The 142,903-nt window shown below is 48.0% G+C and overlaps 2 protein-coding genes across 5 annotated transcripts; both read right to left on the minus strand.

The window, feature by feature from the left end:
• Nucleotides 1-4,685: 4,685 nt before the first annotated feature.
• IL10RB (interleukin 10 receptor subunit beta) lies at nt 4,686-29,866 on the minus strand. Its single transcript, XM_042956260.1, has 7 exons — nt 29,739-29,866; nt 28,242-28,365; nt 24,505-24,662; nt 22,140-22,306; nt 17,592-17,739; nt 11,751-11,905; nt 4,686-5,377 (listed from the first exon to the last, which is right to left on the minus strand). Exons 1-7 carry the CDS (start codon nt 29,785-29,787, stop codon nt 5,063-5,065), a joined length of 1,116 nt encoding a protein of 371 aa, XP_042812194.1. The 5' UTR covers nt 29,788-29,866; the 3' UTR covers nt 4,686-5,062.
• A 1,748-nt stretch (nt 29,867-31,614) lies between these two features.
• IFNAR2 (interferon alpha and beta receptor subunit 2) lies at nt 31,615-62,328 on the minus strand. 4 transcript variants are annotated; one of them, XM_042998544.1, is made up of 10 exons: nt 62,215-62,328; nt 55,142-55,249; nt 53,934-54,021; nt 52,855-52,896; nt 50,608-50,731; nt 48,622-48,794; nt 45,973-46,133; nt 41,195-41,363; nt 37,001-37,131; nt 31,615-33,388 (listed from the first exon to the last, which is right to left on the minus strand). In XM_042998544.1, exons 3-10 carry the CDS (start codon nt 53,986-53,988, stop codon nt 32,684-32,686), a joined length of 1,560 nt encoding a protein of 519 aa, XP_042854478.1. In that variant the 5' UTR covers nt 53,989-54,021; nt 55,142-55,249; nt 62,215-62,328; the 3' UTR covers nt 31,615-32,683. The 4 variants fall into 4 exon arrangements, with proteins under 4 accessions (XP_042854478.1, XP_042854477.1, XP_015396711.1 ...); XM_042998543.1 differs by lacking the exon at nt 55,142-55,249 and having other exon boundaries at nt 62,215-62,303; XM_015541225.2 differs by lacking the exons at nt 55,142-55,249; nt 62,215-62,328 and having other exon boundaries at nt 53,934-54,389.
• Between the last annotated feature and the right edge of the window lie 80,575 nt (nt 62,329-142,903).

Consider the following 142,903-nt stretch of genomic DNA (forward strand, 5'->3'; position numbering starts at 1 on the left):
GTTTGCATTTCTGGAGGGTCTATTTGCATGATGCCCTCCCCCCTCCCCGCCCCGTCCCCCCCAATCTGTTTGGTCATTTCTCAGTTTGTAGCAGATTATAATTATTGCTCCCAATTCTCTCCCTTCCTTGTAAGAGGACTGTGAATTCCTGCTTGTTGCTCTATGACTCACAGTTCCCCTCAGGAGGAGTCCTTCCCCAGTCTCTTGACCTTGGCTTTGGCCATGTCTTTGACCAAAGGAATGTGGACAGAAGTGACATGCTACATGTCCAACCAGAAGCTCTAAGAACTATTGTAGGGTTGGCATTCCTTTCCCCATTTGGCTCGTCCGTCAGCCTAGATCCTAGAATGAAGCCACTGAGATTGGAACGGTCTCACAGTTGACCTCTGGCCACACATCAAATGAGTGAGAAACAAGTCGTTGCTGTTACAAGTCACCGAGGTTTGGGATTCATGTGTTACCACAATAAAGCGGAATGATCCAGCCTCTTGCGGTTCCTGATGTTATCAGGGCCCTGTTACTTGTATTTAACTATCCTGTAGGGGCGCCTGGGTGGCGCAGTCGGTTAAGCGTCCGACTTCAGCCAGGTCACGATCTCGCGGTCCGTGAGTTCGAGCCCCGCGTCAGGCTCTGGGCTGACGGCTCGGAGCCTGGAGCCTGTTTCCGATTCTGTGTCTCCCTCTCTCTCTGCCCCTCCCCTGTTCATGCTCTGTCTCTCTCTGTCCCAAAAATAAAAAAAAAACGTTGAAAAAAAAAATAAAAAAAAAAATAACTATCCTGTAATATTCTCTGTTGTATATTCTCTGTTTATACGATGATCTGAATGGAGTCTTTGTGGGTCTGGCTCAGCTGCTTGTTGTGTCTGCTGGTTCTTGCTCATGATGCTTTCCTTTTGGGTTTCGTGATTTCTAACGAGTTTTCCTTGACCACCCAGACAGCGTGATTTGGGGCTGCAAAGCTTTGGTTTGAGATGATAACCTTTCAGGGAAGATGTGTTTTGCCCCTTCACTCAGAAAACACAGCTAACACCCAAAAGGTTCCCTTGTAATCCCTCGTAGGGGTATGCGGTAGGCTGAATAATAACGCCCAAAGATGCCGGGTCCTAATCCCTGACACTTGCGAATGTGACTTTATTTGGAAATAGGGTCTTTGCAGAGGTGCTTAAATTAAGGACCTTGGGATGGGGAAACTGTCCTGGATTATCTGTGTGGGGCTTGAAGGCAAACACAAGTGTCCTCATACGAGAGAGGCAGAGCGGGGAGCCTGGGTGGCTCAGTCGGTTAAGTGTCCACTCTTGGTTTCGGCGCAGGTCATGATCTCACGGTTCTGTGAGTTCAAGCCCCACTTCAGGCTCTGCACTGCCCGTGTGGACCCTGCTTGGGATTCCTTCTCTCTTCCCCTCCCCCCCCCGCGATTCTCTCTCTCTCTCTCTGTCCCTCCCCCCCACACTCTTTCTCTCTCTCAAAATAAATAAACTTAAAAAGAGAGAGAGAGAGAGGAGGAGGAAGACACACACAGAAGGGGGGAAGGTCATGTGGACTCGGAGGCAGAGACTGGAGTAAGTCTGCCATGAACCAAGGGTCACCGGCATTTGCAAGAAGGAATGGATTGTCCCCCAAAACTCTGAAGCACGTTGAATTAGGCCTAGTGATACTGATTTTGGGTTTTTGGCCTCCGGAACTGTGAGAAAATACGTTCCCGTTAAGTCACCGAGTTTGTGGTACGTTGTCATGGCAACCCCGGGGAAACAAATATGGCGGTGGGATGGGATTCATTTATTCCTAGTCACCCTGACACAGAAGGCTGGCTCTTTGGGATTTCAGATTCAGGGGAAGGGCTCCTTTAGACCCCACCCTGGGTAAGCCCCGATCTTTGTCTTCTGTCCCCTGAGGCTTCGTGAGGAGCTGATACCTACGGGGTTTGTCAAACGCCCTCAAAGGGAAAGGTGGCACTAGGTCAGCTTCTGTGGGTTTTGGTCTCTGAATATTCCTTCCTTCCTTGTTAGGAAAACATTTGAAACGGTTTTTTAAAACATTACATCCAGGGGCGCCTGGGTGTCTCAGTCGGTTAAGCGTCTGACTCCTGATTTCGGCTCAGTTCATAATCTCACAGCTCATGAGTTCAAGCCCTGAGTCGGGCTCTGCGCTGGCAGCTGAAAGCCGGCTTGGGATTCTCTCTCTCCCTCTCTTTCTGCGCCTCCCATGCTCTCTCTTTCAAATACATAATAATCTTTAGGGGGCGCCTGGGTGGCGCAGTCGGTTAAGCGTCCGACTTCAGCCAGGTCACGATCTCGTGGTCCGTGAGTTCGAGCCCCGCGTCAGGCTCTGGGCTGATGGCTCGGAGCCTGGAGCCTGTTTCCGATTCTGTGTCTCCCTCTCTCTCTGCCCCTCCCCCGTTCATGCTCTGTCTCTCTCTGTCCCAAAAATAAATTAAAAAAAAAAAAAATACATAATAATCTTTAAAGAAATAAAAAGTAAATAAAATATATTAAAAATACCCATTACGTCCAGCATTTCAGTTGATTTCATCTGAGGGTCAGGGACATTGCGTAGTCAGCCATATTGTGGGAAACGGAAGTCTAAATGGGCATTCCTTATCACCAAGATTGCCAAAGGATAGATGTGTCCCCTATTTACTGTTGCAGAGACGTGAGCCAACTGCATCATTAGCGAGGTGGACAAGAGATAAACGGAGCGCTTAAGAGGATGGGGACTATGTGGGAGGACTTTTCAGCACCAACCAAATATCCACCAGCAGTGGGGTTGGGGCGTGTGTGGAGGGTCCGGGGAGCAGACAACGGGGCTTTTCTCAGAGTGCTTAGAATCCTCGGTCCCAGAGATGCCTCTGGTTCCACCGCCACCACACAAAATACCTGGGGGGCAGGGTGGGGGGGCTCACCCAGCAGCATGGGGCAGAGGCTCCGTTGTTAGCTCCTGGCCCAGGAGGACCCCCGCTTTGCTCTCCCTTTGTCCTCCCTCCCTGTGTCTCTCTCCCATTCGAGGTAGGAGGCTGATGAGCCCCCCAGACTCCAGCTAGCCAATCTTGGGCTTCAACTCCTTCCCCTGAAGCCCTTCAGGACCTCCCACCTCTAGAGGGAAGGTGTTATTACCATCAACTCCCTCTGCTGAGAAGCCAGACAGAGAGAGATCTCATTCCCACCTGCCTCCTGCGGTTGCTTGGTGGATTTTCAGGACTGGAAAATCGACATCCAGTCCGTTTCACTCTTGGAGGCCCGCTCCGAGTCTTAGATGCGAACACCAGAAGACGATTCTGACCGATATAAGAAGGAAAGGAATTTCTCAACATGATCTAGAGGAGCTCACAGATGCTCCGGAAGGCTTGGGGGAAACAGACTTAGCGGGGACCCAGGCAGGAACAAGGTCCAAATCAGACCCAGTCTGATGGGCACGTCGCTGCTGATGGTGTCAGCTCCCCTGGCCACTGGCTACGTCTCCCAGGAGCCCTGCCTCTTTCTGCTGCCCGTCTTCTAGGTCAAAGCTGGGCTGGAGCCTAGCTTGTGGGCCCTGTAGCCCAGCGGCGAGGGAACTAGGAAGCCAGCGTGCGGCATTTAGAGCCCCCAGAAAAGGGGAGGGGTTCACATTTGCAAGGTGAGGGAGATTCCGGTGTCCGGTGGGCAAAAAGAATCCAAGTGTCCGCAGTAAGAGAGGGTCGACAACGGGGTGTCTCATTTCTTCCCTCTTGAGCCAGATGCCTCCACCCGTGCAGAACTTGGCAGTCGCCCCCTCCCCCCTACTCCACGTGTAGGGAGGAAGAACTCAACCGGGGAAGAGAATCAACGTCTCCCCTGTCATGAGACTAGCCTCACACCAGAGGAAGATCTTTGGGGGCACCGAGAACTGAGAATATGGTGCTCGCTCCTTCACAAGGCTATTGAAAACAATGAAATCATACTGAAATGTCAAACGAGAGCCAGGAAGGTCAGCAATCCTCCGATCTCCCTCCGCCTCCCCCCTCCGAACGCCACCCATGATGTTTCTTTTTAAAAATGTCGAGTTATTTGAAGAGTTGTTTCTCCTACCTTTGTGGCCTTCGACGCAGCTGTTTATTGGGCAGTCCGGCGCAGAGGAAGGGACATTTGTCGCTGACCTAAGTTAGGAGTTAGTCATACCCATGACTGGTTATGTTGCTGGTAAGAACAGCTACCATTTCCTGAGTGCCTACTATGTGCGGGCACCGGGAGCAGCACTTTTTTTTAATTAAAAAAAATTTTTTTTAATTGTTTTTATTTATTTTTGAAGGAGAGACAGGGCATGAGCAGGGGAGGAGCAGAGCGAGAGGGAGACATAGAATTTGAAGCAGGATCCAGGTTCTAAGCTGTCAGCACAGAGCCCGATGCGGGGCTCGAACTCACAACTGTGAGATCATGACCTGAGCTGAAGTCGGTCCCTCAACCGACTGAGCCACCCAGGCGCCCCCCTTAGGTCTTTTCATCTCCATGTACAGATGAGGAAACTGAGGGGTCACAGGCTAGAAGTTGCCTGAGGTAGAATTTAAAGCTTTCTAGACTGATAGCTCCCAGATGCCATTAGACCCTCACACCCGGCACAGCTCCTGGATGATGGCAGGAAGGGACTAAGGATTACCTGGCGAATGAATGGACACCAAAAATGGCAGATGAAAGCCTCATTCAATATCTGACGATTACCCAAATGTAGTACCATTAATGCATACAAACAGAGAATAAAACTTTAATAGAGCACCAGCACTATAGAAAATGTATACAGTAGAAAAATAAATCCAGGCCAAGTATCTCTGAGAACCCAAAGTTTGCTGACCACATTTGAGTTGAGGCTGTTTTTCGGAGGCAGTCTATCGGCAGTCTGGTTGGATTTTACAGCACCTTGGTTTTTATTCCTCATTTAAAATATTTTTGTTTCTTATAATTAAAACTTATTCCTTATATTAGTGCCCTAAGAGGCTGAAAATTATACTCCCAGTGGTCAACAATTTTTTTTCTTAAAGTTATTGAGGTCTTTATAAAGCAGCAAATTCCCAACGTGGAGTTATTTTTGCCAAGTGAGTCTTCAAAAATCTAGCTCTTTCATTGTTTAGATGTTGTCTCGGAATCTTCGAGATCCAGATTTGGGGTTTGCCCAGGTGGTTTCCCGCTCCATTTACCCTCAGACGCAGGCGAGAGAACCAGGGGGGTGCTGTACTCAGCTGGGTGCACTTCCCCTTCGGGGACCAGCCTGGAGGATCCCTGCCCCGACAGGGTCCCCGGGGTACAGCCGTTGCCAGGATTCTGTGTGCCGCTTTCAGAGACTGGCGTAATGACGCTCAGTTTGTCAAAGACTTCACTGTCATCAGAGGGCGGGAAGGAGAACAGAAGTGTATTGTGATGAGGGCAGCCCAAAAACTGCAGGGAAAAAAAAAAAAAAGATAGTTAATGATCAAATTTTCCCATTTCTTTTTCTGGGCTTACACAGATTTTATACAGAACTCCTGGCCAGAGAATGCGAGTTTAAAGGATGTGACAATCGCAGAGGGAGAGTTCCTCAAAACGTTAAAAATAGAATTATCATATGATGCAGCAATTTCATTTCTGGATACACGCCCAGAAGAACTGAAAGCAGGGTCTCAAAGAAATATCTGCACACCCATGTTCACAGCGGTATTATTCACGAGAGCCAGGGGGAGAAGCAAGCCGAGTGTCCGTCAACGGTGGAATGGATAAGATGTGGTCTGTTCATACAGTGGAAAATTATTCAGCCGTAAAAAGGAATGGAGTTCCGACACACGCTACGTGGATGAACCTGGAGGGGATTACACTCGGTGGAAGAAGCCAGGCACAAAAGGACAAATGCTGTATGGTTCCACTTACGCGAAATCCCTAGGGTAGTCAAGGTCATGGACAGAGAGCAGGACGGGGGTGCCAGGGGCTGGGGAGGGGGGGGATGGAGAGTTCTCGTTTAATGGGGGCAGAGACTCTGTTTGGGATCATGAAAAAGTTCTGGTGACGGATGGTGGTGATGGCTGCCCACCAATGTGACCCGCACTGTCAGAGCAGAAGCTGACCCGGGGCTTGATCTCCCGAACCGTGACATCATGACCTGAGCCCAAACCAGGAGTTGGCTGCTTAACCGACTGAGCCGCCCAGGTGCCCCCGATGGTTCCTCTTTTAAACTGGGATTTAGAGCAATCACAGCGCTGTGGCACTAACACAGGCCTGAGTGTCATTCCCTCTAGGAAGCAGGATGTTGCAGGCACAGGATGAACGTGTCTTGGAATAACGCAGAGAATCTCCCTTCTGTCTTCAGGCAGGGTTAGGGGCTCTCTTTGGTGTTTGCCAGTACCCGATGCGCCCCTAGTCTGAGCCCTCAGCCCTGTGCCGCCTGGCAGCCACGAGTCACATGCAGTTTCTGGCCACCTGAAATGTGGCTACTCGAATCAACACGTGAGAAATGCCAGATTTCGAAGACGCTGTATGAAAAAAGAATGCAAATATTTCCAAAATTATAAAGACCATTGATGACCGGTTGAAATGATATTTTGTAAATACTGGGTTACAGAAAGTACATTGTCAGTGCTAATTTCGTCTGCCCTTTTTTACTTAAAAACAAATAAATGACAATGTGGCTACTAGCCAATTTCAAATACACGTGGCTTGTGCTATCTTTCTGTCTAGCGCATCGAATGCACATGGCCTTGTTTATTTGTCTCTCCTAGGGCATGGGGCTAGTTACGAGCAGGAACCCTAGTCTAACCATCCGGGGCTTTCCTGCCCTTTGAAGCATGAAAGATGCCCAGGTGCTTCCTGGAATATCTGCCGACTTCATGTTTGCCGTTTTCCTCCCAGTAGGTCCACCGATGCCCTTGGATCTTCAGGATGAGGTGGAGACAGTCTCAGAGCTCTGCAGTTTCCCTCAACCCTTTGATGGGACCTGGTTTAATGCCGCAGGATTTCCACCTCCCACCTGAGGGAAGGGAGGGGAGGGGCAAGAGGAATTACACCCAGATCTCAGTTTGTGCAAAGGAAGACACTGCGGAGAGGAGTAACTTCCCCAAACTCTCAGATCCAGTGGATTCGTAAGAATGGGCCAAGGCCGCTCTTGATTCTCCTGGGAAAGGGGACAGGAAAGAACAGAGGAAGGTGGGCTGAGTCTCAGGAGAGCACATGTCAGGCTGGTGTCCAGGCGGGACACATATAGAAACGCAACAGATTGGTGTTGGATAAGCCTCTGTGTTGCTCTAACTCCAAGTCCCCGTCCCTGCTAAGTCCCCCGAAACCCAGAATTGTTCTCTGGGCTGCGGTTGGTGAACCTTTACATCACGCATCAGGCTGGAGCATCCCATGATGCAATGATCCCAATCTTTGTAGTTTCCCGGTGCTTCCTTCATCCCTCTCCCCGCTGGCCACCTTCTCCAGCTCCCCTGCCCGCATTTCTCAGCCATTCCAGGGGCTGCCTCAGCAGGCAGGTGGGGCAAGTCTTCTAGTCTTGGAGCAGGGGCTCGTTCCAACAGATCTGGCTTTGATGTGCCTTACGGCAGGTGGTCCCAGTTGTCCTTTCCTGTCTGACCAGTCTGTGACGACAAGCCACAAGCAAAAACAGCAGGTGAATAGTTTTGCTTCCTTCTGGGTCTCCAGTTACAAAATGCCTTCTGCCCAGAACAAAGGGCCTGCCCCTCTTTGTTCTTCCTGCTTCTCAGGAGCTCACAGAGGCCTCTTGGCTCTTTCTGGCTGAGGCGGTCTTGATGAACTGATTAATGATCTTGAGAGAAGGTTCTAACTGCTTGGAAACACTTGCCTGTGGTCATGTGTCTCACTTTCCCTCCACTGTGGACGGCGTGCGGCCTGGACCAGCCCTCACGGTGCTTCTTCTGCAGCTTCTGGCAACACTGGGGCTGTCCTGGCTCACAGCAGAGTCCGGAAACTGCCCTATACAGAAGGGCGCGGGACGCGAGGGACCGTGTCCTTCCCAGGGGCAGTTGCTACCAACTGACCGGGTGGTGTGGGGACGGGGCCTGACACCAGCTATCACGACAATATGGTAACGGGACCAGAAGAGAAAGAGATGGCAAGGCCTTGGTAAGACACATGCACCTCGGAGCTTGGGAAACTCCCCGTGTGGACATTCAGGGACCTGCCATATCAGTGAAGTTTTAGGGGTCCCCTGGAGTAGGACCCGCTGGACATTTTCTCTAAAGTAAAGGACCAATGGCTGTGTCTCACCCCTCCCACCGCTAACAACTAGCACCATTGCTAAGTGGGCCTCTCTGGGTCTGGAGGCAGCACATTCCATACCTGGGAACCCAACTCCAGGGTGTTTGTAGAGGGACACAGGACAGCTGCCAAGGGCAGGAGAGGCCCCCGCAGGACGAACGGGCTGTAGAGCAAGCCGCCCTGGCCGCATCTCGTGACCGGCCGACGCAGGGGCACGAAGGCCCGGCATTATCTGTCAGTGACGACGTGTTAACTGGACCCAACGAACACGAGGTGCGCATGGCCCGGCAGATCCTTGACGGGTCTGTGGTGGGGAGCCACGCTGGGTGGGGTGGACGGCAAATCCTAAAAGGAGAATCGCTACGCGGATGACTGCCGTTTGGGGGCCAGGCCCGGCCGCTGCCGCAGAGAGTTATGCCCGATTTGTAAGACGGCTCCTGGACATTACAGGGACCCAGCGGGGACACGGCCCGTGGCCAGAAGCGAGGTCGGAGGCTGCACGTACCCGGGGCTCGGCCTCCCACGCCACCCACCCCCGCTGCACCAGCGCCCCCGCCTCGGTCCGCACCACGACCGCGCGGGGGGCCGGCCGAAGGAGGAGGAAAAGGCCAAACGCGGTTCACAGGGCGGCTGGCGTGGCGCGTGGGCACACACCCAAAACGGCCTGTGGCGGCACTGCGGCCCGAACCAGGGGGCCCTGAACGGCAGTGGAGAGGAGAAAGCCCTCCGTCAGCGGAGTTTCGGGCCGCGCATCTGGTCGTCCTCTCGTGTTGGAAGAAAAGCGGCCCCGAGACCGGGCTCCCCGTGGACTCGCGGGCGGAGGTCGATGGCTGGTGGTCACGGACCCATAAGGGGCGAGCGAGCCCGCGGGAGAGGCGTGTGTCTGGACTCGGGAGCGGCTCCAAGTGGCTCCGTGTCGTGTGTGGACTCTGAGACCACCACGGGACCCCGTGCCAACCGAGCCCACGCTCTGTCAGACCTCCGAGGTGCTGACCCAGGCCCTGGCAGACAAGGACGGCAAATCATCCCTCCCACAAGCGTCCACTACGGTCAAGTGCTTTACCTCCCCTTCTGGTGTCACCACCGCAGGATGTGACCCGATTTGGAGACGGGGTCTTCACGGAGGTATTCAAGTTAAAAAGACCTCCTCAGGGTGGGCCTCTAATCCGTATGCCTGGGGTCCTCGTAAGGAGAGGCAACGCGGGCACGGGCACAGGCATGAAGGACACCACGTGACGATGAGGGCAGAGGTTGGGGCGACGCATCTACAAGCCAAGGGATGGTAACGACGGCCAGAAACCACCAGAAGCCAGAGGAGAGCTGGGAACGGACTCCCCGTCACAGCCGCAGAAGGCACCCACCTGCCGGCGCCCCGATGTCAGGCCTCTGGCCCCCACAACCGAGGCACAATGACCTTCCGCTGTTTAAGCCACGCAACCTGTGGGGCTTTGCTACGGACGCCCCGGCAAGTTAACAGGGCCCCCGCCTAGTATTGCGTGAGACCGGGGGCCCGCTGACAGCAAAAAAGGCCTGGAGCGGGCACACGTCTAAGGGGCCCACTGGTGATACCACGCGGCACACGACCCAGCCGCGGCCAGCCCGGAGGGGCGGCGGGCCGACCGGCGGAAGGTGTGGGTGATGCGCCAGCCGGGAAACGGTGCCCTGTGAGAACGGGGCATCGTCCCGCGGCACCCGGGGTGCACCCAGAAGCAAGGACCGTTACGTGACGCTGCACCTTCGATAGAAAACAAGGGTTCAGGAACCAAGGGGGAGAAACCGGAGTGGCCGCGCTTACCATCGCTCTCAGGGACCCACTTAGGGTGCGCGCTCAGTTTTAGGCTAAGTCTGGAGCAGGATCCGCCAACTGTGGGGAAGCCCACGGATTAAGAACGGTTTCAGGGTGCCTGGGTGGCTCAGACGGTCAAGCGTTGAACTCTTGATTTTGGCTCAGCTCACGATCTCACGGTTTGCGAGTTCGAGCCCCACATTGGACTCTGTGCTGACAGCATGGAGTTTCTGCCTGGGATTCTCCCTCTCTCCTTCTCTTTCTCTGTCCCTTCCCTGCTTGTGCGTGTGCGCACGCTCTTTCTCTCTCTCTCTCTCTCTCTCTCTCAAAAATAAATAAATAAATAAACATTAAAAAAACAAAAAGAGAGAGAGAATGGTTTAAAAGTTAAACCATTAAATGATTACCTATAAGTGGTTGTATAAATACCTGCATGATATCTTGATTTTTGCCTCCTGGCCTACAAGGCCTGAAGCATCTGCTTATCTGGTCCTTAAAGGAAAAGTTTGCTGACCTCTGGTCTAGAGAGTTCCCAAAGGGGGAGCCTTCTTACCGGGGGACACAGTAGGACAGTCCTGGTAAACTTACATTATGGCTGCCACTTCTTCATGTCAGGAACCCAGCTGGCAAGGAAAGGAGTCACCGGATGTCTCAGGGTGTCCCCTGCACAGTTCTTTTTTTTTTTTTTTTAACATTTCTTTTTGAGAGACAGAGAGAGAGAGAGAGAGCACGAGAGCGCGGGGGAAGGGCAGAGAGACAAGGAGACACAGAATCGGAAGCAGGCTCCAGGCTCTGAGCTGTCAGCACAGAGCCCGATGTGGGACTCAAACTCATGAACCGTGAGATCATGACCTGAGCCGAAGTCGGACACTTAACTGACTCAACCACCCAGGTGCCCCATCCCCTGTGCAATTCTAATGGCAAGTGAGTCACTGGGTGTCTCAGGGTGGTCTCTGTGCCATTCTGATGGCAAGTGGACAAGTGCAGCCGCCCAGGCTTTTGGTGCCCCGTGACTAGAGACTCAGAACTTCTCAGGGCTGAGGGCCTGGGGCACCAATGAGACAAACAGCAGTCATGGGAGGGGAGTGGGGAGAGGGTCCCACAGGGGGACCAGCAGAGCTGTGAGGCCGTGTCACCTGTGCTCCTGAGACAGGCCCAGAGTGGCTCCATTAACCTTCCTCATGTAACTTTCCCCAGGAAGAGAGTGACTTAAGTCTCGGGGGTGCTGCTCTGGTGGGTTCCTGTATAAGGGGTGGACTGTATTAGACGCTGAGGTGTGTCCCCCCCCGGATCTCCTTCTGGAAGGAGGCCCTCACTGCCCTGGCCACCGGGGGGCACTGCTGGCAGGTGTCTCACAGCTGAGTGCCCCCCTAACGACTTGGGGCTTCAGGCAGGGAAGGTCAGAGAAGGAACGACATCCAGGTTGGAGGGACGGTTTGCCTCCTCCCCGTGGGCTGTTCCGTGACCACAGACTGCCCTGCGGTGGTGTCCTTCTCCAGGACAGTCCGCCACGTGGGATGAGATGGCCCTGACTTAAAAGGAAGTCCCCTTCCGGGGCACTTGGGTGGCATAGTCGGTTAAGCGTCCAACCCCCGATTTCATGATCTCACAGTTTGTGCGTTCGAGCCCCACATCGGCCTCTGCGCTGACAGCATGCAGCCTGCCAGGGTTCTCTGTCTCCCTCTCTCTGCCCCTCCCCTGCGTGCTCTCTTTTTGTCTCAAAAATAAACATAAAAAAAAAAAAAGAGGTCCCCTTCCAGTCAGGCCCCCTCGTAGGCCTACCTCTTTCAGGTGCTGAGGCAGACAGTTCCCAGGGGAGAAGGCGTGCTTGGCCTTCTTGTACAGGCACCACAGCAGGGCGGAGCAGCCGAGGAGCAGGAAGGCCACACACACCGAGGCTGCCAGGACGATGGCGACGGTCCAGGACGGGGCAGTCTCTGTGGGAACGCGACAGCGGGCTGCGTTACCTGCTGCTCAAGTACACACGGGTCACGTGACCTCAACACCATCCCACCGTCACCATCCAGTGGAAATCCCGGCAAGCAGGGCCAGCCGCTCATCTCGGAAGGGGTGAGAAGGCACCACAGGAAAGCCGCTCAAGCAAGAATCCAGGCGTTTCCAGCAAGGGTCACCCCCTCCTATCTGTTCCCAGGTTTGGCTTCTGGCAGGACCGCTGACACGCAGGGTAAGAGTAAGCAAGAACCCTGAGCAGTGAGCCTCCCCGTTCTGAGAAACCTCTTCTGCCTTGAAGTGGGAAATGGGACTCCCTGGGGCCCCAGAGCCCCAGTAAAACACACGCACTGCAGTGTTTTGTACTGAGAACAGCAAAAGGTCTTGGCATGACGTCTCCACCCGAGCCTCTGTGCCCAGAGACGCGCCCAAACTCCAACGTTGTCTCCTAGTGGCCTAAGGCCACGCTGCTGGGACGGGACGCCCCAGCACCTGCCTTGGGTTTCTGTTGGGGGAAACTCAAGGCTGCCAATACCCGGCCTTCCTTTCTTAGAGCGCTTACCATAAAAAGTTTATGACTGTGAATCCTTCCTCTGCCCCTCTGAGATGCATACGTATCTCGTGAAACCCAGGGGTGTCTTTCTCAAGGACCCACAGGCCATTCCTCTAAACGGCAGCCATCAGGAAGGCAGGCCCCTGTCCCCCAGCCTCCGAAGGAAGGTAGGAGCTGACCTGTTAATGCCAGTTAGCGATAGACACTGATGGCCTAACTGCATTGACGCTGACCAACCCTCTCACCTGCTTTTTGTAATTTTCCTCTTCCCTGATTCTCTCTTCTCTTCTCCTCACTTCCCTTTAAATTTTTTAAAAATGTGTATTTGAGAGAGAGACAGAGTATGAGCAGGAGGGGAGGGGCAGAGAGAGAGGGAGACACAGAACCCGAAGCAGGCTCCCAGCTCTGAGCTGTCATCGTAGAGCCCGAGGCGGGGCTCGAGCCCGTGAACCGTGAGATCATGACCTGAGCCGAAGTTGGGTTAAGTCACCCAGGCGCCCCCTTGTTCTTCCTTTAAAACGGCCGGGCAGCTCAGGGCGCCTGGGTGGCTCAGTCAGTTGAGCGTCTGACTCTTGATTTCCACTCAGGTCATGATCTCATGGCTTGTGAGTTCGAACCGTGCATTGGGCTCTGCGCTGACATCACGGAGCCTGCTTGGGATTCTCTCTCTCTGCCCCTCCCCTGATCACTCTCTCTCAAAAACAAACAAACAAAAAAGATAACCTGTCCAGGCAGCTCTTTCTCTCCTGCAGTCCTCACTGAATAAGTTTTTACTGCTTCAATCAATGCCCAGCTTTACCTCTGACCTGGGTATCTGTGATCCTGGCTCCCCTCATGCAGCACCAGGAGGCTTCCTCTGTCGCCCGGGGCCACCTACCCTCCCAGTGCCCAACGCCTGGCAACTGGCGCCGCCCTCCGATCAAAACCCAAAGCATCTGGTGCTGAGAGAGGAAAGCAAGTGAACCCTGCCCTCTAAGAGCAAGTCATTTTAAAGGGAGTCATTTTATTTGTCGAGAATATGCTTGCACGGGGCAGACCAAGCCTGCTGGAGCCTCATCAGCTGCTACCCTGCCCCGTCCCCCCGCACTTAGCAGGATGAGGCCCGCAGGCGCCGTCCTCAGATATCTGCTCCCGGGTGGCGTCTGCAGGGGACGCAGGGGCTGGGCCCAGCCTGCCTTCCTCCCTCGGCCCCCTGTGTTTTCATTCACAACAGTGGCCTCATCCTCCTCCTGGCCGAGGGGAACTCCTCCCAGAATTCCCTGGTGAATTCTCGCTTCATTTGCCGGACCCAGGGGTGGTGCCTTCCGGCCCCCAGTTTCAGCACTTAAACAGGTCCTTTCTCGGTGAATGCAGGGTCACGTGGCGATCGAGCTGGATGCAATGGTCCCGGGGCTGTACCTCAGTGAACGACAGGAGGCCGACTTGGGATCTGCTATCTCAGCTCTTAGGGAAGCCCCAGGCCCCTACTCGTCCACCTGTCCTTCCATCTAGCATTTTGGCAGTTCTCTGTGTGGCACGCAGCGGGCTTACTCACTGAGTGCTGACTAAACACTGCTGGCCTCGACCCCAGACCCTGCGCCGTCGATGACACTGTGCCGAGCCCCCCACGCCCCCCCTCCGAGGGCAGCGCCTGGGCTCCTTGTGATCCAGCCAGGATGTGCCGGCATCTTATTGGAGAACGTTCCATGGGCACATCTGGTTGGTGGTGACAAAATTCAAAAGATGCACTTGTGACTCACCCCGAGAGAGAAGGGGTAAGGACAGGTCACTGTCACACGGGCTGAGAATTACAGGAGGATCTGTGAGTCAAAACCCTCTGCTCTCTGACCTGCTGCGGGTCAGGAAGGACTCCCTTCCTCTGTGTTACCTGCAGGGAAGTCATGCTTGCGCTCGCCTGCGGAATTCATCTGTAGGCAGTAAAATTACAGGGAAGATAACCTGCTCCATCCCTGGTCATTCACTGGCTGAGCGACCAACCGTGGGCAAGTTACTTCCTCTCTCTGAACCCTGATTTTCCAGTTTGTAAAAGGCGCAGGGCCCAAAGCTCTCAGGGAAAATCTGTCGTGAGGTTTAGAAGAGAAGACTGTGTTTGGGGGCGCCTGGGTGGCTCAGTCGGTGAAGCGTCTGACTTCGGCCCAGGTCATGATCTCGTGGTTCGTGAGTTCAAGCCCCGCGTCGGGCTCACTGTTGTCAGTGGCAGAACCTGCTTCGGATCCTCTGTCCCCCTCTCTCTGCCCCACCCACCCCTGCTTGCACTCTCTCTCTCTCAAAGATAAACATTAATTAAAAAAAAAAAAAAAAAAAAGAGAGATAACTGTGTTTAAACAAACCTAAGATGATGTTTGACAAAAGCAGGTTTTCAGTGGGTGACACTTTTCTTTTATAAAATGTTTGGATTTTGTCAGTTCGTGGGTAATCACTTACAGTCACAAAATATTTGAAATATTTCTCTTGTTGGTCAAATTGTAGGCCTCACACTGTGTCTCATGACATAAACCTTGAGGAGCACCTGACAGTGTGATTGTAATAATGTCATTATTAGTAACCATAATATCTAACGTATTAAGGCCTCACTTTGTCCCAGGCACTGTTCAAGTCCCCCAACCCCTGCGTGTGGTGGCAACATACTGCTCTCCCTATTTTGCAGATGAGATGACTGAGGCAGAGGGCAGTCCGGGACTTGTCCCATGGCCCATGTCATGTTAATGGGGGAAGGAGGGGACACCGGGTGATCCCAAAATGTACTCAAGGTTTTGGGAAAGCAGATGACAGGTGTTCAGAGCAAAGGATGATTCTAGACCAGCAATTCTAGTGATTCAAGCAGGATGGGGGCTCCCAAGGTACAGAATTCTAAATCAAGTAAAAATGATTCAAGAGGGGAATAAAATGAGAAAAGACTTAGAGGAGGTCTATAGAAACAACGTGTGGGCTAGCAAATAACTTGTAGCACACAGACAGGAGGCTTTTTATTATTTAAAGGCACTGCAGAGAGGCTCAGCCAGCTCAGACCGTGGAAGCAGGGACACAGGCAGGTGGACTTGGGCACTGACCTTGGGCCTACAGATGCGAGGCACTGAATGGGGGGCTAGAGAAAAAAAACAGAGTGACAGAGAATGCCCTTCAGGGAGACCGCAAGACTTTCATTCTCTGTGTGGCTCTGTAGGCCTGAGAAAACTTCCTACTATAATTGCAGATCTTTGGATGACACCGCAAAGATCATGGACCTGGAAGGTGTGAAAGCATCCTGGATTCAGGCAGAGCGCGCCTGGGTGGCTCAGTCGGTTGAGCAGCTGACTCGATTTTGGCTCAGGTCATGATCTTGTGGCTTGTGAGTTCGAGCCCCGGATTGGGCTCCATGCTCACAGCTCGGAGCCTGTTTCAGATCCTGTCTCCCTCTTTCTGCCCCTCCCCCACTTGTGCACACGCGTGCATGCTCTCTCTCTCTCTCTCAAAAATAAGTGTTAAGAAAAAAAAAAGAATCCTCGATTCAGGCAATTTGTGCATTTAGAAAACAAAGGGAACAACAACAATAAGATTCAAGACACTACAGGCCAGCAAGCTTGATGCTGATCTCCAGAAAACAATAACAAACATTCCAGAATGGAAAATTAAGGGTTAGTTATCAACACTTAAAAAGGATAAGGATGGGGGCACCTGGGTGGCTCAGTCGGTTAAGCGTCGGACTTCAGTTCAGGTCATGATCTCACGGCTCGTGAGTTCGAGCGCTGCATCAGGCTCTGTGCTGATGGCTCAGAGCCTGGAGCCTGCTTCAGATTCTGTGTCTCCCTCTCTCTCTCTCTCTCTCTCTCTGCCCCTTTCCTACTCACACTCTGTCCCTTTCTCTCAGAAATAAATAAGCGCTGAAAAAAAATTAACAACAACAAAAAAGGATAAGGATGATAACTGAAAACAACATTAGGGCACCAAGAAGCAATTAGTTCAAAATGGCTGCCTTTCCTTTTTTGGGCACGGTAACCTGTTGGTAAATTACGGCATATGATGGGCTGGTTTTTCCCAGGCTGTGTTCCTCGGAATGCTAGTCCTCAAGAAAAGGTGGTGAGAGCTCAAATACGCTAAAAATCCTAATATACAGGGTGGCTTTTCTGACTGCGCAATCCAGCGCCCCATCGCTTCTAAGCACCCTCAAGACTACAGGGCTCTTGTTTTGAGAAACATTCATAAATAGTCCTGGAACACAGTTGATGAGGAGCAGAGATGATGAATCAATGAGACTGTTGTTGCATTGCAGTTTTGTCCGCTGCACCGTGACACGGAAGATGAAAAGTTTTGTTCTCTCTGGAGGGAACTCTTTCTGACTCTCCTTGGTATTTCTGTAGCCCCCAGATCAGCGCCTTGGTAAATGAAAACGGCCAGGAGTGGACCTGCCTGTATTCATCCTTCCGTGGTCTGAGCTGGCTGAGCCTCTCAACGATGTCTTTAAATAATAAAAAGGCCTGCCGTTTGGGGGCAGACACACAGCCGCAAGTTTGCATGACCCCGTATGCAATGTGCCTGTATGTAAATGATCACAGCGTCCGGGCCAATGGTACTCTCCCCTCTCCCTCTTTTCCTCCTTCCCTCTCTCTTTCCTTTTAAGAAACAGGGAGCATGGAGGCACTGTGAGGGACGGTGTTGCGATCCTGGTAGCCAAGACAAGTAGCCTTGCTGGAGACAGTGATAAAGGTCTCCAAACTCTCCCTCATGCATCTGGAGACATGCAGCCTGGGAAGGGAAGGCTCCTGGGGGTGGGGCTTGACCCTGCTGGGTGGTCTTGTGGGGGGGGGGGTGATGAGACTCGCACCAGGAGGCCTGAGGGCACAGGATGGACACGCTGCGGGTGGGTGCCAGGGGGCAGAGCCCAGCTCAATGAACGGATAACGTGTCCATCCGTCCCTTTGGTCTCAGAGTGTATGAGTTGCCTCGGAAGGTGGTGTGGTCTCCTTCCGGCGGGAAGCAGATCGGTGAGAGCTGACCTGGGCTGCAGTTTGAGCTGGACGTGTTCCTGTCTAAGGAACTTTCCAACGCTAACACTCGGTGGGTGTCTATAGGCTCAGAGGAGGTGGAGGAGGCTCTGAGGCTCAGAGGAGGCAGAACCACAGACGGTGATTTTCCAGACTCACCGGCATTGGTTGTTGGCTCACAGACAGGCTCGCTCCATTCCCCGGTTTTGTTCCGATCAGGAAGAAACCCTTGAACTTGAACACAGTAAGTTGTCCATGGCTCAAGATCTCTGAGGACCTCAAAGTCATACTGACAAGTAATCGGCCACTAGGAATGAAGACAAAAATGAAAACATGCCTCCGCAGTGAAAGGACATCAGCTCTTTTTCCTCCCCTATTTGCCAGTTATAATCTTTACTTTGGGCTCGAAGCAGGCAGGTGAAGGAAGCGGGTGCTCCTCCCAGTTCATGCAGGGGGCCCCGAGAGCATTTTAAGGCACGGGGCAAGGATTGACTGTGGTCCCGATGAACCCCTTCATTTCCTGAGTCCTCTAGTTTAGATGCCATCTAAACAATCCTACTCCTTTTTTAAAAAGAATTAAGTTGTAGGGGTTGAATATGTGTAACCAACACATTCATATGCTGAACGGCTAACTTTCAGTACCTTGGAAAGTGACTTAGTGGGAGCCTGGGTCTTTCCGGAGGTGATTAAGTTAAAATGAGCTCATTAGGATGGGCCCTAATCCGGTGTGACCAGCGTCCTTACAAGAGGAAATTTGGACACAGACATGCACATGCCACAAAAGGACGGAGGCAGAGATTGGGCTGTCACTTCTACAAGCTAAGGAGCCAAAGAGAGCCAGCAAGCTGGAAGCTAGGAGACAGGCATGGAACAGAGGCTCCCTCATGTTCCTCCGAAGGACTGGCCACCACTGCTGACACCTTGATGTCACACGTCTGGCCTCCAGAACCTTGAGCCGACGCCTTCCTGTTCAATCTGTGGTACTTTGGTACAGCAGCCCCAGAACTGATGCTGCCGGTCATTTACGGTGAGACCCCGTGTGGTTTTCCTTCTAAGTCAAGGGCAGGCTGCTGACCCTTAGCTGCCCAGCCTTCTCCTTCGAATCGCTTCTCTGCTTGAGCCCCTGGGATGCTCTCGTCCAGCGGCGGCCTGCCTCCCCTGCAGGGCACACGTCACAGCCTGCCTCTGGAGGGACATCCCTGACTCAGCTTAGTTTGAACAGAAGGTATCATAATTGATATATTCCTGAATTTGGGAAACCAAGACAGTTTCCGGCAAAAGAAAGGAAACAAGAAGAGTATCTACCAGCCGCATCTCCATCACGGTTATCATTTCTGGATAGAAGGCTCCTACTTAAAACGCGTTACAGGCATAGGAACTTCCACAGAAAGTGAGCACAGACTCTTCTTTTGCTTTAGTAATTGGTTCTTTTTCTTTTTTTTTTTTAAATTAAAAAAAAAATTTTTTTTAATGTTTATTTATTTTTGAGACAGAGAGAGACAGAGCATGAATGGGGGAGGGGCAGAGAGAGAGGGAGACACAGAATCGGAAGCAGGCTCCAGGCTCTGAGCCATCAGCCCAGAGCCCGACGCGGGGCTCCAACTCACGGACCGCGAGATCGTGACCTGAGCCGAAGTCGGACGCTCAACCGACTGAGCCACCCAGGCGCCCCTGGTTATTTGTCTTTTAGGGTTGGGCTTGTTGAAAACTTGTCTCTATTCCTTTATTGTACGAGAAAGTTAAGCTCACTGAGGACAAGAACCGGATTATACCATCGACTAATGAAAAGCATGGTGTAACTTCCAATAATTAAATTTATTTTTTTTAATGCTTTTATTTATTTTTGAGACAGAGAGAGACAGAGCATGAGCAGGGGAGGGGCAGAGACAGAGGGAGACACAGAATCGGAAGCAGGCTCCAGGCTCCGAGCTGTCCGCACAGAGCCCGACGCGGGGCTCGAACTCACAGACCGTGACATCATGACCTGGGCTGAAGTCGGACGCTCAACCGATTGAGCCACCCAGGAGCCCCGTAACTTCCAATAATTAAAAATAAGAAAACCCTGGCTTTCATTTCTAGAAGTCCAATACCCCTAAGACCTTACGGTGCTCTTTTTTTCAAAGACTAAACTCAGGGCTGACTCACAGTGGCAGGCAGGGAAGGACAGATAGGGAGGGCCCTGTTCAAGTCCCCTCTGACTGCTTTTTTCCAGTTGTCTTTCACACCTGGGCAACTTCTCACTTTATCTGCCCACTCTCTCCTAGCAGGAAGACACAGAATTTCCCGAAGCCTTTTACGCGATTTGCTTAGGGATCTAACGTGGCAGCCTTTCAAGCCTGTATATTCGAGAAGGGAACCACACTGTCCTATTCCTTGCAGGCTGCTGTAACAGAACAGGTGGCTTATAAGCAAGAAACACTTATTTCTCGCGGTACTCGAGGCCGAAGAGTCCCAGATCGAGGCACGGGCAGATCTGGTGTCCGGCGAGGGCTGCTTCCTGATTCACAGCCAGCCATCTGCACGCTGCGTCCTCACATGGCAGAGGGGGAGAAGGGGCTCTCTGAGGTCTCTTTTATAAGGGCACGAATCCCAAGCCTCCTAAAGGCCCCGCCTCCTAATACCTTCACTTTGGGGGTTAGGTTTCAACACATGAGTCTGGTGGGGGACACAAACACTGAGTCTACAGCACGTATAAGCCAGTAACGGTGACAGGGTAGACACCAGCGAGGGAGGAGCGGGGGAGCAGGCAGCCTCCCCAACACTTGGCATGTCACAACAACAACAACAGGCAGAAGTGACAGGACAAATGTGCAGCCAGACGCCTATCCTGTGGGCACATCCTGGATGAGAAGCTAAAGATAAACGAGGCGTTGCATTTCATGCCTGGTGCAGGAGGCACTCAGGCACGACAGCGGTGGAAACTGATCCTTAATAAAGGTTCGTTAACTCCTGTCTTATCTTTGCATCCCGGAGCTTAACAGAGACGCCTGCACTTGATAAGTGGCTATAAAACTCATTATTCTGGGGGAGTTTGAGTGGTTCAGTCGGTTAAGCGCCCAACCCTTGGTTTCGGCTCAGGACACGATCTCCCAGTTGGTAGGATCAAGCCCTACATTGGGCTCTGTGCTGACAGCATGGGGCCTGCTTGGGGTTCTCTCTCTCTCTCTCTCTCTCTCTCTCTCTCTCTCTCTCTTTCTCCCTTGCTTGCGCATGGGGTTTTTTTTTCCTCTCTCTCAAAATAAATAAATAACCTTAAAAAAAAAAACGCTAATTATTCTGTATTGCTTTCTAGGCATACATTTCCTGGGATCTTGACTATAAGCAAAATCATCTATTCTGTGAAGAAGGCTGATATCCTACGCCATTTAATGGAGCACTTTTTGAGGGAAAAATTAACTTGAGATTCTGGGGGGCCGAGCAGTATGTACCTATAAATTTAATTACACAATTCCTAAAACAATACACATAGGTGACTCTTTCCTCCCAGACGCTTGAGAATTAAGTGATAAAAGCACCATTTAATATAGAAGGGATAACATATACATAATCTGACTTATATGACATATACATACGGCAGTTTAGGACCACGAATGGCATTCGGCTTGGAAGCAGTAAGTATAAGAACAAAACCTGACCAAGGATGAATGAAAATAGCCTAAATGCATCTACAGAAGGGGAAGGGAACCCCATGTATTGACCGTATCATTGTTCAGGTAATGGGACAAGTTTATTTTTTTTCATTATGCCATTAAACACCCCCAAATCCTGTGAAGGAGGTTATTAGTCCCACTGTATTAACGACGTGGGTTTTCATGCCCATTCTGCAGACAGGAAGGAGCTGAGGTACAAAATGTGACCGGAGTCACAATGGCAGGAGCAACATCCAACCAGGTCAAACTCGTAGCTCCTTTTTTTTCGTTTTTTACATGTTTATTTTAATTTTGAGACAGAGAGAGAGAGAGAGAGAGAGAGAGGGCACAAGCAGGGGAGGGGCAGAGAGAGAGAGAGAGAGAAGGAGACAGAGAATCCGAATCAGGCTCCAGGCTCTGAGCTGTCATCGCAGAGCCTGACGCGGGGCTCGAACCCACAAACCGTGAGATCACGACCCGAGCCGAAGTCGGACGCTTAACTGACTGAGCCGCCCAGGCACCCCCTCCTAGCTCCTGTTTTTAAAGGAAACATCCCCTGGAGAGGAGGAGAGTGATGGGGAAAAGTGGGGTCAGATGGGTAACATGTGACACTCTTCATCTAGCATCCAGGGGTGGGGCTGCCGTGACCACGGCCTTGACTGTTCTGTGGTGTACATGGGGCACAGGGGTTCATACCGTGGAACAGCAGTTATGTAGCACGTCACCTGATTCAGCTGACTCCGACTTCTGTCAGGTGACTGCTGAGTCAGTTCTATCTTTTCCTACAACTTCCCTTCGGGGAGAGGAAGGTTTGCTCTCATTGAGCTAGTACCCTGGAAGTCATTTCCCTTGGGGCCCGGGAAGCAGGAGCCAGATACTAGGCACCCTTCAGACTGGGAAGCTTCTGGCGCTCAGAGGAACTGGCCTTAAACCCTTTGGACCATAAGGTGCTACCACCTTGCAAGACCCTGACCTGGATGGCCTCCTAGCTCCCTTTCTCCATAATCACGGCCTCAGACTAATACTGGGCAAAGAGGGGGAGGCTGCACATGAAATGCATACGATTTGCCGAGCTTACCTTTTCGTCAGAGCCATTTTTCCAATATTGCACATTATAAGCCCACGAGTTATAAATATTCCTCATGGTCCATGTTTCAGGTTCATTCTCTATTTTGGGGGCTAAGAAACGCATATGTAAGGAGTTAGCAAGTGCTTCCACTTGCATCCCAGGTGGTCCGATCATGGCTAAGGAAGAGAACAAAGCAGAAAGGCTGTCAAAAACCACACTTAAAAACGCCAACATTTCTTTTTCATAACGGTGCCGACCAATGGTCTACGGAAGGACTCTGCCCTTTGATGTCAGACTGCTATGACATTGACTGATGTGGCCAAGGAGGGTAGTTGGAGTTTGTTTGTTCCACAGTCAAATGTGTCATAAAGTATGTGTCTATTTATGGTCTGATTTCCCTCATTAGAGTGTATACTCCACGAGGGCAGGGATTTTGTCTTGTTAACTGTTACAGCTTCTGCACTAAGAATGTGCCTGACACACAGTAGGTGCCCAGTAACAACTGTACCGTGAATGATAAATATCTCTCGGTGACTGTGCTATTTGAGTCATATCCTGTATTCTTCTCTGGCTGTTGTTACTTCTTTTGAGGCTGTTAGTGGGCCTGCTGCCAGCATTCTACTCTTGTTTTTAATCTGCCGGTAGCTGAAAACCAGATAAGAACATTTATCATTTTTTTTCAAAGCAAAATGTGTAAATAGATTCGACGTGACATCTTGCAGCACCTTCCTGTCGTACCAACTTCAAGAGGCAAATACCCAGAGAAGGGCGGTTGTTGCTAAGAGTGTGAAGAGAGCAGCCTGGTTCTCAATCCTTGCTGGGCCACTCCTTACTTGCATGACCTTTGGGCAAGCTGCTCAGCTACTGTGTATCAGTTTCTAAAGGGAATTTCCACAGATGGGTCCCCAAACGGAAACTGGAACCAGTCAGGACCCGGTCAGTCCCTTAGCAATTACAGGAGCAGGAGACTGGACTATGTTTTGAAAACTTGACTACTGTTGAGCTGCTTGTTATTTTTTTTTTAAATGAGATGGAAGAGAAGGGAAGGGAAGGGAAGGGAAGAAGGGAAGGGAAGAAGGGAAGGGAAGGGAAGGGAAGGGAAGGGAAGAAGGGAAGGGAAGGGAAGAAGGGAAGGGAAGGGAAGGGAAGGGAAGGGAAGGGAAGAAGGGAAGGGAAGGGAAGAAGGGAAGGGAAGGGAAGAAGGGAAGGGAAGGGAAGGGAGAATGAGCAGGGAGAGGCAGAGAAAAGAGGGAGATGGGGAATCCCAAGCAGGCTCCATGCTGCCAGCACAAGCCCAGTTCGGGGCTCAATCTCACAGACCAAGAGATCATGACCTGAGCTGAAATCAAGAGGTGGACACTTAACCGACTGAGCCACCCGGGCGCCCCAAGCTGCTTGTATTCCTCAATGTTTCTTTTTCTTAACTTTCATAAAGATAACCTTTAGAAAAGATAATACAACTTTGATGACTTCTGACTCCGGAAATAAGAGTTCTGTTGTCCAAGGCTGGGACAGAACTGGGAAAGAGTGGAAGGGTGTCCTAGCTGCATTCCCCACCGGGGGTGGGGGGGTGGGGTGAAGGGGGCCGGGGGGGGGGCAAAGTTGTGGGAGCCCCGGGGGTCCAGAGCAGGGAGCAGAATAAAGGCCCCACCCCGCACAGACACAAGCCTTCCAATGCTTCTCTCCAGGACTCCTCGGAAGACTCCACTTGAGTCTTGTTACTGAGGGTACCCGGCCCCTCCTGTCCTCTTCCTCTCTCCATTGCTATGAAGTGGTTTAATTAGTTTTCAATTCCTGATGTTCTAATTATGTTCATCTTGTGACCTCTGGTGAGTCCCCACGACCCCCCAGATCTAACCTGGGAATATTCTTTTTGATGCTTACCAGCCTGCCTGACTCAATGTACCTGACATGCACCGAATCCGTTGCTCTGTCCTTCATTCTGCGCAAGCTGGCTGTCTGCATCCGGTCAGCCTGTCTCCACACCTGCCTTGAATAACCTTTATTCTTCTGCCTGCCATGTCACATTTCCTTACGTCCTAACTTCTAACTGATTTCCTCCCAGAAAACGCACTACGTTAATCTTTCCAGTTCTTTTCATTAACAACACTGGCCTCAGCTCCTTCTTTACCCACAAGCCTTGACATTCTTAGATTTATATTTCATTATCGTGTTGACTTTGTGACTGTGCCTTCCTGTCTCTCTCATAAACTTCTTTACGACCATAGCCCTTCTTATATTCCCTAAGCTCCTTGTGCAAGGCCACCCACTTTGCGGGAGCTCAAAGAATTCTTGCTGATGGGCTACCCCATGGGGAAAAAAACCCAAGGCATGATGATGGCATTGTAATGAAATGGAAAACAAAGCGACTTACTGTCATCCACAGGACAGAAGGTGATGTTCACCCAGTCTGAGTGCTCATCTGCAAATTCAGCCCTGACTCTCAAGGTGTGATCACCATACTTGGAAAGACTTGAGAAATCACATTCCATCAAGACAGTACTTGTGCACATATCTTGGAATTTCTTATAACTGTAAAATCAGAAAAATAAAATCACAAAAGTTCTCACTCTGGTCTGAGTCTGACTGTTACTCTATTAATCCCCACTACCAAAGGATAACGGAGACTAACATGAGAAAAATACACCAAATTCGAAATCATCAGTTTTGATGAGTAGCATGCCTCGTCTATAAGAGCATTTCCCAAACTGTGCTCCATGGGACTTGGGTGATCCTTGAGATATCGTAAGTTGTTTCAAAAATGATCTGTCCAAAGTCAAACGACGTGGGGCAGAAACTAGGTTAAACATAAAGAGGCATTTGTCTTCATAACAGAACTTCTCAGTGACCTTTGTATCTTAATGAGCACGTACCTCTCCAAAACAGGGTTGAGTATTCAATACATTTGAGGAAGAAAGCTTCCCTCCTTGATTATGTGGGACACGGTTTGTGAATACTGATATACCCAGAGTAGCCAAAGTGTGTTACAATAATTTCAAACAATGTCCTATAAATGACTCTTGCTGCAATTCCTCTGGAAAAACCATAAAACAGTTCATTTTTATACAGATGTCTTTTTTTTATTAATTTTTTTAAATGTTTGTTTATTTTTGAGCGAGAGAGAAAGAGCGTGAGGGGGGAAAGAGCAGAGAGAGAGAGAGGGAGACACAGAATCCGAAGCAGTCTCCAGCCCCGAGCTGTCAGCACAGAGCCCGACGCGGGGCTCGGACTCACGGACCGCAAGATCATGACCTGAGCTGAAGTCAGACAGTTAACCAACTGAGTCACCCAGGCGCCCTACTCCTATTTTATAGATGAGGCACAGGTATGGAGGACCTAAGAAACCCTCCCAACGGAACTCAGATCTGTTGGACTTCACAGCCCACAGTCTTAGGAGCCACACCACACCTCGCCACATTCTTGGCGACGGGGCCCAGAACAATCTCCTGCTAAAAGTAGGCAGAGATCATTGGGATCATACTATTCTACAATCTGCTCTTTTCACTTAATATAGCACAAATCTTTGGTCAATTGACTCTTCACGGTCGCCTGACATCCCACCATTTGGAAACTCCAGGGGTCACTGCATTAAGGGGGCTTTCTCGTATGTTGCCACTTCCTTCACTTAAACTAATGCATCGAGATGCCTGGGTGGCTCAGTCAGTTAAGCATCTGACACTTGATTTCAGCTCAGGTCAGGATCTCACGATCTGTGAGGTGGAGCCCCACTTAGCGCTCTACGCTGACAGCGTGGAGCCTCCTTGGGATTCTCCTTCTCTCCCTCTCTCTCTGCCCTTCCTTCCTTCCTTCAATCTTTCCTTCTCTGTCTCAAAATAAATACATAAACTTTAAGAAAATATTAAAAAAAAATAAACTAATGCATCAACTGGCTGGAACACAGGGTATTTCGAAAGCTGTTCTGCAACAATTTCTCCTTCACGAGTCATTTTTATTGCACTTAAAAAACATTTTTCTCGGGGCGCCTGGGTGGCTCAGTTGGTTAAGCATCCGACTTCGGCTCAGGTCATGATCTCGCGGTTCGTGAGTTCAAGCCCCGCGTCGGGCTCTGTGCTGACAGCTCAGAGCCTGGGGCCTGTTTCCGATTCTGTGTCTCCCTCTCTCTCTCTCTGACCCTCCCCCGTTCATGCTCTGTCTCTCTCTGTCTCAAAAATAAATAAACGTTTAAAAAAAAATATGTTTCTCCCCGTGAAACACGTAATATGACCCATTCCCCATATTTACATCTAGTTTTCAAAGACGATTCCATATTCGAATCACCCATACATCCTCTGAAAGTGCCCCTCCTCTGGTCACCCCTACCCAGCGCACATATATGAGAGAGTCTGTGCTATCTAACCCCTCAGGCTAAGTTCGAGCAAACCTTTCACAAGCCATGGAACAGTCATCAGATTTTTCAGGGTCAAATTTCTTCCCCAAGGGCGCCCCCAGCACATGTTGTGTTTTCCTCAGCACATCCCGTGCTCGGTCTACGCTTCCATGCTAAGGACACCTGGAGCCCAGGGACTGACCTTTGTTTACTGGGAAGCCACTGGGAATTCGCACCTAAAAGAGGAACATGGAAACCAAACGCCTCTACCACAAGGGCACAGAACAGAACGCCAAATAATAAACTATGGGGGAGAGAGACAGAGGGAGAGGGAGGGTGATTTTTCCACAGTGAAATCTCTACCGCTGTCACCACCACAGAAACAGACATGAAATTATCAAACCACTGTCAGTGGGAGAAAATACACAGCAGGGAAAAAGGAGACACAGGACGACCCTTCCTAAATCCTTGAGAAAATGGACAAAGCTGGACTACGGACTGGAGGTCAGAGGGAAGTACCCGCATTAAAGCTGTCAACCTTGACAGCTGCCCTGATGTAAAAGATTACCCTTGCTCTTAGGAAGTTCACCGTGGAACATTAAGGGGCAAAAGGGCATGATGTACGATAGAGAGAGAGGGAGAAACCTTAAAGGAAGGCAAGCCTTAAAAAACGGTGAACTGGATGTAGGCTATTCGGGAGTCCTTTGTACTGAACTTGAAATCTTAAAATGTTCTGTGAGCTGGGAATTACTTGGGATTCACAAGTTACAAGACAAGTAAAGACTGCCTTGTCCAGCTTCCTACTTCTTCTCTGACTTAGCAGGCCTGGAATAGGTTTGCAAAACAGAGCCGGACGAGAAGCGTGGGATGAATGGGGTCTGGGACCTGGGTTTCCTCCTGCTTCGCCGAAGGCGCTGTCTCCGTATGTTTCTGAGTCACACTGGAGGCAGGTGTGCCGGCTCATCACCCTTTGGCCTCCCGAGGTTATTTGCACTTGGCATAAAGGTGCGTCACCTGCAGTCCAGACTGTGGTGTGTGACGGCAGGCTGCTGAGGGAGGGCTGGCAGAGGGGAAAATCGGCAGGCAGGGCAGGTGCTGGGAAGTCAGAGCCCCACTGAGATAATAGTCTTGGTAACACTCACCCTTCCTTCATAAGCCTCTGTGCTGTTTTCAGAGGCCAGAGCTTTTAACAGTCAGTAGGTGGCTGACTTTCAATTTGGGGACACAGCCACAGAGTAACTGAGCACCCACTGTGCAAATGATCGGCACCCCATAGCACGGGAGTGTTCTGTTATAATCTGCTGGAGGGGGTGGGTGGTCGGATGGCCAGGGCTTTCCTGTTCCGCATACCTCAGTTTTCCTGGATGGCTTCCTCCTCCAAATGGCTGACTTCTAGCAATGCTACTCTAGTAAGTGGAGACGGTATCGGTGACATTTTTCTCTTAAAAAGCGTCAAATGTGACAAACCTGATACCTTCGCATTGCAACTGCCACCACTGTGGCCAGTGACATCCATAGCCGTGTGATATAAGGTCATCATCTACCGGTGGCCCCGCGATTGTCAAGCTATGGACCAACACGACAAGAAAAAGTAAAAAGGGCTTTCCCTGTCTTTTCTCAGAGAGCAGAACTTTCACGAGAATTTCCCGGACAGAATGAAGGCCAGCCGGGAGGCTCCCTGTGGGACATCACGGTCATGCAGGTGACAGCAGTCAGACCCTCTCCTGTCGTCCAGCCCAGTGACCAGCTCAGGGCCTTCCTGCCCAAGGGTGCCCCAGACTCACCTTTGGTACTGAGCTGTGAAAGTCAGATTCCCTTTGGGAAAAGCAGGCACCTCCCACTGTAGGACGTTCTTGAAATTCACTGACTTCATTCTGACGTTTTCGGGAGGTGGCACCATTCCTAAGGCTGGAAAAATAAAAGGAAATTCCTCAAAAGAGTTGCACAAGTAAATGACCACGTCCAACATGCAGGTCTCCCTTATGGCTCCATGCCTTCAAATGGGCACACAGGCGAGGGGAAAAGACCCACATCAGCCGTGCCGAGGAGTCTGGATTTTATCTGGGAGGTTGGGAGTGGGGTGGGGCAGAGAGTGACCACGAAGAAGGGACAGATGGGGGTGACCTGGATTTGGGTGGTAGGAAAACGGTGTAAGGGGGGGGGTGGGTACACGGGCTTTTTTAGATATATTTCCAGAGGTATAGACTTGAGACGTTCTGATCCGTTTGGTGTGGAGACATTAATATTCATTCCTGGCTTAAGCACCTGATGCCCTGACTGGGGCTGGGGACAAGGACATCGAGAGTCCCATTTTTAGCTGCATTAGGTTTGAGATGCTGGAGAGCTATGCGAGCAGGGACGTTCAGGACAGCTGGAGGAAGGGGCCTGGTGCACAGAGGAGAGAGCTGGGCTAGAGACAGAAAGCATTTTTACAGGTGCTTGGGTGGCTCAGTCGGTGGAGAGACCACTCTTGATTTCGGCTCAGGTCATGATCCCTGGGTCGTGAGATCGGGCTCCTGGCTGAGCATGGAGCCTGCTTACAATTCTCTCCCTCTCTCTCGCTCTGTCCCCCTCCCCACCCCCCCCCAAAGAAAGAAACCATTTTTAAACTTTTTAATAGAAAATATCAAACATACACAAAAGCAGAGGGAAGGGTATGATAAACCACCACTGGGCCCACCACCCAGCTGGTGCCAATAGAGATACATGTTTGCATCACAGGCCGGATAGCTGGTATCCAATGCCAGGCTTCTGCTGGTATCCCCTACAGGGATAGTGCGGGGGAAGGGGGTAGAGGGCCTGGTTAAGAACTTGACCCCGACAGGGATCTGGCAGAGGGGCAGGATCCTAGGTAGAAACAGCCTGAGAGGCAGGAGGAAAACCGGGACACTGTGGTATCCTGGAAGTCCGGGGTTGAGTTCATCAGAAAGGAAGGGGGGTGGGGGGGAGGGGTCCATGGTTATCTCAACCCGGGCAAGAAATCTAGGGGCGGGCACAAAAGGTTTCAGTGGATTTTGAACTCATAAGCCCCGCAGCTGTGAAGGTGAGGGGCAGAGCTCAGGTGCTGGGGTGCTGAGGACTGAATGGGAGGCCCGGACCGGGCACTCGGTCACTTCCAGGTCGCCCATGGGGTCCGCTCAGGGTTGGCCCTGGGGCCATCGCTGCCGGCGTCGCGGCCCGGCCTCCGGGTCCCCAGCGCACGTCGGGCCGCGCGGCGGCCGGGAGCCCCGGAGGGCGCGGCGCAGGGACCGGCCCGCGCCCCCTCCCCGCGGACCCCTCACCTGACACCAGGAGGCAGCCGCCCAGCCAGTTCCGCAGGCCCCGCGCCATGGCCGCGCCGGGAGCCGGGAGGGCGCTCGGGGGGCCGCGGCAGCCGCCGGGCCAGCGCCCCGGTGCCCGCCCCCGAAGCGCCCGTAGCTCCTCCTCCGCCGCCGCCGCGGCCGCTTCCGGGGACTGGTGGGGCGGGGCGAGCCGAGGCCCCGCCCCGGCCCGGGCCCCGCCCCTGCCCGCCCTGCGTCCCGGGGAGAGAGAGAGATGTTGGTGGGGCCTGGCGACGGGAGACGCGGAGGGAAGGGGACTTGCTACCCCCAACTCGTGCGTGGAAAACACCGGTGGTAAACCGTTTGCAAAACTCTACGTAAGGTACCCGGATTGGGGGAGACACCCCGCCAGCATTAAAGGCGTGCTCTTCCAAGTTAGATAAATAGCTTACAACGCCCACCCAGAGGTTCTATCTGGGGTCATGGGTGGTGGTGGGTTTTCTTGACACCATTCCGTATCCCCCCAAGTTTTCTCCAGTGCAAACTGCCTCCAGGGTTTCTCTAGAACCCCCTTTCCCTGAAAGTAAGCTGATTTTAAGGCACTCTATTAGCAAAGACGGTTTGAAAGAGTCTACGTCACCCCCTCCCACCTAGGGGTAAACGACAGAGACCCAAGTTATTTATTGGGCAAAAACTGGTTTCTCTCACGAGATTGCTGAGAAACGTTTAATTTCCTCTTTCAAGGCTTGGGCAGTGGTGAGGTTGGAAAGTTCAGAGCAGGGTATAAAGTACGTGGTGATGTAAGGCGCTGCTTGACGTCTGACCCTAGAATGCCCCACCACGAGCACAGCAAGGGACGAGGAATGTTCCCTTGGTCCCTACAGGCCACCGCACACAGAGGGACTTCCGTGCAACCCTAGAGATGCCGGCAGAGCCACAAATCATCTGTGTATTTACCCCCTCTAATGAGAAATGACTCCGAAGGCATTACCCAGTTTTATTAAAAAGTATTTACTATCCTTCACCAACTTATGACAATTATACAAAACTGAAGCACACACACCTACATAAACACAGCCATAAAAAGTTTATCCCAAAAGATCACTCTGGAAATCTTTCAAAATATGATAGTTGCTTTAAGAGGACAGAGAAATGGACACTTTCCATCATAAAGTTCCTTTCCTAGGTGATTTCATTAGGTTATTAAATAACCCCTTCCCCTCTCACATCCCTCTCCTTTGAATTACTTTTGTTTTTGAGAAAGGGAGAGAGAGAGAGAGAGAGAGAGAGAGAGAGAGAGACAGAGAGCACACATGAAAGAAGGGGAGGGGCAGAGAGAAGGGAGAGAGAGAGAATCCTAAGGAGGCTCCCTGGCCGGCAATGGAACCAGACACCAGGCTCTATCCCTTAAAACATGAGATCATGACCTGAACCGAAATCAAGAGTTGGATGCTTAACTGACCAGGCTCCCCTCTGAGTTACTTTTGAGCAGTTACAAAAATATTCTCTTCAAAGTCCTTGAACTAGGACTCATAATTGTTGTTTTCCCCCTTTTGGATGGACCTAGCAGATCTGAGAAGCCTGCTCTTGGGGTGAGGGGAGTGGGATAGGAGGTCCCGCACAATTCATTCACTTTGGGGGCACCTTCACCGGAGTCTTCAATTCCTGCGTATTTTCTAGTTTTTAAAAAATGTTTATTTTTGAGAGAGAGAGGGGGCAGGGAGGGAGAAGAGAGAGGGAGACACAGAATCTGAAGCAGGCTCCAGGCTCTGAGCTGTCAGCACAGAGCCCGACGCGGGGCTCGAACTCACCAACTGTGAGATCATGACCTGAGCTGAAGTCGGATGCCCAACCGACTGCGCCACCCCAGGTGCCCCAATTCTCGTGTATTTTCTACTATTTCTCCTAGCACCACAGGATCTTGGAGCTTACCTAGTCCAATCCCCTTATTTCCTAAATGAAGAAACTGAGGCTCAGAGAGGCTCAGCAAAGTACCTGGGGTCACACAGTGAAATAGCAGCGTCAGACCTCGGAGTCCTAGTTCTTGTACTGTTCGCTACATGATGTTCTAGAACTTCTCTTCCCCTGCCCCCCCCCCCTCCTTCCACAGGAACTGTGGTCACACATAGGACAGTTGGAATCAGTGCACACAGCTCTTCTTAAATTGCTAAGTAGGACCTCCAGGAATTTTCTTTCATACCTTATTTCCTCTGAAGACCTTGAAACGATTTTGCATTTGTTCTCTCGCTTTTTTTTTTTTTTTTTTTTTTATCTTAAAATTTGGCACTGAGATTCTATCCCTCTCCCTCAGGCAAATATTTCCTAGTAGTCACCTGCCTGACACTAGAGTTATTTGTGTGCGAATGTGTCCTCCTCATTCAAATTGAGGAGAGCTGAATTCTGAGTGTAGGCTCCACTTTCTCCACTTCCAACTCGGAACCCGTGCTTCTGTTTCTTTGTGGGTCCCCTTTCTTTCCTTCTGGTGGCCTTCCCTTCCTGCTTCTTCCCTGCTGGCCCCTTCCTTAAGCCTGCTGGACCCACCACTGCTGACTGTACCTGCTAGGAGCCCTGCAGGGGAGTGTCTTCCTTTTCACTCTCCACTCCCACCCTGGCTAATTTCATTAACTTGCAGGGTCCTGGACCACCCACGAAAGATGCAGGGGACCCTGCTCCTTACTCTGGGAGACAGGATGCAGAACCATTATAAATGCGGGAGGGTGAAGGAAATGGACAGGACACTTTCCTTCAAAGTGCATCCCTTGGGACATGTAAACAATACACTGCAGGATAGGAGGGTCCCTTGTGGCCGTCCTGGGAATCTGCATAGATGACGTCACCAGGAATCACCCAGCAGACTGCAGTCTCCAGCACCTTCCCTCCGACATCGCTGGCAGGCCCCGGAGGGGCTGGTGACCGTACGCGGAGGGAGAACCTCATCGGTCCTTGTTAATTAACTATTCTTGGGATCATCTCATTATATAACCATCTCTGATGTCCGCATCTGACTCGGAACTGTCACTTTTGTCAGAAAGAGCGTCTTCAGGCCACGGGCACTCTGCAGAGGGGCTGGCGAAGGGTGGCTGTGTCCCTTCCCCACTGGCTGCCAGAAAGCTTATTTCCGTTTCATCTGAATCCTCTAGGTTGGCTGTCTCTTCTAGAAAAGATGGTGATGTCGGGGGTACTTCTGAGTCGTCATCGGGGATCCTCACAAACACAGAGTTTAAATTTACATTGAAGGTAATTTTGTCCCCAGACTCCTCGGTGAAGCTGTCATCATCCTCGGAGACGGGGTCCTGTGGCAGCCTCCCTCTCTCCTTGTAGGCCCCACTCTTGCAGCATTCCGACTGCTCGGGGCTGGGCCACGCTGCCATCAGGCGCTCGGTGTCAGCCTCAGGTTCGGATTGATCCGGTTCCTCAGCGTCCGGCTGGATGCAATCTTCCAAGGTGGCCGAGGAGGCGGAGGCAGGACCCAGAAGCCTGCCCGTTAGCCCGTGCATAGTATAACCACCCCCGCTTACTGGAGGGGCCACCTCCTCATTGCTGTCGCTCTCATCGTCGTAATTGTAATCCCACACTTTCTTCTTCCTGTTAACATGAATCACCTCCACGAAAGCCACTGTTTCCAAGGGTGGCCTCTCGAGAAAGACCCAGGATGACAAGTTATTAAAATTCTTAAAAACAAGAGAGAGAGAGAGAGAGAGAATCAATTCTGAGTGTTTGCTCTTTATTTTTTGACATAATAAAACTCAGTGAGATGAACTGTTCAGTGACGAGGATGAGGAGGTGAGGCCAACGGCAAGAACAACAACAGCTAACGGTTACACGGTGTTTCCCACCTGCCGGGCACTGGTCTCTGTGCCTCACTCGTGTCATCATTCGTTTTACCCTCACGGCCCTGCCATGAAGCGGGCTTACTGTTCTTATCCCCATTTCACAGATGACAAAAATGAGGCAGAGAGGTTAAGAAACGTGCCCAGGGGGCACGAACACTGAGCAGCGGAGGCTGCCTGCGGCAGAGGCTATGTTCCGGCCTCCACTCCTTCCCGCGGGGCTCCCCTCACCGCTTCCTGCTGCTCAGGGGACTCCGGCCACTTAGATTCTGGATTGCCATCTAAATCTGTCCATTGAGATTCTCCTAGGGCGTGTCAGGGAACCGTGGGTGAGGAGAGACTCTGGGGAGCCCATTGTATCCGGGTCACAGCCCCCTGGACTGGAGGATCTTAAAGATGAAGAGGGGATCCTAAAAGAGTTGGGAGGGTTAGAGGAATGGCAAGACCGGAGCTCACTCTGTTCCAGCTCTCGGAAGAAAGCACCACCAGGACACCAGCCGAGCAGGGAGCTGTGGAGAACACAGGAGAACAAGGCTGAGTCTTGCTCCGTCGGTGTGTCTGTCTCTAGGTTAACTACGGTGGGGCGAACGAGGAGGTGGTCAGGAGACTCCTTTCAGAGACCTGGAATCGTCATCAGCACCATCTTCCTATTTTCCTAAGGCCTACTTGGGCTGCCCACTTGGGCAAACCTGCTCTTCCCCTACTCTACCCAAGCCAGGCGTAGGGACAGTTTTTCTGTTGGGTTGTTCGTCTTTTTTCCCACAGGATTCCTAGGGGCGCTTCACATCACCTGGATGCTAATTGTTTGCTGATTATTTATGTCACATGTGTTTTCCCCTAGCCCGTGGTTCACCATTTTACTCTCTTTGTGAGGACATTCGATGACAAGAAATTCTTAGTTTTAACGTAAGAAAACGTATCGATGTCGAGCCTCTATGGTGTCTGTTTTTTGCGTCTGAGAGAATCTTCCTTACCCCAAGGTCACATAGAATCTCCTACAGTGCCTTTCATAGGACAACCTTTAATATACCTGGAACTGGTATTTGTGTGTGGTGTGAGGTAAAGTTCCAAATGCATTTTCTCCCATATAGATACACTTATTGACCCAGCCAATCCTGTCCCCATGGCAATATCATTAAACATGTTTCCATACGTGTGGGTCTGTTTCTGGGCTCCCTATTTGACCAAATCTTTGTTAATGTCTCTCAAGAAGCCATTTTCTCCACAAACGACCTGTAACATCCTCTGTTAGATTTATTCTTTAATGTTTTAAAAATATTTTTTTATTACTATTGCAATGGTATTTAAAATAAACTATATGATTCCACTTAACTGTACGATTTCAAGTTCAAAACCAGATAAAACTAATCTATGCTGTTAGTAATCAGGATAGTGGTTATCCTCGGTGGGGGTTAGTTACTCGAAGGTGGCAGGAGAGAGACTTCTGGAGAGGCTGATTATATTCTCTTTCTTGATTTAGGCATGAATTACATGGGTGCATTGAGTTTGCGAAAATTCACAGGGCTTTATACTACGAGTTGTGTACCTACTTAATTTCTTGGAGGTTGAAAAGCAGCTTCATGTTTGTTTTCTGATTATTGCTGGTGTATAAAACCGCAAGCATTTTTTATATTGACTATTTTGTATGTACCAACGTCACTAAACTTATTAATCCTAATCATTTATCTCTAGATTCATGTGAATTTTTTACTTTGCCAGCTATATCATCTATAAATTGTCACAGTCCCTACCCTTAGTCCTCAGACTTTAAGATCTAGGAGGGCAGAAGTTTTTGCTTGTTTTGTTCTTTTCTATATCCCCAGCACCTAGAACATGTAAACACATGGTAGGCACTCGGTAAATATTTGTTAAATCCAAAAAAAAAAAAAGAAAAAGAAAACTTTAACATCTGTTCTCGATGAAACACATATACACACAAATACACGAGGCCTAGAGTGTTCTGCTTTGCCATTCCTAGAGTTTTTACTTAGACACAGAGCAACAATTTTTCATGAAGAAGTATGAGAAAGACACAATAACAACGCGTCCTCTCAGTACTTGGGGTCAACACCATAACAGGCGTATTTATAATTGGTGTATAATTTGGACACGCCTTAGGGATGGGAGGAACCCCAGGGAGACCTGGTGCGGGGGGGGGGGGGGGGGGGGGGACGACTAGTAACCATTTTAGGTAAGTCAGGCAGAGAATTTATCTAGAAGGGAGTAGGTGTGGTAATAAGGACCTTTATATCTCAAGGCTACAGTGAGACATATCAGGGTAGGATTTGTCTAAGACCTCAAGGCCAAAGGAATAAATACTTGGTAGACAGGAAGAAGTGGATTAAGGCAGTGATAAGGCCGCAGCTGACGGCTAACATAAAAGACTGAAAGACACGTTTACACTGAAGGATCAAAACTGTCCGTACTTGAAAGGCAGGGATCACAGTGTGGATGAAACCGAACAGAGTCCTCTGCGTCTAAGGCGTCTAAGGCGGGGCCAAATTCGGGCTGGGTTCAAACCCACCCCCTAAACAGCCCCCAAACCCAACCCAAAGGAGTAAAAACACAAAGAAAAAGAATAGTACAATTTTATCAACTGGGGAGGAATATTTAAATGTGCAGTTGTTTATAAAAATGAGAAGAAAAAGATGAAATGAGTTTAGAGAAAAATAAGATATCTCTGAATGGAAACTGATAAAATGAATATAGGAAGACAGCAATGGGATGGAGAAAATGACAAATGAGGGGCAAATTAATTCTTTTATCTTTTTATAAGATAAATCCAGGGGTGCCTGGGTGGCTCAGTCGGTTGAGCGTCTGACTTCGGCTCAGGTCATGATATCGCTGGGTTTGAGAGTTCGAGCCCCACGTCGGGCTCTGTGCTAACAGCTCAGAGCCTGGAGCCTCCTTCAGATTCTGTGTCTCCTCCTCTCTCTGCTCCTGCGCCCCCCCCCCCCCCCCATGCTCATGCTCTATCTCTTTCTGTCTCTCAATAATAAATAAACGTTAAAAAAAATTAAAAAAAAAAAAAGATAAATCCACCTTGTGTATATGTTCCATTGAAGTAATCCAAATTGAAAGATAATCTTTATAAAATGTTAATGAAACATACTGCATTATTCATAAAGTCCGAAGAATAAAAAGGAAGGAAAAGAAAGGAAAAAGAAGTCAATTCGGATGGCCTACAGCGGGCAAATGATTAAGGGAAAAATAAGACATTAATAACAATGGGATACTATGTGACCATTAAAAGTAACACGTGGGCCAAATATAAACAGAAAGCATCAAATGTAAATATAGATTTATAGGGATGGAAAAGTCACCCAGAGTGATAATGCATCTTAGTGTTTTTAGAAAACGTTTTTTTTCCTTCTGTGAAAATAGTTAAGAATATAATAAAAATTCTTAAGTTATAAAATAAAGATAAAAATTAAAAAAAAAAAGACTACATACCAAAACTTTGGGGAAATCATTTCTTAAGCATATGTAACCAACCCGTTTCAGTATTAATATGGTGCTTATGAAGACAGCTGCTATTAAAAACATAACAATTATTCCTCCTATTTTGGCGGATTCTGATGACTCTGTTGATGAAAAATGAAATGACTTTATTTCAAAATAAATTCAATAAATTATCACAGATGAGTGGAATAAGATATCAAAGAACAACAAACTTGGGAAAAACTATTGTTAACAGACGAAAGAGTGAAAGTAATCCAAGCATACATATTCTTAAATGATGAAAATGGCAGATTTATTTTTAAAAGTGAAATCTCTTCCAGTTTATAATGATGTTTTATGACTGCCCCATGCAATACAGTAGCCATCAGCCATATGTGACTACTTAAATTTAAATCATCAAAATAAAAAAAAAAACAAACCCTGTTTCTCATTCATACTGGCCATATCTCAAAGGCTCAAGAGCCACCTGTTAATACGGTTAAAAAGAAAACTCAAGGCCCAAAAAGGAGTCATTTTATGCCTGGCCCACATCACCAAACTGTAATCTTCACTGGTCATTCTGGAATTTCCAACTCAGCACCATGAGGTAATCCACCTAATATAATAAGATCCTTTTGTCCCTCAAAGGGAGGTGACCTCACCCGAAAATAATCCTATTTTTGGTCTGACTTCCGCGTTCGGCCTTTAAAAACATTTCTCTTTCTGCAGCCCTCTGGAGCTCCTTTATACAGATGGGACGCTGCTCAACGCACAAATCGTTCAATAAAGCTAATTAGCTCTTCAAAATGGACTCGAAAGTTTGTGATTGAACAGTAGACATGACGGGCAGAAAGAAGTGGAGGAGGGGAGTTTGTCTGAGAAAAACAGCTCGGTTATTCTGAGGCTGGACTTTGGCCACACCAGGGCTCTACAGAGACCACTTTGTCCTACTGAGTGCCCCTCAAGCTTCTTGTCAAAATTCCTTTTGGAGAATTGCAACCTTCTGACGGCAAGTAGCTTTTTAAATTTTGTTTTTCTGTCTCTCTATTGCGATGTAAGTTTCACGTGGTCAGGAAGTGTTATTTTTATTTGTTTTGTTCACTGCTGTTTCCCCAACATCTACAAGAGAATCCAGCAGACAGTGGGGCCCCAACAAATATTTGTCAAATGGACGGGCACAGCTTGCCCTCAGGGCCTTAGCAAAAGAACCAACCGGTTAATTTGGGACTTGACCAAAGGGGAGACATTTCTCTCAATCTCTGGGCTAAACTCCCCCCATACGAGTGATGCCCTAAGCCTGTGGTATTCACCACTGAGTCTGAGGAAGTTAACGCTGGTCCCAGGTTGTCTTTCAAGCCCCGCCCCCCCCCCCCCCCCCCCCCCCCCCCCCCCCGCCATCATCCTAACCTGTCTGGTTCCCAAGTTGGGCCAGTTGAAGGTAGTTCAGATGGCAAATCTGGACAGTGAGGAGTCCACATTATGTGAACCTGCTTGGTCCCTGAGTTTCAGACAATAAGAATTGAGACATCAAATATTTGGATAGCGAGGGGTACCTGTCCTTTCACTGTCTGGGGCAATGATACAAGAAGGGGGGCTGACTTCATGTGCAAATGATGTGTTCACACCACGTAAAGATGAAATGACACGACGCCGTGCTATTGCATGACTCTTTCTTAGCAGGGGAAACAGAAAAGGCAGGGCAAAAACTGAGTAATCACAGCACATGTCAGCCTCCAGGGAACGTGTGCCTTTGGTCAGTCTTACATTCATCTTCCAAGTGGGGGCTGAGTGTTAGCCAACCATCGTCTGTCACGTCACGTTACTAATCTGAGTTTTTATTGCTGCTGTTGTGATTTACGATAAAAAATATTTACTTATTTGGTCTTTGTCCCCGGTTCCTGCAGGGCATAGAGCTCTGAGACCCCTGACAACTTTGCCCTGCATGTGAAGTGGTGGTGGAGACAGTCTTGTGGGACTGAGCCCCGAACACCAGGTAGACAGTGCCAGACTTGAGTTAAATTGCAGGACCCCGAGCTGGTGTGGGAGAATTGCTTGGTGTAGGGGAAAAGCCCCTCACCGGAGGAAGTACAGAAGTATTCCATGAGGAGACGAGAAAATAGTTCTCTATTCAGCTGGCTTTGCAGTTTCGTTTGTTTGTAAGATCGTTGTCTAATAATAATAATAACAATATAAATATAGTAACAACAGTAAGAAAAATAAAATAATAATAATAAAAATCTCGTCTTTGCCCCTGGTTCTTGGCACAGACCATTAAAAACCCTTGGAATTTCCTGAGCGACAGGAGTGTCTTTGGGGGACCATACCTGAGTTTATGCTAATGAACCAAGGGAGGGTGTTGGATAGCTCCAGGAAGGGGGCTGGTCACCAGAAAAACCAACCTGGTGTTTAGAGAGTAGGAACGGCTGGCCTCTGACTGTTGGGGAGGGGGGAGGGCTGGGGATGGGAGTTCAATCACTAGTGGATGACGATTTCATGATTCATGCCTGTGTAATAAAACCCAGTATAAACTCTTGGACAGCAAGGCTTGGGGAGATTCGGGGTCAGGGAACACACGGACGTATTGGGAGGGTGGTGCACCCTGACTCCATGGGGACAGAAGCTCCTGCACTCGGGACCCTTCCAGACTCTGTGCCTCTGCATCTGGCTGTTCATTGTATTCTTATGATAAAACAGTAATCCTGGGGCACCTGGGTGGCTCAGCCAGTTAAGTGTCAGACTGGCTCAGGCCATGATCTCATGGCTCGTGATTTCAAGCCCCACCTTGGGCTGTCTGCTGTTAGTGTGGAGCCTGCTTGGGATTCTCCCTCTCTCTCTGCCCCTCCCTTGCTCACGCTCTGTCTTTCTCTCTCTCTCAAAAATAAATAAACATTAAAAAAAAAAAAAGTAATCCTAAGTATAGTGCTTCCCGAGTCCCATGAGTCCTGGTGAGTTATTAATCTGCAGGGGGAGTGTGGGACCCTCTGAATTTGTAGTTAGAGTGCACAGAAGTTTGGACGGCCAGACTTGCAGCTGGTACCCGAAGAGGGGGCAGTCTTGAGTCTGAGCCCCTTAACCTGTGGGGCCTGCTAACTCCAGAGAGCGTCAGAAAGGAATCAAATCACTGGACACCCGGCTGGTGTTGGAGAATTGGTATTAGGGCATACGTATGTAGATTTGTTTGGGGTTCCCATTTTCCTAAGAGCTACAGGCATAAGGAATTTATAGGCAAGTTCAGGTTTGCCCATATTTGACCGACCCTACACTAATGATTCAAGCTAATGCCTTTTTCCTTTAAAGATACTTGAAAGGAGCTACTTTTTCCTTTAAAATCGCTCCGGGCGTCGTTGGACCCTGCGGAACACGGGAGAGTCAAATCACACTGAACATCTCCAAGCACTAGGCGCCAGGCCTGTGTCTACTGAATCCCCAAGGAAGCCATACCACTGCGGTTGCTTTCTTCTGTCCCACCTGATCTTGTCTGTCTGTACTCTGGTAAGTCAGACCATTAAAGAAACTCTCGTCGGGGTTGGGAAATTCAGAAAGGCTTCTTTGGTGGAGATTTTCACTTTTGGCAAAACACTTAGGGGCCTCGTCACTTCCCAAGCAAATAATCAGCAACGAACATCCCTAAGCCTGACTGTTCTCACTGCAGATTTCTCCACTCAGAGGAAGGTTCGGGGACTAGGCTGTTTCCCGTTCTGATGCCTTCGCAACAGAAGGACTTTTTAGTCTTCATGAGGGACTAGGTCATACGCACTGGTGAGGTTCCCTTCCATCTACAAGCTATAGCGAACTTTCCTGCAAGCTGGCCACGTCCGTGGGCCACACCCCACCTCCATAATTTGACCCTCTGATACCTGTGCGTGCAATTGGTCCCGGTAACCCTGCCTCCTGCAGCAGCTAGCTTGAATAATGGCCAACCCAAGGGCACCCAGAACTGAATTCGATCCCGACTCCCTGAGCTAAACTAAAAGCGTGGCACTTCAGAGGATCTGACTTTATAAAGACAGACACCTGATTGTCCCTCTGCTATGGCAACTTAAAAGTGACTTCACCGCATAGTAGAGACTGACCAACAGAAAGCATCTCTGTGATGGGCTTTTCGTGGAAGGAATACCTTCAGGGCTCCACGACTTTCAGATTCTTTTCATTAACCAGGTTTTCCCTCGGAGTGAAAGCAGAACATGAATTTTTAAACACTTATACCTGTTTCCTGTCCAGGTTGAAGGAAGGTACATTTGACTGGAGATCTATTTATTGCTCCCATAACTTTAGACTTAAAATAGACAGATACACAGTAGTTTGTGTTTGGAATCAGCTTGTCGATGACATAAGTGACATTTCCAATGATGTTTCCATTTAGCTTGGGGTGATGCTGTAAAAAAGAAGCAAAAAAATCAGGAAGGCTTTGAGTGAGAATTTCATTTGCAGGCAGGCCCTTCAAGCCTCCTTGGGGATTTGTCCTCAGATCTTAAATGGGGATAGAAAGATCTCAGGCTTGAAAAGAAAAAGTATTTTTAAGTCATTTGGGGCCAGCAGTTTAGCACAAAACTAGATGCACATTTTTAAACCATGAAATCTAGTCTAGCAACTGCACTCTATAACTAGTAGAAAAAGTTTCAATGAGGAATAAAAGTTTCCATGATGTTTGGGCACCTGGGTGGCTCAGTTGGTTAAAGGGTTGAGAGATCCACACTGAGCATGGTCTCCTGGAGATTCTCTCTCTCTCTCTCTCTCTCTCTCTCTCCCTCTGCCCCTCTCTCCCACTTGTGCTCTCTCTCTCAGGCAAATAAAATGAAAAAAAGAAAAAAAAAGAAAAAAATGTTTCCATGATGTCATTTTTACAAGATTATTTTGTCATGCATTAAGATAATCTTGCAAAACTAAGAACATAAAAAAGTGAGATTATCTTTTTTCATTAATGATATGTGTCTACTCTTCAGGAAGTGCCTTCATACATATTAACGAATGTGATTATGAAAACAGTCCACAGAGTTGCAATGATCTCCATTCTCCAGATGAGGAAACTACCACTCAGAGTGGTTAAGTAACTTTCCAAGGCCACACAGCATGGCTGTGGCAGAACTGTGGCTGATGTCTAATTCCTCATCTTCTCCCTTTAGACACCTTGCCCCTTCTGTTCCTAGGTAGTTCTGTTCCATTTTGGAATTAGAGAGATGATACGAAGTTTCTTTCAAGAAAAACAACTTCGGGGCACCTGGGTGGCTCAGTCAGTTGAGCGTCCGACTTCGGCTCAGGTCACGATCTCGCAGTTTGTGAGTTCGAGCCCCGCATCGGGCTCCGTGCTGACAGCTCAGGGCCTGGAGCCCTGCTTCGGATTCTGTGTCTCCCTCCCCTCAGCTCTTCCCCTGCTCACGCTCTGTCTCTCTCTCAAAATAAATAAAGATTAAAAAAAAAATTAAAAAAAAAGAAAAACTTCTGTGTGAAGTTTTATGGTTTTCAAAATACTAACAGTTCTATGAATCAGGATTTTCCAGCAGTTCATATACGGCCTTCTGTAATAATGTTTTTCTGCAAATTTCTATTTGGAAGGAGGAAGAATTGAAAGAAAGAAAGAAAGAAAGAAAGAAAGAAAGAAAGAAAGAAAGAAAGAAAGAAAGAAAGAAAGAAAGAAAGAAGGAAAGAAATAAAGAGAAAGAAAGCTCTAACAAATTAAACTCTCATGCAGTGCCAATAAGCAGTGAAGAAGAAAAAGAGGGCAGAAATAGAAACAGTGTCACGGAGGGAGGGCTCTTGCCTCCAAGAGAAATAGCCAAAAGTAGCTGAGAATCAGACTATCTGGGTTTCACACCTGGTGTTGCCATTGTGTGATCTTGATGAAGTCTGCCATACTTACTTCCTGTTTCACCAGGCAAACAGAAGCTCGCCTGAGTATTTTGCCCCCCGCCCCCGCACTCGCCTTGGATGCACAGTCCCTGCTCTGCACTAAGGTCAATCCCTTCTTGTGCTTATGAGATTCCATCCCTCCTCACTTCCTCAAGCACATGGTCCAGCAATCCCTTTGGAACATCCCATCTGCATATGAACATGCTGTAACTTCTTCCATTTTCTTTTTCTTTATTTTATTTTGAGAGAGAGAGAGAGAGAGGGAGAGAGAGAAAGAGAGAGAGAGGATCTTAAGCAGGCTCCACACCCAGCATGCGGCCCGATACGGGGTTCCAACTCACAACTGTGAGATCATGATCTGAGCTGAAATCAAGAGTTGAATCACCCAGGCACCCCATAAGTTCTTCCATCTTAAAATGTCCCTCTTATGGGGCACCTGGGTGACTCAGTTGGTGAAGTGTCTGACTCTTGATTTTTTTGGTTTGGGCCATGATCTCATGGTTCATGTTCCAGCCCCGACTCAGGCTTTGTGTGCTGATAGTGCAGAGCCTGCTTGGGATTCTCCCTTTCCCCTGCTCTCTGCCCCTCCCTCATTCCCTCTCTCTCTCTCTCTCTCTCTCAAAATAAATAAACTTAAAAATAAAATAAAATAAAATAAAATAAAATAAAATAAAATAAAATAAAATCCCTCTCTCTTGACCCCAGCTTCCCCTATAGCTACCACAGAGTATCTCTCCTCTTTACAGAAAAACTCCTTAGAAGAATTAGTTCTCCTCACTGTCTCTAATTTCTCTCTTCCTTCTCTTTCTGGAATCCATTCTTACCAGGTGCTCACCCCATCACTCCACTGAGATCACTCTTATCAAGGTCACCAGGACTTCCATGTTGCTAAATCCAATACCCAATCCATAGGCCTCATCTAACGTGTCCCATTTATAGCATTTGATTCAGTAGATCACTTTCTCCTTCTGGAACTTTCTTCTCTCAGCTACCAGGACATCATTTTCACCTAGTTGTTCTCCGACCATGCTGGTTGCTCCTTCCCAGTCTCTATCTCTCTTTTTTAAGGTTTTATTTTTAAGTAACCTCCACACCCAACATGGGGCTTGAACTCACAACAACCCCTAGATCAAGAGTTGCACACTGTACTGACTGAGCCAGCCAGGCACCCCTCTAGCCTCTTTTGCTGGTTCCTCATTTGCCAGATCTCTCTATTTTGGGCTTCTGGGGCTCTGACTTTGGACGTCCTCTTTCCTCTCTGCATATCCACTTCCGGGTGATCTCACCTTGTCTCAAGGTATCAATACGCACCAAGAAGCCAACGACTCCCCAGGACGTCTCTCCAGCGAGGAGCTCTCCCCTGAACTCCAGACTCAGAGCATCCAACTCCTGCTCACTATATCCTCCTGGATGCCTTATTGGCACCTCAAACTTAAATATCCAGATCCAAGCTACTGATACGCAATTATCCACCTCCTCCATCCATAATCTTCCCCATTTAAAATTTTTTTTTAATTTATTTTGAGACCGAGAGAAAGAGAGAGAGAGAAAGAAAGAGTGAGAGTGTGTGAATGGGGGAGGAGCAGGGGGAGAGGGAGTCGAAGTTGGACGCTCAACCGAGACACCCAGGTGCCCCTGTAATCTTCCCCATTTTAATTAATGGAAACTCCAGCCATCCAGACGCTCTGGTCTCTTTCTTCACCCCATGGCACATCCAACCCATCCAAAAATACTGTCAGCTCCACTTGCAAGATATATGCAGAATTTAACCACTTCTCATTACTGCCAAGTGGTCCAAGCCACCACCATCTGTCACCTGGATTACACCAGTAGTCTCTTCTTTTTTTCTTGGTCTAATTTAATCTAATGATTACTTTTCTTGGGGCGCCTGGGTGGCTCAGTCGGTTGAGCTTCCGATTTCGGCTCAGGTCATGATCTCACGGTCCGTGAGTTTGAGCCCCGTGTCGGGCTCTGTGCTGACAGCTCAGAGCCCGGAGCCTGCTTCGGATTCTGTGTCTCCCTCTCTCTCTGACCCTCCCCCGTTCATGCTCTGTCTCTCTCTGTCTCAAAAATCAATAAACGTTAAAAAAAATAAATAAAGATTACTTTTCTTTAATGAAGAAGATCCTTATTAACCGTCATTTTCCTCTCATGGTGTTGTCAATATCCTAATACCCATAGCTTTCTTATTTTAAAAATAATAATCTCAAACAGAGTTAGTAGCTCACGGGTTGAATATCAATGAGATGTGACTGGTTTATGATATTTAAAGAAGCTTCGTACAGTCTCTGAGCTACATAAGCTGATTTTTCCCCTCTGTTATTTTCATTTTGTTTTGATTAGGGCGTTGATTATATCCAGGTAGATATTACAGCGAAAATTGTAATTTGCCATTTCCTACTAAGCAATTACCATCTCCACAGCCTCTTAACTGGTCTCCCAACCTCCACCTTTGGCTCCTGTGGTATATTCTCAATACACCAGCCAGGATGCCCTGTTGAAGCCTCCGGACCTCCAGCAGCTTCATGATACTTCAAAGCCTCAGACCCACAAAGCCCAACAAGATTGGGCCCCACTGGTTCCCTGATCTCACCTCCTTCTAGTCTCCTGTCCCAGTTACTCCATACCAGCTCCCTGCCCTGATTCTCCAATCTACTGGGTCCACTCCAGCCTCAGGACCTCTGCTTCCTGTGCCCTCTGCCTGACACGCCCCTGCCCCTGGTGACTTGTGGGCTGGTACTTGCAAGGGTTTCTAATCGGCAAAGGGCTATGCACATGTCAGCTGCTGTTCCAGGAGGGCCCACTTCCACTCATCCCAGCACCCTGGAATTTCGCCCTAGTGTGCTGAAATTAGCCTGTTCTCTTTGTCCACACCACATTCCTTCCCTGTGTGCCCCTCGATGTTGCGCATGTGGTCTCTTCTTTGAAAGAAGACCACACTGCTAGGCTAAGTCAACGTATTTCCACAATGAATGAACTATAGAGACTTCTTTGCTTAAAGTCAGACCCCGCGGATTCAGACCCTTGAGGCTCAACTGCTCAAATCATTACAAATGTCTTTTTCCTTGTTTTGTTTTGTTTTTAAGAAGACGGTCAAATATATTCACTGCCAGCTCAGAACTGTTTCAGCCACTCACCTTCTTAACAATCTTCCCTGACTGTTCTTCGATGACGAGCGGTAAGTAATGCTGTAAGATCTCGCCATTCAGTATCTTGGGAATGACTGGTGGAAATTTCACTATTACGTTGATGTGGTTGGTAGAGCCAACAATATCAAAGTCCGGTGGTTCCAAAGACACTGTGGAGAAAACGAAACCAGAAACACACCCCAATGATGTCAGCCAATGACTGCATCGCAGCAACGCTCCCGTGGCTGTAATACAACCTGACCTCTTGACAACCATCTTCTCTCTAACCTACGGTCTTAGGTGAGGCATGGGTTGTATTCTTTTTTTTTTTTTTTATTGGTGAAAAACTGAGACTAAAAGCGATGTGATTTCCTTACTATTACCACAAGAAACGGAGGTTCCAGGATGGAAGTCAGGCCTTTCGGAATTTTCAGCCTGTATTCTAAACAAAATGACTTCTTATCATATCACAGTAACAATGATACCCAACCATTGCAGAAATATCAGAAAATACAGTAGGCAAGTGTCCCTGAATGTGGTTAATCGTGTTTTGTCTATATCGTATCAGCGTAAATATATACACACACGTATATAAACTGAACTAGTGCATACACACACACACACACACACACACACACACAATCTCATCTAAAATTAAATCATTCTTACCTATAGCTTTGCATGGTATATATTTCACTTAACTCAATTCACAAACATATCCATGCATATTTGTCTACATCAAGGGGTGGAAAATGGGCCTGTGGGCTGGAGTTTTGCACAGCCTGCCAGTTCAGAATGGTTTTTATATTTTAAAGGGTTGTGGGGCACCTGGGTGGCTTCGTTGGTTAAGCCTAACTCTTGATTTTGGCTCAGGTCATGATCTCACGAGCCATGAGTTTGGGAGCCCCAGCACTGGGCTCCATGCTGACGGCGTGGAGCCTACTGGGGATTCTCTCTCTCCCCCTTTCTCTCTTCCCATCAGCTGCTTGCTCTCTCTCTCTCTCTCTCTCAAAATAAATAAATAAATAAATAAATAAATAAATAAACTTACAAAATAATAAAAGGGTTGTAAAACAACTGAAGAAGGACAGCTGATATGGTGTATGATATGTGGCCCATAAAGTCTAAAGTATTTCTTTTCTGGCCTTTACAGAAAGTTGGCTGACCCTGGATCTTCATCGTTAACTTTTTAGGGGTGACTCTATGCCACTAAGCATCTGGCTGCACTATAATTTAACTGATCTGTTGCTTTGATTAATTTTTTTTTAACGTTTATTGATTTTTTATTTATTTATTTATTTATTTTAATTTTTTTTTCAACGTTTTTTATTTATTATTTTTGGGACAGAGAGAGACAGAGCATGAACGGGGGAGGGGCAGAGAGAGAGGGAGACACAGAATCTGAAACAGGCTCCAGGCTCTGAGCGGTCAGCACAGAGCCCGACATGGGGCTTGAACCCACGGACCACGAGATCATGACCTGAGCCCAAGTCGGCCGCTTAACCGACTGAGCCACCCAGGCGCCCCGATCTGTTGTTTTGAATATTTAGATTGTCTCTACATTTTCTGAATAGACCCACTGTGTCAATGAGCATTCTTAGAGCTAAATCATTACATTTGTCCACAATTATTTCTGTAGGACAAACCATTAAAGAGAAACTCTGGATGAGAGCAGGGACACGGCAAGATTTGAATACATCCTGCTGCAGATTTTCAGATATTCAAAGTACACTCTCCGCATTTCCCCTAAGCCTGGGTATTTACATGTGTTTGACGTTTACCATTTTGAGTCTTGACAAATGACGTCTCATCCTTACTTTAATATACTTTCTGTAATCGTCTGAGCGCCACGATCTATAAGTTGTGCTTTTCTTTCTTTCCTTTTCTGGACGCACACGTAAACACACACACACACAAATCCAGGGAATCTCGTCAGCACCTGAGTTGTCTGCGACAGTGGGATGCGGTTATTGTCACTTTGCTAAGCACGTATGTGTGAACGCACATCCACACAGCCTTTAACAGGGAGCTGAAACCAAATCTTTCTCTTGGAAACAGGTTGCAAATGAGGACATCGAAGAAGAGCTGGAGTCTGGCCGAGGGCCACCAGCAGCCACCCTGGAGCTGTTTAACACAAGTGCCACAGGGAGCTGCCTCCAGTCATAGGGAAAGAAAGATAGGCAGACCCACTCTCGGGCTCCAGTCTCCGAGTGCCCTGGGTGCACGTGTGTTTTGGGAACTAACATAGATAAGAACTATTGGGTTATGATCTGGGGGAAGGGGTACCGTATTAAGGAAAACATTGGCCCAAAGAGTTGGGACAGCTCAGATACAGGCCTTCTGGACCTCCCGGCCTACTTCCTGTCAGGTTGTGACAGGAAATGAACCGGAACAAACCAACCATTGCTGCCGGAACGCCTGCCTTAGACAGGCAGTGAGGAATCGCCGGCAAAGGACAGATAATCGTCCCACTTTTTGGATAAGAAAACCAAGGCTCCGAGAAGCAAACACTTCACAGGTCCAGGGCCGCGAAGGGGCAAGGCCAGCTGGTAAACATAGCCCTGAGTTTGAGACACCTCTGCAGACCTATGTCACGGGAAAGCAAATAATGGTGATCTTGATGATGATGATGAAAATGATAAGCAGAGATGAACTCACCGTGTGTTGCCAGGAAGAAATCGCTGATACAGCTGACCAGCATTGTGTTTCCTCTGAATCCATCAACTCTGGGGATGTATGTCTCTGGCAGGACTTCCCACACATCGGTTAGGTCGCAAAATGATGCTGTGATATTTGAACAGTGCTCCACGATCTTCATATCGTCTGGTTTACTTTGAAAGGAAAAGACATGAGAAAAGGCAAACTTTAGTATTTATGTGACGGAGATTCTGTTAACTGCATGCCTCACTTCCTCATTTCTTTACGTCTCTGCTCAAGCATCACCGTATCAGGTCGCCTGCCCTAACCACCTTATTTAAAATGCAACACCTTGGAAGATGCCTGGGTAGTTCAGTTGGTTAAGCGTCCGCCTTCCTCTCAGGTCATGATCTCACGGGATCGTGGGTTCGAGCCCTGCGTCAGGCTCTGTGCTGACAGCTCAGAGCCTGCAGCCTGCTTCAGACTCTGTGTCTTCCTCTCCCTCTGCCCCTCCCCTGCTTGTACTCTTTCTCCCTCTCTCTCTCTCTCTCTCTCTCAAAGATAAACATTAAAAAAATTAAAATAAAAAAAATATATATAAAATAAAATGGAACACCTAGGGGCGCCTGGGTGGCTCAGTCAGTTGAGTATCTGACTCTTGGTTTCAGCTCAGGTAATGATCTCACAGTTCATGAGTTCAAGCCCCGCATCAGGCTCTGCACTGACAGCACAGAGACTGCTTGGGATTCTCTCTCTCTCTCTGTTTTTCCCCCTGCTTGTGCCACTAGTTCTCTCAAAATAAATAAATAAGCTTAAAAAAAAAAAAAAAAAGGAACACCTTACCCCATCATGTCCACCCCCTCTCTCGCTTGCTTTCATGTTCCTGCATTCCTTTACCATCACCTACCACATTATATCTTTATTTGTTTTTTTGGTATTTCTGTCTATTTTCCGAATGTCTGCTCTAGGCTCCAGGAGACCAAGGGCTTTGGTTCATGGTTGGTCCCCTCGCAATGTAGTCGGTGCTCAGTAAATATTTGCTGGGTGAATAAATGAGCAAACGTTACACTTTCATGACAGAAGTCCCAGATCTCTCTGCCCCTACAAGACCATCAGGAGTGTCCTCCCTGAGACACATTCTCTCTCCAGCTGAAGATCACATGGTCCAGGCCTAAATCAGCCTGTTCTATAGGGACAACACAGATGTCTGATTTCTCGAGCCTCAGAAGGGTAAGTAGGTGATACACGTGACCACCTAACGCAGAGAGAAACTAAGACTTTGGCAGGCACCAGAGAAACTCACAAGAGGCCTTCCATGGGCCAGTCAGTGGTAGTAACAGCTGTTAGCCAGATAAACAGCAAACAAAAGAACGTAGCTACTAGATCAAAGTGACAACTTATAAGGGTGATGTCAGACGTCGGAAAAAGAGAGCCATAGAAGGCTCCCTCCATTATGTCATTAATCTCTGCAGCAACCTATAAGTAGGATACTGAGCTCAGAGAAGCCGAGCTCTGTGCCTGAAGGTCACGGCTGATTAGTGATTAAGCCAGACCGTCGACCTGGTCTGGGCCAGGCAGCTCTCTGATGTGCCACCGCCCGCCCGCCCCACCCCCCACCACTGAGTAAAGAAAAGTGAACAACACATTGATATGGTCACCAGATCTTTGGACTCCTGTCCTCAGAAAACAGTGCTTTTAAACATTCAGACTTACTGAGTCAGAGAAATAATTATAAAAACCATACGCCGTAATTATTTTGCGTCTGAGGCTTTGACCTGTAGAAATGGTTATAAATACAAGTTTTGTTAGAAGTGGTTTTGGAATATGACAGTATTCAGCTTAATTAAAAATGGACTTGTGTCTTGTCTTTGGACTTTTAAAGCTCTGAATACAAACCAGAGAGAGGAGGAGAGAGAGGCTTTATCACAAGATGACGACTCTTCCCCACTCCCCAATTAGTAGAAAGATAAGACCTTTAGCAAGAAAAAAATTAAGCGTCAAACCAACCTCATGACTGTGTACCATAACGTATAGTGAGTTGGTGCAATCGAATGGTTTTTTAATTCCCATGACAAGATAAGCCGGAAGCTGCGAAATGTCACCTTTAAAGTGCAAGATTCGTCTGACAAATCTAAAGGAAATAGGAGAAAAAAAAAAAAGAAAAAGAAACGGTGAATCTGGAACTCAAGGTATAGCTTGGCTCCTATCCCATCTGTTCCTTGGGATTTGGAGCCCACACTCCCAGCACAGAAGCCCAGGGGCCTTGGAACCACAGGAAGGAAATGGTTCTGGTGGACATGAAAAATAAAGTCATATAACTAATTGACGAACAACGCATTGTTAGGGCAGGCAAGCTTAGGATGCAGGAACTCGGCACTGTGCAAGCAGAATTTCGGCTCACGCTTAATTATCATGGACTCTCAGTGGCCCGCTGAATCAAAATGATCTATGTTATCCTGTCCCGGGCCACCTCATTCTCTCAACTCCACTCCACCTCTTTCTGCAGTCCCCTAAGCAGCTCGCTCAGCCCTCTGCCTGCCTTCCCTCCACTGAATCTCCCACCGCACTTGTCCCCCAGTCATGGAAGGAAGGGACAGATAAATGTATGCCTAGACTGTCCCTTTCCAGGCATTGAATCTGGGCAGCAATGCTGAAGTGGGTGCTGTTAAGAGACTCATCCTACAAACCGTAAGGCTGAGAGTTGGGTTATACAATATTATGCAGCTGGGAAGAGGCAGCGGTAAATGAGACTCTGAAGCTGTACCTGTCGGGCACCTGGGTGGCTCAGTCGGGTTAAGTGTCCAACTTTGGCTCAGGTCAAGATCTCACAGTGTGTGAATTCGAGCCCCATATTGGGCTCTCTGCTGTCAGTACCTGCTTTGGATCCTCTGTCCCCCACCCCCTCTCTCCCGCCCCCACTCCCGCTTGCTCTCTCTCTCTCTCAAAAATAAATAAAAACATTAAAAAAAAAAAATAAAGCTATAGTTGTCAAATCCTGTTTAAATGCAAGTCTTTTTTTTTTTTTTTTCCAAATTCACTTTTTAGGATTCTTGAAGCTTCCAGTAGTTAGGACCTAGGGCCTTTGCTTCTTGACTTCGAACTCTTCGTCCTCTGTGCTCATCACAAGGTTGGATATATAGTTAATGCACAGTGAGATTATGGGGGCGGATTTATATATGTAGGCAAGGTGTTTAGTTCAAAAAAATTATTTTCCTTTACCTGGCACCAGATAACAGGTGTAAGAATGCAAATTAAAGGGAAATTATGTCCGGGTTGTTTTTTGTTTGGCATAGTCTGTCTCCTCAATCTTCGATGAAGGGGCTTTAAGTTGAAGATTCCTTTAAAAATGTTTTTAAAGATTTTATTAAAGATTTTATTCTTAAGTAATCTATACACCCAACATGGAGCTCGAACTCACGACCCTGAGATCCAGAGTCACACGCTCTGCCGACTGAGCCAGCCAGGCACCCCTGAAAATTCTTTTAAGGAGTCTTAAAATGATCTCTGGTGTGGGGCACGTGGGTGGCTCAGTCGGTTACCGGTCTGACTCTTGATGTCGGCTGAGGTTGTGACCTTGCAGGTCACGGTCCCCTGGGTGGTGATCTCGCGGTTCGTGGGTTTGAGCCCTGAGTGGGGTTCTGTGCTGACAAGGTGGAGTCTGCTTGGGATTCTCTTTCTCTTCCTCTCTTTCTGCCCCTCCCCTGCTCACAGGCACTCTCTCTTCCACTGAACGTAAATACACAAACATTAAAAATAAATAAATAAAATGGGGCGCCTGGGTGGCTCAGTCGGTTGAGCGTCCGACTTCGGCTCAGGTCACGATCTCGCGGTCCGTGAGTTCGAGCCCCGCGTCGGGCTCTGTGCTGACTGCTCAGAGCCTGGAGCCCGTTTCGGATTCTGTGTCTCCCTCTCTCTCTGACCCTCCCCCGTTCATGCTCTGTCTCTCTCTGTCTCAAAAATAAATAAATGTTAAAAAAAAAAATTAAAAAAAAAAAAAAATAAATAAATAAAATGATCTCTGGTGTTAATTTCTTACAAGAGTTTTGAGAGACAAATGAGAAAATGTGGCTACTGTTGGCTCCTTTGACAGAGAAAAGGAGAGTATTTGAGAAAATCTGGGAAAAAGGATTCAGACAAAAATGGGCAACAGATCTGGGATCAGAAATCAAGCTCCCCGCATTTTAGACTTCTGAATGGTCACCCCAATCCTCTGTCCCTTACACGAAATTCAGCCAAGCCAAGAAAATCTCTTACCAGGCCACGCCGATACCACACCAACCATGAGGCCGATATACACTAGGAAGAAGAAAAAAATATTAGACCAGCAAAAATACTCTCTCCAGGCTCAATTTGTAATTATTGCTCTGGGTCTGGCATTCTTTTGTACACATGGCTTAATTAACGTTGGATTGCGACATCCATGTGTTAAGAAAAAAAATGCTCCAGTAAAGGGTTCTTAGCAGGTCACTGTATCAGCAGCACATGGCCCAAGGCTTTCAACCTGAGTGAATCCAAAATAAGCTCTGTTTGGGAGCTGGTGCTAATTCCAGGGCTGGTTGGTTGAGAGAATGTCCCGAGAAGCATTTACCTGCCTGGAAAAAGTCTCAGAATATGAATACACAGGCATGTTGTTGGTTAAGAAACGTTAAAGGTAAAGGTGTTTGCCAAGGGTGGTGTAGGAGGCGTAGGAAGAAAACTGATGGGATTTGGGGGCCCTCACTTGTTTTCGGGATGACACAGTGACTTGGGAGGGGAGGGGTTGCAGGCATTTTTAGGACGCGGAGGCCAAGGAGGTTGGTTACACGCCCCCGTGCCTGGGCCGTCTGCTCAGGGGAGAAGTATACCGCCCACGGATCCCCTACCTATGAGCTATGGAACAGACGACACGGTGATAGTGAAATAGAATCAAAAGAAAGGTAGAGAAAAAGTGGACCAGGATGACAGAGAGAGAAAAAAAAATCAATGATAGAAACACGGAAGCCAAAGTTCAGGAATGACTTCTCAGTCTGGTGACATGGTAGGAGATAAGGGGTTTGGCCTCCTCCTAAGTATGGGAGTCGAGTGATAAACCCCTCCCTGGATTAGAATGAGGGTATTAAGAGAAATTGCTCTTGAGGTTGCTCACGAGGATATTCTCCGTCACTGTGGAGCCTGAAGTCACTCTTAGTTAGTTGTTTGTTTTCCTACCTACGTTCCGTTTGGCTCTTGGCACCGGATGGGCTGATACTGGGCCCCTCATCAGGGAAAGCCGTTTGCTACCCCCAACAGGGCTCCGGGTGGTGGGGTGGCTGCTGGCTTGGCCCTAGGAGCACTGGGACAAAAGTGACACTTACCCACGGGATACAAATCACGGGGTCTAATCCAGGAAGTATTCTGGCTCCAAAGCATCTTTGGTATCAAGTCTTTTCTTTCCTTTCACATCTGAAAGGAAATAGATATCAGGTGATCCAAATGCTGAAGTGTTTACTTAAATTACAAAAGATAAAAAAGGACAAAGACAGGACAACGTGGGAGGAACAGGAATTTTCCTGTTCCAGGCTTCCTCTGCCTTCCCAGGAGCTGGACCTGGGACCAGTTCCCTATCTAGCTCTGGGAGAAGTTTTAAATTTAATTTTTGAATGGGCGACAGAGTTACTCGCTTCCAAAAATACACAAAAGCAAAGAGCAAAAGGTCTTGATTCCTTCAGAAAACTACTTCTATTAATTTTTTGGTGAGTCCTTCACATCTTTATGTATAAGCAAAACCAAATATATATTATTTCTCCTTCTTGTTTAAAAATGTTTTATTTTTTTTTAATTTTTTTTTCAACGTTTTTTATTTATTTTTGGGACAGAGAGAGACAGAGCATGAACGGGGGAGGGGCAGAGAGAGAGGGAGACACAGAATCGGAAACAGGCTCCAGGCTCCGAGCCATCAGCCCAGAGCCTGATGCGGGGCTCGAACTCACGGACCGCGAGATCGTGACCTGGCTGAAGTCGGATGCTTAACCGACTGTGCCACCCAGGTGCCCCTAAAAATGTTTTATTTTTGAGAGAGAGAGAGAAGAGGGAGAAACAGAGCATGGGGGGGGGGGGGCGGGGCGGAGGCAGAGAGAGAGGGAGACACAGAGTCTGAGGCAGGCTCCAGGCTCTGAGATGTCAGACAGAGAGAGCTAGCGGGGGGAGGGGCAGAGAGAGAAGGAGAGAGAACCAACCCCAAGCAGGCTCCATGCTGTCAGCATGAAGCCTGATGGGGGGCTCAAACTCACAAACAGTTGAGAACACGACCTGAGCCAAAACCAAGAGTCGGATGCCTAACTGACTGAGCCACCCAGGCGCCCCTAGGTGTTCCATTTTATTTTATTTTATTTTAATTTTTTTAATGTTTACTTTTGAGAGAGAGAGAGAGAAAGACGGAGTGCAAGCAGGGGAGGGGCAGAAGGAGAGGAAGACACAGAATCCCAAGTTCACGCATTAGTTTCATGCATTCGTTTCTGAGTTGTCTGTTTTCAGATTTAAAGGTATTTTCTTTCTTGGCATCCGCATTGTGAGTCCTAGTTACCTTCTCTGCCTCAGGGCTTTTGTCTCCATCCAAGCAACTGCGCCCCATAGGTTCTGGGTGTCCTGTCCTCCCAACACTTGTAGCAGGCATCAAGCCCCCGTGCTGAAACTGGAAAAGGGCCACGGGGCGGCAGACCTGAGTTCAAGCTCAAAACATGAAAAAGTCCTCTCGACTATGAGGTAACAGGTCCCATCCGGGTATTCTACAGGAATCCGAGAGATTCCAAGTCAAAGATGCCTTCCCTGCTGCAGACTCCCCCACCCATGAGCTATCTAGGCTCCTCTGCTTACAACCTGTCCCACAAGACTGCACCCGTTTAGAGTGTCTACAGGGATCTTTGAGACACAAGACATCATCTCCCACCATTACTCCCCGAAGGAGGGCCTGCAGGGCTGTGGACACTCCCTAGAAGCTGGCCGCAGCTAGAGTGTAGAATGCCACAGGGGGGTGGGGGGGGGGACGGGACTCCCTTACACTTGAACATCTGCCCTGCGGCTTCTCAACCCTCTGTCTTTGCCTGATGGTAAGTCTTCACCTTTGTTCTACATCTGTGGAACATTCGGGTTTATTCAATGGCTGACACACACACACACACACACACACACACACACAATTACACAATTAGAAGTCCTCACCCCCTGTGGGCCAGGGGATGTCGCCTCCCCTTTATTCCTGATGGCCCATACTCTACTTCGAACCCAATGACTAGTAACTAGATTTCCTGCTTGCTTGGAAAATCTCATTTCCTGTCTTGGCATCCTGTCTGGGGTTGTTAATGAGGTGCCTTAAACCTCTCCCTGACTACAAATCAGCTTTCTAGAGCAAAGCTGTTGCCATTAGGAAGGGCTGGCTTTGCTCTTCCCCCATCTCTGTGCCCAGGTCCTACACGAAAAAGGGTCCACCCTCGGTTTACTGCTCTCCAATGGCTGCCTTGAAATTCTTAATAATTGTAGCGTTGAACTTATGTTTTGGTAGTGAAGTCTGATGGGCCATTGGACACATGGTGAGTTTGTAGTCTCAGCTCACGCTTGGTCTCACCCCCTGCCCCCCGCCGCCTCTGGACGCTGGGCACCATTGATGCCCTTCGTGTGGGGTGGCAGCTGGGTCACACTGTTGGAAAGTCCCACGTTGCACTGACGCCCTCCTGGTGTGTAAGCAGACAGAGAAGGGGCCAGGCAGAGTGGAATTTGCTCCTGCGCCAGGCTGGCAGGGCCCTGCTTTGCCCAGGGCGGTGGGGGGGGGGCGACTAGCTGGACTGGGGGTGGTAAGCATCTAGGTCAGCCTTGATCAGGTACCTAGCATGTCCAGGGGCAGAGGTTTAAAGACCTTTGGGCATTGCCAGTGAGCTATGGGTTGAGATAGCAGGTCCTTGGGAAGGAGAGATTCAGGGCTGGACTTCCCAGAGCCCACCCCAGGCCGGAGTGCAGGGCGGGTAGCAGAGAGTGATCCTGGCAACCTTCAGGCCCAAGTGCATGTGGGCCCAGAGTCGCAAGGGGCAGAGTGGCATCGGGCACCTGCAGGGAGCCTCACTGGCCCTGACGGTAACCCAGGGAATGCTTCTTGGGCTGTGTGCCTGGGGGGGACCTCTCTTCTCCTTGCCACCCTCCCTCGTCTGGCTTGAGTTTGCTTCTCCTGGCTAGTTCGAGGTACCCTCTCAAAATGTGCTTGAGTTGCCAATTGTGTAATTCGGTGACTCCCCACATGAACTAAACGCGCTTACGTTTGCATTTAGATCTGTGCGTTTGCACCATACAAAGCAGAAAGGTTGAAGCTCCTGCTGATAATTTCAAATTTTATTTATTTTTTTACTCAGGACGACATTTAAATGGCAAATACCAAAGTGACCAGTTGAGAGACCGAGAAGGTGGAAGAAAAGAAAAAGCTTTGTATTTTAATGCCTTCGTGATGCTTCTTGCTTTTTAAACACATGGGCCCTGCATTTTTATTTTGCTCTGGCCCCTGCAAATTCTGTGGCCAGCCCCGTCTGTAGCTCACTGTCACCTAACAAGGCATCAAGCAAGTGTCGCAGGTTGAATTCAAGGCTGTCATCAGCCTTTCTAGGTTTCTCTGGAAATCACTGTCCCCTGCAAGCCAGCTCTGGGTGCGGCTCGCCCAGAGCAACCCTTGCCTCTGACATGTCAACAAACACTGCTGACTTCCAGGGCCCCTTCTCTGAATTCCAGCTCCTCCTAGGCAGAGACAGACAGACAGACAGACAGCTCCCACGGAACTTGCTGCCTCAGTCTCCTGAAGGAGAACATAACGGTCTTTTCTTCAGTCTGGCCTGACGCCTGGTATATCATTGGTCGTCAGGGAGTCATGAATGAACTGAATTCAGAAATACTACGCAAACACAATTACATAATTTTTTTCCTGGAAATCAGGGGAAAAAAACCCCAAAAAAGCACAAAGAAGAAAGTAACAATCATCCTTATTTCTACCACCCAGCATGAACCACTGTTAGCATCTTGGCATGTTGGTTTCCAGTTTATTTTTCAAACGTCTTTCTTGTTTCTGTAAAATTTCTTTTCTGTGCTCATTAAGAAACATTAAAAATAATGTATGAAAGTGCAAATTCCAGCATCCAGATGTTTCCATCATTAAGTTTAGGTGAACATAATCCCAGACATCTTTCTATGCGCATGTGCGTGTGTGGGCGCGCGCACACACACACACACACACACACACACACACACACACACATTTCTGTCTAAATTTAATTGTACTTGGAACAAAACTGAAGGAAAGACCGAAGGGATGGTTGAAATTTAAATTATTCTCTTCTGTAAGACAGAGTAATTTCCTAAAATATTCTTCTAAGGTTTAGAAAAAACAGTTATGGAAGACATTGGGAAGTTAGGATAGCATATGTTCCCAGCACTGCTTACTATGTTTTTTTATTTTAAAAAAATCCTTATTTATTTTTGAGAGAGAGAGACAGAGCGCGAGCAGGCAAGGGCAGAGAGAGAAGACACAGAATCCAAAGCAGGCTCCAGGCTCTGAGCTGTCAGCACAGAGCCTGATGTGGGGCTTGAACTCACAAACTGTGAGATCATGACCTGCGCTGAAGTCAAATGCTTAACTGAGTCACCCAGGCGCCCCCAGCACTGTTTACTATTAAACCGTATTTATTGATCCGTGCTTTCAAAGATGAGAATGTTGCTACTCTCTTTTTTCCTCCCATCTGCCTCCCCTATTTCCTTATTCCTATTGTTATTTTTTTTTTTTGCTTTATTGTTTTTTGTGTCTAGATTTATATAACGATCACATTTTTTTCTACCTACAATTTCCAAACATGTCTGGTATTAATTCTACATTTAGATCAACACTCACCAACAGTCCTTTTGAGTGTGAGTTCTCTACGTCTGGGGTCTTTAGTTTGATTTATTTCTTAACTTGTTATTTGCTGGATTTTTCTAATCCAGTAGTCCCTCCCTCCCCCAAAGAGAGCTCACTGGGTCTTGAATTCCCTTTGCTCTTTTATATTTGAGAAGGCCTGCCTATTGATTACCTTGAGTGACATCTAAGCTGGATGAAATACCCTCCTGGGGACAGTCTCCTCCATTTAGAATGTTTCTCTCAGAACCATCATATTCTGGAATTTAGCACTAGAACGTCTGAGGCCAGCTTGATTTGGCTTGCCCTTCTTTTATTTACTTTTTCTTCCTGGATTCCTAAAAGAATTCTTTTTTTTTTTTTTTAATTGAAATCACTAAAGATATCTTGGGGCTCAGCATTCCCATATGAATATTTGGAAAATGGCAATTTCCTGAAAAAATGTTCTTTTGACCTACAGGCCATTTTTTCTTCATTTCAAGAAAAGTTCTTTTAACTTACTTTTATTTGCATCTTCTGTCCCATTTGCTGGTTTCTGTATGACAGGGATCCCAATTATCCTAATGTTTGACTGTGCTTTTTTTTAATTTCCACATGGAGATTCTTCCTAATTGACTTGATCTTTTTCTTTTCATTTGCATTCATTGGGCTTAAATCAAACCTTTTCCTCTATTAAACATGTCTTTATTTTCAAAAGTATCCTGTTCTTTCTTCTTATTTCTTCTGCAATTATGTTTCTAGGGTGCTCAAATTATCTGCTTAAGTTTGCAACTCCGTCTCCATCACATTTTAAAATATTCTAACCTTTGAGTTTATTTTACTGAATTCGTATTTTTACCAACTCGTAGGATATAAGGCTATTGGAAACAATTTTCTACTAATCTAGGAGTAATATTATTTTTTTAGTAAGACTCCTTGCGGGCTGTTTTTGTTTTTGTTTTTGTTTTTCCCTTCCTTTTTATCCAGCCACCACACCCCACTTCTGTTCACCTTGCTGGTACTTAGATGGCTTTGTCATCGGTTACTGTGATAGAGTGGACTGAAATTTTAACCTCCTTGCCTTCCACACCAGATTCGAGTTTGTTCTGTAAAGACCGGGCAGTTTCTAGAGCCCCAAGGCCTGACGCTGGGATGGGGGAGGTGAGGTAGGGCCTCCCTCTGGTGGGGGTGGGGGGATGGGGAGGTGAGGCGGGGCCAACCACAGGGTCCTCGGAATGGTTTTACTTCTGGCACTGCCTTTCTCCGCGACCCCCTCCCCTAGCTGACAATCCCCATCTCACTGCCTCTGACCACTGCCCCTTGCTCAGAAGGCCCTGTTTGCTTCTTTCCTGTGTATTAGGGAGCCTTTTTAAGATTGTTGTTGACTTACCAGGAAAGTTTCTGGTGGATGGGTACATTCAAATTAAAAAAAAAAAAATTTTTTTTAAACCCTCAGCATTAGAACAAGAATGATGCTTAAGCGTCTCTCTCCTATGTACCCTGGCTTATGGGGAAACTAAGTGCCCTCGTTTTCCTGCTGGCTCCAGAGACAATGTTCAGTGGCTCTCAACTGCTCCCTTCTACATTTCTCTCTCTTTTTTCTCTTCTTTGGACTTCTCATGACTGTTACTAAAGCCCACCTGCTCTCCCAGGGAACTACTGTTCTCTTATTCTTCCCAGATCGTGTGCCATTTAGAACATGCAGACAGACAGACAGACAGACAGCCCTCAAGGAACTTGCTGCCTCCAGTCCCCTGGTGGAGAACATAACGGTCTTTTCTTCTATCTGGCCTGACGCCTGGCATATCATTGGTCGTCAGGGAGTCATGAATGTCTCCGAGGTTTCATTCTCGTTAGGAATGAAGAGTCCTCAGGGAAAGTACTGTCAGGCTCTGCTTTCGTGCAGATTACCTTTTACAGATTATAAAATGTGCATTTCTTTCTGACATCCAAACCCCTCCGAAATCAGAATGCATGTTTTTTTTTTTTTTTCTTACTTGGTTACATAAAAGCGCATCCTACACTCAGTGGCATTTAGGTTTAGTAAAATAGGATGACTGGTAGCCAAGAATATATATGCCGCTGGCTCTTTAATAGGTCGAGGGTTTATCAATATAATGGGAAAATGAGTTCACCAGGGCTCTGTGTGCAAGTAGGAGGGATGAGGTAAGTTTCACTTCTAGGGGCGTCTGGGTGGCTCAGTCGGGTAAGCCTAACTTGGGCTCAGGTCATGATCTCACCGTTAGTGAGTTCGGGCCTCGCGTGGGGCTCTCTGCTGACGGCTCAGAGCCTGAAGCCTGCTTTGGATTCTGTGTCTCCCTCTCTCTCTCTCTCCCCCTCCCCCACTTGTGCCCGCGTGCGCTCTCTCTCTAAAAACGAACAGCCATTAAAAAAAAAAAAAGTTTCACTTCTAAGACTACTTGTGGGGCTGTGCTTCTCCTAAAATGTTTTTAGACAAAGCACCAGGAACCCAATTTCGGGCACATTTTAACTTTTTAAATAAATACAGGAGGAATTTGAGAGGAAATACAGCTAAGACCAAAAGGGCCGTGCAGATTTTTGATAATTTAAAATGAAAAACCAGCTTGTGCACTACAGAACTTAAAAAGTTCAAGCCATTTCCTGGAACAAACGGGTCAAACTTTATCAACGTGCGCATATTGCTAGGAAATTTTAAAAGATGTTTTCTTCAGAGCCCATCTTGGTGTGGCTTCCCCTTCTGAACCCCTTTGCTCCCCAAACCCGAACAGTTCGTGGCGGGGGGGGGGCGGGGGAGGGTGCTTAGAAACCTCGCCAAGGTGTGGGGCAGGGGGCGGCCTGAGGGTCTTAGTCCCCGGGGGACAGTCAGTAGGACGCCTCCAGGGCTCCCGGAGTCTGCACCTCCCCGCGGGCTCGTCTGGCTCCGATCAGAGCCCTCTGGCGCGTCATACTAGCTTCTAAGACCTCTTCCCAAACAAAAGCAAGGACATCAAACAAATACTAAAAGAAAAAAAAAAAAATGAGGCGGGGTGTCTAGAGTCTTTCAACAACGCCGCCGCTCACCTCCTAAGCGTGTTGAGGAATCGAACTTCTAACTGCACAGAACTGGCTGATCTCTCCGGGTTGAACTCCAGTATCGATTCGAACCGGGTTCCCCTAATTCCCCGGCCCCTCCCCACCCCCCGCAGCGAGCCCGCTCCTCTGTCTCCCCGCCCTCTCCTCCTCCCAGCTTCCAAGCGGTGAGTCTCGAAGGGCGCCGGACACACGCCACCCCCGTCGCCCCTCGGTGACCCTCTCCCGCTAGGCCACAAAGGCTGGTTAATTCCAGGGGTTCTCTTGGGGGGGTGGGGGATGGAACTCGAGGCCCGAGAGGGTAGCCCAGTTTCGCAAGGCCGGTGGATCTTGAGGCGTGTGACCCTCACACTTCACCACGGCTCACATCTTGCAGCCGCGAGTGCCCGGGTGTCCCCGGCGCCGTTGGTGGGAAAGTGGGGCGCAGGGCCGGGTGCAAAGAAAGAAGGCTCCCGGGGGCGGCGAGGAACAGACGACGCGGGGCACAGCGGCCGGGGCCTGGCACGCCCTGCGCGGCGGCGGGGGGCTTGGGGGGGGGGGGGGGGAGAGCCGGGAACCCGGCGGGAGGAGGAGGAGGAGCAGGAGGAGGAGCCGGGGCAGGCGAGGAGCGTGCAGGGATTCCGGGAAGCGGCTGCAGGGTAGCGGCGTTTGCCGGGAGGTCAGGCGCACCCGCGGTCCCCATCCCCCGACCCCGCCAGCCCGTTTACCTCGGCAGGGTCGCCTCGCCTCTCCCCGCGGGGGTGCCGGCCTCCGAGCCAGCCCCTGCGGCCGGCGCCCTCGCACCTCCGGACCCGGCTCGGGAGCCCCGCGGCCCGGATGCGCGCTGCGGGCGGCCCCGGCGGCGGTGACGGCGGGCGCCGGCGGGCCGAGGGGCTGCCCGCAGACTCCGCCGGGGGAAGACACCGGGGTCGATCCGCGGGGTGGCGAAAGTCCCCGCGGTGGGTACGCGCGCCGAGCGCCGGCCTCCGGCCGCTAGGGGAGGCGGAGCGCGCGGGCCGGGGGCGGAGCCCGGGATCGGCCACTCGCCTGACGTGCGCGGAGCCAGCTCTTACCACTCCCCCCAGCGCCCTCCCCTCGGGAGCTGCGTGGGGCCCGGGGGCAAGGGGTGTGCGCTTTGCTTTCCTGCGGGATCCTCAGGGGTTAGACCGGTGCTTGGCCCTGGGAACAAAGCCTCGCTAGCACCTTTTATTTACTCAGTGAAAGTGGGATGAATGAATGAGTGAACGAATGAAGGAGTGGATGGGTTCTCTCCTGGCTCCCGCACCTGCCGGTTCTCTAAGCCACTCCGATCACAGTGCTCCCATCGATGAAACGGGGATAAAAGTAGCCACCATCGAGCTGCAAAGGCTTGGTGTAGTTCCAGGTTGGAGCAGGCCTTTGCCGATATTGTCAATGCGCTTCCCTCCTCATCGGTGAGTCCTCCCCTCTGCGTTCCTGTTTCCCCAGTCCCCCACGGATCAAAGTGTTCAGGGTAGGAGAGGAAAGATAGTCCCCCGTTATTTTGCGTATCTGTGGTTTATATTGGCAATTTTCAAAATAGAATATAAGGTAACTTTCAGGAAAATGTATGTATGTTTGGAACATTAAAGCTACTCATATGGAAATGTTGAAAATCCCCTCAAAGGAGAAGGAAAAGAAATACACGAACCCCTTAAGTTCTCATCGAGCATCCAATCTGACTTTCGGCTTTCTGGACTCTGTTTCAGGAAAGGGGGAGGAGGACGTTTCATAGTTTTTGTAGCTGAAAAAGGGGACATTTGCACCCGTCCAGTCAACTAATGTTTGCTGACCCTCCTCCCTACAACAGGCACCGAGGTGGTCATGAGAGAATGTCAGTCTGCTTCATGTGTGACCTTCAGTCTTCAAGAGGAGAATTGTCACCAGCCCCATAAGACCTGAAGGGAACTCGTCACCGGGTCAGGGTCCCCACAGAAGACATTCAACATTGGAAATATGTTCAGCAGCAGTTTTAGAGAAGCTTCAGAAATAGTCCCTGACAGTGGGGGAAAGACAATACAGAACTCCATCCTTTTATAAAAACATAGTTATGAATATAAATATGCCCACAAATAGAAACATGACGAATAGAAATATATACAAATGTTAACAATGATTAATTATAGACTGGGCGGCTCAAGGTGATTTTTAGGTTCTTCTTTTCACTTTCCAAATGTGTAATTCCCAAATATTTTTACTTATATAATCAGAAAAAAGATTTTATTAAACATTTTTTTAATGTTCATTTTATTATTTTTGAGAGAGAGAGACACACACACAGCATGAGTGGGGGAGGGGCAGAGAGAGAGGGAGACACAATCTGAAGCAGACTCCAGGCCCTGAGCTGTCAGCACAGAGCCCGACGCGGGGCTCGAACCCACAAACTGTGAGATCATGACCTGAGCCGAAGTTGGACCCTTAACCGGCCGAGCCACCTAGGTGTCCCATGGAAAGAGATTTTAAAAAACAAACACAGTCGGTTCCAAGATGTAAAGTGCTTAGAAATTGTCACTCCACATCTCACAAGAGAAAAGCTGAGCCAACTGGAAATCTCTTCGATCCAGCAGTGAATCTCTTCTTTGATCACAGCACAAACTGCAGCCAGAAACCCGGAGAGGCAGACCAATGTAGAGAGAGAATCGGTGTGCAGGGAGCAGGGGTCTTGGAAACCGTAGGAAAAGTTAAACTGCACTTGACTCCTGCTGTTCCAAGGTTGTATCCTGTACAGTAAGCCAGCAATGGTAAGTAAAGCACTTTGGTGAGTTTTGTGAGTCAGTTTAGCGAATTTTCAAACTTGGCAGGGTGGTCATGGGAACCCCTGACTCTGTAGTCAAGTCGGAGAGAAGGGTGGGTGGACCGGGAACCCAAAACTTGTGACTGGTATCTGAAGTGAGGGCAGTCTTAGAGGACTGAGCCTTACACCTGCCAAGTCTGATGTGAGTTCTGGGTACTTAGTGTCAGCGTTGAATTGAATTCTAGGACACCAGCTGGCATTCGAGTTGGTTGGTGTTGGGAGGAAAAATACAACAACAACAACAAAAAAGAACAGATGAGTAATGTAAGTAGAGAGATGAAAATTCTAAGAAAGAGTCAAAAGGAAATGCCAGAAATTTAAACAAAACAAAACACTGTAACAGAAGTGAAGAACACTTTTCGCAGACTTATCAGTAGACTGGACATAGCCAAGGAAAGAATCAGTGAGTGTGAAGATATGTGGATAGAAACTTCCCAAACTAGGGGCACCTGGATGGCTTAGTTGGTTAAGCATCCAGCTCTTGACTGGGGCTCAGGTCATGATCTCACGGTTCGTGAATCTGAGCCCCGCATAAAGCTCTGTGCTGGCAGTATGGAGCCTGCTTGGGATTTTCTCTGTCTCCTTCTCTCTGCACCTCCCCCTGCTCATGCACATACTCGCTCTTGCTCTCTCAAAATAAATAAATAAATAAAACTTAAAAATTAGAAACTTCCCAAACTAAAAAGTAAAAATCAATCAATCAATAAAAAAGGAACAGAGTGTCCAAGAACTGGGGAACAATTACGAAAGGTATCACATTCGTAGTAGGAAAGGAATATCAGAAAGAGAAGAATGAGAGAGAACGGAGTAGAAGTGTTTGAAACGATAATGGCTGAGAATTTTCTAAAATTAGTGACAGACACCAAATCATAGACTCAGGAAGCTCAGACAATACTAAGAATAAATACCAAAAAATCTACATGCTGGCATTTCGTATTCAAACTATAGGAAACCAAAGACAAAAAGAAAACCTTGAAAGAATCCAGAGGAATGAAACATCTTACCTTACAGAGGAGCAAGGATAAGAATTTCATGTTATTTTTCTTCAGAAACCGCAAGCAAGAAGAGTGACGTAAAGTAAAAAAACACCCCAGTAACCTGAAATTCTATATCCAGAAAAATCATCCTTCAAACAATAACGGAGAAATAAAGACTTTCTCAGGCAAACAAAAATGGAAGGTTTTGTTGCCAGTATACCTGCCTTGCAAGGAATGTTAAAATAAGTTCTTCAGAAAGAAAAAAATAATAATATAGGTTGGACACTCTTCCTGTATAAAAATGGAAAGACTGCTAGAGAAGGAATAAATAAAAGTAAAATAAAATCTTTTATTTTTCTTATTCTAAATTGATCTAATAGATTATTATTTAAAATAATAACCATAGCATTGAATTGGGTGATTAAAGCTTATGGATAAATGAAATGTGTAATAATAAAGTTTACGAGGCATGGGGAGGAGGAATTGGAAACATATTGTGGGTCGGTACCTGCACTACTCATGAAATGGTGTAGTGTTCTCTTAAAGTGGATTTAGATTAGTTGTAAATGTATATTGAAAACTCTAGGGCGATCACTGATGATTACACTTCTTTTTAATAGATATACTAATGAAGGAAAGAAAAGGCAATCATATAAGAGGCTCAGTTAAAACTAGAGAAGGCAGAAAAGAGTAAAAGATTAAAGGGGCTCCTGGGTGGCTCAGTCAGTTAAGCATCCAGCTCTTGGTTTCTGCCCAGGTCATGATCTCATGGTTTCATGGATTTGAGACCTATGTCGGGCTTTGCACTGGCAGCAAGGAGCCTGCTTGGGATTCTCTCTCTCTCTCTCTCTCTCTCTCTCTCTCTCTCTCTCTCTGTGTGTCTCTGCCCCTCCTGCTCACGCTGTCTCTGTCTCTCTCAAAAATAAGGAACTAAACTTAAATTTTAAAAAAAGAAGATTAAAAAAAGAAACAAAGAACAAGTATAAATGGAGTAGAAAGCAGCTACCAATATGGTAGACCTTAACCCAACTATGTGAATAATAACCTTAAATGTGAATGGTCTAAATATGCCAATTAAAAGACAGAGACCGAGTGTGTAAAAAAGTAAGACCCAACGACACGTTATCTGCGAGAACTCTACTTTAAATATAAGGCACAGATAGATTAAATGCAAAGGGATGGAGAAATCTATGGCATGCCAACATGAATCAAAGGAAAGCTGGAGTAACTGTGTCAGTTTCAGAGTAGCAGATTTCTGAACAAAGAAAATTATCAGGGGTAAACAGGACACTATATGATGATAAAGGGATCAATTCTCCAGGAAAGCATAACAATCCTTAAGGTGTGGGTGCCTAACAAAGTGTCAACAAAATGTCAAAATATGTGAGGCAAAATTTGATAGAATTGCAATGAGAAATAGACAAATCCATGATTAGAGAGGCTTCATGACCCCCTTATCAGTGATCGACAGGCCCAGTAGTCAGAGAATCAGTAAGCATATAGTTGAGCTGACCAACATCACCAATCAACTGGCTCTGATTGACATTTGTAGAGTATTTCATCCAACAACAGCAAAATGTACGTTATTCTTCATCTTGCATGGAACATTTGCCAAAATAGACTATATTCAGGACTGTAAAACACACTGTAACAAATCTGAAAAAAATAGAAATCACACGAAGTGTGCTGTCAGTTCACAATGGAATTAAACTCAAAATCACTAATAGAAAGATAGCTAGATAACCTTCAGATATTTGGAGGTTAAACAACACATTTCTAAATAACAAATGGGCCAAAGAAAAAGTCTTAGAAGAAATGAGAAAACATTTGGGCCAAAGAAGAAGGCTTAGAAGAAATGAGAAAACGTTTGGACTAAATGAAAGTGAAAATACAACTTATTGAAATTTGTGGGAAGCAGTGCAAAGAAGAAAGATATCAAATCAATAAGCTTCCACCTTAGGAAACTAGCGAAAGAAGATCAATATAAGCAAGTAGAGGAAAAGAATGAATAAATATGAGGACAGAAATAATCAATGAGATTGAAAACAGGAAATGAATAGAGACAATCAACACAACTAAAGCTGGTTCTTTGAAGAGATAAATAAAACTGATAAACTTCTAGCCAGGCTAACCAAACAACAACAACAACAACAACAACAACAACAACAACAACAAAGGATAAGACACTAATGACTACAATTAGAAATGAGAGAGGGACCAATCACTACTAATCCCATGGATATTAAAAGGATAATAAAGCACTATTCTGAATAATTTTCTATGCCCATAAATCTGATAACTTAGATGACTTAGACCAATTTTTTGGAACACAATCTATCAAAAGTCACACAAAGAGAAATAGATAATTGAAATCATTCTATATCTGTTAAAGAAATTGAATCAATAGTTGGTAATCTTCCAAAAAGAAAGCCCCAGGCCCAGATGGTTTCACTGTGCATTCTACCAAATATTTAAGGAAGAAATGATGACAATTTCTTGCAAACTCTTCCAGATAAGTGAAGTAGAAGGAACACTTCCTAGCTCATTCTGTGAGGCCAGCATAACCCTAATACCCAAACTAGATAAAGACAATACAAGAAAATAAAACCACAGATCAATAGCTCACATGAATACAGAAGTAAGAATTCTCAACAAAATATTAACAAATCAGATCCAACTATGATTAAAAGAATTATAGACCATGTCCAAATGAGATTTATTCCAGTTATGTAAAGCTTGTACAATCTTCAAAAATCCACGTACTCTAAAATGAATATACGCTATCATATCAACAGGCTAAAGAAGAACAATCACATGATTATATCAATAGATGCAGAAAAAGCATTTAATAAAATCCAAAATTCATTCCTGACAAAAACTCTTAACACACTAGGAATAAAAGGAAACTTCCTTAACTTGATAAAGGACATCTACCAACAAGCCTACAGCTAACATTATAAAAACTGTATTCTCCCACCATCGGGCACAAGGCAAGGATGACTTCTCCCTCCCGCCTATTCAACACTGTGCCAGAAGTCCTACAAATAAGGAGGAGAAGGGTTACAGATTGGGAAGGGAGAAAGAAAATGGTGTCTGTTTGCAGATGGCATAATTATGTAGAAGATCCCAAAGAACGCACCAAAAAATCCCCAAACAAACAAACAAACAACCCTCCTGAGAGTCATAAGTGATTATGACAAGGTTGCAGGATACTAGGTTAATATACAAAAGTCAACTGCTTCCTATACACAACAATGAGCAATTGGAATTTCAAGTTAAAAGCACAGTACCATTGGGGCGTGTGGGTGGCTCAGTCGGTTAATCGTCCCTCAGGTCATGATCTTGTGGTTCATGAGTTCAGGCTCTGTGCTGACAGCTCAGAGCCTGGAGCCTGCTGTGGATTCTGTGTCTCCCTCTCTCTCTGCCCCTCCCCTGCTCGCGCTCTGTCTGTCTCTGCCTCTCAAAAATAAAGAAACATAAAAAAAATTTGAAAAAACACGTATTAAAAAAAAGCGCAGTAACATTTACATTGTCACCCCCAAAGTAAAATATTTTTCTAAGTGTAACAAAACATGCAGAAGATGTATATAAGGAAAACTACAAAATTGTGAAGCCAGAAAGTAAAAAAAATATATAAATAAATAAAGAGATTTCTATATTCATGGATAGGAAGAATCAATATTGTTAAAATGTTAGTTCTTCCCAATTGGATTTGCATTCAATCAAATCACAGCAGATTGTTTTGTGGACATCAAGAAAATGATTCTCAAGTTTATGTGCAAAGGCAAAAGGCCCAGATAGCCAACACATGGCTGAAGAAGACAGTCAGAAGACTGAAGCTAGCTGGCTTCGAGACTTACCATAAACTACAATAATCAAGACAGTGTGATTTTGGTGAAAGAACAGACAACTAGATCAATGAAACAGAACAAAGAGTCCAGAGAAAGACCCACACAAATACAGTCGCCTGATCTTTGCCAAAGCTGCAGAGACAGTTCAATGGAGAAAGATAGTCTTTCCAACAGATGGTACTAGAACAGCTGAATACACACACACACACACACACACACACGCACACACAGAAAGAAAAGAAAGGAAAAGAAAGAAAAAAAGAAGGAAAAGAAAAAAGAAGCTAAAAACAGACCTCGCACTTTTCACAAAAATTAACTCAAAGTAGATCATAGGCCTACATATGTGATGTGCAAAACTCTAAAACTTTTATAAGATAACATAGGAGAAAATTAGATGACCCTAGGTTTGCCAATGAATTTTAAATACAACACCAAAGATACAATCTACAAAAGATAAAATTGATAAGTTGGACTTCATTCAAATTAAACACTTCTGGGGCGCGTGGGTGGCTCAGTCGGTTAAGCGTCCGACTTCGGCTCAGGTCATGATCTCACAGTTCCTGAGTTTGAGCCCCACATCGGGCTCTGTGCTGACAGCTCAGAGCCTGGAGCCTGCTTCCGATTCTGTGTTCCCTCTCTCTCTGTCACTCCCCTGCTCATGCTCTGTATCTCTCTCTCCCTCTCAAAAATAAATAAACATCTAAAAAAAATTAAAAACTTCTGCTCTGCAAAAGACACTGTTAAGATCATGAAAAGACCAGGTACAGGCTGGGAGTAAATATTTGCAAAACTTATCTAATAAAGGATTTGTATCCAAATGTACAAAGAACTCTTAAAACGTGACAAGAGAACAACCAAATTACAAAGGAGGCAAAGATCTGAACCCACACCTCATAAAAAAAGATAGGTAGATGACAAGGAAGCATATAAAGTTCTCAAAATCATTTGTTAGCAACGAATGGCAAATTACAACAACAATGAGGTACCACTGTATACCTATTAGAATGGCTAAAATCCCAAACACTGGCAACCCGAAATGCTGGAGCAGTAGAAGGAGTCATTCCTTGTAGGTGGAAGTACAACAACACAGTAGAATCACTTTGGAAGACAGTTGGGCAGTTCTAACAAAGCTAAACATACTCTTACGTCATATGACCCAGCAAACGTGAACTTACTACAATGAGTTGAAATCTTGTAGTCACGCAAAAATCGACGAGCGCTTTATTCTGGAAGCCACCAAGATTTCCTTCCACGAGTTAACGTATTAACAAGTGGTGGCCACATCCGTACAATGGGATAGTATTCAGTAATAAAAAGAAATAAGCTATCAAGACAAAAAGTCATGGCGGGATCTAAATTTACAAACCTGTCAGTCTGAAAAAGCTACATGCTGTATGATTCCAATGACCTGACATTCTGGAAAAGGCAAGACTATAGACACAGTAGAAAGATCAGTGGTTTCCAGTGTTTTGGTATGAAGAGGGTAGGGAAGAAAAAGTGGACCACAGGGGACTTGGGGGCGCTGTAACTATCCTACGTGATACTATAGTGGTGGCTACATGACATTATACATTTGTCAAAACCCGTAGAATTGGGTAACACAAAGAGTGAATCCCAATGTAAACTTTACACTTTAATAATATTGTATCACTACTGGCTCATCAATTGTAACATGTATCACACCAATACAAGATGTTAACAATAAGGGAAACTGTATGGAGGAGAAGGGTTATCTGGGAAATCTCTGTACTATATGCTGGATTTTTCTGTAAAGAAAGTCTACGACATTCTTAAAAATGCACCTTTGTTTATTCACTCAGAAATATATATTGGGCACCCACCCGTGTTAACTATTGTTGTGTGTTTTGGAGGTAGCACAGTGTATTACACAGGCCAAGTTCTGCTCTCCGGTGGGGCTTATATAACTAGTGGGTGGAGGGGGGCTGGGGGTGCAGACACAGACCATAAGCAAACAAGATACTTTCAGAGTGATGTGAGGACAAAGCAACGGATGGTAAGCCGGAGGGGGGCCTGGGAGGGCTACGTGGGACAAGCTGGTCTGGGAGGGCCTCCCTCAGCTGAGAACATCTGGGCTGAGACGTGAACAATGGGAAGTCTGAGGCTAAGAGTTCCTAGAGGGCCAGGCTGGAAGAAGAGCTAAGCCCAAAAGCCCCCGGGGCAGGAACCAGCCAAAGAAGGAAAGGAAAGAGCAAGTCTAGTGTGGAATCACGGATGACCGTATCGAGGGCTGGAGCAACGCGCTGGCTACTGGACTCGTGCATTGACATGGGAAAGGCTGAGAGAAAAATGGTGTAGGGGTAGAGGATGGAAATCTAACATTCTGCCTTGTAGTGTTAAGTTTGACAGGCCCCCTGATGCTAAGGCAGGTAGAGTCCTAAAGTTGCTAGGTGGGACAGAGCAAGACAGGGACCATGCTGGTGAGTGATGGGGGAGCCGTGGAAACCCATCGAGGGGAGAAAGGGGGCATCCTTGAGGACAATCTTTCGTGGAGGGTCAGAGCATGCCGGAGAGTGAGGGTTGCACCCACACGGGAGTAGGGGGCAGTGTGAGGTACAAAAGGGGTGAGGAAGGAATTCTCCTGGGGACAGCCCAGGTGGGTTGAGGAGGGCATTCATGCTGAGAAAGGGGGGGGGGCAGGGGAGATTGGAGATTGGTTACATACTACAGGGGGGATCAGTCATACTATCAATCTATCAAGGCTAATGGGAGCTAAGGTTCTGTTGGAGAAACAGGTAGTGAGAGGAAGAGACTAGAATCAACTCTGCGGTGTTGGATTGGAATTGGAGGTGTTGACGTGAACTCATGGTTTTCTCTAGATGGATGGGTAGACCCATAGAAAGACAGATATAGACATAAAATGTAAATAGGTATAATAATATAATAGACACAATAGAATATATAAAAGATAATATGCACAATATAGAATGTGCACATGTGAATGTAAATATTTATAAGTAATATAAGTATGTGTGAGGCTATATATTTTTGTATATAATGGAAATATATAGAGGCGCCTGGGTGGCCCAGTCGGTTAAGTGTCCAACTTCAGCTCAGGTCATGATCTCACGGTTCGTGAGTTCGAGCCCCGCGTCGGGCTCTGTGCTGACAGCTCGGGACTGGAGCCTGTTTTGGATTCTGTGTTTCCCTCTCTCTCTGCCCCTCCCCTGCCCATGCTCGCTCTCTCTCTCTCTCTCTCTCTCAAAAATAAATATTAAAAATAAAAATATATAATTATAGAATGAATATATCTATATCTCTATCTATCTATCTATCTATCTAACTCTGCCCTCTGAGATATGAATGCATACATGTATGTGTGTATTTCCCCCCCTAGCTCTGCCCTCTGAGGGGCTTGGTGACATTCCAATAGTGATAGGCATACCTAGTTCCTAGATCTTTGATTCGAAATATAATTACCCAGTAAAAGAAACTGGTTCCTTGGAGATTCCAGGGTAGGGGCAGGGAAAGCACAAGGCAGGTCTGGAACACCTTATGCAGGAAAGCAAGGAAGCTCTCAAAGAATGATAAGGGCATGTTGAAGGGACTGGCCCAAACAAGGACAATGGGAGTATCAAAATAAATAATGCCAGTAATGGATTATAACCCACTTAATAAAAAGGGACATCATGAGTCCACACTGGTGTTTTCCTTGTTTTATATTGAGTAAGTTGAAAGTTTGATGAAGACTAGGATGTTTACCTCCTTTCAAAGCATGTCCCCACAAAACATACTTATTAATTACAAAGGTGAAAAGAGTAACTTTACGGTGGCCTATGTTGTCAGAGTTCATTTTAAATCGGATGATGTAATTGAACACTGTCAATGTTGGGACAACACTACATAAATTGCATATGGCTCAGCAGGGAGCAATGTCTTCTTCAGATAGCAGACCACATCTGCGATGCTCCTGCCAAAGGTGTATAACCAAATATAATGATATTCTAGAAGATAATTGGCCAGTAGTCTTCTAAAGTCATGAAGGTCAAGGTCATGAAGGTCAAAGTCGAAGGAAAACTTCAAGACTAAAGGAGATTAAAGAGACATGACTACTAAAAGCAATTTGTGACTGAACTGGGTCCTTTTCAGAGGACTTGACTGGGGACCCCTGAAGGAGGTCCAGGGATTAGATGGTATTAACTCATTAAAATTAATTTCCTTATCATGAATGTTGTATTATAGTCATGTGGAAGACTGTCCTTGCTCCTAGGAAGTAAACATGAAAGTATTTAGGGGTGATGGGCCACAGGAAATGACTCAGAAAAAAAGCTCTTTGTCCCATAGTTCAACTTTTCTGTACCTTTGTGACTGTTTAAAAGTAAAAATGTATTGAAGACGTACAAAGAAGGTAGTGAGGTATACAGTTTTTGGCGTTGGCGTAAAGGTATAGTCTGGAATTCTAAATTTGCACATCGTCAGCATAGAGCTGGAGTATTGTCATCAGATGCGTCGGGTCACCTAGAGAACAGATGGAGAAGAGGGCTGAGGACTGGCCCTGAGTCTCGCCAATGTCTAGACATCCAGGAGAGAAGCGAGGCAAGGGAACTACCATGCATGGTCAGTTGGATGGTAGGAAACCAAGAGATTGGATGTCATGGAAGTGAAGGGAAGAGACTTTCTCAATCAACTCTGTTGACTGTGGCTGATAGATTGAACCCGATGAAGGAGTGACCATTGGGCTTTGCAACTCAGAGGCTGCCAGGAACCTCTTGCCAAGAGCTGTCTCAGTGGAGTCCAGTTAGAGAGTGTGGCAGGCTGAAGAATGGTCCCCCCCTCAACCCAAAGACACCCATCCCCTGAACTCCAGAATTTCTGACTATGTTACCCTAGATAGTAAAATGGACTTTGCAGATGTGATTAAGGATCTTGAGATGGACAGATTATCCTGGATTATTTGCATGAGCCCAAGGTAATCACAAGATCCACATAAGAGAGAGGCAGGCGGGTCAGAATCAGAAGAGAAAGATCGAAGTACAGAGGGAGGGGCCATGTCCTTGAAGACAGAGGATACGGCATGCAGGTGGCCTTCAGAAGCTAGAAGAGGCAAGGACACGGATTTCTTGCTGCAGTCCAGAAGGAAGGGAGCTCTGTCCTTGATTTTAGGCCTTTTGACCTCCCAAACTGTAAACTAATACATTTATGTTATCTTAAGCCACTAAGATTGTGATACTTCCTTTTCCCAGCAACCGGAAACTGAGAGAGAGGAATATATATCTAGAAAGAGAGATAGGGTTGGGAACAAACACGGAAGGTGAGAAAGCAGCTTTGGAAAAGTTCTGGTGGGAAGTGAGCAGAGAAATGAGGTGGGAGCCAGGATGGCCCCTGGAGACACAGGTGAATAGTTTTATTTTTACTCTTTAAAATAAATGATTTATTTTTTTAAGAGCAGCTGCAGATTCACAGAACAGTTGAGTGGAAAGCAGAGCGTCCCCATATCACTCCTTCCCCGAGTTTCCCCTGTTAACTTCTTGCACTAGTGTGGGACATTTGTTCCAATGGAGCTATACTGATACATGATTATCAACGTAAGTCCACCCTTTACATTAAGGTTCACTCTTGGTGTTATACATTCCCTGAGTTTTGACAAAAGAATAAAGCCCTGCATCCACCATTGTGGCATCTAGCTTGTGTCCTGTGCCCCACTTGTCATTCTCTTTTTCTCCTCTCTAGCCCTGGCAACTATTAATCTTTTTACTGCCTCCATAGTTTTGCTTTATCCGTCATGACATATAGTTGGAATCATACAGCACATAGCCCTTGACAGCTCCTTTCTTTTTAGTGCCGAATAATATTCCATTGTAAACGTGTACCACAGTTTGTTCATCCACTCACCTATCGAAGGACTTCTTAGTTGCTTCCAAGTTTGGGCAGTTATGAATAAAGCCTCTATAGACATCCGTGTGCAGGTTTTTGTGTGAGCAACTCATCTGGGTTTGTATCAAGGAGTGCAGTCGTTGGATCGTATTTTAAGAGTATGTTTCGTTTTGTAAGAAACTGCCAAGCTGCCTTCCAAGGTGGGCGTACCATTTTGCATTGCCACCAGCGGTGAATGAATGCCCCCTGCCCTTGTCAGCTTTTGGTGGTGTCAGTGTTTTGAATTTTTGTCACTCCAGTTGGTGCGTGGTGGTATCTCACCGTTCTTTGAAGGGGTGGGTGTTGTTTATTTTTTTTTAAAGTTTTTATTTAAATTCCAGTTAGCTAGCATCCAGTGTAATGTTAGTTTCAGGCATACAATGCAGTGATCCAACAGGTCCATACAGCACCCGGTGCTCACCATAACAAGTGCCCTCCTTGATCCCCATCACCTGTCCCCTGTTTCACCCATCCCTTCACTCCCTGTCTCTCTGGTAAAAGGCTGGGAGATTACCAGGCATGTTCACAGTCTATTGAGGATGATCTTATAGAGTGACAAGTTGATAATGGGGAAACAAGGAGATAAAGGCAAGAGTGAAGTTGTTCAGATGGGAGGGGGATCCCAAACACTGAAGGGGCTGGTTTTGGGTAGAGGCAGGGACCTTTTGTCCTTTGCAACAGGACAAAGGAAGGCAGAAAGAGTGGGTAGATTTGAAAACGGAAGGGAAGGATGTATCTGGCAGCTTCGGCACTTTGCAGGAAGCTGTATGGCAACATTTCTGCTAATGAGCTGAACAGAAAAGGTCTTGAAGGAGGTCTGTGGAGAAGGAACATTCTAGTCGTGAAATACCCTGGTAGATCAAAGTCTTCATGATGGGAGGTGACCCAGTGAAGGCATTTCTCTGGGCTGGAGAGAGTACAAGTGGGTTTGATCCTTCTTTTCATAAATGCAGAATCCCATGCCTTTCAACTCTTCTCGGGATCAATGGAAAGGAAACCGAATCAGGAGCCTGCAGGACAGGATCTGGCCTCAACTCTGGCATGAACAGTTTCATTAGTCAAGTTTACTTCTGGGGTGAAATGTTCAGCTCTAGCTTCCTCTTGGCAGTTCGTGGCTGAGGTTGTAGATGGCTGTGCCCATTATAAGCCATGAGCTCTTCCTCCAACTTGCATGTGTGAGGACAGTGTGGGCCAATTCCCCTGTCCCCATCCCCCCCGAGTCTCAAACTGAGAAACCATAGTTCAACCGCACCGAGTTTTTTTCTCTCTGTAGCTGCCTTCTGTGGCCCAGGCAGGTGGAAGGAAATGGGCCATGGAGGGGCTGCTTCTTCCGGCTCAGCTGCAAAATGTCTCTGATAATAGTTCCGGGTGTTCCAGCCTTGGCATTTGGGCCATTTTCTGGCCCTGGGTGACAAAGAGGCCCCACCTCCATCACACCCAACCTCAACTCAGAGACTAAGCCATATGCACATGACCTCTGATTCTCAGAATTAGTCATTTCCTTCCTCTTCAACTCTCTTTTTAGGCTAGCATCATTCTCTAGGACTTGGCTCTGTTCATGCCCTCACCCTACTAGGGTCTTTATGAGTAAGGTGTCAGGGTCCTGGGGCTGCTGCAGTGCTCTGGAGCCCAGATCATCCTCCAAGATTTCTTGAGAAATGGGTGTCACCGGGGCTTGAAGGGAAAGGAAAAAGGAAGTAATGGGATTTGAGACAGCATTCTTATCCAGAACATGCCAGCGGACCAAGTGATTGCTAAAGTCTCTTGAGCCAATACGATGGCAATGAGTTAATTTTACCTATGTGTTATTGAATCTCAGCTAGTGAGTCACTATGGAAATGTGGATTCATTTTTTAAAATCCCTAAACCTCACTGTTTTCTCATGTACCTTGATTCTCTCAATGTTGCTGTCAGCGCAGACCCCGACGCAGGATTGTGTCTCACGAATGGTGAGATCACGACCGGAGCTGAAATCAAGAGTCGGACGCTTAAGTGACTGAGCCTCCCAGGCGCCCCAGAGCTGATGGATTTCTGGAAGACCCTAGGATTTTCTAGAGGAGTGGCTCAGGAAGGCAGGCAGCTTGTGTGAGGCTGGCAAGAGCCTATCAAACTGCCTTGACTGGATCCTAGGTCCTGGCATAAGTGCTGGGGAATGATAGTGTTTTTGGGTATGACAACGCTCCAACTCCCCTGATCTCACCAGAGAGGATTTAGTCAATGTCCCCCAGAGTGAAAGCTGTAAGGAACTCTAAGGTGAATACTAAGGAGCCCTCATGAATGACATTAATGACCTTATAAGAAGAGAAAGAGTCTCCCCGGGAGCTCATTGGCCAACACATTGATCTTGGACTTCAAGCCTCCACAGCCATGAGAAATAAACATCTGTTGTCTCAGCCACCCAGTCTAGGGTATTTTGTTATAGCAGCCCAAGCAGACTGAGACAGTATGGTTTTAATGCAATTGACTTTTCTAGAATTGTCACTGTTGTGTAAATTAGATTGCACGGTTTCCTTCCAAACGTAACCACCAGTTCTTCATTCTAGAAAAATTGCACACCAGTAACACCGCTCCTGGTATCTGAGCCAACAACAGATCATTCCTATGTCAGACTGGGCGGCAACTGTGGTGCTCATGGTGAGTCTAGAGCAGGAAATGATCACAGGCCAGTTTAAGATCAGCAGATTCACTTTCACTGTGTCCAGCGAAGGTGAGACGGCAAGGGCAGAGGGCGGGGCCGAGCCTCTTGTCGTAGCTCAGATGTGATGGGGCCCTGGACCAGGACGTCTATGGGTCAGAAGCGTGTGGGAACGTTAGACAGTGGTACCATTTTCTAAGATGGTACGTGTGATGGGTAATTTCCTGAGTCACCTTGGCTAGGCCATTGGACCTGGGTTTCGGCAAAATGCCAGTCTAGGTGTTTTTGTGAAGGTATTTGTTAGACGCGATCAGCATTGACATGAGCAGACTGTGAGTAAAGCTGATCACCCTTCTTGTGGGTGGGCCTCATCCAGTCATTTGAAGGTCGTACGAAAAGAGAGTGAGGTCCCTTGAGGAAAGAGAACTTGTGCCTCCAGACCGCCTTCGGACTTCAGCTGCAACTCTTCCCTAGGCTTCCTGCTTGCCGGCCTCTCCAATCTTGCGAACTAGTTCCTTAAAAGAAATCCGTCTCTCTCTGCGTATCCCATTGGCTCTGTTTCTCTGGACAGCCCTGTGAATAGAGGACACATCAAGGAAGGAGCAGACGTTGGGGGTGGGGGGTGGAGGAAATGGCGAGCCCAGCTTGGGGTACAGAGAGTTCTAGGTACGAGGGTTTGAAGACGTCTCCTGCGGCTAGTTGGTTCTGTGCACCCAGAGTGAAGAAGGTTGAGCGCAAGGGAGGATCTGGAGACCGACAGTGTACAATTGGCAACGGTCCCTTGGCATTTAGGGGACAGTGGAGGAAAACGAACCCGTGGATGAATCGGAAAAGGAGCGGTCAGGGAGGTGACAGCTTCTAAGAAAAAAGGGTTCATGGAGGAAGCAAGCGGTTGACAGAGTCAAAGGGTGCCAAAAGGCCGGGAAAATTAAATGCCAGCAGTGGTGGGTGACTTGGTGAAGGAGGGCAGGTTTTGTGCAATGGAGAGGGCGAAAGTCAGGTGGCCGTGGGTGTCCTGAGGACCGAGACTCAGATTGTAGAGGATGTGTTTGCAACATCTTTCGCTAGTGCTGCTGCTGGAAGGGTTTTGGGGGAAGAGAGGTCTTGCTTCATTTCCTGCCCCACCTCTCCCCCCCTCCACCCCCCCCCAGGAGAGCCTTGGGTATGTTTAAATGAAGGGGCACAGGAGCCAGCGGCATTGGGGAAGAGAGGAAATAGAAAACAGGCGTAAGAGAGTTCAAGGTCTGAGTGGGTAAGAGTGGTATCTGATCACTGCAGATATTTTCAGACGAGCCTTTTCTAACAAATGGCCATTTCCACTTGCATTTTGGAAGTTTTCCAAGGTGGCGAGGTTGCCCTGAGGAAATCAGTTACTGCCTCTTTGGTGCTATCTGGAATCCAGCTGCCTCCCCAGCCACGGAGGGAATACACACATCCTTTTTTTTTTTAATGCTTATTTATTTTTGAGGGGGTGGGGGGGGGTAGCCGGGGGAGGGACAGAGGGAGAGGGAGACAGAGGATCCAAAGTGGGCTCTGGGCTGACAGCAGAGAGCCTGATGTGGGGCTTGAACTCAAGAACCGCGAGATCAGGAGCTGAAGTCGAAGGCTTAACAAAATGAGCCACCCAGGCGCCCCTTTAGTGGTTTTTAATTCAGGGTCTTTGGGACTCTAGTTTTTCCTTATAATATTAAATTGCTAAGGAGAATCCCACCAGTTGCTGGTGGCTGTAACTCATCCCATTTGAGCTACATAATACTCATCAGGTGAACAGACCATTGAGGACGGCAGAAGAGTAAGGTGGCCACCTGGGCCCTGGTACACACACCTTATTCAGTCAAACACTAATCTAAGTGCTGCTGCGATGGGAGTTTGCAGATGTGATTCAGGTCCCAAATCAGTGGATCTTAAGAAAGAGAACTTGACCTAATCGCATAAGCCCTTTATCTCTGGGGCCAGAGTCAGAGATTTAAAGTTGCGGTGAAATCTCCCGACTAGCTTTGTAGAGGAAAGCGGTCATGCTGTGGACAGGGCCATGTGGACAGGTGGCCTACAGAAGCTAAGAACGCCTGGCCGACAGCTATCAAGAAAGTAGAGCTTCTGACCTCCAACCACTGGCAATCGATTTCGGCCAACGACTAGTGAGCTTGCCAGCAGACCCCAGCCTCAGACAGGCTGGCTGCCTGTCCAGTGGCTTGAGCCGGCCTGGGGAGACCCTGAGCAGGGAACTCAGCTACCGCCTGTCCAGACTTCTGACCTACGGAACTTTGGGGTAATAGATCGGTGTTGTGTTAAGCCACTAAATTTGTGGCAATTTGTTACACGGCAGGACAAAACAAACTCACCCATGATCTTTTCTCCTACTTTTCCTTGATGAGCTTTTAGGTTATTTCCAGGTCCACCCCCCCCCCCCCCAGTAATCTCTACCATCAAGGTGGGGCTTGAATTTACAACCCTGAGATCAAGAGTCACATGCCCCACGGACCGAGCCAGCCAGGCGCCCGCAGGTTTTTCTGACTGAGAGCAGTCCCGCTACAAACGTTCTTGTATATTTTGCCTGATTTACAGGTACAAGAGCTTCAGGTATGTTTCTAAGAGTGAAATTGTTGAATCGTAGGGTATGTGGCTATTTCGCTTTAGGCGGCCATGCTAAACTTTCTCCCAGTGTTCTCACATCAGTTTATATGCCCACCGGCAAACGTGCAAATATTTCTGTTTATATTAGCTTCTATCTCAGTTGCGTCTGGTCAAGAAGGTCTGGTTTGTGTGATATTCATTCTCTGAAGTTTGTTTAGGGCCTTTTCATGGCTTGGTATATGATCAATTTTTGTAAATGTTTCATATGTGATTGAAAAAACGCATTTTTAAAGCTTTGGATACATAACCCTGTATGTATTTTTAGGTGACATTCAAACCTTTTATATTTTTGCCCGAGTTTTTGTTTGTTTATTTGGCCCATCATTCACTGAGAATGGTGTGTTAAAATCTCCTATCATGAAGGTGGAGTTGAGCAATTTCCCCCCATATGTCTATCCAAAATTTTAAGTTGAAGTATGATTAACATACAGTGTTATATTGGTTTCAGGTGTACAACATAATGATTCAGTAATTCTGTCCATACTCAGTGCTCATCATGATAAATGTGGTCACCATCTATCACTATATGTTATTACAATATTATTGACTATATTCCCTATGCTGTACCTGTTATCTCTGTGACTTATTGATTTTGTAACTGGAAGTTTGTTCCTCTTAATCCCCTCTACCTATTCCACGCACCCCCCCACCTACCTCCCCTCTGGCAACCACCAGTCTGTTTCCTGTGTTTAAGAGTCTGTTTTTTTGTTTGTTCCTTTTTTCTCTGTCTTATCGGGGTTTTTTTTGCTTCATATAATATTGAGGAGTTAAAACTTTTATAATTAAAAAAATTTTTTAGTGTCTTTTATTTATTGTTTGAGAGAGAGAGAGAGACAGAGTATGAGCGGGCGAGGGGCAGAGAGAGAAGGAACACAGAATCAGAAGCAGGCTCCAGGCTCTGAGCTGTCAGCACAGAGCCTGACGTGGGGCTTGAACCCATGAACCACAAGATCATGACCTGAACGGAAGTCAGACGCCCAACCACCTGAGCCACCCAGGTGCCCCAAACCTTTACAATTTTTAGAAATCCTTCTTATCCTTAATAATACTTTCTGATTTATTTCATATTGCATGACTGACCATCCATCTTGCTTTGCTTAAGACAGTCCCAGTTTATTTCTCTTTTCCAGCTGTAATTTTTTTTTAAGTTTATTTATTTATTTTGAGAGAGAGAGAGAGAGAGAACCAACCAGCAGGGGAGATCAGAGAGCGAAAGAGAGAGAGAGAGAGAGAGAGAGAGAGAGAGAGAGAGAGAATCCCAAGCAGGCTCCATGCTGCCAGCGCAGAGCCTGATGTGGGGCTCGATCCCACCAACTACGAGATCATGACCTGAGCCAAGATCAAGTGAGTCGGAGGCTTGACCGACAGAGCCACACAGGTGCCTCCCTCCTGCTGTCATTCTTAAGAATACCTTTTGTTCTCAAAGATATGTTGCTTTAGACAATAAATTATGTATGGTTATTCTAATCTCATATGATATTAATATTGTTATATACAAACTGTCTTTTGGCTAGCATTTGCCTGGTATGTCTTTTTCCATGCTTTTGCCTTCAATCTTTGTGTGGTCTCGTGTTGCAGGTATTCAGATATTATAAGACAGCATACATCTTGATTTTGTTCCCACTCACTCAGCAATCTGTATCTTTCACTTGGTGCATTTTGTTCATTTACGTTTATTGCAGTTATTACTATATTTGGGACATTTCTTCTGTCTTAAGCAGGGCTGGGACTAGTGTGGTGAGGCAAACATGCTTCCCAGGCACAAAATTCAAGGAGGCACTCACTCGGGATCAGACGAGTTCAAGGTTGGCACCTGAGAGTGAGTGCTTCTTTAAATTTTGCACCCTGGGAACCATCCTGTGTCCCAGTTTGGCTCTTCATTTATTAATCATTTTGTCCCACATTTGTAATGTCTTTAAATATTAGAATTTGTTTCCTCCATCAAATAAGACGAATACTTAGCATACTCTCATAGTTCTTGGTGCCCTTCATGGCTCACGTGGCATTTCTGTTGGACAGTTCTGATCTAGACTTCTGGGTAACTATAAATGTGTTTTCTTTCCTGTTCTTAGGCTAAGACAACAACTGACTTTTCTAAGGTATTCAGTCACTTGTATTTCTATGTTTCTTGCAGCAACTTTTTTTGTTTTTGTTTTTGTTTTTTAACATTTATTTATTTTTGAGACAGAGAGAGACAGCATGAACAGGGGAGGGTCGGAGAGAGAGGGAGACACAGAATCCAAAACAGGCTCCAGGCTCCAAGCTGTCGGCACAGAGCCTGACGCGGGGCTGGAACTCACGGACCGCGAGATCATGACCTGAGCCGAAATCAAGAGTTGGACGCTCAACTGACCCAGCCATCCAGGCACCCTGATAGTTGCATATTTTAAAATGCTTTTATTTATTTATTTATTTATTTATTTATTTAGTACAAATGGGGGAGGGACAGAGGGAGAGGGGGACAGAGAATCCGAAGCCGACTCTGTGCGGACAGCAGAGACCCCGATGTGGGGCTCAAACTCACGAACCGTGAGATCGTGACCTGAGCTGAAGTCGGACGCTTAACCGACTGAGCCACCCATGTTAGCACTTACACATAAATCACCCATGTTTCTTTGCTTTCCTCTAATGGTTTCCTTTTTTTTTTTTTTTTTTTTTGGCCCTTCTTTTAAAGAAGTTCCTCAGGCTGGATTTCCAATTCACCAACTTGTTCTTGAATTGCATCCAGTCTGCTATTTATTTCCATCAACGTGTCTTTACTTCAACTACTTATGTATTTTTATGTCATATGCTCAGTTCCTTTTTTATGTTGTTTTATTATTGTTTCATTTCCCCTTCGTCCTTTCTTTTTTTTAAAGATTTTATTTTTAAATTTTCTTCTTAACGTTAATTTGGTTTTTGAGAGAGAGAGGCAGAGCATGAGCAGGGGAGGGCAGAGAAACACAGAACCTGGAGTAAGGCTCCAGGCTCTGATCTGTCTACACAGAGACTGATGTGGGGCTCGAACTCACGAACTGTGAGATCATGACCTGAGCCGAACTTTAGACGTTTACCCCACTGAGCCACCCAGGCTCCCTAAAGATTTTTTTAAAGTTTATTTCTTATTTTGAGAGAAAGAGTACAAGCAGGGGAGGGACAGAGAGAGAGGGAGAGAGAGAGAGGGAGAGAGAGAGAGAGAGAGAGAGAGAGAGAGAGAGAATCCCAAGCAGGCTCCATGCGGTCAGCACAGAGCCCAATGAGAGGCTCAATCTCATGAACTATGAGATCATGACCTGAGCCAAAATCAAGAGTGAGACACTTAACCGACTGGGTCACCCAGGTACCCCTCCCCTATTTCTTAATGATTTATCAGGTCAAGGTTTTAAATATAATTTATTTTTTTAATTTACATCCAAGTTAGTTAGCATCTAGTGCAACAATGATTTCAGGAGCAGATTCCTTAATGCCCCTTACCCATTTATGCCATCCCCCCTCCCATAACCCCCTGTTTTTATATTATTTTTGCTTCCCTTCCCTTGTGTTCATCTGTTCTGTGTCTTAAAGTCCTCATATGAGTGAAGTCATATGCTTTTTGTCTTTCTCTGAATGACTAATTTCACTTAGCATAATACCCTCCCGTTCCATCCACGGAGTTGCAAATGGCAAGATTTCATTCTTTTTGATTGCTGAGTATACTCCATTGTGTATATATATATATATATATATATATATATATACACCACATTTTCTTTATCCATTCATCCCTCGATGGACATGTGGGCTCTTCCCATACTTTGGCTATTGTCGATAGTGCTGCTATAAACATGGGGGTGCATGTGTCCCTTCGAAACAGCACACCTGTATCCCTTGGATAAATACCTAGCAGTGCAATTGCTGGGCCGTAGGGTAGTTCTGTCTTTAGTGTTTTGAGGAACCTCCATGCTGTTTTCCAGAGTGGCTGCACCAGCTTGCGTTCCCACCCACAATGCAAAAGAGATCCTCTTTCTCCGCATCCTCGCCAACATCTGTTGTTGCCCGAGTTGCTCACGTGAGCCGTTCTGACAGATGTGAGGTCGTATCTCAGTGTGGTTTTGATTTGTATTTCCCTATCAGGCTAATTTCCACTTCTTGGACTTACAAACATCTCTGCTTCCAATGGACTCTGTAACCTAGTTTTTGTTGTTATTTCCTTGCTTGTTCGTCTTGAAAATGGTTATGCCTCTCTAATGCTTTTTGCTACTTTGACCTGTGAGCTCATTTTCCGTGGCGGGGCTGCGGGGCACTGGTGTCTCTCTCAGACAGTGCCTAGGCTACCACTGTCCCAGGGAGATACGGTGGTGGATGCATCGGTCCCTGCAGTCACTCCATACTCAGCCAGACAAACTCCTCAGGTTGGCTCCCCATCCTTTGCCCCAGGGAGAAACTATTCAGGAAGAGTTTTAGATTGTGATTCCTTTGGCATGGAGGTTTGAAAAGGGAGCTGTCAGAGAAGGGAATCAACTGTGTGTGTGTGTGTGTGTGTGTGTGTGTGTGTGTGTGTGTTTCCCTACGTGTTTTTCTTAACTCCTCACAAGCACAGAACTACTGAGATTTTTCTCCCAGGGACAACTGGACCACAGGTCTTAGCATGGGTCTTAGCAGGGTTAGCATGGGTCTAGGGAAGTCACTGTTTGTCCCTGACATTGGTTGGGGAGGAATAAGCACAGAGCCCATGGTTTCTGTTCTGAGTGTTTCCATAGACCGCCTGCCAACTCCTGCCTCTGGCCAAATCCCGCCCCCCCGCCCCCCATTCCTTTCACTACCATGTTCCCCCAGGGCTTTCGCATAATTTTATCACTTTTCTCCTGGGTTTATCTCCGGGAAAATCGGGAAAATCGGCACTCTTGCTGGGTCAGCATCTGAAATTAGAACTGGAATCCGTGTATTGGCTATGTCCTGAGTGTCCACTCTGCTAGGTACTGTGCTGGGAGCCACAGGACCCTCACCGAAGGAGGCTGGCTCATTCCTCATCCCACAGGGCTGCTTTCAGAGCAGCAAAGAAAGACATTCAATAAAGAGCTGCACAACCAAGTAATTCATAACAATGATGATCAGTTCTGGAAAGGGACAGACTAGGAGCCATGAGAATGTATGGGAGCGCTCATCCTAGGGAAGGCTTCCTGAAAGATGTGACATTCGAACCAACACTAGATAACTAGGGAAATGTTAGCATTAGCCAGGGGCGGGGGGGGGGGGGGGGAGGTTGGTGGGGGAGGAGAAGAGAAGGAGCATTTGTTAAGGTGGGGGTGTCTTAGGATTTTTTTGTTTTTGCTTGTGTGATTAAAATTTAAATGAATTGCTTGTGTAATTATGGAGTAAAGATTTGGTTAACAGAATAAAATGTTCTTTGTTAAAAAACAGCGATTAGAGGGGTGCCTGGGTGGCTCAGTCGGTTAAGCATCTGCCTTCGGCTCAGGTCATGCTCTCTCAGTCTGTGAGTTCGAGCCCCGCGTTGGGCTCTGGGCTGACAGCTCAGAGCCTGGAGCCTGCTTTGATTCTGTGTCTCCCTCTCTCTCTGCTCCTTTCCCGCTAACTCTCTCTCTCTCTCTCTCTCTCAAAAGTATATAATAAAACATTAAAAAAAACTTTAAGAAAATAGTGATGAGATGGTTTGTTTATTTCATGAACAGAAGCAGTAAGTGTATATTTTTTCACCGATAAGTGTCAAAAATGTTTCTTGGCACCAAAACTGTTATTTGAAGTGACAAAAGAGTTATCGTAGAAGCCAGTATGTAGGGTGTCATGGACGAGTGGCAGAAGGTGGCTCAAGTAACTCAGCAAGGGTGAGCGATGCTGAAGAGACGTCTTCCTCACCGGCAGTGGTGAGGGTTGGGGGGCCGCATTCTGAGAGCAGCGGGACCCATGGCCAGGTTGAGCCGGGGTGTGGGAGGACTGGAGCTGCTGTTTTAGAAGATGATTCCAGTTGCTAAGGACGAGGACGAGGAAGCACTAAAGGCTGCTGATGCAGCCTCCGCTCCATCGGTGTGACGACCCCAATCTGCCTTCACACATTTTCCACGCCACCTCCCCATGACCGCCTGTTGCCGAGACAGACCATATAGAACAAAAAGGGAAAAGGACCCAGGATGGGACGTGCCCATTGAGGTTTCGTAGAGGAAGCGGAGCTGGCAAAGGAAGCTGAGAGGTGGCCAGAGAGACGGAAGAAATGCCAGGACTGTGTGGTGTCAGGTGGGAGCCGAGAGAAGGGTGTGCTTTAGGAAGAAGAGGGAAACAGATTGTATTGGACGATGTCAAGATGTCAAGCAGAGAACCAGAGTGTGTCCGTTGCATTTTAGAGCCTGGAGATCGGTGAGGATCTTGGCAACGCTGGGTCAGCGGAGTGTGGGCGAGAAGCGCAAGCCGGGAGGTGGGGGGGGGTGGGTGGACCAATGGGGGGGGTGAAGACAGCAAGGGGGCTCCGTGCGCCTTCCTACGCGTGTGCACCTACATATGTCCAGACGTGATGGCTCCGCGTTCTGGATTTTTCTACCATGGCACCCTTGGGAAAAAAAAAATGTAATTCTTTCTCACGAAGGTAATTCACAAAAAAAACACACTTATGTAGACTTGAACTTTGTGATTTTCACATAAATCGTGTACATCAGAACAATTAAGTTAAGACCGCTTGTTGTGGTTTTTAGTTGAGAAAATGTTGTTTTTTTCTTTTGTTTTCAAGACACAAATCCAACTCGTGCTGAATAGTCCAGGAGCCCTGCTATTTCTCTGTAAACTCCTGACACACCGAGGACCGAGCTGCGACTTGGTGGGAAATTCCTGAAGCGGGTTCCCACATGTTGGGAGCCGTGACCCGTAGCTGGCAGGAGCATCTGTGTGGAAGAGAAAAGAATGATCGTGGCCTGAGGGCTTCTGAGGTGACTGGTAGGAGGGTGAGTCACTCCAGTACTGGAGGCCCCTTCCTACCCAGGCCCCCGGGATGCAGGAGGAAGGACGGCTGGATTGAACAGCAATGAGGAAAAAAGTTGGCCGAGTGAAGAAACTGCTCAGCTTTCACTGAGTCATCATCTGGCAGAGTCCGACACGTCTGTGGGGGCTGGATCTCTTCTGTATTTCTCGGTCTGGACTTTCTTGAGTTGCTCCATTCTGTAAATTCTGTGTCTGAATCACTGGGCATGATTGATTTCCTCTGCCCTGCATTTACAGCTTTACTTATTTAATGGCCGTTTGGAAGTAAAAGTTACACACAGCACATGCATGCACACACACACGGACACACAACAAATAAATCAGTACTTAACCTTACCATGTGCTCTGCCTGTTCTATTCTCTATTCTATTCCATTCCATTCCATTCTTTCTCTTCTCTTCTCTTCCCTTCTCTTCTCTTCTCTTCTCTTCTCTCTTCTCTTCTCTTCTCTCCTCTTCTCTCCTCCTCTCTTCCATTCCTTCTTTCTCTTTAATGCTGTACGAGACTCACCAAAGTGATTTCATGACCCACTAATAGGCTCCAAACTGCAGTTGGGAAAACGCTGATTTGGAGAGAGGCACAGGAAACCCAAGGCCACCGTAAGCAAAAAGGTGATTCAAATCAAAATCTTCTTAGGGTCAGATTAGCCATGCAGCGAGGGGCCCTTTCCTGCCAGCTGTCCCGGCAGGCTGCGAGGCCCTGTGTCTCCGCACATGGGGAGGTGGCTGTGCGTCATGTGTCCGAGCCGCAGCCCAGGCTGTGGCCCCACCTGAGCCGAACACACCCTGCCTCCGGCCCGCTCTGTTTCAAAGCCCCACTTCGGGACTTCCTGTGCCTCCCTCTAAGCCAGTGTCTTCCAAAGGGCAGCTTGGGACTTATTAGTGGGTCATGAAATCACTGTAGTGAGTCACAGACAGCCTTAGGGAGAAATGGAATGGAATGGCATAGAAGGAAAAAAGCACAATAGAAAATAGCCCGGCACTTAGTGCATAATATGATAAATACTGACCTGTTTCAAGTGTGTATATTGTGTATGGTGTGTGTGTGTGTGTGTGTGTGTGTGTGTGTGTGATGTGGCTGTAATCAAAAGTGGCTTTATCCCGAGGCCAATGAAGCTTGGACTTCAGGGCCACTAGCCCCTTGCAAAGCCCTGCCCCTGTTTCGGTATTTGTAATGCCATTTCGTGTCATTTTTCTTAAAGACGAAGACGGTTGTGGTGCCGCTTCGCTCCCCGTGGGTCACAGGCAAACACAAAAACTACAAAAGCCCACGCTCTCGCTCGCTTTCCACACAGCAGCCAGCGCTGTTTGGCCAAAATGCAAATGCCATCCCCCTGCTCCCTTGCCGGAGGCTTCTGGGCTCCCGTCATCCTTGGAATGAAACGCAGACTCCTCCCCGGGCCGAAGGAACCTGCTCTTGCCTCGTTTCGTGCTCCAGTCTTTGGGCCACTCCTCATGCCCACGAGGCTAAATTAGTGTCCGCCCTTGACCTCTGTGTTCCCTCCTCCCTGTGGGAGTGTGCGTGCAAATGCTGTTCCCTGTCCCCCAAAGACCCTTCAGCTTCCTCTTTTCTGGCTCCTCCTTCCCTTCTTGGACTCTGCTTAGCTGTCCCTTCCTCCGGGAAGCCTTCTGCTCCCCAAATGTGGGCCAGGTGATCCCCCTGTAAAGCCCACGGCACCCTGCACTTCCGCCATCAGGGCACTGTGACACGCTGAGGGTTTACTTGCCCTGGGCTGTGGTTCCCTGTAAGCCCTGGGCTGTGGTTCCCTGGCTCATCCCGTGCCCACCACACAGCATCACTGACCACACTCTTACTCATGCTGGTGTTGCTGTGTGCTCCCCACCTCCTGAGTCACGTGCCCAGCCCAACCCCGAGGGTCGGGAGCTGTTAGCACGTTCCCCACTTCACAGGTGAGAGAACAGAGGCCCAGAGGGGACAAGCAACTTGCTCAAAGTCACACAGTAAGTGTGAATCCAGGATTCTACCTTTGGGGTCTGGCTCCAGAGCCCCCTTTGTGACCACCTCGTAGAAGGCATTCGGTGAGAACAGGTTAAACAGATTGTTAAGAAAACAGAAAACACGAAAGCTATATGCAACCTTAGCTGATCTTTGAAGGTGGCTTGGGGCACCTGGGTGACTCAGTCAGTTAAGTGTCTGACGCTTGACTTTGGCTCAGATCATGATCCCGTGGTTTGTGAGTTCGAAACCCTGCATGGGGCTCCGTGCCGACAGTGCGGAACCTGCTGGGGATTCTCTCTCCTTCCCTCTCTCTCTGCCCCTCCCCTGCTCACTGTCTCTCTCTCTAAATAAATAAAGAAGCTTAGAAAAACAAAAAGGGTGGCTCTTGTTAAAAAGAAGGTTCAGGTGAGCCCCTAGATGGGGTTGGAAATAAGAGGTGGTGAGAGGGCTGGGGGAGAGCTGGATTCTCTGCGTGTGTCCGCCATAGTGATATGTGGGCTGGGGGTAGCCCCGGGAGTGGGGAGGTTGAGGATTGAGGAGGGGGACTCCAGTGAAGTGGACACGATGTGGGAGAAGGGGAGAGAGAGAGAGAGACAACGCTCAAGAGTGAGAGAGCTATTCCCCACCTCCCCTTGCAGGACACGGGAAGAGCCAGGGTATCAAAGCACATACTGTGAGGTTGTTGGCTGTGGATTATATAATGTAACCATTGAGTACTACCTTCCCCCCCCCCCCGCCCCAATAGGTTATTTTCCAAGTGCTCATAATGTATTGTGTGTGTGTGTGTGTGTGTGTGTGTGTGTGAGTGGATTCCTTTGGCAGAGCTTAAAGAAGCCTCGAGATCATACTCAGGTGAAGGGAGGGAGATTCCAAGAATACATGTCCAGGGAGCACACATTCTGGGTCATGATAATGATTATGATGGGCCTGGGCCAATCACGCTTTGAGCTCCAGAGGGAAAGGGGCCCCAGCTGACTTCTGGGATCTGGAATGAATGGCTGAGCGAACCATGTTGATTCAGAGCTCCTCGTACTTCATGAGAACTGCCCCTGTCCTCCAGACCTGAGGGTGCAGAAAGGCTTGCTTGCCTCTGGATCCGGACTTGGGTTTTTAATCTTTTTCAAAAATTGAACTCTACCCCAACTGTCCTGACATGTGCAGTAAGTACAAGCAGTTTTCCAGGAAAGAAGGTGCACCGTAAGCAAAAGAATCCTACTTTAAGCAAATACGTGTCCTTTCCTGGTCTTATTTACTGTATGAGCGGTAATGGTGCATTTTGCATAAATCCTCTAATACATGGATGTATAAGGAAGTACATACAATAATTTTTGAATGACATTTATTTGCAATGAACTGATTGTAGGGTAAGACAAGCGGTTACTATTTAGATGCATTTGTTCACCCTTTTTTTTAAAAAGTTTATTTATTTGTTTTGAGACACAGAGCGCATGCTCACGTGAGTTGGGGAGGGACAGAGAGAGAGAGAGAGAGAGGATCCCAAGCAGGCTTCACACTTGCGAGCCTGACGCGGGGGTTGAACTCATGAACCGTGAGATCGTGACCTGAGCCGAAACCAAGAGTCAGATGCTTAACCAACTGAGCCACTCAGGTGCCACGATGCATTTGTTCATCCTTAAGACAACTCTTCAGATTGGGTAGACCACATTTTAAGACGGCTGGGTGAGATACGTGGGGAGTCTAGGGGCCAGTTAACTTGACCCCTTAAGACACCTCTAACTGCCCGTGTCCAGCTCTAAGGCTCTAAGTCAGGGGTGTCTTAGACTAGGCTCTTTGCCTGGGGAGCAGAGAATGCTTCTCGGTCAGATTGCTGTTGTCTGACTGAAGGACTGATCCGGCACCCCAGGCCGTGAGGTGTCCCTGTGCAGCTCTAGGCCAGCCAACAGCAGAACTGCCCCAGCCTTGATTGAGTGTATGATGCTTCAGGGAGAGAAGGGGAAACCAAGAGGGAAGAGAGAGTTTTCGAGACTGGATTTGCCGATGCCTGGGGTAGCTCTTATTGACCTGATGTGGCCTCTTTAGGTGGCCACTGTGTCCTCGCCTCACGGACTTCCTTCTGTGTCTTTAGCTATGTGAACTTGCATGACTTTCCCTAGAGGTGGCTGCGTCTGCCCTTTCTGTCAATCTGAGCAAACCATTGATGTGTGCCAATATGGCGGCAGACAAAGACCTTTGAACCATGGGTTTATCACTACGGGAGTTAAAAAGAGTATAGGTGAGCGAACGTTTAGAAAACAGTGGAGACACATTTAAAAATATACAGCTTTTTAAAAGTTCACAAAATTGAAAAGAGCGGGGGCTGTGATGAGGGAGCCTAAGGCAAGCTGAGGACAAAGCACAAACTAACACCCCCACCCCCCGTCCCCCATGGGATATGTGTGATATTCTGGCTGTTCAAGAACAAAGGAAAGAGGAAAACAAATGTTAACAGGACTCGAGTCTCCATCAGTTTACAAATGTCTTGGTAAATTATAAGAAGAAACGATAATTATAAGAAGAAATATATATATATAATTATAAATTATAAGAAGAAATGATACCTTATTAATAGCCTCATCTCCAGAAACCTATAGACTCAGTTTCCTGGAGCCCCAACATCACCCTCCCCTCCATAGTGATGTGGGGAACAAAGACAAGAAGGAAATGGCAGGTAAAATTAAATTTCTTTATAACCTGCAGCCCATTGACAGATACTTGAGGCAAATACAGAGTATACCATTTCTCCAGGACCCCCTACTTTCTTTTTTGTTTGTTTTTGAGAGAGAGAGAGAGAGAGAGAGAGCGAGCGAGCATGGGAGGGGCAGAGGGAGAGGGAGAGAGAGAATCCCAAGCAGGCCCTGCACTGTCAGTGCAGAGCCTGATTCGGGGCTCAAACTCACAAACTGTGAGATCAGGACCTGAGCCCAAATCAAGGGTGGGATGCTTAACAGGCTGAGCCACCCAAGCACCCCTCCCTACTGTCATAATAGTTAATGCCTTACTTGAGGGAAAACAACCTTAGCTTGACAGTATCAAGGCTTCTGGTATGCCAGAGTCCTCTTTAGCATAAGAAAGTCCTTCTGGGGGCCTCTCTTTTGCCTCTACCTCCCCAAACTCCATAGTATATAACCAGTCACTCTTTACAACCCCAGTGCAGCTCTTTCTGACTACAGGTCCTGTCCCCATGCTTTAATAAAATCACCTTTTTTGCTCCAAAGTCGTCTCAAGAATTCTTTCTTGGCCATCAGCTCCAGACCCCCACTACTCCAAAACCCCACTGTCTGTTACAGGCTAAATTGTATCCGCCACCCCCCCCCCCCCCAATCCATATGTTGAACTCCTAATCCCCAGTATCTCACAACGTGACTGTAATTGAAATAGGGCCTTAAAGAGGTAATTAAGGTCAAATGAAGTAATTAGGGTGGGTCCCAATCCAAAATGACCGGTGTCCTTATAAGAAGAGGAAGTTGGGACAGGACACACACAGAGGGAAGACCAGGTAAGACAGAGAGAAGTTGGCCATCTGCAAGCCAAGGAGAGAGGCCTCAGAAGAAATCAACCCTGGTGACGACTTGATTTCGGACTTCTGGCCTCCAAAATGGTGAGAGAGAGTATGTTTCCAGTTCCCATTGTTTAAGCCTCCCAGTCTGTGGCACTTTGTTATGGCGGCCCTAACACAGCGGCCATCTTGTGTTTCATAGCAACTTTTATGCTGGGAAATGGCTCCCTCTGCTGGGTCTTCATGCTACAGCCAAATGCCCTGAAAACAATGAATTTCCTGTTCAGAATTAAAAACAAAGTACTTAGGTGCTACTTTATAAAATGCTTTATAGAATCTTTACAGAATTCTTCACCCGTAATCAGGGCTGATATTAAAAAATATACAGCAACTGGGGTGGGTCCCTACTGTGCCAAGCAGAGGATGCTGGTCTGTGAGGACGGGGTGGGAGGTCTTGGGGGAGGGCTGCTTGGCCAGGGCCCCGTGGGGAGGACAGGGGTTGGAGGAAAATTCTGCACCAACCTGTATGGGAGATGCAACTTCCCAAGCTGAAGATCAGCTTGTAATAATATAACTATAGTTTCCTAATGCCTCCTTATGAAACTGTAGATCTTTGGGGGCTCCTGGGTAGCTCAGTCAGTTAAGCTTCTGACTCTTGATTTCGGCTCAGGTCATGATCTCACAGTTTGTGAGTTCGATCCCCACTTCAGACAGTGTGGGGTCTGCTTGGGATTCTATCCCTCCCTCTCTCCTTGTCCCTCCCCCATGCTCTCTCTCTCAAAATGAATAAACTTACAAAACCACCACCACCACCACCACCACAACACCCTGCAGATCTTTAACCTCTTCTAGTGCTTCCAGAAATAGTCCACAAAGAATACCCTTTTGTGAGCAGGAAATCACTGTCCTGTTGGTCAACACACATCCTTTGTAAATTGGATTATTTATTTTTATTTTTTTTAGAACGTTTAATTTTACTTTTGAGAGAGAGAGAGAGACAGAGCAGGGGCAGGGGAGGGGAGAGAGAGAGGGAGACACAGAATCCGAAGCAGGCTCCAGGCTCTGAGCTGTCAGCACAGAGCCCGACGTGGGGCTCGAACTCACGAACCGTGAGATCGTGACCTGAGCCAAAGCTGGACGCTTAACCCCTTAAGCGTAACCGGCTGAGCCACCCGGGTGCCCCAATCAGATTAATGCTATTAACCGCACTCTCCTTGTCATGGTCAAGTTGCACTGCTAGAGCTGTGAGTCGGACAGCAGGTCTGGACCAAGTCTGGTGCACCGCAGTCAAGATGTCAGGCTTTCCACCACTCTCAGCCTGTGCTAATGCTGTGAAACAGAAGCAATCCACACAGCTTGGGCTCCAAAAGCTCTCTCGAGCATGGAAAAATCAGCCACTAGAATTGTGCTTGGCGCACCTAGGAGGCACCCCAATTAACGTTTGGGAATAAATGAGGGAAAGGTGACCAGACACCATGAAAAGAAAACACCGGCAGCCGTGTATTCCAAATGTGGGTAGTCCCTTGCCTGTTGTAGTTGGCCTCTATGGCGTGAGGATTTTTCTTCTCTTGTACAGCCTGGGAAGCACGTTTTTGTAGCATGCACAGAGTCCATGTCTTCCGGAGGCAAACGAGAAAAATAGGGGTGTGAGCGCCGACGAGGCTGGCCCATTCGGCCTCAGTTTCCGCCACCCAGCCCGATAAGGGGACCCAGCTTGTGATATAGGGACTTTCCTGATATGTCCTGGCTGCACGGAGTGGGGAGTGGGGTCAAACCATTCCCTTTAGAAGGATAAGGCAGCTTCTTCTGACTCCTCTGTTGAACCTTCCATTCATTCCATCATGCACATCTTCTGGAAGCATTTACTGAGTTGTATCACCTGTGCCTGGCACGCATAGGGCTTCAGGCAGTGAGCTGGGGCGGGGGGGGGGGGGGGGGAGACACGTACCCTCCTCTCTAGGAGCCTACACACTCATCAGAGAAAGTTCCACAAATGCTGTGATTGTGATGAGGCTAATTAAGGAGGAGCACAGGGTGACGTGCAAAAGGAAAACGAGCAAGTTCAGCTGGAAGAGGCTGGGGAGGCTTCCCCGGGTCAGTCACCTGTAAGGTGAGACTCGTGGCGGTGGCGTGGAGAAGCATTTCGGGAAGACCAAACAGCCCAAGTAAATGCCCAAGGAAGCTGGCGCCATCAGGACAGGGCAGGGTGGGGGGCGGCAGTGCATGGGGGCTCAAGTCCAGCCTGGCGGCCATTTTACCCAATTCCCACGGAGGCGTCCTTTTCACGCCAAGTCCACAGCGGGGCTGTCCTGGCTCAAAGGACACCTTTTTCCTTCACGTGCCCAAGTGGCCTTGTGGGCCGGCAGGTCCTGAAGTCTGGCTCATTCAGGGAACTGAAAGTTTGCCCAATCATGAAGAGCTAAAGCCTCTTTGCCAGCTACCAGTTGCTTCCCATAGAGGACGGTCCTCCTTTTCACCTGTTCCCAGTCCTCGGCTCTCCATTCAGGTAAAACCAGTTTCCATCCTTTGGGCCCTCAGGGAGATATCACTGATTCTCTGTTGTCCTAGGCGCCTGCAGGTCAGTGACTGTAAAAAGGAGGCAGGGGTCACTGAGGGTGGGGTGGAAAGGAGGAGAAGAGAAGGCTAGCAGGGTAAGACACATAGAAGGCATGGACAGTTGACAACGGGCTATGAATCCACCGTCATCACTGGGTCTGGAGAGGGGTCTCACCGGATTCCAGCCAGGATTAGCTAAGCCACTGCTGCCATTGTTGAGGCTCGTTGCACAACACTTTTTCCAGGAATGTGTGCCGTGTAGACATTTCTGCTTTTCTGCTCCTGTTCATCCTCGGTGGTTGCCTCCGTGGTGTGACCATCAGTCCCGAGCCGGGCTGGCTTCCTCCCATTTGTTTCCTCCTCCTTGGCCTTGGCTTCTGAGACAGTTCGGAACTAACGCTGTCGCTTCTGATCACATGCAAAAAAACTGGATAAAAAAAACAACTGGATATTATTATCTTTTTTCTTTTTCTGGCAGCTGCCTCGTGGTTCAGATGTCAGATCTTAACTTTTCCTTCCCCAAAGGGTCAAGCCAACTCTGGTGTCTTATTCCATCTGGGTCTTTTCTGACTGCTACCCAGAATCCAAAGTTCACAGACACTTCCTCCCATCCCCCTTGTATCCAGGCTCTTTCCTTGGGCTCTGTCCTAAAATAACTCAGCTGTCATCTCGAATACGTCTGATCACCCCAGCCAGTATCATTCCTGTTTTCCGTACGGAGGCCATACTTTTTCCCTTGACGCATCAGCAAGTATTTATGTGCCCAGTATTCTGTTTGGGGGGGCGGGGGAACAAAGACTGGAAAATCGATCTTGTCAACTAAAATCAAGTAGGCATATACGAATATAGGGAAGCGTGAGTTACGCAGCCCAGAGCCCCTTGGCACTGAACAGTGGCTCCCCACCTCTTTCCTCAGTGATGCACAGGGCACCTTTTTCCGGATACCATACATTCCCTGGGCTAGCACTTTCTCTGTGCCTTTGTCCAACCGAGAGAACCTATGGAATTTAGGGAGTGGTGGGATATTATCAAAGGGACAATTTTAAATGTTCTATACTCTAGTTGTAGGAAGTGTCATCATTTCGAAATGGCGATGCTTAGTAACACATCGCCGTATCACACCTTATCCTGGGCCTCATCCAACAGCGGCTTGGGTCACGGCAACTGAGGATGGCTGGCAAAGACAGGGCCACTTTCTGCCTACGGCTCACGCTTCAAAGAAATGAGCTATGTTCTCAGACTGCCTTTGCTTCCAATCTGCTGATTGCAAGCGGCAGAAAACACTGTGCTGAGACATGAGCTCTCGAAAAGGGGCCGTCGCTATCATGTTCGTGGTTGACCGAGGCCCATCCCTACTCGGGAGGACCGTGTGAATGTGTGCGTGTCTGCATATTCAGGCTTGGAAGCCAGAGCTGTCGTTCTGGGCCTCTCTGACTCTCAATTTCCTTGTGCTGAAATATGTGGATCTTAATTCCTATCTTGCAAAGGCTGTTGTGGGAATTGAAGAAGAATACTTCTGTGAGAGCCCTCAGCACTGTGTTGGCATTGAGGGCCCTGAGCGGTTGGTTGCTCGACAAATATTTGCAGTGTGGAAAAAAAAAAAAAACATTATTAACTTAAAGAGTCTGTTGTGTAATTTTCCTTAGCAAAAGTATACAAGCACCGTCTCCAAATGGTCTTACTAAGATAAGAACAGGTGGAAACTGTCTCAAGTGGAAGTGTCGAAATAGGTATCATTGTCTGATGGGCTTCAGTTAATCCTGTATGTTCCCTGCTTCCTTTCCTTCCACTAGGAATCGTTCTGTGGGTGAGCTCTGTTGGCTGGGGGCTATGATAATGAGGCCAAGGTCATGCATCTGTCCCCTGTGGGCCAGTTAGCTCAGCTTGGTGCCATGTCCGTACACATTGATCTTAACCTAGCTGGCCGGCTCACAAATGTGTGGCCACATCCCAGAGGACATGAAGGGGACGGGTTTCTGTGAATCTGGCAAATACCTCTTGCCTGCTGGAGAAGCAATGCCCCAACAGCTCTGTTATGGTCATTGTGACCTGAAGGTGGCGCTGTTTCCTAAGGAAGAACCGCATGTGGCTGCTGGAGCCTTAGTTTAAAGGACGTGTGAAGTGATAGACCGTCGTCGGAATTGGAGAGAATCTGCAAAGTAATTTGATTCAATTCTCCTTTCTTAAAGGTTTATTTTATTTTTGAGAGAGAGAGAGAGAGTGCAAGCAGGGGAGGGGTGGAGAGAGAGGGGGACGGAGGATCTGAAGCAGGCTCTGCTGACAGCATCGAGCCCGACGTGGGGTCTGAACCGACAAACTGTGAACTCATGGCGCGAGCCAAAGTTGGACGCTCAACCGACTGAGCCACCCAGATGCCCCTCGGTTCTCTCACTTTCTAGGCAAGGAAACTGCGACCCAGAGATGTAGGATTCTTCCCTGAAGCCAAACCACAGAGGTGAGGCTAAACATAGGTCTCCCAGATTATAAACTTTTGGTGATATTTCCAAAGAATTCAATCGTCATTGAATTTTAAATGCCTATTATTCCTAATCACAGGCCAGATTTAAGCTGTTTATTTTATATTTAATTTTTTTAAAAACACATTTATTTATTTTGAGAGCAAGAGAGTGACAGCACCCTAGTGCACAGGCATGTGCACAAGCAGGGGAGGGGCAGAGAGAGAGGGAGAGAATCCCAAGCAGGCTTCGAGCCATCAGCACAGAGCCTGATGTGGGGCTCAATCCCACAAACCATGAGATCATGACCTGAGCCGAAATCAAGTCAGATGATTAACCCACTGAGCCACCCAGGCGCCCCCCCCCGCCCTTTTTTTTTAGAGAAGGGGAGAAGGGGAGAGGGAGAGGGAGAGAGAGAATCTTAAGCAGGCTTCATGCTCAGCACAGAGCCTGACATGGGGCTGGATCCCACGACCCTAGGATCATGACCTGAGCTGAAATCAAGAGTTAGAGGCTCAACCAACTGAGCCACCCAGGCACCCCTGTTCCGGTTTTTATTATAAGAAGCATTTGTATATATCTGTGCCTAACAGATGATTTATTTGCCTTTTCCATACTTCCGAAGGAAGAAAAACAGCGGGCATGGGTGGAAATTTATTCTAGTCTACCTTTTTTTTTTTTTTTTTTGAAATGGCGGTAAGCATGAGTTCTGTTTAAATTATCACACCCGAGACTGCATGTAAATTTTAAAAGGTGTTCACGGATAGCAGCCTGATCATGAAAAGGACTCCGTGGTAGCTATTTTCAGCTCCTTTCCTAATTCGTAGAACATGAAGCATATTAGGGATGGGATGTCACAGGTACGTTCCCACATTCCCAGACTCTGAATTCAATCTTTTAGAAGGCTTCTTCCGAGAAAACAATTTTTTGTTTGTTTGTTTGTTTCCTTCAGAGGTAAGGGAGCTTTAATAAGAACAGTTTCTGAAATACGGGCCTACTAGCTTCAGGATGACTGGCTTTCTATTTTCTGGAAAATATTGTTTTATCAGGTAACTTAGATCCCCCCGCCCATTGGTACCTTCCTTTGACATCACAGAATTGCGGGATCTTCAGGTTGTGATCTCTTTATTTTTACCTTTATCTTAAATACTCCCTTTGCCTCGGGAGCTGGTTAGTTAGGAAGGCAGAATCTGGAGCCCGCCTCGCACCTATGGGATGAGCAGGTGAGTCGAGCGCCCGTGAGCATCCGGGGAGCACCTGCCGGCGGGTCTACTGGGCGAGCCACTCAACTGCGCCAGGTTCCCTTGGTTCGGTCTCCTCTCTCAGGTCAGAGATTTGCTTTTGCCCACGTGGTCACTGCTAGTCACGCCCTGCCACAGATACTTCCCGAGGCCCGTGGAGCAGCGGGCGCTAGTCGGAGGGCTGGGAGTAAAAATAAAAGTCCTTGGCCTTGTGGAGCTCATGGGGGGGGGGGCGGAGAATGAAAATAAGCTTTACTTATTTGAAAAAATTTTTAATGCTTATTTGTTATTTTTGAGACAGAGAGAGAGAGAGAGAGGAGAGAGAATGTGAGCAGGGAAGGGGCAGAAAGAGAGAGACACAGAACCTGAAGCAGGCTCCAGCACAGGGCCAGATGCGGGGCTCAAACCCACGAACTGTGAGATCGTGGCCTGAGCCCAAGTCAGGACACTTAGCCGACTGAGCCACCCCGGTGCCCCTAAACTTTACTTATTTAGAATGCATGGCGTGTCACACAGTGATAAGCTCTGGAAAGGAGGCAGGCAGGATGAGAGTGTGGGAAGGGGTGAGGCGGTGTATGCATGGTCAGGGAAGGCCTCTTCAGTGGGGGGGGCCTCTGAGCAGGGAGGGGTAGGAAGTGGAAGGGGGGCCACGTGGAGGGCCTGGGGCCATCCCCCCACCCTCTGAAGTCGCTTTATGCCGGGGTTGCCAGATTTAGCCAATAAAAAATACAGGACACCCCATATTTCTGAATTTGAATTATATGCTGCATTTCAGATGGACAATAAATGAGATTTGGGTATAGTAAACTTGTGTGTAATATTGTAAGTATATACAATTTAGAATATGTCCTGGAGCACAGTACGTGTACCAAATTATAGGACGATTTTCCGTCTGTTTGTTTTCATGTTTATTTTTGAGAGCCAGCCAGCGAGCCCAAGCGGGGGAGGGGCAGAGAGAGAGGGAGACAGAGGATCCGAAGCAGGCCTTGCGCCGACAGCAAGAGAGCCCGACCCGGGGCTTGAATTCACAAATCACGAGATCATGACCTGAGCCGAAGTTGGACACTTAACTGAGTGAGCCCCCCAGGTGCCGCTCTAGTGTTTTAACATTTGGGACACATTTATAACTAAGAGATTACGTTACTCACCTGAAGTTCGAATTTAACCGGGTGTTCTGTATTTTATCTGGCGAGTCTCCGGGTGACCAATGGCACTGGCGCAGGCCATGGCCGGAGGAGGTGGCTTTCTTAGCTGAATCACCATTACACTTCTTGGTCAACCTTCACCTGGCTCCCGGTGCCCTGGGCAGGGGCACCGGGGACACCGTGGCCGCCTGTGGTCTTATGGCGCCTGGATGTAGCTCTCCTGAACCTGTCAGGCTAGAATTTTCTGAACTACATAACTCCTAAGAAAGTCTTTGCAAGTAGAAACCATCTTAGCACACATCTAGGTAGCCACTGCTTTGTGAACGTATCATACCTCGGCCCCTGGGGGGAAGAAATGCTAATCGTTCCTTTGTCTCATGTGTCCAGGAGAAACCCATCATGTATTTTGCAGGCAACCCCAACACCATGCGGTGTCCGCAGTTTTCCAAGTGCCCTTCTTGATGTGGGATGGGCAGCCCCTCCCGCCTCTTCCCGGAAGAGTCTCTCGTGGAACATCTGTGGGTCTGTGCTCAGAGTCAAGCCGTTAACCTTCCAAATTTAAATACGGGGAAATCCACCCCCCCCCCCGCCCCGCCTTCATCCTACTCTGTCCTATTTATTTATTTTTTTAAAAAACCATACCAGTTGGCAGCGATGTGGCTGCTGCAGTAAAAACAGTGTTACATCACTTTTTGGTAATTACCGGGGGAGCCCAGACTTGGAGGGAAGGTTCTAGAACTGGAAGCTTTTGTGCTTTCTAATTCGGGAATGATGACCGTCAACAGACCCCCTGGCCTAGAGAAGATAACCTGAGGGGCCACCTTGCCGGCTTCCCTCTCTTGTGCCTCCAGACACCTGCCATTGCAGGTTAAAATAATCAATAATCCCCAATAAAAACAAACGTCCGCTGCATTTCGCGAAAGCAAGCCCCGCCAGTGAGGGGTTACAGCTGAGTTCAGGAATAGCCCTTCCTCTTCGCATCCTGACTTGGGACCTCCCAGCTCGGCAGCAGGAACTCTGTCAACCTGTCGCCATGAGTCTGTAGGTCTGGAACCGCAAATGTGACGGTTTCCTGGGGCTGGAGGGGTGGGGCAGCAGACTGCGTCTGCAGACATATTGTGTCCAAATAACACCAACATTGTGAACTCAGCTTCACAACGGTCTTAAATACGTTGATTCTCAACTGCCCCTGGAGCCAGCAGTTTTTCCCAAGTAGTTGGGAATATACTTTATCTTGGTTTCTCATGCTCTGTTTTCAGCGCAAAAGTAAGAAGGTTGCTGTTTCCAGCAATTGGTGGCTCCACTGGAGATGTACGTGAATGTAGACTTTTCTGCTGTTCTCTCCTGCGCTAGGGGCATATTTGCTGAACTGGCTTGGTTTGTGATTTTAAAAAACGATTTCCAAATTTGGGATCGTGAGTACACTGTAGCTTCCGTGTGTGTGTGTGCGTCTGTGTCTTGCATTTGTATTTTTCACATTCTGCAGGCTTTCCTACTCATTAGTTAGCACCCGGATTTATACAACAGGGACCCTTTGTTAGAAACGTCAGGATAACAATATAGCCAAATGCTCAATGAAAGTGACGAACAGGAAATCCTACCAGAAAAGATCAAATGAAACCTACCGGCTGACCAGCTAACCGACCAATAAGTACATACACATAAGAAGGAACAGCTACATTGTCATTCCTCACTGGGATATATCAGGGTGAATTCGAAAACATTTAACATAAAAGCAAAATTAAAAAAAAATTTTTTTTTCATGTTCACTTATTTTTGAGAGAGAGTGAGAGAGACAGAGTGAGAGCAGGGCAGGGGCAGAGAGAGGGAGACACGGAATCCGAAGCGGGCTCCAGGCTCCGAGCTGTCAGCGCAGAGCCTGACATGGGGCTCGAGCCCACAAACCGCGAGATCATGACCCGAGCCGAAGTTGGACGCTCAACGGACTGAGCCACCCAAGCATCCCAGCAGATGTTTGAATATAAAATGTAAGTAGGAAGATTGATGGCAATATTAAATATTTTGTTTACAAACATAGTTGTCACATTAAATATGTAAAGTGAAATTACATGTAATTTGCACGTGAACTACAGACGTGATGCTATTTGTTGCTTTAAAAAAAAAAACAATTGTTTCCTTATTACAGTCATGATACACACACAGCGTAGGAAATTGCGGACACAGAGATAAGCAAAAGAAAGACAAAATCACAGGAATCGTACAGTAGACGGAGAGGACCTTGGGGAATTTCGGTGTACATCTTTCCAGTTTTTGTCTATATATATGTGTTTTTAAAAAGTGGTGTTGCTCAGATCATTTAATTTGTGTATGACACGAGGAAGGGCAGGACAGCTGAATAGACGGGAAGGAAGACGAGCTCTCTCAACGACTCTGATAATGACATACGAAACAAAGAGCCCCTGGACAGACAGAAAGCAGAGTGCCATAGTTCTCTGGTGCTTTTATCGATGTCACGGTAACAGTCCCTGAGACCCTGAAATTTCCATCGGCACAGCCACTGATTTTTTTTTTTTTTGCGTGGGCTTAAAAGCACACCTCTGCGTGATTTCAGAACGAAGGAGTAGGATTTCTTTTTTAGCTGTGATTCATCACAGAAACCTCTGAAAGTTCCATCCTTGTCCTGTTTCAACCTTGCAACTCAATCCCATGGAGTTAGGGGTTAAGACGCTAGCACGCTTTCCTCTGTTTTTCGCAGACGAGAGCACCTGCCAGGAAATGTCTAGCTTCCGGCCTCCTGCATTGGGGGCGCGCACGATGAAGGAGAGGCTAACGCGGCATCAGGACATTTCCACCCAAGCCAGAGGCACCCCCGCCACGAGAGCCCTTCTAGGTTAAAACCCCGCTGAAACAAAATGTGCGGCAAAGAGAAAGTGAAAAACCTCACGCGTTCGCTCACATCTTGCAAACAACCAGGTAGCAAACGTGCTTCCCAGAAGGGTCTGCAGCGGCCGGCGCGCAGACAGAAGCCGGCGTGGAAGCCAGCGAGGACAAAAATAGCCCTGTGTTCCAGCTGGGTGTGTCACCATATTGTGAGGATATTAATTTCACAGTTTTCACAGATAAGTTTAAACATAGGAACATGTCACAAATAAGCAGCGGTCTCTGGGAGGCTCCATCAGCTGGGATTTCACAGTCTGCAATTTTTACATTCAGCCGGGTCCCCAAGGGCCAATCAATATTGGTGGCAATTATTCTTAGCGCACAGTCCAAGTGAAATGGGTGTGTTTTTTCTTCTTTTTTTATCAAGGTGGGAGGCTGTGATATAGAAATAAGCAAAGTCCCTGGTGGATGGCAATTGGGCCTCCTACCAGCTGCAGCAAGGTGGGTGTGGGCGTCTGCTTCCCGGTCCTCGGGAATAGCCCCATAATGACCACATTATTTTAACCCTTCCGCGTGAGCCGTGTTTGAGAGTTAGGCTTGGAAAAGCCTAGCATGTGTCAAACAAAGAGAGGATGAACAATAAATGAATAAATACATAAACAAACAAACAAACAAACAAGCCAGGGGCACCTCCCCAAGCAGCTGCCGGAGCATTGCTTTATACACAGGTTTTATTCTCCTGGGTGGGGGTGGGGGAGGGTCCAAGTTTGGGTCAGTTGGCACTAACCTTGAGGGATCTGGCTAGCCCTACGAACAAAACCCAAGGCATCGACGGAGAGAAGAGGGGTTGGAAAAACGGTTTCCTCCGTGGCAACAAATAAGGATTGCGTTTGAACTTCCTAATTCTCGGACAGGGACTTCTTCTGTCTTCAGCCCTGTCCCCAGTTGGGCTTTTCATCCAGTTTGAGTTTTTATCTGATTTCTCACGTAAAATGTCAGGGTTCTAGGGATCTAAAATTTTTCTCAGGTCATTTTCTGTTATCTGATAAAAACCAAACAAATCAAAACTGTCTCTCCCTGTGTGTTCAAACCACCGGGTCTCCTAAGAAAAATGTCACGGGGAATGAAAATTTCTGGAAAAAAGACCAAGAGGTAAGCAGAAGAGGGTCCATAATAAAAACAACCCGGTGGTTCTTTCTATAGACACCATAGTCCATTCGCCATCTTGGAATTAGGGATTTTTCTTGTAGAATTTGGTTATTTTTCTCTCACATTGAAATGAAAACAGAAATGAATGAAAGGGAAATTTTAGGAGAGCTGGAGATCATAAAAATTGGGGCACCTGGGTGGCTCGGTCGGTTAAACGTTCTGATTCTTGATTTCAGCTCAGGTAACCAACCATCTCATGGTTTGTGAGTTTGAGCCCCGCATGGGGCCCTGTGCTGGCATTAGGGAGACTGCTTGGGATTCTCTCTCTCCTCTCTCTCTCTCTCTGCCCCTCCCCTGCTCTCTCTTGAGCTCTCTCTAAAATAAATAAAATAAACTAAAAAAAAAAAATCATACATATCTATTTGCCCTCTAAAAGTTTTAGGCACATGTGGGTTCTTATCTTTAACTTGGGGGCGGGGGGCTCAGGAGGGAGGTGGGGGTCAACGTACGAACAGAACTGAGCGCCGTTGAATCTAAGAGGGTATGTCAGTCTTTCTCGCCTGAAACAAAGGTATGGATGTCTTCATTCACCTACTATTCTCTGTTGCCTTGTCAATCACAATTCTTTCAGTTTCTTAGAGGGAGTGGATCAAGGTTGCTCGAACTGGTGGTTAGAAGTCGGTATTCTAAAGCTCAAAACGACTTTGTCTTCCGCTCCTCCTCCCCCACTTTGAAAATGTGTGAGAATAAAGGTTCCTGATTGCAGTGGTGATTTGTGGTTAATATCATTAGACTTCTGGTTTGGATTAATGCTGCTAATTAGTTTCTGTCCTTGACTTTTTCCAATTAAAGCATAGAGGCCTCGGTGCTAAACACCTGGGCAGATTACCTAATTAGATGACAGAAACATAGACAATTGTTCTCAGGTAATTATTTTAACTTTCACTGCTTGTTTGGTATTAAACACACCCATGAACAGGGCATCGTTTCTACTCTGTGAGCCACAGAACAGCTCCTGGGCTAAGAAAGCGGTACTGCCTTCCAGACAGAAAATGTTGAGTCCTTTTTCTTTTTGGTAAATATGTGCAGAGGGGACAGATTTGGATTGTTTTTCACCCAGATATAGGAGGAAATGCACATGCTTGTGGCTCCCACTCTTTTCCCCACGTGGTCCTTTGAGAAGGCAATTTCCTTTGAGGAGTCAAGTAGAACTTAAAACTCTTTGGGTGCACTGTGCTCTTGGGCATTCTGGGAAGCGTGCTTATCCGTCCCAAAGCTGAATAATATTTGGGGACCCCCACTGTGCTCTAAAGGTGGGATATGTTCGCTGTCTTAGAATTCAGAATTGAAAACCCAGCTTCTACATTCTTTAAAAAAAAAAAAAAAAAAGACAAAAAGCTACTGGGATCTTTTCCACCACGAGTGTGGACCCCATGGACCATTCCCAGCACAAGCGTGCTCGAGGGAAGGGTCAGGCCCAGATGCCGCTGAGCAGGAAGCACCTGCACTGAATCCTCCTGGGACCCAGGGAATAGTTTACCCTTGGAAGCGCACTGAAAGCTTGTTGCCACCCACCTTTGTAATTCACGGACCAGCCCAAGGACACCACTGGCCACCTGCGAAGCATGCTCTGCCTTTCCCTACCTCGGCTTTTGCTCTCACTAACTCCCCCCTCCAGCCACACCTTCCACCCCATCTTCATCCCTTGAGACTCTCTTCCTCCTCAGAGACCCCTCTCCCAGGGTATTCCTTCTCCCAGACCTTTCTGAGAACTCTCAACTGATTTATTTCTCTTCCCTTTTTTTTTCTTTCTAAATTTTCAATGTTTATTTACTTTTGAGAGACAGAGAGAGACTGAGTGTGAGTCAGGGAGGGGCAGAGAGAGAGGGAGACACAGAATCCGAAGCAGGCTCCAGGCTCCGAGCTGTCAACACGGAGCCTGACGCGGGGCTCGAACTCACGAACCGCGAGATCATGACCTGAGCCGAAGTCGGACGCTTAACCGACTGAGTCACCCAGGCGTGCCTATTTCTCTTTCCTTTGAAGCTCTGTGGCTTTGTGTACCTTTCCTATGGAGTTTAGTATTCTGTTTAGCATTAACGTCGTTCGAGGCCCTCTCTTAGCTCTCTGGTATTAGCAGCCTCTGGACTCATTTGCTAAGCAAGTATTGACCGAGTGCTTGCTACGTGCTAGGTAGGCACCCTTCTAGACACCGAAGACTCAGTGATGACAGAACAAATTGCCTGCCCGCATTTGAACTTGCAGCCCGGGAGGAAGCAGCCCAGACAGCAAACCCACCACCATAGCGAACCCACCAGAGATGTAATACGGTCACACAGTGATAGCAGCTGGGAAGGAAAGGATATCACTAGGTAGGGTGACGAAGGAGCTAATTCAGAAAATAATAACAAGCACTCACGGAGCAAGCCCCGTTGTCGTGATCGCTACCTTTAATTTGTCGGATCCTCACAATAACGCTATGAATTAAGCACCACTAGTAATCCCATTCTAGCGAAGAGAAGCCGAGGCCCAGAGTAGTTAGGGAGCTTGCCTGGGGTCACACAGGAGTCAACAGCAGAGTCTTGCAGTCTGGCTTCTGAGTCACGCTCTCAGCAAGCACCACCTGCACTTCCAAGGTCCGTCCTTCCCTCTCCTCGCGGCCACAACCATGCCTAGAGCAGGACCTTGGTGGTGGCAGGCCCTTGATGGACTATGTGGGTCACACGCCCGTGGGCTTCTTCCTCTAAAATGACTCCGGCGTCTGTCTGTCCCTTTTCCCCTCCCAACCCGCCACCCTAGATGAAGTCTGTAAGATCTTGGACTGGGACACCCGGCTTCTGCCTTTCTCAGTCTGGTCTTCCTGGTTTCCTGCATTTGAGCAGGTGCCCAGGCCTTGGGGGGGATTTGGCTCTATTGATGAGATGAAAACTAATGGGATACCCCCCCAGCCCTTAGGCTGATTCCAGGGAACCCCAGCAGGGTGTGCGGGGGTCTGGTCAGAGGGGAGCCGGGGCTGCTCAGCCTGGGGGCAGCGCAGGAAGGCCCAGCCAAGGCTCCGATGCAGGCAAGAGGCTGCAGGGCCCGTCTCTGCCTGGGAAGCTCATGGAATTGGGCTCTGCTGTGACCCTTGGAGTCCCTGGCTGCCACCTCGGACCCAAGTGCCATCTGACCCCGCCTTGTCCTACCACCCCTTTTCATCCTGCCCCGTCTCACCTAGATGTCGTGAGCCTTCCTTATTTTTGCCATCTGGTAACGTGGATGGATAACCCTGAGGACCAGACAAGGGTTGAGGCTCCTCTTGGGCCAGTGATTCCCCGGTCTAAGGCTTCCCTGATCTGTGAAACAGGCCAATAATAGGGCTGCTGTAAGGATTCAACCAAATGACCGAGTACTGAGCCGAAGGCCTGGCTCCCTGTAGGTGCTCAATAAATGCTAAGTCCATCTCTGCTCCAAGAGTTCTCCAGGCTGGCACGTGCATGGGCTTCTAGGCCAGTCCTCCTGACACAAGTCCTGATCACGGTCACCGGTGCAGCAAACCCTCTCCTGGCCCCTGTGCACTCGAGAAGACGAAATGCAAATAACTGCCGTCGAAGGTTCCCATCAGCTTTCTCCTACATCAACCCCGCGGTCAGCGCCTCATTGTTCCCCCTCGTAAGGGGTCTGAACTTTGGTCCCATCACCCGTTCAAGAGGCGCCCCCCGCAATGGCCTATTTCTGCGTCCCGCTAACGGGATTTCACCTGTCTGCAGGACACGCGCCCCAGGGATCTGCATCCCTTCCAACCACCCACCTTTCGGGCCACAGCGCAGTCCCGGGAGCTGGTTTGGAGGGGTGGGCGCTCTGTGCATGGGTGACCATGTGACCCAGGAGGGCCAATCAGATTTGCTTCCCCAGGAATTTGGTCCTGGGGCGGAGTCAGGCGCCCCGGGGGGGGGAGGGGGGGCTGTACTTAAACTTGGTCGTGGCTGCTGTGGACAGTCATCGCCTGCCGTGGGAGAGACAAACCCAGCCCAGCACCTCCCTTTCCTCTGTTGCACAACACCTGTTCTCTTTGCCAGCGGTCTTATCATCCGTGCTGCACATGTGAATGGGGCTCACCAGCTTCCGCCCCCCACCACCCCATGTGGATGGTTGCTAGTTCTTCTCTTACTTAGCACGGCCCTGGGCTCACAGGTGGAGGTCAGTTGTCGAATAAATGCACGAATGAATGTTGGGGAGAGACGTCCTAACACTAGCTCAGGGAATCGCTTGGAGAGTATGTTACATGCTGATTCCCTGGCCCCAGCTTGATTTAGCAGATCCCAGGTGGCACCCGAGAATCTGCTTTGTAACAAGATGTTGCAAACGTTCTGCTAGGGATGGTCTGAGGATCACGGAGACCAGGCAGCCGTGGACTCCCGGGTGTGGTAACGATACCGGGTCTCACGGAGCATCGCATGCAGCCCACGCACCAGGTCCCAAGCCTATGTCCAGGTCCTTCCACACACTGTCTCACCCTGCCTGAGAGTCCCGTGAGGTGGCTGTCCTCTGCTTGGGCAGTGTTGAGCCACGGGCAGGTTAAGGGCTGGTCTGAGCTTTCTGGCAAGGGGTCCACAGAAATGCTCTGGCCCTTGGGCTCCTTTGAGCACCCTTTCGTTGTTGGGAGAAGTCTCCATATCTTGGGTCGGCTTCTCCTCTGGAAGCACCCAGGCCTTTGCCTTCCCAGCCTTCTTTGCCAATGGGGCACGTTTGCGGGACCCGCCAGTCAGATGTCCCACTCGGGCTTTGGTTTAGGGCTGGCAGACTCCAGGAAGCTGAATGCGCACAGGGCGCCTCTGGTTGGGAGGTCAGCGGAGACATCCGGCTCTCGGGGCACAGCCGTGGCAGAAGCTCTAGAACCGCATGCAGCGTCTACGCTCCCGGGATGGAGCTGGGGGTCTCTGCCCGGCAAGAGTGGCACAGGGTGTTCACTGCGGCACCCCGTGGGCCGTGCTTTTGGCTGCAGAGCTGATGTTCTGGTCATTTGTTGCCGTATGAGGAACCACCCCCAAACCCTACAGGATGAAAACAATGGCGAAATTTATTTTGCTTGTGAATCTGCCGTTTGGGCAGGACTCCACAGAGACGGTCGTTTTGCTTCCACCCAGCATAGAGTGACTTGAAGGTGGGGGTCTGGGACCCTCTCAAGCTTGCTCACCTGCACAGCTGGCCGTTGCTGCCGACTTTGGCTGGGCCCTTAGCTGGGGCCAGGGCCGGAACACCTACGTGTGGTCTCCCATGCGGCTGCCTGGCTTCCTCACGCCATGGCGGTGGGGCGGGGGGTGGGGAGAGAGGGAGCAAGCAGGGCAGAAGCCCTGTCACCTAGCTTCAGATGCCATGCAGTCCTAAGGCCCACATTCGGGGAGGGGAATTAGACTCCGCCTCTGATCAGACAAATATCCAAGAATTTTCAGCCAGTTCTTAAAACCAGCACAGCTGACATATCTGGTTTCCTACCTTTCCTGGAGCTTCCAAGAAGTAACTAACTAATATATATATATATATATATATATATATATATATATAAAATATCATATATATATTATATATATATTATGTATAAGAATATTATATTATATTATATTATATTAATATTATATATACTTAATATATGTATATGGTGTGTGTGTATAATGCGATATATTATATAATTATATATAGTATATATTATGTTCTATATATTTATATATTATTGTATCTATGTATATAATATGTATATAATTATATATAATATATTATATTATACTATATATAATAATCATTATACTATATAATAAATTACATATGCTATATACGATATTATATATAGTATGACATATAACTAATATAATTAATATATATATATAAATATATATTTATATTTAAGCCATCTAAAGTGGTTTCTATTATCTTTATTCATATAGCTGGTATGGGTGGGGTCAGGCTGCACACCACGTCTGTCTGATGCCAAGATCTGTTCTCTGAAGCCTACATTGTTGAGCTCCAGGAGGGCACAAGAACAGAGCTCTTTAATAATAGAGCTATTAATGGAATTAATAATGGCCAATTAATTAACCAATCAAAACTCACACATGTAACGAGCACCTCCCATTTGTCAATCCCCGAAGATACTACAGTGAAATGCTTCCCTGCATTATGTGCACAGTCCGACGAGAGGTACAACAGGCAGCGGGGCTACCTGTAGTGACGGGTGCTAAAACAGGGAAATTTCAGAAACATAGGTGATATACCTAATCCAGATGAATTGGGGATTGAGGAAGTTGTCTTAGGGAAATAACATTAAATCTGGGACTTGATGAGTGAGTATGAATGAATTAGGCTAGCGGTGGTGGGGGTCATGGCAGTGGTAAAAGAAAGCTCCAGCAGAGAGAGCAAGATGTGCAAAGGCCCTGGGGCAGGGAGAGCCCTCCCCCCCCCACCCTACACACACACACTTAGAGGAGTGAAGGGAGTTCTATGTGGCTGGAGCACCATGGGTGAAGAAGGGAGAAGACAGACATGAAGTTGAAGATAAGAGTTGGGAGCAGGCCAAAAAGGGCCTTCAGTAGCCTGTCCCTAATTTAAGGGCAACCATGATGCTGGACGTCAGAAATACTTAAGGAAAAAGTAGAATTATTTGATAAAGTCAGGGACCCACATTTAAATTCCACATATTCAAATCATCATATCGGAATATCATTCCGAAACTGCCTCAATTGATGCCCATTCATTCATTCCACATAAATTTCTTTGACAGCCTACTACGTTCCAGGCCAAACCCAGCTCAGTCTGAGAAAAGAATAGCCAGCAGGGCAGTGTTTGTTTCTCTGTGACCCGTAAGGGGAATGTTGCTGTCTTCTCAACGGATGTTCCCGTCACCCTGCGGTCGGGAGGAGGTGCCAAATTAGTGCCAGCAGGGTGGTGACAAATGCCAACTGGCCAGGGTCACAGATGTGGTGCCATGAAGCTACCCAGGCCTTACCATCTTGGCTGTAAGCAGACGAAGCCAGCTGGCTGCCTTCTTACTGTGGAAGCCCCAGAACATCAGCATTTCTCCGTACTGAAAGGGAACAGCGAACAGGCTTTTGGATTGACGGCTGCAAAGAGGCAGATATGCATGAGAATTGAAGAAGGCCTGATGATGGGTGTAGACGTGTAGCCAGGCCACCCCCACCACGTCTTCCTGTTTCTAGTTGACTCTGCCATCAGGAGGTTCTGTGAGTTCCCGCTGGCAGGGCACCGTGGGAGAGGATGGCTGAATTCCTCTTTGCACAGATGCGTGCACGGGTCCCAGACCATCAGTTGCAGAAATGAGTGAGAATATAAGGCTAAAGCCCCAGAGTTTCATTGCTCGAGATCAAAATGGCCAGCACCTTTGGTTCGTTCAAACAAAGAAGGCCAACGCTGGTGGGCAGCCTAGTGAGGGGCTGGGAAACTGAGGTGTCTTCACCATGCAGGAGCTGATGTCCTGTCGCTGTGCCATGTGGCCCACCTGAGAGTCTCACGCAGTAGTTGCCAGTATATGCAAAGTGGGAACTGACCCATGACTTAAATGATGCAGAACAATAAGGGGAAATTCTTAGTCAGCTTGGGCTGCTGTAACACAGCAGATACCAACACGATACCACAGATGGAGTGACTTAACCAATGGGAAATGTATTTCTCACAGTTCTGGAGGCTGGGAAGTCCAAGATCAAAGTCCAGTCCAGGCAGGCCTCTTCCCTTGACTTTAGGTGGCTACTGTCTTGCTGTCTGTCTGCTTACATGACCTCTTCTTTGTGCACTCAAGGAAGGAGACAGAACAAGCTCTCTGGTGTCTTTTCCTCTTCTTATAAGGGCGATAATCCTATCATGGAGGCCTCACCCTCATGACCTCATCTGATCCTCATTACCTCCCAAAGACCTCATCTCCAAATGCCATCACATTGGGGGTTAGGGCTTCAACATATGAACTTGGTGGAGGGGGGTGGGGAAGACACAAACATTTAGCCCATTACAGCAATGGTGGAATAAGCTTGCTGGCCTGCATGAAGGTCAACCTGTAGGAACTCTCTTTTCATATTCGATCAATCATCTGAGAATTTGAGAGGATCATGTGGAATACAGGAGTACATAGATTTCGCCTTATTGAGTCCAAGAAGCTGGCCAGATTTCGCTTTATTGAGTCCAAGAAGCTGGATAGATTTCATGGGTAAGCCTCAGGATCTCCGATGAAGTGGATGGAATTCAGAGGTTGCAAATATGACACCAGAAAAAAGCAAGTCAGCGTTTAAATATTACAAGATCTCACACAAAATTTTAGAGTTATGACTTCTCTTGAAGCATGGCAAAGATCTAGCTCAGTCTTGACATGTGACAATGGCTACAGCAGCAGCTGCCCACTGTTGGTCATTTTTAGCTTCCCCCACCCCCTGCTTTGGTGGGGTTCCCTGGGGAGCCGAGTCTGAGATGGGAATTTGCAGTCAGGAGTTTTTTGGAGAGTGGTCTTAGGATCATCACTGGTAGTGGGGAGGAAGAGGGAAGGGTTGGATGGGGAAGTGGAATCATGATGGGGCGGATCGGTCACAACCAAGGGCTCAGTCTATCCCACAGAAGGTAGGATGGTCTGTCTGGGTTGTTTTGCTGCAAGGGCGGGAGCCAGACTTTTAAGTCCCACGTGGAACATTTCTGGATGTGGGCTGCCCCGGGAAGGGGCATGCCCTTGGTCAAGATAGCTATTTTTTTTCGTTGAGGGCAATCCCCAAAGAGTGAGTTGCTGAGAGCCACATCAGAGACCAGTGGGTCAGCTCTGCGGGGGGATCTGGGCAGCACAGCACGGCATCTATCACACCACCACCCCTTTCCTTCCTGAGCTGGAGCCATGAGCCACTTGTCATGAGCAGCTGTCCTTGTGCTGCTGTCTGTCTTATGATAGGAGGCTGTTTCTCTTTTACCTGAGTCTCCAGCAAAAGTGACAATGAAACTTCAGGGAAGGCCGCCTGTTTCAAAAAAAAAAATGGGAGAACACATCGGTCCCTTTGGGAGTGAAGAATGTTCATTCCCACGTGATTGATTTGCAAACACTCCACCCACTCCATTGGTTCCTATGACTTGCCTTCGCCCCTGTTAGCGTTGGGGTGCGTGACCCCTGGGAAGGCATGGGCAGAGCTGGAGTTAGGGGAGCCATTTTGCTCATGGGGTTCTCTTGGAAGGAACCTTTTCTTTTTAAATATTTATTTATTTTTGAGAGAGCACGAGCAGGGGTGGGGTGGAGAGAGAGGGGGACAGAAGATCCGAAGCAGGCTCTGCACTGACAGTGAGCCTGATGTGGGGCTTGAATCCATGAACTGTGAGATCATGACCTGAGCCAAAGTCGGATATTCAACTGACTGAGCCAGCCAGGTGCCCCTGGGAGGAGCCTTTTCAACAGGAGCCAGGCTTCTCTGACTACACTGTTCTTCGAATTTATGCCCAGGATGGACCAGACCTGGCGGGAAGGGCTTTTAAATGGAGTTCCTCTCGAGGCGTTGATTCTGCAGATCCCTGCAGTGGATTCTCTTAGTTCTCTATTGGCTCTACCAGAGCAGTGTCGTGTTGTGTACTTCTGCATAACGTATCCCTCCAAAATTCCATGACGGAAAGTGATAATAATGTATCAGTTCTCAGGACTCCGTGGTTTGGGAGGCCGGACAGGGCTCGACGCTGCCGAGCTGGGATGTCAGCTGGGATCACACGTGTGGCTACATTCACTTGGGAGCTTGACTGGGGCTGACATACCCAAGGTGGGTCCTCTCTGCATGGCTTCTCATCCTGCAGGAGTCTGGCTTAGGGCAAGGCAGCTGAGCATCGAGAGTGAAAACAGAGACGGTGAGACCCTTTAAAATCCAGATCTAGAGCTGGCAAGGGTAACCTGCCAACATGCTGTTGGTCAAAGCAACTCATAAGACCAACTCAGAGTCAAGCGGAGGCGAAACAGACCCTTCAGTGGAGGGACAGGAAGAATGGATGGCCATCTGAAATCACTGTAGCCACAATGCTTCCGTTCTATAGATGTCTGATGAACCACTATTAGAAGCAGATAAAGAAAAAGAAAGGCACGTAGCCATCCCCTGGGTCTGGAAGCACCTTTGGGAACCCTTTTTTATGCTTCGTGATACTGGCCATACATGCCCTCGCATAGGTATAGAAAGATAGACCGGCTGTCTCCAGGGAGGAGTTTTTCCAACAGACCCTGGGGAGGAATCCACAATTCTGTAAATTTCAGCATCAGGAGAGTTTGATGTTTAGCTTAACACCCCTATGCGTAATTTCATTCAATTGCTCCCAGTTGTGATCATCATCATGGGCGTCACGTCATCATTACTGTCATCAGCAGTGCAGAGCCTTTATTAGGCACCTAATTGCATGTGGTGTGGTGCTGGGAGACGTAGAGCAGGTACAGGAAGGCACCGCGCGGGTCTGCATGGCTGGTGCCCGAGGCTGAAGCAGAGGAGCCAGAACTCACGGAGACGCCGGGCAGGCCAGCACCAGAAGTGAGAACGGGCACCCAAAGGCACGGCGACAAATGGCTTACGTGATGGGAGGCTCAGCGAATGCGACTTAGCGTCGGAGAACAGCCGCCCAGCATTTTGAGTTCAAGTTCTACTGCTTCTGCCGGTTATCAAGGGTCAAGGTCAGTGTGCAGAAAATTCACTCACGGAAATGGGCCGGGACAGATTCTGATTTCGCCGCAAGAAGCAGAAGCAGAGGCAGGACATAAATCTACAGAAAGAGGATGGTGAGATTCACACAGGGCCCAGCTCACGCATCCACATAGAAACATCGCGCAACGGGCGAGTGCTTGAGCCCAGAAATGTGAGACACCGATGCCAACATTCGGCCGTGCCAGACCAACCAATTTTGGGCAAACCAACTGCGGTACAAAGACTGGAGTGAAATTGTAATAAATCTATAGGGAAACAAAGACTTCCAGAAATCATCTACAAGTTCGGCAAATGACTGTGCGACCATCCAGGGAGGCGGTCACTCAGCCCCGGGGATCATGCGGTGAGTTGAGTGTCGGTGACTCACCCGGCTTCCGTGCACTGCTCCATGACCTTGGGCTCATTTTCTCACTGGTAAAGTGGAGATGACCACGCAGTTGCTACCCCACAAGATAAGATAACGTATGAGGAAGTGCTCGGGAAAGTGTAAAGCAAATAGAAACATTAATCTTCCGAGGGAGGAGTAAGCACATTTTAGCGGCAGTTGAGGTAAAGGTAAGTTCACAGAGAAACAGGGCAGGGAGGTGAATCACGTTTACCTCCGGAGAGTGTGCAACTTGTCCAAGAGTCTCTGTCCTCTGGGCTTCTCTGCACGTGAGAAACAGGTTCTGCTCCTCCTAGGGAGATTTCATGGCAGAAACAGATTTTCAGAAACTTCCTGTTGCACTCAAATTATTCTTTCTTCCAAAGTTCACTTCATCTCTGCTCACTCTCCATCTCTCTTGAGTGCTTGAGTCTACCTTTTTGTAAAGTTTATTTATTTATTTTGAGAGAGACGGGGGCAGAGGGACGCGGAGAGAGAGAGTAAGTGGTCACAGTAAGTGATTCCTGCCTGTTTCCAAGGATGGGGGACAAAAAGGAAGTGGAGTGCAGTTCAGGAGCTCCGGGGGCTGGCCCGTGTCGGGCGGGACCGCTCCCTGTTGATGGTAGAGTTCCTTAAGGCGACTTGTCTCGTCCACACTCTTTCCCCGGGGGAGTTAATCTGATCCCGGGGCTTAAAATACCCATCTTTGTCCAGGTGACCCCTGAATTGATTTCCCCTCAGGTCACGATCTTACGCTTTGTGGGTTTGGGCCCCGCGTTGGGCTCCAGGCTGACAGCGTAGAGCCTGCTTGGGATTCTCTCTCCCAATCTCTCTCTCTCTCTCTGCCCCTCCCCCGCTCCTTCTCAAAATGAATACGCTTAAAAAAAAGAAAAGAATATGTTAAATGCCATACACCCATCACACACATCCAACAGTTGCCAACATTTTGCCACACACAAGGGATCCTTGTAAGTGAAGGAAATGTTCTCTATCTTGACTGTGGTGGTGGTAACATAACTGTATATGTTTGTCAAAACTAGGCAAATTAAAACAATTTTTTAATGTATTTATTTTTGAGAGAGAGAGAGAGAGAGCGTGAAGGGGGAGGGGCAGAGAGAGAGGGAGACACAGAATCCGAAACAGGCTCCAGGCTCCGAGCTGTCAGCACAGAGCCCGTCGCGGGGCTCGAACTCACAGACCGCGAGATCATGACCTGAGCCGAAGTCGGACGCTTCACCGACTGAGCCACCCAGGCACCCCACAACTAGTTAAACTTTAAAAAGGGAGAATTTTATTGTGTATAAATTGTGGATCAATAACACCGATTTCTTAGCTATCCGCCATTTTTGTTTTATTTACCCCTTTTAATACGCTAGAGTGTTTTTAAAGTAAATCCCAGACATCACATCAGTTAATCTCGAAATACTTCAGTATGTAACTCTAAGAACTGAGCATTTGCTCACAAAGCCACAAGCAATTATTTTAGCCCACAACACAGATCCAACTTCTTTGGTAATATGCTGGGTATACTATCCAGCCCATAATCACATGTCCCTTCTTGTCGCCAAAGTGTCTTTGTATTGTTGGTTTGTACAAGTCAGGATCCAGGCAAGGCCTCCACATGGCATTTGGCTGTTACGGCTCTTAGGTGGCTTTTAATCTAGAGCGGTTCTCGTCGTTTTTCTTCTTTTAATCTCCTTCCCCTTGATTTGTTGTGCAACCCAGATTAGCGGTCCCGGAGGAGAATGGCCCACATTCTCCACTTGTCTGTTTGCTTCCTTCCGGTGTCATTTACTTGTTACATTGCCAGTAGGTGGAAATCAGCTGGAGGTTGGACTGGGTTCAGGTTCATGTTTCTGGGGCAAAGGATATTTCATGAGCGGTGCTGTGTGCGTTTACATTCACGTGGGGGCACACGATACCTGGTTGTAAACAGATCTTTAGATTCCTTTTTTTTAAAGCTTATTTATTTGGGGGGGCGGGGAGGAGCAGAGAGGAAGGGAGAGAGAGGGAGGATCCCAAGCAGGTGCGTCGCTGAAGCTCAGAGCCTGACGTGGGGTTGCATCTCATGAACCGTGAGATCCCGACCTGAGCCGAAATCAAGAGTCTGACGCTTAACTGACTGAGCCACCCAGGTGCCCTTGGCCTTGGGATTTTTGAAGCCAGTCCTTGGTGAGGAATGGAACACATGTGGGCATAGCTATCAGATATGAGAACAAGCATAATGAGGTAAAAACAGGCTCTTTGTTTCTGAAATAAAAAAGGAGGTTCCAGGCTGTGGGGAGAGATTAATCGGAGAAATGGGTGCACAATATCTGTGGTTCCTGGGAGAAAAGCACTCTGCACCCCTCTCCCTTGCCAGCTGAATCTGGGTGGAGGGTAAGGAAAAGGTTTGTGGAATGAAAGAATAGAGAAAGCTTGGGCCATGCTCTAGACAGATCCTAGAGATGGGGCAAGATCCCAGACAGAAAATGAGATGCTGGGGTCCAGGGGGTTTCGGCCTCAGGAGCCTCGCAGACACCCCTGCAGGCCAAGTGCTACACAGTGACCAGGTGTGCGTTCCCTCCTTCCCTGTCCCCGTGGAGCCACATGAGCCTCATGCCCTCCTGGAAATCAGAATTAACCCTGCCGAAAATTTAGCCAAAAAATGGACTGAGCTGCCCTCCTGCCAGTTGAATGGGGTCTTGAAGGAGAGTTTAGGTGATGTTACTGTTGTCATCATGAGGAATTTGACTGGCTTTTGTTTCTGGTTGTGAGAGGGAGGCTCTAAGTCCTTGGGATTTCCCGAGTAACAGGAAGGGTTTCCTGAGTTTATACTAACTGATGAGGTGATTCAGGATGGGGACTGGTCACCAAAAGCCCAGGCATGGACTTGGAGGGTTGGGTTTTGGGCAAGCCTGACCTCTGGGGGTGGGAGGGAAGCTGGAGATGGGCTTCAAACATGGCCAATGAGTCAGTCAATTGTGCCTAGGCAAGAAAACCTCAATGGAAAGCTCTGGACATCGAGGGCGGGTGGAGCCTGCTGGTTGGTGATGCCAGCATCAATGTGCTAGGGGGGTGACGCACCTGATTCCGTGGGGAAAGAGCACAGAAGTTCTGGATTTGGGACCTCTCAGACCTCGGCCTATATGTATGTTCATTTCACGGCTCCTAGTTTGTATCTTTTATAACAAAACCCTAAGTAGAGCACTTTCCTGGGTTCAGGGAGTTAATCCTAGCGAGTTACCAAACCTGAAGGGGCCACGGGGACCCTTGAATCTGTCGCTAGTCAGTAGGAAGTGCAGGCAGCTGGTGTCCCAATTGTCACCACAAAAACAAAGTTTCGCACTCACAGATGAGACCCAAGTACCGCATAGGGTCGGGTGTCGAGAAGCGGAAGCAGGTAAAGCAGTTTCCACAGAGCTTGGGATGCAGAGGATCCTGGGTAAGTGTCCGCGTTTATTGTTTTACTGTTAATATAGTTTTGGGGCAAAGCCTTGACGTACGACTCTTCCCTCAGGTCAGTTCGAGGTCTTTCCCTCCACCACATCACCTTCCTTTTCCCAGTGACAGAAGGAGTGGGCGAGGAGGCAGGAAGCACTCTTGAAAGATTCATCTTCAGCCCTTGTCTTTCTTTCACGGCCATCCATTCATTCAGTTAATAACTTATTCGCAAACCGTGTCTACTGTGTGCCTGGTACCATCCGAGGCCCTGGGATGTAAAAGTTACCGTGTTCCCGGCGCTTACCCAGTTACCCTGAGTGCGTCAGGGGTAGGGAGGGGAGACCGACTACACAGGAAACACATGATATCCTAGGTAAGAAGGGGAGGGGTGTCATGGGGTAAAATGGCGCAGGGTCTGGGGGATGGGAGTGCTGGGTGGAGGTTACAATTTTAGGTGGGGGAGGTCGGGGCAGGCCCACTGAAGAAGCATCTCCCGAGGAAAGATGGAAGGAGGTGAGGGAGTGAGTCACGAGGATGTCCCGGGATGGGTGCTCCAGGAAGGAAACAGCCTTGGCATGTCTGAGGAACACGGGAGGCTGGTGTTCAGGGAGAAGAGTCGGGTGGGGGAGAGTTGTAGGTCCCGGATGGGGTCCAAGAGGGACAGAGGATGGGGTGCGGACAGGAGCAGATCTTGTAGGGCCTCAGGGCATTGCAGAGACTTTGGCTTTGACTCTGAAAGCAGTAGGGGAATCCCTGGAGGGGTCAGAGCAGAGCGGCCTGGATCTGACTAGGTTTTTAAGGAGACATTCTGACTGCTGTGTTAACGTACATTTTGACTTGGAACGCCTGGGTGGCTCAGTCAGTTAAGTGTCCAACTTTGGCTCAGGTCGAGATCTCGTGGTTCTTGAGTTCGAACCCCGCATCAGGCTCTGTGGTGATGGCTCAGAGCCTGGAGCCTGCTTCGGATTCTGTGTCTCTGTCGCTCTCTGCCCCTCCCCTACTCACACTCTGTCTCTCTCTCGCCTTCAAAAATAAATAAGCATTAAAAAAAAAAAAAGGAAAAAGAACAGACTGTGACTTGGGACACCAGGTGAGACAACGATAAGAATCCAGACACCCGGCATCATAGGTAGATCTGGCGGCCGTGGAGGTGTGAGAAACGATCATATTCTGCATATACTTTGAAGTTTAGGATTTGCTGGCAGTTGGATGCGAGGTAAGGGAGAAGAGTCAAAAGTGCCCCCAAGGTTTGGGCCTGAGCCACAGTTGCCCCCCACTGAGGAGGGAAAGAGGGCAGAGACCTTTTAGGGACCATCTGCTGGTCCCATGGCGTCCTGCCAGCTCTGTTGTCCCCAGGTGGGTTTATCACTTTTTGTTTCTACCAGAATAGCCCCATGTGTTCCAGCCTTTGGTGGAACTTCCCAAAAAAGAGCTCTGGCTTTAATCTTACAGACAAATCAGCTGCTCTGCATAGGACACGCTTGATTTGTCCATGGAGAGCTCCCTCGGAAGTCATTTATTTCGAGTGTTTGCTTAGGAAAGGGGGCAGCTAGCTTGAGAAGAGGGTGGGAGATGGTGAACATCCTCAAGTGCAGAGCTAGATCTAGATTTGTCTTAAGAGTGCTGGGGCAACCAGGGGTGCCTGGCTGGCTCAGTCGGTTAAGCGTCGGGCTTCGGCTCAGGTCATGATCTCGTGGTTTGTGAGTTCGAACCCCGCGTCCGGCTCTGTGCTGACAGCTCAGAGCCTGAAGCCTGCTTCGGATTCCGGGTCTCCTCCTCTCCCTGCCCCTCCCTGCTCACGCTCTGTGTGTCTCTCTCTCTCAATAATAAATAAACATTAAAAATATATATATAAAAAAGAGAGGGCTGGGGCAACCATTATCCATATTTGCACCCTTCAATACAATAGAGTTCTTTTAATTTTGGGAAATGGTGGGGAGCTGTTCGATGGTTGTATGACCTTGGTTACATTATGTGATCTTCCCAGGCTTCAGTTTCCACAGCTATAAAATGGGGATAATACCAGGGACGCCTGGGTGGCTCAGTCGGTTAAGCATCGAATTTTTGATTTCAGCTCAGGTCGCGATCTCATGGTTTGCGAGTTCAAGCCCCACGTGGGGCTCTGTGCTGATGGCGTGCAGCCTGCTTGGGATTCTCTGTCTCCCTCTCTCTCCGGCCCTCCCTGCTCATGTTCTCTCTCTCTCTCAAAAATAAATACATAAACATTAAAAAAAAAGAGCAAGATTTAAAAGAGATGGGAAATATTAGCAGTCGCTGTCTGAGGGAGTACATACGAGGATTTTATGAATAATTCATATTTGTTCTCGGTCAATGGTTCTTATAATAGGCAAAATAATATTTGTTATTTTGACTCTTTCCACCATTCCCTGGAAAAGGGCTGTTCCCTTTTATATATGATAAGTATATGTATACACACATACATGTACATACACATGTATATTTACACATGCATATGCATACACACCTATACGTATATTTAACATGTACATTAAATGTACATGTAAAAACTACTTTTAGTTTTCCATCCTTTGGAGTTGAGCTCTCTCCTTTTACAGTGATTCTGTTTCAGTGATAAATAATGACAAGGTAATTTTCCTTTTTTATTTGAAAATACACTTGACATATAACATGATGTAAGTTTAAGGTATACATGTTGTCTTGGTACATTTATTTATGGCAATATGATTACCATCATAGTATTAGCTAACACCTCTATCATATCACGTATTTACCATTTATTTTTTGGGGTGGGAAGAATTCAGATCTAGTCTCTTAACAAGTTTGATGTTTATAACACAATATTGTCCATAATCACGATGCTGTGCGTTAGATTTCCAGCACGTATTTGTCTGCAAGTTTCAAGGTCGTACCTTTAAATGACATCTCTCCCCTCCCCCCCACCCCCAGTCCCTGGTAACTCTTTTTCTCTTAAGTCCATCCCTCCTGACTCTAAAAATATTATATCCATTGGACTGGATTTCCAAGGTCATTTTGGAATGCATTTGGAAATACAGGCTCAGCATTTGTGAAATGGTTTTGCTTGCTCAAGTTCCAGGCTAAAGACGGGTTATGTGACATCACTGTGTGCTCCCTTTTGGAAATCTGCTGATGACCCCTTTAACAGGACAACTTGAGTCTTTCGGAGAGCCTTTGGGAGCCCACTAAAATGTCCAGGCCTGCTGACTTATTTTACTATTCGGATCATTGCCACTTATTTGAGTACTATTTACATAGTAACAATGTAGGTACTCAATTGTCTTTTGAGATGACAATCAAGGTTTACATTTCCAGAGACTTTAAAATCATTCTGAACCACAGAATTTCCAAATTGTGCAGAAAAGTTGTAGAATGAAAACCTTAACAAGTGGTCACAGCTAAAAGCATCCTACGGACCAAACATGGAAGATGTTCCTTAACTCCAACACAGCATCATCCGAAGTAAAAGCATCTGTGTTTACTCCCCCTGCTTCACATTTTGTGCTAGAATCTTGAAGTGATGGAACTCTGTTAGAAATTGGTTATTAACATCTTCCGTTACGCTTGTTTCTAAAAACCATTTTTTCCAAGAGGGTTTGATTATTTCCCACGGTGTGGAGCCACAGAGGGAAGCATTGTCTTTAGGATTGCTTTTGCTATTTTTTCTTTTTAATCAGTAGAAAAAGTCATGGGAATAGTAATGGAATTTATCATTACTCATTTTTGGTGGCTTAGAGTTTGCATTTGCAAAGTATTGAGGAAGCGGCAAAGAACACTTTAAAAATTTATTTATTTCTTTATTTTAAGAGAGAGAGAGAGAGAGAGAGAGAGCAAGCAGAGTAGGGCTGAGAGAGGGAGGAGAGAGGGAATTTCAAGCAGGCTCCGCACTGTCGGCACAGAGCCCGGTGTGGGGTTCGAACCCATGATCCGTGAGATCATGATCCGAGCCGAAATCAAGAGTCAGACGCTTACCCAACTTGAGCCACCCAGGCGGCCCGCCAAGAACATTTTTGAACATGGGTGCCATGCATATTATACTTCTTGGCTGGGATATGTGTGTGACATCCGTGTCCTAAGAGGGTAGGACACCAACCTTGTGAATTGTATGCTTCGTTTTTTTCTAAAATTTCTATTTCGTTTCAATTAAATTTTTCCTAGGACCGCCTAATGAAAACACCTGATAGTGGACAATTTCAAACGTAGTTTTGAAATTCAGCTTCTAAAGTAGAGAGAACAGTTCTATGAATGCCTGTGTTCCCATCAGCCAGCTTCAACAGATACCCATCCACACGTGGCTAGTCTTCCTCTATCCATGCACCCAGTCTGCTGAGTGTTTTGAAGCAAACCCACACATTAGATTATTTTACCCGTAAATACTTTAGAATGGAAAAATGGAAGAACTTCAAAACACACACACGATGAAATAGGACAAAGGAAACGTATTTTGGATCCTGGCTCGGGGACTAGTGCTGATTCCAGCATCATTTTTTTTTTTAATTTTTTTTTAACATTTATTTATTTTTGAGACAGAGAGAGACAGAGCATGAATGGGGGAGGGTCAGAGAGAGGGAGACACAGAATCTGAAACAGGCTCCAGGCTCCGAGCTGTCAGCACAGAGCCCGACGCGGGGCTTGAACTCACGGAGTGCGAGATCGTGACCTGAGCCGAAGTCGGACGCTTCACCGACTGAGCCACCCAGGCGCCCCTCCAGCATCATTTTATCACTCTCTGTTGACTTGCATCTTGGGGCAGCCTTGCCCCAGTCAGTAAGCGGGCATAGGTTAGCTATTGTTTATAAATTCTGGGCTTGTATTTTGAAAGGCGGATTTATTTATTCGACAAAAATTTGCCAATTCCTACTCTGAGCTAGGAGTGTGCTAGGCCCCGGGGACTCAGAGGTGGCCTGGAGCTGGGAGAGAATCAAGCAGATCCGCCTCGTTAAGCTCGTTGGCCGCAGTGGGTTTGGGAACATCTTGCTTACAATTTAAAAATGCACCTTGATCCTGGTCAGATTGCAAGTGTTGAGTATGAATTAATTGATATACATAAATATACAGCCCATTTCACACATCTATGGGTTTATCACACACAAAAAAATCCGGACCAAAGATGTCTTCCTTTTTTATTTTATTAAAAAAAATTTTTTTTTATTTTTATTTTTTTAAATGTTTATTTTTGAGAGAGAGAGAGAGAGAGAGCGAGCAGGGGAAGGGCAGAGAGAGAGGGAGACACAGAATCGGAAGCAGGCTCCAGGCTCTGGGCGGTCAGCACAGAGCCTGACGCGGGGCTCAAACTCACAGACTGCGAGATCATGACCTGAGTTGAAGTCAGACACTCAACCGACTGAGCCACCCAGGCGCCCTGTCTTCCTTTTTTAAAAAAGTTTATTATTTAGAGCATGTGTGTGTGTGTGTGGTGTGTGTGTGTGTGTGTGTGTGTGTGTGTCTGCACGTGGGGGAGGGGCAGAGAGAGAGAGAGAGAGAGAGGAGAGAGAGAGAATCCCAAGCAGGCTCCACACTGTGAGGGTAGAGCCCAACAGAGGAGCTCAATCCCACAAACCGCGAGATGATGGCCTGAGCCGATATCAAGGGCCGGATGCTTAACCGACCGAGCCACTCAAGAGCCCCCAAACTGTCCTTCCTGAGGCATGCAACTCCAGTTAAAATTAAAAGGCCGGAACTATTTCCCTTCAGTGTCCTCCCCAAACAGCACACACCCCGTCTCTGGTTGGAGAGCAGGAACCGTTACAATGAATTCTGTTCTTGGAAGCCAGGGAGGAGCCAGAGAGGGAACACGGAGAGGGGAGGGATGGGGGGATGGGGGGGTGGGGGGTGAGGGGTGGGGAGGAGGGGAAGGCGGTGGGAGGGTGCCAGCAGCCACCCAGGTTTGGGCATGAAGTGACTGAAAAGTTGTCGCATGCCTGTCACGTGCACACACACACACACACACACACACACACTCACACACACGCAGTCTTTCTGAGGTTCCGTTTTTATTGGCCCCAGGGCAGGTGGGTGGTGGCAACAGCCCTCTCAAGCAGAGGGCCCTCACTCTTTCCCCTGCTTTCCTGTCCCTCTGTTCCTCCCCCTGGGTCCCTGGCACCAGTGGATAAGGCCCAGATCTGGGTTAGAAGCTCCCACTGCCTGGCCTGGACAGTGGAGAGATGACCAGTTCCTGGGGCTTCCCTCTCCCTCCTCCTTTTCCTTTTCCCTGGGCTGGGGTCTCGGGGCTCGGTGGGCTCCTGGCTGTGCGCAGCCACGGGCTCAGCCCCCAGGGGCCTCGGGCAATAGGCTTGGGCCTGAGCTGCTGAGCCGCTTAATTAGCGCTGGTCCCCAGAAAGCCCCATCTGTTCCCGGCACACACACTGTGCCGCCCCAGTCCGCCCCCTCCCTCACTCCCAGACCAGGCAGGATTCCTGTCCTCTTGCCCGGCCATCCCTGGAGATGTTTCCTCCTTAGGGGCCTTGTCACAGGGCCACGAGTCCGGGTTAATCCTGCTCTCTAGCCTGTCTACAGGACAGGCAGGATGGGTGGGAGGGACCAGGGGAGAGGCAGCTCTCTTTGGACCCTCAGCTGCCCGCAGACCCTGCGGCCACCTCCCTCCTTCGTGAAGAGCAGACACAGCCCCCGTGAGGACAGTCTGATGGCAATCCTGTAGTCTGGGTTGGGATCCCCCGAGGCAAAGCCCGAGAGCTGCGCTTGGGCGTAGGTGGTTTATGTGGGGGGTGTGGGGCTCCAGGAAGCAGGGGTGAGGGAGAAGGAGTTGCAAAACAGAGAGGGAGGAAATAAATGCCAGCGAGAGACTTGTTATTAAGATTTTGCTGCTGCGGCAGCTGGGATCCTGCAGGTGAGAAGGTCTTTAAGAAAGTTCTTTCCCCGTGTGGGTTCAGAATGGGTGAAGTCTTTCTGGGCCCCTCTGTCATCACCCAGAGGGCAGGGGAGGGTCAGGGGACTCTAGGGAAGCCCCGAATTGCATCATAATGGTTCTAATCCAGACAGTGGGTCGAGATTCTCTCTCCTACCTAAAGTGACTTAAACTCACCCGATTTAGCAAATATCGGTTGAATGCGTCCTACTGTATGTAGTGGAATCTTAACGTATCCGTAGGCATGTTGCTGTTTTAAGAAGCACCAAGAAGAAAAGCTGCCGACTAAACCATAATACACTATCAAATGCAAGACACTCTCCTAGTTCGGAGATGAGAAAGTGTGAAAAGAAAGTGGGTTTTGGGGTAGGCACAGTGTCCGTTACACCTTAGTAGTAGGGGGGATTGAGATATAGAAACTGCCTTTGCGGGGCGCCTGGGTGGCTCAGTGGGTTGAGCCTCCGACTTCAGCTCCGGTCATGATCTCACGGTTCACGGGTTTGAGCCCCATGTCCGGCTTTGCGCCTATAGCATAGAGCCTGCTTTGGATTCTCACGTCTCCCTCTCTCTCTGCCTCTCCCCTGCTCACACTCTGTCTCTGTCTCTCTCTCTCTCTCTCTCTCTCTTAAAAAGAAATAAACATTAAAAAAGAGAAGAAACGGCCTTTGCTCTCGGGAGAGGAAATGGCAAAGGAGAAGAGGATGAGGGGGAAAAATCAAGTGCCTCAGCGCACAGAGGAGGGAGAGAATAGTGCCGGTGGGGAGGAGTCAGGGGGGCCTTCCTGGAAGAGGGGTGGTATGTGAGCTGGGCTCAGAGGAAATCGGGGTTTGGACTACTGGGGATGGGGGAGAAAGACACCCCGTGCAGTGGAAACAACACGGAAAAAGGCTCGGCCTGTCCTAGAAATGCAGTGGTCGTACTTGTCTGGAATGTAGGGTTTGTGGGTGAGCGGAAGAAAAAAGCTGAGAGTCAGGACAGCAATGAACATACCGTTTGGCCCAGAAATGTCACTCCTAAGTGTTTCTTCCAGAGAAACTCCTACTCTAGTGCTCCGGGAGACAAATGTATCGGCGTTGATAGCAGCCCTGTGAGTGGCAGCAAAAAAATGAGGATGCCTGTTGGTGAGAGAAAGATCAGGAAGGGTCTCTTGTTCAGATTGTTTCTTTAGGAAAATCAGGCTGGGGAAGGGGGGAGGAGGGAGGCCGGAGCGGGAGGCCTTCAGGGACTCGTTCAGACCAGAGGCACTGAAGCCACACGGTGGCGGTGACAACAGGGAGGAGGGAGCAAGAATGGATGCCACCGTGGGGGAAAGGCGACAGGACTTGGTGACAGGGAAGGAGGTGCCAGGAGCAGACTGGACACTTAAAAGACAAAGCAAGCCCGCCCTCATTTTCTTTAAGAGAGAGAGAGAGAGAGAGAAAGAAGATGACTGATCTGGTCTTGCACGCGAAACCCTCCAGGGCTCTGCGTCTTTCAATCAATCGGCTTCCGTGACCTGGTTCTTCGGTTTCTCTTCTCCTCGCGCCTCCTTCGTTAGTTTCTCTGGCCTCTGAGCCTCCGGGTACCCGAGGGCCCTGCCTTTGGGTCAGGCAGCTCCTTGCTTTGTCCACACACCCGCGCTGGGGCTTCTCATTCTGTCCCCTGAGCTCCACCTCGGGCCTGACCGCTCCGCAGACCTCCTCCCACATCTTGTGACGGTCCCGCAGTCCTTTTTCCATTTAGCATGTCGCTAACGAAGCCCCTTATGGTTCCAGTGCCCATCCCCAGGGGGACATGGCGCCACCACCCAGGCTATTACCCACTCCAGAAACTGGTCTTCCTTTCACTTCCCCTGTCTGGCCAGCTTCCTGGAACCCGCCCCCGCTTTGTGCCCCTTCTCGAACTCTCTTGGCTCCCCTCTGGGCCCTGGGTGTTGCTGTGACCACAGCTCTAAGGTGTGTCCCGACGGGGCAGGGGGTACCACTTGCTTTCAGCTCAAGCCACTTGGGTACCATTTGCTTAGCCATTCTGGCTCCCGTGTAAGCTTGGAATTTCAAGAAACATAACATTCTTTCGGAAGAACCTTGACCAGTAGGAAGTGGGAGGTGATGGGTAAGTGTTTCCTCCATCCGTGTTCCGAGTGGATGGCTCTGGGGTCCCTACACACTCCTTCGAGGGCCCCCCGGGGATCTGGGCCCCACTGCCCACTCTGGGAACCAGCCCAACGACACCCCCTTGACCTGACTCCTCTCCTCTCCCCAGCTCCCCCACCCCCCGCCCCCAGCCACTGCTGTTTCTGGGAAATCTTCCGAAACTGCCTGCCCAGTAAGTGCTTGTCACAGGCCCTGCTTCTGGGAGGAGTTCAAGTTCGACGCCCCTGAAAGATCCCTGAAACCCTTCCTCTCCATCCAGCGTACTTCCTCGCCCCCAGCCTCGCTGTGGCTGGTCGGACCGTGCTACAGCCCACCGCCTCTCCTGTTCTATTTGAATCCATCCCCCACATCTTAGCCAAGATGATCTCTATTGAGCGAAAACCTGTCTTTGTTACTCCTTTGCTTTAAGTCCTTGAGAAACATCCCAACGCCTGGAGGCACAATTCTAAGCTCACTGCCCCAACGTGCCTCCCAGACCCGCCTGCTAGTTTCCTCTTCTTGACTCGGCTGCTAATTCTTTTTTTTTTTTTTTTAATGTTTATTTATTTTTAAGAGAGAGAGAGAGAGAGAGATAAAGAGAGAGAGAAGGAGTGGGGGAAGGGCAGAGAGAGAAGGGGACAGAGGATCCAAAGCATCCCGATGTGGGGCTCGAACTCACGAACCATGAGATCATGACCCGAGCTGAAGTTGGGCGTTTAGATGACTGACACACCCAGGCACCCCTCTCGTCTGCTAATTCTAAACTGCTTTCTGTTTTCTTGCACGTGCTACACTGTTTCGCATTCTGGTGCTTTTGCTCTTATGCTTGCCTGGATGCTGCTGTCTTCTCTGGCCTGATCTTACCATGTTCTTTAAGACTTGGGCAATAACCTACAAACCCCCCCCCCCCACCCACCCACCGCGCCCCTGCCAACCCAGAGCTCTGTTCCTCCCCACTGCAGGGCAGGGCTCCCTTGATCTGAGTTCCTCCGGGGGAGGAACCACATCTCTTTGCCTTTACCCACCACCACTGTGTCTGGTATCTTTTTGGACTAAGTCCTCAATGAAATCACCATTGATACAAACTCTGTGTCATAGTGCTTGGTCCCATGGACTACGTACTGGGCTGCTGGGAAGTCTTGGGAGGAAGGGCTGGGAAAGGTGTCCTCGGCTGCCAGGGGGAGGAGAGGATTGCACCTACCCTGTGTGGGTGCCTTGCTTTACATGAACACCGCCCTCATCATCCGGGCCTTTGTCTAGCTGGCTCCTTTCTTCCTTTTCCAAAAAATTTTAAAGGTCATTTATTTCTTCTGAGACAGAGAGAGAGAGAGAGAGAGAGAGAGCATGAGCAGGGGAGGGGCAGAGAAAGAATCCTAGGCAGACTCCGCCCTGTTAGCACACAGCCCGCTGCAGGGCTTGAACTCATGAACCACGAGATCATGACCTGAGCTGAAACCAAGAATCTGACACTTAACCGACTGAGCCACCCAGGAGCCCCTCCTCTCATCCTTTTCAAAAACAGCAACCAACCCCCCCGCCCTGCCAGTACCAAAATGCGTATTAGTTTTGCCATCACAAGGTACCACAAACTGAGCGGCTTAAAACAACAGAAATTTACAGTCTCACACTCTAGGAGTCTCAAAGTCCAAAATCCAGGTGTTGGCAAGGCCATGCTCCCTCCAAAGGGTCTATGGGATGATCTGTCCTTGTCTCTCCCAGCTTCTGATGGTGGCCAGCAATCCTTGGGGTCCCCTGCCTTGTCGTTTTATCTTCCCAATCTCTGCTTCTATGGCCATGTGGCCATCTTCCCTCTGTGTAACTGTGTGTCTCCAACTTGCCTCTTCCTCATAAGGACACCTGCCCTCAGATTTAGGGCCCTCCGTACTCCAGTAGGACCTCACCTTAACTTGATTACATCTGCACTCATCCTATTTCCAAATAAGATCGCATTCACAGGGGTCAGGGTTGGGACTTCAACATATCTTTTGGAGGGACCAATTCAACCCACGACTGCGATTCACTGAATATCTTTTATGTCTCAGGGGTTGTATATGTGTATTGCCCATAGAATCATATTTAAGGGTCACAACCCTCCTGCACGTGTCCTGACTCATGTTCAAGGACACTGGCACTGAGAGAGACCACCCAGCTCGTTACGAAATAAGCCCACCCTGTGCTGTGTGTCATACATCAGCGGACCCGTGGGTGCTCTGAACATGAGGGTTTGCAGGGGGTACAGAAAAACAAAAGTCCAGGGCTTTATTTTCAGCAAGCTTAAATTTGATGGTGGAGTCAGGATCAAAACAAAGAAAACCTGAAGAAAAGGGGAGAATGTGTATAAGGAAAATAGATACGCAATTATCAACTGAGTATCTTAGAATCAGAGGTTGAGGGAGGCTACTTTTATTTGCTGAAGCTCCTAATACATGGGGGTGGGGATAGAAGGATGCCAAAACGGGGTTACACAAAGCACGGGGCATTTTAAACGTTTACATCGAACAACTGGTAATGTGTCATATCAAAAACACAATGTGAGCGTGTGTAGCCTCAGTTGGAGATAACATCCAAAGCCTGGAAAAGTGAGGCCTTCTGGAACGTGAGCTTCCGGTTTGGGGCTGAATTCGGCGACCACACAGAGGAGTGCATGTCGGATTCGCAGTGAGAAAGGGGGAAAGCACTGTTAGGCACCACTCTGCTGGAAGGACGGAAAGTCTCTCACGGCACAATGACCAGCAGGGACAGGCTATACATGTGAGGGTCAGGAAGGGGAGGGGTCCATATAGAGCAGACCGACAGAGCAGTTGGTGACCCCATTTCCCTGTAGCTTTCAGCCAAAGAGGTCCCAGATGTCCCGGGAGAGTCGTTGGATGCTCTCAGCTCTGGGTTTTCCTGCCTCTGCCCACTTAGCACCAGACAGGTCTCTAGCCAACAAAAGTTTTCCTGACAAAACATTTTCCTGGGGGACCCGAAGCTTGTGCCTTCAGAATTAATCCAGAAAAAGAGCCCTGTGGTGAGGGGGGGAGAGAGCTTCCAGGCATTTGAGGATTGGAGGCAAGCAAAAGTGGTACATCCCATTCTGCTTTCTGATCTTCTTGGGGTGGATTTCGCCACCTGGCTTCCGTCTAAAGCCACTAAATCAGAATCCGGGTAGAGGCGGGGAGGTATTGCAGGTGATTGTTATATACACTGGTGTGTGTGTATAACCCATCACTCTAAGATTTGGGGGTAGAGACGGGCTTAGGAAGGTGCTGTAAGATGCCAGTTCTCTCACAGCTTCTGTGGGTCGTGAATTCAGGAAAGGACCAGCCGAGTGGTTTTGTCTTGGGGTCGCTCATGGAGTTGTGGTCAGATAGTGGTTAGAGCTGGAACATCAAGCATCTGGAGCAGTGGGGAACAGCCTGTACACCTCTTTCTGTCCCTTTGAGTGTTTCCACCTGCTTCTCCAGGAGCTCTTTCTGTAGGACAATGTTTGGGCTTCCTTACAAAATGGCCACCTCGACGGGCCTTTCCACAACATGGCGGCTCAGGGCCTGCACAAGTGTTCTAGTGGACACAGTGGGAGATGCATACCTTTCATGACTCAGCCTTCATGACTCATCACTTCTGTTGCATTCTGTTGGTTACAAGTGAGTGTTACAAGCCTGTTGGGATTCAAGGAGAGTGAGCACAGACCCCTGCCTCTTGGTGCGAGGACTCTCAAAGTCACCGACTATAGAGGAACGACAGAAGGTCGTGTGGGATGGGAGATACTCTTGCAACCATCTTGGGAATTTTATATCTATAAAATAGGAAGGTTTTCTTAATATATTAAAAATAGAAAGTGCCTCTGTCGATCAGTCTGTGAGTGAAGCTGCCTTTCCTTTCTCAAGCAGTAAGAGCCTTTCATTTTGGAAGTGAGGAGCTGGAAAATCTCTCTTCTGGAACTATGTCAAGTGATTTAAAGGCTTCAGCCATAAATAGCGTTTCTTCAGATCTCACTTATAAAAAATTTGCTTGTTATGCATGGATGGGGGCCTAAGAAACACTTCTTCCCATTTTATTGGTGAGGAGAGTGAGGTTCAGAAAAAGACTCAAGGTTCAGCATAACAGAACTGAGACTAAGTAGGATTAAGAATTTCCGGTTTCTGGGGCGCCTGGGTGGCTCAGTCAGTTAAGCGTCCGACTTCGGCTCAGGTCATGATCTCACGGTTCGTGAGTTCGAGCCCTGCGTCGGGCTCTGTGCTGACAGCTCAGAGCCCTCAGAGCCCGGAGCCTGCTTTGGATTCTGTGTCTCCCTCTCTCTGCCCCTCCCCCACTCATGCTCTGTTTCTCTCTCTCTCTCTCTCTCTCTCTCTCTCTCAAAAATAAATAAACATTAAAAAAAATTAATAAAAAAAAGAAGGTGCTCTACGTAAACTGTCCCGTCAACATTGTCACAGCACTTTAAAAAAAAAAAAAGAATTTTTGGCTCTCATCACCATCAGGTGACCCCATAGGTGTGGGGAAACTGTAGCTTTCAGGAGCCATTTCGCTGATGACACTTCAAAGCTCAAAAGAACCCGAGAGCAGTCTTCTCCCTCACTCAGACATCCTCTGTGGCTCCCGGGGCCGACAGATCAGGTCTAGATATCTTTGCAGGAGGCTCAGCAGCCTCCATCATCGGACACACTCCCCTCAGCGTCTGCCAGCGAAGGCAGAGACCCAGCAACAGGACTGGATACCCCTGCTCGCCTCCCACACCTTCAGTAAAACCAGTGGCGGGGGGTGGGCAATGGTCAGGTTTCTCCTAGCAATCCTTTCTCCAAGTTAATGCATACTAGTGGAGGCTGGCAGGCATTTAATAAAAACCACAGCTTCTGGAAAAGCTACTGCCTCATTGCCCACTCCCCCCCCCCGCCCCACCCCCAGCTCCCACCCACTCTTCCTCAAAGGGCCCTTGCGGGTGTTAACAAAGGCGAGAGACCCACTTTGAAATTTCTTTTGTTCCCTGTGAGGCATGAAGCTGAAAGAGAATAGGCTTCGCCGTCTGGACTGACGGAGGAGCGAGGGGGTGGGGGCCACGGGCTGCAGAGGATGCTGGAGAAGTCTTGGGGAAGTTTCCATATGCCAAGGAGCTGGCCAAAGAGCCTGAAGCCAACGGCGCTCTTTTGAACAGGGCTTGTTCCGCACCGATCCAATGTGTCTCTGGTGGCCCATAAAATTTTTACTACGTTTTGTCCACCCGTGGATACTGTGACCTAACGTGACCCAATCAGAAATCTGTTTTGGCAACGTTTTCAGAGGGGATCGGAGCTGCCGGGGCTGCGGCCGAATTGACAGTGTTTGCTTTAATCAGGAATGATGGCTTCTGGTGGGAACGGAAGGCAGGTGGTATGGAGAGCCGTGAACTTTGTCACAGAGCAGTGACTTCTGTGAAATTCACGGCAGTTCCTTCCAGTTCTGTCGGAAAGAGCTGGAACAACTACAAACGTGTCCTGTGGGCTTCCAGAAATGATGCGGATGGAGTCTTATTTCCATCTTGAGCTCATGGGATAGAAACTTAAATGCGTGGAACACGAATTGTTTTAATTGAGAGTATTTCACTCTAGTCTTTGATACTAATAACTCAGATTAAATAAACGGAAAGAAATGAGAAACATGAGCCCCATTTTTCCAGTCTACGACAGCTCATCTGTTTGGGAAATGTGTCTTCGAAACTGTCAGTGAACCCCCACGGTTGGTTGAGATGTCCCCCGGGAATAGAGGGTCCGTCAGAAAATGCCTGACTTCCAAAATGATGGCTGGTTTTACTTTAACGTCCCTAAACACCTTGAGACTCTTCTGTGTTTCTAAATGCCGGATAACATCAACATGTTCCTCTGGATTATTATCCATTTGATTCAACACTGGGACGCCCTTGAGCCAGCATTTGATGATCTGTTTGACTGACTGTCCTGGTATTAATCGTCTTGCCACCTGCTTTAAACATTTTGTCAATTTCTTATTAACCTGTCAGATGAGGCCCAGAGGTCACAGCCATGTTAACAATACTGTTTCTGGCAAGAGTCACACAATCTTGGTGAGTGCCACCTAATTTGAGGTGAGGCTACGTGACCTGGATAGAAATGGGAAGCAAATAAAAAAAAAAAATGTAGTGATTTTGGTGAAAATAGATGAGATGCAAAACCTCAAAGTGGTAGAAGGGCTTTGCAGACACGAGGGTATTTGAAAAAAAAAAAAAAAAGGAAATCACCACTGTCACCACCACTGCCACCACGACCGCCACCGTCATCGGAACCCTGTGTGTCACGGGTGTCTGGAAATACTGATGCAACGAACAAGGACGCTAAAGCAGCTCTGGCCAGCTGAGTGGTGGCTTCGATTTTTCCTGATTTTACCATGTTTATAGAGCGTTGGCAAATATGGCTCTTCTAAGACTGCCTTCTGCCTTCATCAAGTCTGCTCAGGGGCACCTCGGTGGCTCAGTTGGTTAGGCGTCCAACTCTTGATTTCAGCTCAGGTCATGATCTAAGGGTTTGTGAGTTCAAGCCTCATACCAGGCTCTGTGCTGATGGCTCGGAGCCTGCTTGGGATTCTCTCTCTCTCTCTCTCTCTCTCTCTCTCTCTCTTTCTCTCTCTCTGCCCCTCCCCCTGCTCATGCTCTCTCTCTCTCTCTCAAAATAAATAAAATAAACTTAAAAAAATTTTCTTCAGTGCTCGACAAAATAAGACAGGTGACTAAATCAAAATTCACAAAAAATCAAAAGGAAAAGAATCACCAGAAATTTTGAATGCAAAGATTTTAATTTGGGCAGGCTTATGGCATTTCGGCGAGCAACCAAAATAAATCCGACCTTCCCCTGGAGCTCTGGTTCCTACCATTAGGGAACTGTGACCCTCATTTTTTGGTTATTTGGTTTGGTGCCCCCCTATTTAAAAAAAACGGCTATTATAAGTTACGTGTGGTGTGTGCATGTGTGTGTTGATGCATGTGTATATTTTGACTTAAGCAACATTGATATAGTTTTCTTTTGAAAATATTTTATTGATTTTACTATGCCACTTATGGAGTTTGGGGGCTGCTTTGGGTTTTATAAAGCCAAGGCCGAGAATGGCCATTCCAGATCAGCTGAACCATTTGGGCACCTGTCAAGTAACTTTCCCCAATCCCAGACTTTGGGAAACAACAGGAGAAACTCAACACTTGGCTCAGTGCTAATTTTGGTTGGCTGTGGTGAATGAGAGGCCGGGGTTTGAAGGAAGGGGGTTGAGCTCTGACTCTGCCCATTTAAAAAAATTTTTTTTTAACGTTTATTTATTTTTGAGACAGAGAGAGACAGAGCATGAACGGGGGAGGGTCAGAGAGAGGGAGACACAGAATCTGAAACAGGCTCCAGGCTCTGAGCTGTCAGCACAGAGCCCGACGCGGGGCTCGAACTCACAGACTGAGAGATCATGACCTGAGCCGAAGTCGGACGCTTAACCGACTGAGCCACCCAGGCGCCCCATTTTTCTTTCTTTCTTTTTTTTTTTTTTTAAATTTTGACTCTGCCCATTTTAAATGTTTCCTGCCTTGAACCTTACCAGACACTTCCCTGGTCACCTTGACAGTGGTTGTTAGCTGCTAAGCCCCAAAGTCTTGTTTTCCTTTTAGAACTCCTGACCCCCAGAGGGTATCTGACTAATGGAATAAATTCTGTTTTTCAGCTTCTCTTGCTGGTAAGTGTGGTCATAGGACTAATTTCTGGCCCATTGGCCAGGACGTCAATGGAAGAGTAACATGGCAGCTTGTAAGGACGTTGCTTAAGAGGTAACTGGCCCCTCATCCCATCGACCCTTTTCCTCCCACCATGAAGATGGGGCAGCGTTCCCTAAAATGGCAGAGTAGGAAATCGGGAGAAGGTACACCAGTACTGGGGTGTCTGAATCCAGAGCCTCACATGACAGAACGAAACTGGTATCTTGTCTAAGCCATTTTTCCCAGGCTTCTTACTGGGACCTAGACCTAATTTTAATTTGTAAATTCATTTTATTCCTTCAAAATTTACCTGTTTGGGGGCACCTGGGTGGCTCAGTTGGTTGCACATCCAACTCTGGATTTCGGGTCCGGTCATGATCTCGCGGTCTTGGGGATGGAGCCCTGCTGGGGGGTTCCAGGATGGGCTCCGCGATGGGTATAGAGCCTGTTTGAGATTCCCTCTCCTTCTCCCAGACCAGACCCATTCTTCCTGTGAGGTAGTGGCTACCCAGTACATTTGACTAAGTTAGAGTTTACTGGAGGTTTCAATCTTCTAAGAGTCTTTTTTTAAAATGTTTATTTTTTTTAGAGAGAGAGAGAGAGAGAGAGAGAGACAGAGAGTGAGCAGGGGAGGGGCAGGGAGAGGGAGACGCAGAATCTGAAGCAGGCTCCAGGCTCTGAGCTGTCAGCACAGAGCCTGACGTGGGGCTTGATGTGGGGCTTGAACTCACAAACCACAAGATGGTGACCGGAGCTGAAGATGGACGCCCAACCGACTGAGCCACCCAGGCACCCCAATCTTCTAAGAGTCTTGAATAGAACTCTCTTTCAAAAGAAATGCAGTCCCTCTCTCATTGTTTTTGAGGATTCCTGGTGTGTGTGTGTGTGTGTGTGTGTGTGTGTGTGTGTGTGTGTGTGTAGTTGGGGAGAAGCTTACATTCTACTGGTCAATGCCCATCACCTCTTTCTCTGCCCTGGCCCTTGGTTTTTTCCCCTCCATCACATCTGAGGGTTCTCTCATTGTTATTCTGTCTACTGCCCTCTCCCCACACACCGCCCCCCACCAAGCACAGACACAGCCCCCTTCCTCCACCTCTCAAGGCATCTCTAACACGATGCTAATGAACTTTTGTTGCACAATGGATGTTTATGAAAGACTTGGGAACACTAACAGTATAATTACAACATAGACGGACGGAAAACTTAAAACTGGATTTCCATCACCACTGTTGTTGAAGTGCTTCACTATACCCACTCAGCGTTAGGGCGGCTTGAACGCCCTGTGATGTCAGCCCACATCATCTGAAAGCTCACTCAGTCACATGTTTGCAGTTGCTGCTGATTGTCGGCTGAGAGCTTAGCTGGGCTGTTAGCCGGGACCTCCATGTGGTTTCTCCGTGTGGCCTGAGCTTCCCTACAACATGGTGGCTGAGTTTATTACCTCAGAAATCATGCAGCACCATGCCCACCACATTCTATCTGTGGGGGCAGTCACGAAATCCTGCGGGTATTCAAAGGGGTGGAAATAGACCCCACCTCTTGATAGAGAGTAGCAAGATTCTGGAAGAGCATGTGGGAATAGAAATATTATAGTGGCCATTTTGGGGAAAGACAATGTGCCACACCCCTCCCGGGGCCTCCTTTACTGGCCACCACTTCTGGATTCCTGGGATTATTTCTCCCAGCGAGCTCCCTGTCCACTTCCACTATTCTCAGATTATCCCTCTCAATAAACCTCCATCATTGGTGCCAATCCACTTTTTTTTATTATTATGCAGAACCATTTGGTTCTCTTTGTCTCTCCCTCCCCATTCCCAGCTCTGCCCTTGACCTTACCTTTCATGACCAAGAGGTTCCTCAAAGTATTTATTAAAACTGAAGACTGGGTTCTCTTCTAAAGTAAAAGGGGCATAAATAGCAGACACTTGAAAAAATAGTGTTTTTCTTTCTCCCTCATACATCCCTGACCCTTTTAGGCACTGATTCAAGTGCAGTTAATGACTTTTGGGGGGTCATGGGGGGAGTAGAAGGGGGTTTGGAATGGGTAGAACAGATGAGAATTCTTTTTTAAGTAGGTTTCACACCCAGCATGGAGCCCAATGAGAGGCTTGAACTCATGACCCTGAGATCAAGACCTGAGCTGAGGTCAAGAGTCAGATGCTTAACCGACTGAGCCACCTAGGTGCCCTGAGAATTCTTATTTTATTATTTATTAACTGTGTGCTCTTGGGCAAGTTGCTTAGCTCTTTTTGCCTCTGTTTCCTCATCTGTGAAAATAAGAATAATATTTTCCACAGGATAGGATGGCCATGTGTTGATGGTAGGTGAGAGGGCTTAGCACTATAGGGAGGGCCTCAAAAGTGAAAGGAAAGCCCTGAATCCTGAGGCAGGGGTTGGGATTGGGAAAAGGGGATAAAAGGTTTTGTAAGTTGTTAATTTATAATAAATCCCCAAAGAGATGTTCTTTCAAATGCATACTTATTAAAAAATCATCAACAGGGGAAAGGTTCTTAGGAGAGAAATGGAAACATTTTTCGCATAAAGCTGATTTTCTAATTAAAAACTTTTTAATGTTTATTTATTTTTGAGGGGGGGGGGTGGGGGGGAGGCAAGGGGCAGAGAGAGAGGGAGACTCCAGGGTCTGAGCTGTCAGCACGGAGCCTGACTCCGGGCTCGAACTCACAAACTGTGAGATCATGACCTGAGCCGAAGTCCAACGTTTAACTGACTGAGTCACCCAGGTACCTCTTGATTTTCTAATATTTGAACAAAGTTTAGAAGAAGGAGTGGTCCAGTGGAAAACAATTTCTCATCCTTGGACTCACGGAAGGTCTCGTGACCTTGATGAAACTCCATCTCACCATTTGTGAAATGAAGAGTGCCGACCACCCTCTGAAGTGACACCTTGACATCTGTACATGAAAACAATTTACCAGATGTTTGCGTAGTAAAGCTTATATTTAAGGCACATATATTTTTTTCTTGCCTGAATGTCACTCCAGTGAGAGCAGGCTGGAATGATGTTGGGTCTAGATACTTTTCTTGGTGGGCTGTTTTCTTGCTCGTCTTTAGACGGAAGCCCTCATTCTATCTCAGAGTGGTCCTTTCTAGCTGTTTCCCAAAACACAGGAGGTGTCCTTGGTGCTGAACCACAGGCAGGGAGTCTAGTGATCACTCAAGATGAAAGTCTCTGCTTTTGATGAGAGAGGGAGAGAGAGAGAGAGAGAGAGAGAGAGAGAGAGAGAAGAAATGAGACACATGACACATTTCCTGGGTTGCTGTTCATTTTGTTTTGTTTCTTTGGAGGGAGTGGGGGTGGGAAGGTGCTGATCAGGGAAAGTCTTAGAAAGAACAAGATTCTAAATAAATCTGTGGTAATGCCCATGGGGTGTTGGCTGCCCAGAGCTTTTCAGGCTTCCCTGTGTTGTCATGGGGATTAATTAGTCAGTGTTTGTGCCTTATTTTGGAGTCACTTGGAGCTAAGCATGTATGGGGAGCTATGACTCAGATGCCAAACTATTTTCAAAAGGAAACGTGTCATGTTAGGATTTCTGAGTGCTGGGACCCCCCATACATGTGGTATCACACCTCGAGAGCACTCTTTCAAACTATTTGAATGACACTTTGCCAAAATATGTTGGCTATTTTTGTGCTAAAACATTTTAAGCTAAAATTAAATTTGCACGGGTGCCTGGGTTGCTCAGTCGGTTAAGCACCTGACTCTTGATTTCGGTCCAGGTCATGATCTCACAGTTTGTGAGTTCAAGCCCTGAGCTGGGCTCCGTGCTGACAGTGCGGTGTCTGCTTGGGATTCTTTGTCTCTTTCTCTCTGCCCCTCTCCGACTTGTGCATATGCATGTCTTTCTCTCTCTCTCAAAAGAAATGAGTTTTTAAAAACTTCTAAAAATTAAATTAAGTTTGGAAAGTGACATCAGAAGAATATATTGAAGATGTAAGGAGAATTGGAGTCAATAGGATCTTCAGGAAAGTTCCCTTCCATGTCTGTATCCTTCCTCTCTTCTTTCCCCACAACTCCTTTTCTTTTCTTACACTGAGTCTACATAAGGAAAATGGGCCTTTCCATGATAGTCTTTATTGATAGATTAAACAGATTATTTATTTAGCCATTATTTGTTCCATATCTTCTCTGCTCAAAGCAGTACATGTGCCTTATTTATCTTTGTAATTATCAGAGCAGGTAGAATTGCATTCATTCATTCATTCATTCATTCATTGAGCAAACCTTCATTGACCACCTACCCTGTGCCAGTATCTGGGCCTGGAGTGATGTCTTGTGGAGTTCTAATTCAATGCTTCCATGTAATAGCCCCCACCTCCCCAAACCAGTGGATTGGTTTCTTGAATCAAAACATGCAAAATCAAGAAAATCAAAAAAATGTAAAGTTCTTAGTTTACTTTATATGCACCAGATTACATGCATTTGTTTTTTTTTTTTATTCATTCAAAGTAGATCCTCATGACCGTCAATTGTTTCTGGTAATTTGTGTATAATATAAATCATCTTACCTTTGTTTTTTTTTTCTTACCTTTGTTCTTAGTTAAGTTTTGCATTTTAGTTTAATCTTTCCCAGGCGAAAATATGCTTCCTTGTCTTCCCGCCTTGCTCTGAAGAAGCAGATTTGTCTTCTCGCTGAGATTGGTCCCGGGTAATCCTCAGTGTGCAATGCGTGCTGCGTGGTCCATTGAAGATGCTGGTGGTCATTTAAAAAACTCCCCAGGTCTGAAGGAAGACTTAGGGGCTAAAAAAGAATGCCTACGTGGAGTATTTAAAATTACTATTATTCCTGATAGAGTCTGGTTTGGAAAACAACATGATATGAAACGCTTAAAAATTGGTTTGTACAGACTCGAAGATACCAATGCATATACCTCTTTAGTTGAGTGAACACTTAGCTTTGCATGTGCTCCGTGCATGATAAATATTATTTGGATATTTGGATGATACATTTGGTCTTCGGATCTTTTTAGTTTTCTGTGGCCTCCGCACTGGTTCCCGGAAACCTTGAAGGACAACACGTGGCCAGTATAGGTCTGTACCTGACATTCGTGTTTAGGCAACTGCTCAGTTATACGTGAATTGTTTTTCAAGACCTCATTTGTTAAATCACCATGTGGCATTCGCAGCGTATTTCTCAATAGAAGTGCCATTACACCCATTTTCCTACAAGTGTCAGGAAGCTCAGTGGGGGCAGGGACAGAATCGTACACACTTCCGGGTCTGCAGCGCCTAGTACTGCGTTTGCTTGTGGTACGTGCTCGGTAGGGGAAAGAATGACCGTTTCTCTTTCCGAATGTCCCCTTCCATCCCTCCACCTCCTGCTTTCCTTTGAATTCTTCAGGATTCGGCTCAAATGTATCACCTTCACTGAAGCCTTCCTCCAAGGACCCCAGGCAGAACGTGCTGCCTCCATTCACAACATCGCATAATGTCACTCTCAAAAGGTGCCACTTCATCCCTTCATTTCCATGAATTGGTGACATTTTTTCTGGTGCTTCTATGAACTTCTTGAAGGCAGGGGGCCCTGATTCCCCCACCCGTGTATGTCCAACACCTGGTCAAGTACCTGAAGCCCGGTCGTGTCTCATTATGATCTAGTCGAGCAAATCCATGTTCGTGAGAGTGGCACCCCCAAGTTAGCATAACCTGTGACGTAGCTGAGCTCCAGTGGCCATAAAACCTACCACTGTGGGTGATATAATTTCTAGGCAAAACCTCTTTCTGAAGTTCAGTGTTGGGAAGAGAAATGTCCAGACGGGGGCGGCAGGGGGTGATAGAAGGGGTTTGTGGGGGGGGAGGAAGTAAGACGAGGAGGCAAATCCCAGGCACTTCTGAGAATAATAACGACGACCAGGGGGAGGAGTTTCAGGTTTGGGGGACGAGGATGTGTGTGCTCAGTAGGGACAACCATTGACATGTGAGGGACAGCCACCACATTTGGACTCCAGAGTGCTTGCTTTCACCAAAACCCACCTGGCGTCCCTCTCTGCTGGACGTGTGTGGTGTTTTGCGGAGCCGGGGAATGGTGGGCTGGGTCTCCTGCGCTCATCTCCCACGACAGCGTGGTCCCATGAGCGAGCCTGGCTCTCTGGGGCTGCAGGGTGGCCAGCGCACGAGGCAACCACTGGACATTTGCTTTGCTCTGTGCCCCGGGGGTGGAGGAGGCGGGCGCAGATAACTCTGCGCTCGATCCGCCAAGTCACGAAGGGCCGTCCAGACATTCCTCTGTGGGAGTCCCGTGTCTGAGGGTTGGTGAGAGAGAAGGGGTGATAAATGTGCCCAGGATGACTTACTCACAGTACAAAACCAAACCCATCTTGGGGGCCTTTAGGAAACGGCAGCTGGCTGCTGACTTCCAATCTGTCGCTGTTTCTCGTGGTCTCTGACTTGTAGCACAAAAGGTCAGTTTTACTGAAAAGGCCAAGTGCCGGCATCCAGAGCTGGCTCTTCGGTGGGATATTCCTAAACGACCACAGCGAGACGTACAGCAGGAAGTCGCGGCGAAACAGAGAGAGGTGCTGGCGGGCCTCCTGTCTGGACCACTGAACACCCCAGGTCGTCCTTCCCGTGGCAGGAATCCACACCCTCCTGGCTGGTCTTTTATTCCGCTTTGTTCTATTGGGTCAAACTTTAAAAAAGAGAAATACCCCTTCTGGTTGTCCGGGGGCGGGGGGGGGGTGGTGCGTGGAGACAGAAAGGGGTGGAGGCAAGAAGATATTGAAAGACGAGATTGCGGAGACAGATGAAGACAAGTGATGGCTGGCGGCTCTGTCCGGCAGAAGGACGGGAGGAGGGGAGCATAAACAGAGGCATCTGGTCCCCCAGCATGGAGCGGCGGGTCCGTGAACCGTGGCAGATGCAGGCTCAGCTGTGATTGGGCACGAGGCATCGGTGTCCAAGCCTGGGTCACGCGCAGGGCCCGTTTTAACTGTGACGTGCTGTGTCAAACTGCCATTCTTTCTTTCTCGGGTGGTTTTTTTTTTTTTTCCTCTGAAATCTGCCAGCTCTCGGAAGCAGCATAGACTAGGCCTCTCGGGTTCGCAGGCTGGAGGAAGCGAGCAGGGAAAAAGCAGTGAGTGACATCCAGAGGGAGACGCCGCGGGGACGGGGGGCGGGGGGTGGGGGGGAGACAGGCGAGACAGTGGCCAACGGGGAAAGACGTGAAGAGAGGGTCTCTCCGGGTTTTGCGTCGTGGGCAGAATTAAGCGTGGGGACGAGGCCCAAGGGCGTGGTTAGTAAATTTCGCAGAAGGACATTTTAAGGCTTTGCCTGTGAGGGTGAGCCTGAACTGCGGAAGACTGTTAAGTGTCCTCTATGAAAACTTAGGGAGAAAATCAGGGTTTCAAGTGTCTCCAAAATCACGTGATGTATTCGTGAAAGGAGCCAAAAGAATACCAAAAAGTATACGCGTGGGTTTGGGTCAGAGACTCTGTGTTCTGGCCAAAATGTAGCTTTGCCCTCCCAGCTCTCTGGGGTGTTTAATGGATACAACTGCCCTCAGTGTGATGTTTGCGGGGAAGCTGAAATGGACCCTTTTCTGAAGGGGGTGCCTGTGCCCTTAACGATTCTAAAAGCTCTCTGGAAGATATTCACAATACCCTGCCTTTTTCCACTTCAGGGTTTGCTCACTTTTTCTCCTTCTCCTTAGGAAGGAGAGACTTCTTCTTCTTTTATTAGTTTAAAAAATTTATTTTGAGA

This window comes from Panthera tigris, chromosome C2 (genome assembly GCF_018350195.1).
Source record: "Panthera tigris isolate Pti1 chromosome C2, P.tigris_Pti1_mat1.1, whole genome shotgun sequence".
Taxonomy (NCBI): Eukaryota; Metazoa; Chordata; class Mammalia; order Carnivora; family Felidae; genus Panthera; species Panthera tigris.

Excerpts from the sequence above, each read along its gene's own strand:
- IL10RB (XM_042956260.1), bottom strand. The coding sequence starts at position 29,787 with ATGGCGCGGGGCCTGCGGAACTGGCTGGGCGGCTGCCTCCTGGTGTCA. Across the intron at positions 24,663-28,241 it reads TTCACAGCTCAGTACCAAAG|TTATAAGAAATTCCAAGATA; the intron begins GTGAGTCTGGGG and ends CTGATTTTACAG. Across the intron at positions 11,906-17,591 it reads TGAGCCAACAACCAATGCCG|AGACTGCCCCGTCCTGGACC; the intron begins GTGAGTCTGGAA and ends GCGTTCCCACAG.
- IFNAR2 (XM_042998544.1), bottom strand. The coding sequence starts at position 53,988 with ATGCTTTGGAGCCAGAATACTTCCTGGATTAGACCCCGTGATTTGTAT. Across the intron at positions 52,897-53,933 it reads CCGTGATTTGTATCCCGTGG|TGTATATCGGCCTCATGGTT; the intron begins GTAAGTGTCACT and ends TCTTCTTCCTAG. Across the intron at positions 46,134-48,621 it reads TTTCTTCCTGGCAACACACG|TGTCTTTGGAACCACCGGAC; the intron begins GTGAGTTCATCT and ends TTTTCTCCACAG.